This window comes from Dreissena polymorpha, chromosome 14 (genome assembly GCF_020536995.1).
Source record: "Dreissena polymorpha isolate Duluth1 chromosome 14, UMN_Dpol_1.0, whole genome shotgun sequence".
Classification (NCBI taxonomy): domain Eukaryota; kingdom Metazoa; phylum Mollusca; class Bivalvia; order Myida; family Dreissenidae; genus Dreissena; species Dreissena polymorpha.
Genome location: NC_068368.1, coordinates 3,756,289 through 3,877,559, shown reverse-complemented (window position 1 = coordinate 3,877,559; position 121,271 = coordinate 3,756,289). Strand labels below are relative to the sequence as shown.

The following is a 121,271-nucleotide window of genomic DNA, read 5'->3' as shown; positions in this document are numbered from 1 at the left end:
GTGCATATAACTTCCACCAAATACCATTACGCCGTACTTATTCACTCGGGGTAATAAGTCACACTAAGATATTTTCAATCTTACAAAGGTTCTTGTTTTGCATTCAATGGTTGTACACTACACAATCATTATGAAATAATTACCCACACAGTAACGTAATAGCGGTACATTCATATCGCAAATCCCTAGAAGGTTGGTGTGCACAGACAATCAAACTATTGATTTTAACTTGAACAGCACAACAATATCAGATAACAATACTGAACATAATAAATTTAAATTCGTTATAATTCGTGAATACGTTTACCAATTATCGATAATACAGTAACTATTATCAAATTTTAAACTTAACGCGTAATCACACAATTTAAGTTACCCCTCTGTTTCAGGTGTAATTTAGAATAATGACATAATGAACTTAATAAAAAAACACTTAGTTCAGTCAATAAACAATAAAATGCAACATATTTGTGAATCAAAACGACAATACAATACATCAGTCAATAAACAATCAAATGCAACACATGTGTGAATCAAAACGACAATAATAATAATAAATTATCAGTCAATGTCCAGACTGAATGACGCCGTAAAATAGTTTGCATGTTAGTTAGGTGTAGCCTTCAACACCGGAAATTGAGTCACGAAATCAATGTATGGAAAACGATTGTTCGCAAATAACGGGAACGTCTCTTTTCCATTGTCTGAAATGTCTCTTTTCCATTGTTTGCAAACAAAAAGGCAGTGAAACACCAAATTACACAACATTTTTTTTTATTCAGCAAAACAGTTCAACGCTAAATAGTTTTGTGCATGATGTTCAAAAGATTTAAGTTACATTTTAAAGCGAATACGTTTGTTCGTAATATGTACGGTACCGACGGACTAATATATTTAAAACAAATAGTCTATTTTTTTAGTTCTTTCCTTCTAGAAGTCTAGCCACGGCGTGAGAAAATAATATTTCAAATTGCATTCGTTAGCACACCTCATCCTTTACCACTAAAGATTAATATGATTATAGGTGCTACCTAATTTACGGGCAAAAGCTTTTAAAGTTTTTTGATAACCATGTATTTGTAATAAATATATGGACATGATTGTGTTCAAAATATGATAATTGTTGCAATAATTGAGTAATGCATCCAAAAAAATCAATCTTAAAACGAGTTACATGTTCCAAGCTTAAAGATCTAGCATCTTATTTTTATTTTTTTCTTGCCACAGGAATTTATAGCTGGTTCGGTGTCTGTGGTATAGTGGATGGGGTGTCTGCTAACTGGCTTAGTCACGTGGAGGTCTCTGTATTGATCCTTTAAGTGGGAGCATTCTTTAAATAACCCTATTTTTCAAAATCAAAGGGTGAAAACCCTATTTCCCAAATAATTATCTGGGCCACTGGTATATATTTGTACGTCAAAGTACAATTTGTACTTCGACATACATGTTTGTACTTCTACGTACACATTTTCTGAACAGCCAATCAAAACATTAGTCTCTTGAGCCGCTTTTCCTGCAGATATTTTCATAATAAATGTTTAAAATCTCTTTTTTGGTTGAGGACAAAATGAATAAAAATATCAGAATGGAAAAAAACAACACATAGAAGTTTCAAGTATTTAATGCATTGAAATAGATTATATACAAATTTGAGGAAGATTCAATTGCTACCTTTTTAAAATTAAAATTATTCAGCATATTGTGTGTATGAAATGATCGTGCGGGGCGGAGTATCACGACCGCCCAGCGCATTACTGTGTAGGAAAATCCCAACGCCAACGGTAACCAGTTACCAAGCATTAATGGGATAAATAATGTATTATAAACTCCCCGTTGGTCGTATTTTGTGATAACCATAACTAGCATAAGTCAGAGGTTAATTCCGCCACGCCAGGTCAATAAATACGCACAATATCTATGAGTTAGCGGTCGATAGTAGAATAATTTGGTATAAATTATAGTAATAATTTTTTAAATTCAAAGTTTATTGGCAATCCGGCATTCTGCCTTTGGCCAAGAACATATATACAATAGAAATATGGCCAAGACAGGGAATCATGCAATAATACAATTTAAACATGAGCAAATATGACAATCAAAAACATATATGTTTGACTATTAAATACAGTTATGTCTTTTAACATGCAATTATACAACAGCTAGATGATTTAAAGTATCACATCTAAGTTTGAACGCTTCAACTAATATTTCGCAATGCTTTTTAACTTAAGAACATTTTTGGAAGACATCATTAATATGTATTTACTTATGGAAGGCCATGGTGTCCTGACATTATATTTTACACGCAAATCATTATATAATGGACAACATAATAAAAAGTGATATTCGGATTCACAAACATTTTGGTTACAGAGTTTACACTTGCGTTCTTCTCGGGACAGCCTACTATATCTGCCAACTTCTATTTCTAGATAATGGGAACTTAGACGAAATTGACTCATTTGGATTCTTAACTTTTCATTAGATATACAATCAAGGTATTTTTCATATTCGAAGCTTTTTTTAAATTTCAAGTACATTTCCATTTTGGACTGAGAAGCTAAAGTATCGCTCCATTCTTGAACAAATTGGTCTTTTAATCTTTGGTTTACCATGTGAGAAATGTCGCACGTGAAATCAGATAAATAAAGCGTATAACCCAAACCAAGATTGTCTAAAGTTGACTTCAAAGCATGACACCATAGATTATTTTTCGTACAATTGAAATTGGTTAAAACATTTATTTGTTCCATAAAAACTTGGTACAATAATGGATTTTGGTTATTTGCGACTTTCATCCAATAACGTAATGCTCTAAGTTTGCATAAAACGGCTAGAGGGAATCTACCCAATTCACTAAGAACAGCATAGTTAGAAGTAGATTGTTTTACACAAAGAATATTTTTGCAAAATTTGTAATGTAATTTATCAATATCAGGGTTGTCATAAATGCCCCAGACTTCAGAACCATAAAGTATGATTGGTGTTACTAATGCATCGAATAGAGCTAGTTTGGTTTTGACATCTAATTTGACACGGCCAAAAATAGATACAAGATGATGATATGCTCTAAGTGCTTGTTCATTTAATATTTTTACAGTATTAGACATATTTCCCGTGTAAAGGAATTTTATACCCAGATATACAAAACTGTTGACAATTTCAAGGTTCTCGTTATTTATTGACCATGTGTAGTTGCACCTGCATTTTCGTTTTTTCAAATATGCATATTTTCGTTTTATTTATATTAATTTTAAGACCCCATTTAGTAGAGTAAAGGTATAAATTGTTAAGTTGGTTCTGAAGGCTTACTGGGTTAGTAGTAAATAATACAATATCATCAGCAAATATCAACATAAAGACAGATAGCAGATGCAAATCTGCATTTGACAGATTTTGAACATTTATACAATCTTTAATATCATTTATAAACAATATAAAAAGTAGCGGCGACAGGGGTTCTCCTTGTTTAACACCAAGAGATACATCAAAGAAGTCGGAGTACGACATATCCTGTGTGTTTTTTATACATGACTTAACATTTGCATATATACTTTTTATCATTGTTATTATTTTGCAACTGAGACCTGATTCAATTAATTTAATCCATAATGCTTCGTGGATTACTGTATCGAAAGCCTTTTCATAATCAATAAAAGCACAATATAACTTATGTTTCTGCAAAAGAACATTTTGTATAATGCTATGTAAGATAAAAATACAATCGCTTGTACTACGTTTGTCTCTAAAACCGAATTGAGAAGGATTAAACATATTTTCTCCCTCACACCAGCAATTGATTCTGTTGCGTAGACATAATGAGAATATTTTAGAAATTATATTAACAAGTGTGATTCCTCGATAATTGGAAGGCTCTTTCTTGTCCCCTTTTTTAAAAATTGGTATGATAGCACCTTTACACCAAGAAACTGGATAAATACCACGATCGAAAATATAATTGAACATTTTAGTAAGATATGGTGAGATAAAATCATTAGAATCAATAAAGAAATCGGCTACATTGCCTAACAAGTCACAGCTTTTATTACGCTTCATGTTAGATATCGTTGTTTTCACTTCTTCTACAGTAAATGCACAATCAAGCGTTTCAATAGATGGCAACAAATTCAAGTCATAGGTGTCATTAGGATTAAATGTACTGCTATGTGCAGTATTTGATGATTGTTTAAAATGGTTTAAAAATTGATCCATGTCGATCCCATTACTGTTTGAGACATTTTTCTTTTTATATTTGTTTATATATCGCCAAAACTGTTTTGGATTGTTTTTGCTTAGTTTAGCTAAAGTATGCTTTTCTTTATTAAAAAAGGTACGTTTTGTCTCCCTTTTAACGCGGCAATATTTATTTCTGGAATCTAAAAATTTAATCTTGTTCGCGTCACAAGGATAACGTTTATAAATTCTTTTACAATCATAAAACTCGTTTTTGTTCAGTCTACAATCCTCGTTAAACCACAATGATTTTTTCACGCGATTAATTTTACCCTGTTTACTGCCTGTGTGTACAGTTTTACCGTTAAGCTGAAAAGAGATATCAAAGATTATATTCGATAAAGCGTCTACACAGTTATCAATAGTGTCACGGTCCGATAGCAATTTATTTGTTATTTCGTCGAAAACTAATCTTTTATCTTCCAAAGTATGATTTAAGAAATCTACATTATTTTGTTTCCAATCAATTTTTATAAAGCTATGACCTTGGTTTGTTGATAAGCATTTATCACAAAGTAAAGTAAAATCAATCGGGCAATGATCAGAGAATTCGGTCAAATCAAGTACATTCATAGAGCTTATACGCGAGTACATATTGTAATTAACAATCACATAGTCAACCGTGCTTGCACCGACAGTGTTTCTACACAAATTATAACATGTATTAAGCCCTGGTTCTAAACGCCCATTTGCAATAAAAACACTATTTTCTTTACAAAGCGTAAGAAGTTTATGTCCGAACGAATTCGTCTGCATATCCGCCGATAATCGTTGCGGTAAAAGATCAGTAGGTAAATCAGGCTCAGGCATATCAACATAGCGGTCGAGATTTAAATTATCTACAAGATCTGATCTGTGACCTATTCGTGAATTAAAATCGCCCGTTAAAATAACATCGCCAAGTTGAGAATACATTTTTAAATCGTCTGATAACTGGTCAAAGAAATCAAAATCTTGTAGTATAGAATTTACATTACTGTACACAAGAGAATCAGCTGGTGGTATATAGCAACAACAAATATATACATCGTTATCAAAGCCAAAAAAATATTTAGATAATTTACACCAAATAATCCCTTTGTCATTTAAAGTTATAAGTTCAATTTTATCACGATATACAGTTTTATAGTAAACAATTACACCTCCGCTGTGTCTTTTCGCGTTTCTGTTGCATTTTGGACGAGGGCAAGAGAAACACTCAAAATTGTCAATATGAATATTAGTAGATTTGGCATTCCAAGTTTCTGTAAATATTAAAATGTCATACGAATTAATAAAGTTTAAAAAATCACTGTCCTCTAATTTTGAAATAAGACCCTGCACATTCCATGATAGCACAGTTAGCTCCTTCCGGTCGTCTCCCTAAGGTAGTTCACGCTCATGGTCATGGTTACTTCCGGCGCTATTCGGACGCTGACTTCCGTATTCGCGACGGCCACGAGGGGGCAGTTCCGGTACTGGGCCAGGGGGTGGACGATCATGAGTATATTTGACGCGGTCGATGTACAGCGCGTCATAGGATAGGTTCGCCTGTTTTCCATTCCGCTTCGCCTCAATTAAATATGGCAGCAGTTTCTTTCGGCGATCTTGGATTGGTTTTGGAAGCTGGTCACAAACGCGAAAATTACTGTTTATAAGCTTTTCCCGTGCCGATGATTTCACGGTCTCTTTGTCACCATAAAAATTAAACTTGACAACTATTGGTCTTTTCTTGCCATGTTGATACGGACCTATCCTATGCGCTCTATCGATTTTCATGTGTGTGGCTGCGCTGTCAATTTTTAAATTATTTTCACAGAACTGTAAAACTTTTTCGGCACAATTTTCTGATTTGCGGTCTTCAAAGCTGGTTCCTTCATCGAAATTAAAGAATAGCAAATTGTCACGCATTGATCTAGCTTGGAGATCGATGATGGTTTCATTAAGGTCAATATTTTCATTCCGAAGAGAAGCTATGTTTTTGGACAACACATCGACATTCGTTTTCATTTCATCACTAGTACTACTCTCAAAAGACCGACTTAATTCAACATCTGAAAGCCTTTTTTCTGACTCATTAGATCTGGATTCAAGGGCAATTACTCTCGATTCAACAATTGATAGCTTGTTCGAGAAGGATTTCACTTCAGTTTCAATTTGGTCTAATTTGGAGTGTTTTGTTTGCATTTCTTTTTGGGTAGATTCGATGCTATTTAGTTTATTTAGAATTGTTGAAAACATATCTGAGTCCGTTTGCGAAGTAGTGTGAGGCTGACTTACATTTTGTGGTGAGGCTGGCGCAAACATGTACGCGAATTGATTTGGGGTCTGTTGTGTCAGAAATTGTAGGTGGGGCGGCATAAACGTTCCTTGCGCAATTGGTGTGCCATATACTTGTGGTGATGTTGCTGTTGGCGTACTGGCTGGTGGTGTATTGGTTGCCATTTTGTGGACTTTGTCGGGAGGATCATTGACATAATTCGGTGACGCCTCTTCCTTGGAGTGTTTTTTACTCGCTTTTCCCATGACCGCTTATCATGTCTAAATTGTCTAGTGTTGATTGTTCACTTGTAAAAATGTCCCACATTCAATGCGCGCACAACGATAATCCGAGTTATCACAAATATCAACACCACGGGATATAGGAGATGTTAGAATGCCTTAGGCAAATTTTCAGTAATAATGTTTAATAAATACGCACAATATCAATGAGTAAGCGGTTGATAGTCGCATAATTCGGTATAAATAATAATAACAATAATGTTCAATGTCAAAAATCTCTAAACAACAGACGTAAGGTGTCCTCTGATTGGCTAACACTCAAGGGTCGGTGAAAATTGTACGTCGAAGTACATTTCTCGTTCTACTTAGTAGGTCTTGTACTCTTTCGACGTCATGGTACGTCATATAGAAACTAAGTACTGGTCCTACCCAGGAAACAGTTTGTTTCATCAAATGTCTCAATTCAACTTGACAGCTTGCTAAAGCAGTTGCATTTAGCATACAGTACACTGATTTAACATAATCAAAATCATGTGATGTGTCGAATCAATTTTGATTGACAAATTTGACAGGATTTTTTTTTAATCCAATAAGTTTTAGACTGTCAAATAACACACACTACGTATTGAAAGCCATACCTGGAGCTTTCGTCTGTATATCACTGACTTCATCAGAAGAATGATTTCTACTGTTGGGAAACGTTAACACCACTAATTGTCTTCTTATTCATTATCAATGTATAATTATGTGTAATAGCATAACAACATACTTGATTCGCAATTAAAATATTTAATAAATACAGGTATCTTGCAGGTTTCTAATTTTCTTTCGCAAACTATTGTTGAATAGTTTAAATTTTGTCGCCGCTAAAAAAATAGCCATTTTGTAGCAATTCTAAAATACCAGTCTAAACTGCATACACTTAGCTCTATAGTTACAATTTGAATGCAAATATTAGAATGCATCATGTTATATCATCCATATTTTTTATTTAAACATTCAAATAACACATAACACAGTACATATATAAAAAGGTATGTGGTATTGTGTGGAGATACAAAACACTTCACATCATTTATTTGCACATAAAATAATAGTTACAAAATAAGTAAAACTAAAACACTGTCATCAACCTACATTTCAAGAATATTTACGTATATGAAATTACAAAGTGGTGTTATTGTATTACCTTTTACTAAATTAACATTGCTGGTTTTGTACTAGCCATAAAACATTTATCATGGATTAACAAGTAACAACCAATTTATTAATTACACAATAGAACGGAAATCATATTAATTGCATTATGCATTTACTAAACAAGCTATTTGCTACTGTTTAGAATTACACTATCTTACTAAAAATGATCACAGGTACTAAGTGCTTTTACATACTTGTGGTAAGTTTTGTATTGCTAGTTTGACAATTATCGGCAGACACTTGTTGATATACAGACAAAATTTGCATGGGAACTCTCATATTTTTTCAGCATAATTGCCTTCAATTTGTTAATTTAACAACCCTTTGACATTGTTTGCACATCTGATCTTATTATACAATAGCTGATTTTTGTTTATAGATAGACATATATAGACTTTTTAAAGTTCTATAAAAGTTCACACATGTTCCATCCAAGTAAACAAACAGAACCAATAAAGATCACCACAGATAATAACTGTGTGTATAGCTTGGAAATTTGATAGTTCATGAATCCCTCCTTTGTTGATTTCTGTAAACCAAAACTGTCAGTTTTGCTGGATAGAATGGCTTTTATGATGCCCAGCTCTTGCCTTCAAAGAACAGCTTCTAAAAACGGAAAACCAACAAATATCTTAAAATTTGATCAATAATGCAGACAATTTATAAATGTCTTGTTTTTTGTTGATTTCGAATCTGGGAGATTTTGTACGTAAGATTGTGGTACGAACATCCAACGGTATCGGATTTTGTGGTTTTAGGCATGAACTTATTATAGTGATATGTAACCATTCGGGGATTTCGGTAAAGTGCGAGCAGACGAGGTGTTAATACGTTAAAAATTAAAGCTAAAAGACTAAAAAGTTAGATCGGAATATCTTTAAATTTTGTGAATAAATGTGTTTCTGGTGGATAACAACGACAACTTGCCAGAATATTGCTCATGATCACACGTAAAACTTCTTTCTGAGACATTGTGTACACACCGGTCTTACTGATAACGAAGTGACGTCACCATCTATGTATAGAATGCTTTCTGAGAGCGAATGGAAAATGCGTCACATAATATTCTGACAAATAAACAGTAGGGTGTCGTTATTGAAATTCCGCGAGAATACTGGAAGAATAGAGATGCCAACTATAATGTTTAAAACAAATAATTTTTTAACAAGCGTTTGTGATTTGTCAGGATAATAATAACAATAAGATATCGAAAAGATCAAAGCAAATAAATTCGACAGAAATCTAAGATTCGGCAATATATTAAAGACGGGTTATGTTCACTTAAATTGTGTTTGGTAAAGACTGTAACTATATGTAGTGAACCAGTCTTCGGCGAATACTCACTGAAGAAGAGCATTCAGGGGAGATAATTGAGTAATGACTTAATTCTGGAACGGTTGCGAAGAAAAACAAATAATGCGAGAATATTTAGTGCGATTCGCTACACAATTATGATGTCATTGATATAACTTTTCCTGAGGTATGTATTTACATGTGATTTAGCATATGTCAAAGTGTTTTTGATTTGTTCAAGGCCATAAATAGCATCGCGAAAATATATGTCGCGTGGCAAATTTTTTTGAGACGTATCCATATGTGGTATTCTTATGTAATTTTTAGGGATGGCAACGAATACCGATTTCGGTATTCGAATATTCGGTCACCCTTCCGAACGAATATTCGGATATTCGGTCAACATATGTTGGAAAAAAAGTCAACTTTGTTTACCGTTCCATTACTCCATGAATTCTACTTTCGTTTTTACCGGAAGTTCACCGGAAGTGACTAAATATTGACACAGCCTTGCCCTCGCTAATTCGAAGCTGATTTTGTTGATTACTTTTTATTGTTAAAATTGAATGACAAAAACTGTTTTTAAACTATTAATATCGTACATCAACAATAGAACGAGAAACATAATATTACATGACGACAAAATAATAAAATGACAAAACAGTTAGATCTACATAAAATTAAAGCTGAACTTAAACGAATTATGTACATAGCCACAACACACTTTGAACCTGTTTAACATACTAAACAGTCAGTCTTTAAAAATTTCCACGTTTAAAAGACACTTGGATCGGCGACTTCTTATCGGATGATGTCGTGAAATACTTCCAAGCAGCGGAAGGCGTAGGTGGCATTTTGCTTGGACAGATATTAACTTTATGCGTGTAGCAATTATAATATTTTCAATTAAATGAGGGTGCAATACCAAAAACATTTCTTTAAGTATAATACCTGATTGAATATTGAGTGATTAATTAATGTTTGGACCATAGGATACGCAAATACTCATTTGAGGTTGAGTAAATTATTTTCTAAAAGTTTTTTTGATTGGACAACGTGATTATAACCATACGATCTGTTTTGTTTTTCACACCAAGTCGGCTCTTTCTTTACTCATTTAATCTTTGATCATGTTAAATGTAATTCGAGTTATTAGATCAAGACGGGTCGGTGGTTTAATTGCCATACGGTCTTATTTGTTTTTTACACAAAGTCGGCTTTTCCTTTACTAATTTAATCTTTGATAATTTTAAATGTAATTCGAGTCATTGGATCAAGTGCAGGTCGGAGTTTTGATTGCCGACTTTAGTGTTGTAGCTCGTACAAGCACGTTATAAATGGCCAATTACGGGTTTAAAGACAACAAGACCATGCTACTCAGAAAGCGTTCATTACCAAAACTCCTAGTCGTACAAAACACCACAGGTTACATTCAACTATTCATTTACACACAACACTACATTCCTCCCCACCTTTAAAGAAAAACTGCATAAAGTTAAATTAAACAAATTACTGAGCAACATTTTAAAAGAATAAGTAATCAAAGTAATTTGTTTCAATGTCCATGTAAATAAAACACAAAACTTCACAGTCCTTATAGATTAATCAAATCTCCACTCTCATAATAACTCTGATAAAAGTTTCTTTACTTAAACGTATCAAGGAAATCTAAAGTTTCACACAATTGTTCAAAGCATAAGTATTTATGTGGGAGGTAAGTCATAATGGTAATAATAAACAACTCACATTCAACATACACTCATGGTTCAGGCATATAATCAAAGATTACTTGACTAGACAATAAACATTAGCAGCCATATGCTTAAAGGGATCTTTTCACGCTTTGGTAAATTGACAAAATTGAAAAAAGTTGTTTCAGATTCGCAAATTTACGTTTTAGTTATGATATTTGTGAGGAAACAGTAATACTGAACATTTACCATGGTCTAATATAGCCATTATATGCATCTTTTGACGATTTTAAAACCTAAAAATTATAAAGCGTTGCAACGCGAAACGATTGAATAATTTGGAGAGTTCTGTTTTTGTCGTTAAATTTTGTGAAACTACGAAGATTGCTTATATACGGTATAAAATACTTCAAGTATGTGTATTCGGCGGAATAGCTCAGTAGGCTAAAGCGTTTTTACTTCAGGACTCTGGCAGGACTCCAGGGGTCACTGGTTCGAAACCTGCTCCGGGCAATGTTCTTTTCCTTTTTTTAATTTTATTCTTGATTTTTTACTGGAGCTTTTACGATCCAATGTTTACATGTATCAATATAAAGCATTTAATGAATAAGTTAAAAAATGCCAAAATCTGTGAAAAGGCCCCTTTAATGGGAAATCCTTTTGATACTTTGTTTAATTATTATACAACAATATAATGTTATTAACTTAATCCTAATGTCTTAAGTTTAATAGCTTGTCATTGCCTATAAATGATCATGGCGTAAAATGATTATTATTTTACATTGATAAAACAATCATTTAACAATGTTAACAATTTAAACAAAAATTAAACTTATATCAAAACTTCCAATGATTTTTCAAATACCATGATCTTGAATAAAACAGACACTGCTAACCTATGTCAGTTCAAAATCACAGAGTCTCTTAGGCATTCCCGCTGCTCTAGGTGGATTTCTGCGCAAGGGAACAGGAGTCATTGTAGGAGACAAATCAGATTGACTCGAACCAAGGTCAGGTAACTGAGGGACTGGACATTCAACAATGCTTTCAGGTTCACCCTCAGGATCAGGATCAGGATCAGGAATACTAGCATTAACAGGTCTGAAATGTGAGGAATTGCGAGTAATGGTATGACCATTCCTATCAGCGATAACCATGCTTCCACGTCTCTCTTTGACTGTGTAAGGGTCAGGGTTATATGGAGGTGTAAGTTTGTCAACCTTACGCTGTTTGACCAGCACCTGGTCACCTGCTATCAATGTACACGGACTTGTGTGACGTCTGCTGTCTGCATACTGTTTCATCTTTTGCTTACTGTTTGCATCATTTATCGCCAAACGAGTAGAGACAGAAACAGGATAGACAGGCTTTGAGATTTCAGGTAGTCCCATACTCATCTTTCTCCCAACAAGGGCTTCAAAGGGGGATATCTGAGTGGATGTATGGGGAGTTGCTCTATAGTGCATGAGAAAATCATGAAGTTCATCTCTCCAATCACGGTTCGCAGCAACTGCAGCCCTAACAAACTTGTTAAGTGTGGCCATAAACCTTTCTACAGTTCCGTTGGCCTCAGGCCAAAGAGGAGTAATTCTTCGGTGTTTGAACCCACAGGTAGAAGCAAACTCTGCAAATTCCTGTCCCTGAAATGGAGGACCATTGTCTGACTTCAGGACAGAGGGAAATCCTTGTCGAGCAAAGATAGACTTCAATCTAGGTACAACAACTCTGGCAGCTGTCGAATAAACAATCTCCACTTCTGGGAACCGGCTGTGTTCATCCATTACAACAAGCAAGTATTGGCCAGATGGGAAAGGACCTGCAAAGTCAACAGCAACTTCTTCCCATGGCTTAGAAGGAAGCTTTGTAGGACAGATAGGTTCTCGTTTGTTTGGACCGGGATATGAAGCCTGACATGGGATACAAGATCTAACCGCATCCTCAACCATCTTATCAATGCCGGGGAACCACACCTTCTCCCTAACTAGTTGCTTTGTCTTAACCATGCCTTGGTGGGTATGGTGAGCAATTTCGACAACATGCTGCTGCAAGGAAGTGGGAACAACAATGCGGTGGTCACGCAAAATAACACCATCTACTATCGAAAACTCATCTCGAAACCTGACAAAGGACGTACAATCGGAGTGAGACCAGTTGCCGGACTGAATGGCTGTCATAACTTTCTGCAGTGTAGCATCCTCTCTGGTTGCGGTTTGAATCTCCTGTAAGGACATAGCTTTCGGTACTGCCTTCTGGACAATGAAAGCAACATGAGCCTCAGCTGCATTATCACGTTTTGGCTTCGTGAATGGGTGCCTGCTCATATAGTCAGCAGGATTCAGGTCATCTTTACCTGGACGATACTCGAGTGTGAACTGATACGGCATCAACCGAAGACGCCATCTCTCAATGCGCGCAGAAGCAGGTTTACGACTGTTCACAAGACCTAGAAGGGGTTTGTGATCTGTGATCACCTTGAATTCAGAAGCAAAGAGATACAGATGGAAGTGCTCAACACCATAAACAACAGCTAACATCTCACGATCTGTTTGTGAATATCGCTGTTCCACGCCTGTGAGTGCACGGCTTCCGTAACATATAACTCTACCTTCCTGAGTGAGAATCGCTCCGACTCCAACAGGGGATGCATAAACGAGAACCTCAGTTGACTTGTTCTGGTCAAAGTAAGCCATCACCTTAGTACTAGACAGAGCAGATCGCAAACTATCAAAAGCATTTTGGGCATCACTTGACCAATCCCAAGGAACATCTTGCCTAGTGAGACGTCTGAGTGGCTCAGTCATGGTTGCATAGTGAGGTATGTATCGAGAAACATACTGCGTCATGCCAAGGAAAGATCTTACTTCAGCTGGGTTTTGAGGAGCTGAGTGACCTACAATAGCCTTAATTTTTTCTGGATCAGCCGAAACACCTGTATCGCTGAAAACATGGCCAAAGAAAGAGATTTTGTTTACAGAAAAGACACATTTATCTCTGTTGAGTTTGGCACCACATCTGTTCAGTCGCTCCAATGTAAGGCTAAGTGCTCGATCATGATCTGACTGAGATTTACCATGAATAATGATGTCGTCTGCCAAGTTCTTTGCACCAGGGATGTCAGCAAGGAGGTCTGCAACCGTCTTCTGGAAAATTTCAGATGCAGCATTCACACCAAACAAGAGACGTTTGTAGCGCCGTAAACCAACATGAGTGACAAAAGTAGTGATATACCTGCTGGACTCATCAAGTTCAAGTTGGTGATATGCGTTGGACAGATCAAGTTTGCTGAATACTGTAGAACTATTCAAATCTGACATAAGTTCTTCCACAGTTGGCATAGGGTGTTTCTCCCTAGAGATAGCCTTGTTAGCCTCACGCATGTCAATGCAAACACGAACACCTTTTGACTTTTTGGGGACAACTACAACGGGGCTTACCCAGGGTGTGGGACCTGAAATAGGCTCAATAACATCAAGGTCTTCAAGACGCTTGAGTTCAGCCTCAACATCTTTGCGTACATGGAATGGAATTCGCCTATGACGCTGTGTCACTGGGGGAACATCATGATCAATGTGCAGTTTCACAGAGATGCCCTCTATCTTGCCCATCTTGCCATCAAACAGAGAAGGGTACTGATCTGGAATAGAACTTGAAGCTGCAAACGAAGAAAATGCAAACTGAACAATATCCAGAGCTTGAGCAGTTTTGGCCCCAAGGAGACAGCTGGACTGCCTAGAGTCAGTGTTACCTACAACATACATGTCAGCAGTAACTGTTTTACCCTTATAATTGATGGTTGTTCTAAAATAACCCTTAACATCTAAAGGTTGAGATGCACCGTATGCAAAAATCAATGGTACAGGCTGTTGAAGAGAAGGTTTGCTGCCCATGTTATTGTAAATATTTTCATTCATTATATTTACACTAGAACCAGTATCAATCAAAAATTTAACATCACTGTTAAAAATATTAACACAAACAGAGGGTATGCTAGAATTTGTACAACAAAGGTTAAATACAGATTCATCACTAGAACTATTTTGTGTAGCTTCTGAAGTACTGGCTTCTGTATAGTTCACATGTTGTAATCTTGATCTGCAAACTGTTTGAAAATGATTTAATTTGCCACAATGATGACACTTCTTCCCAAATGCCGGACACTTCCGGTCTACATGTTTGCCACCACAGTTACGACAGTCAGTGCCAGTTCTTGATGCCTGGGATGGGTTGTTGTAGGAACCACGACCTCGTGAAGATACACTACGACCACTCGAAGACACACCACGACCACGCGAAGACACACCACGACCACGCGAAGATACACCACGACCACGCGAACCACCAGGGATAGTGTGGATAGCGTTAGCGTTAGCTGCTTGCCGTCCCTCCATGTCAGACGCTCTAACCTCGGAAACCTCCAATGCGCGAGCCTCTTCAATAAGTCTGTCAAGAGTAAAGTTATCTCGCAGAGCTCGACGTCTGATGCGTGTAGACGTGCATCCTTGTATAACTTGGTTAAGGATCTCAGTGTCCTTGTTGTGAAATTCACATGTCGCTGCAAGGGTTCTTAGCCTTGTGTAAAAGGTGTCGATCGACTCACCAGATTCTTGTTTCGACTGCCTAAACTTATAGATTTCGTAGGTAAGATTCTGTTTCGGAGTGAAATAGTTTTTGAATGAGGAACACAATTTTCCATATTCGTCAGGGGTTTCTATGTTATCACCGTTTTCATTCTGTACAGTTTTAGTAGAACCTACCCCTTTTTGTTCATCAGTGAACGAGTCATATATGTCGAAACACTCTTCGCCACAGTAATGCAGAAGGAGAGCCTTTTTGCGCTTGTCAATATCAATGTCCAGTGCACAGATTAAATTGTCTAATTTTTCCGTCCACTTACGCCACCGTACGCCGGCTGAATTTGACGAAGAATTTGACGTGTCGCCGCTGTCATGGATGTTGAACGAAGGAAATGGAGGAAGGTTGGCCATCCTCGTCGCCAGTTTAGTGTTGTAGCTCGTACAAGCACGTTATAAATGGCCAATTACGGGTTTAAAGACAACAAGACCATGCTACTCAGAAAGCGTTCATTACCAAAACTCCTAGTCGTACAAAACACCACAGGTTACATTCAACTATTCATTTACACACAACACTACACCGACGCGATTTGCACCTATCATAATTTTGACACAAAGTGTCTGGCTTTGTTAGCGGGATTTATGACCGGTATACTGTCATCACCATAGCGACGCATTATCGCGTCAACCGGAATAAACATTATGACACGAGGAACAACTTTTTTGACAATATTTGAAGCAAATTTTACGAATACAAAGTCTTTGAAATAACTCGATTTTTTATTTTTTCTTCCGAATATTCGATTCGGAAAACAGTATCCGAATATTCGGTCCGGGACCGAATATTCGGATATTCGGATATTCGTTGACATCCCTAGTAATTTTATGTCTAAATTCCCATATGTATGAACGGTCAACGCCCGCTTCGCGGGCTTTTGCCCGTATTATAAAATCGAATTATTGTTCTTGACTATAAATAGTCTATAGTCTTTACTAAAAGTCGAATATGGCCACAGTAAATAACACTGAAAATCGCACCATCGTTCATTTCTGAAAGTCGACTATGGCCACAGTAAATGACTCTTAAAATGAGACCATCGTTCATTACTGCAATTCGACTATGGCCACAGTAAATGACTCTTAAAATGACACCATCGTTCATTACTGCAAGTAAACAATGGCCACAGTAAATGACTCTTAAAATAACACCATCGTTCATTACTCAAAGTCGACTATGGCCACAGTAAATGACTCTTAAAATGACACCATCGTTCATTACTTAAAGTCGACTATGGCCACAGTAAATGACTCTTAAAATGACACCCATCGTTAATTACTACAAGTCGACTATGGCCACAGTAAATGCCTCTTAAAATGACACCCATCGTTCATTACTACAAGTCGACTATGGTCACAGTAAATGACTCTTAAAATGACACAATCGTTCATTACTGACAGTCGACTATGGCCACAGTAAATGACTCTTAAAATGACACCATCGTTCATGTATTAATGTCGACTATGGCCACAGTAAACGACTCTTAAAATGACACCATCGTTCATTACTGAAAGTCGACTATGGTCACAGTAAATGACACTTAAAATGACACCATCGATTATTACTGAAAGCCGACTATGGGCACAGTATATGACTCTTAAAATAAGACAATCGTTCATTACTGCAATTCGACTATGGCCACAGCAAATGACTCTTAAAATGACACCATCGTTCATTACTGCAAGTCGACTATGGCCACAGTAAATGACTCTTAAAATGACACCATCGTTCATTACTGCAAGTCGACTATGGCCACAGTAAATGACACTTAAAATGACACCATCGTTCATTACTTACAGTCGACTATGGCCACAGTAAATGACTCTAAAAATGACACCATCGTTCATTACTGCAAGTTGACTATGGCCACAGTAAATGCCTCTTAAAATAACACCATCGTTTATTACTAAATGTCGACTATGGCCACAGTAAATGACTCTTAAAATTACGCCATCGTTCAATACTAAAAGTCGACTATGGCCAAAGTAAATGACTCTTAAAATAACACCATCTTTCATTACTGCAAGTCGACTATGGCCACAGTAAATGACTCTTAAAATGACGCCATCTTCCATTACTGCAAGTCGACTATGGCCACAGTAAATGACTCTTAAAATGTCACCATCGTTCATTACTGCAATTCGACTATGACCACAGTAAATGACTCTTAAAATGACACCATCGCTCATTACTGCAAGTCGAATATGGCCACAGTAAATGCCTCTTAAAATAATACCATCGTTCATTACTAAAGGTCGACTATGGCCACAGTAAATGACTCTTAAAATTACACCATCGTTCAATACTAAAAGTCGACTATGGCCACAGTAAAAGACTCTTAAAATGTCACTACTGCTTATTACTGCAAGTCAACTATGGCCACAGTAAATGCCTCTTTAAATAACACAATCGTTCATTACTAAAGGTCGACTATGGCCACAGTAAATGACTCTTAAAATGACGCCATCGTTCAATACTAAAAGTCGACTATGGCCACAGTAAATGACTCTTAAAATAACACCATCTTTCATTACTGAAAGTCGACTATGTCCACAGTAAATGACTCTTAAAATAACACCATCGTTCATTACTGCAAGTCGACTATGGCCACAGTAAATGACTCTTAAAATGTCACTACTGCTCATTACTGGAAGTCGACTATGGCCACAGTAAATGACTCTTAAAATGACACCATCGTTCATTACTGCAAGTCGACTATGGCCACAGTAAATGACTCTTAAAATGACACCATCGTTCAATACTAAAAGTCGACTATGGCCACAGTAAATGACACTTAAAATGACACCATTGTTCATTATTTGAAGTCGACTATAGCCACAGTATATGACTCTTAAAATAAGACCATCGTTCGTTCATTACTGCAAGTCGACTATGGCCACAGTAAATGACTCTTAAAATAACACCATCTTTCATTACTGAAAGTCGACTATGGCCACAGTAAATGACTCTTAAATGACACCATCGTCCATTACTGCAAGTCGACTATGGTCACAGTAAATGACTCTTAAAATGACACCATCGTTCATTACTGCAAGTCGACTATGGCCACAGTAAATGACTCTTAAAATGACACCATCGTTCATTACTAAAGGTCGACTATGGCCACAGTAAATGACTCTTAAAATGACGCCATCGTTCAATACTAAAAGTCGACTATGGCCACAGTAAATGCCTCTTAAAATAACACCATCGTTCATTACTAAAGGTCGACTATGGCCACAGTAAATGCCTCTTAAAATGACGCCATCGTTCAATACTAAAAGTCGACTATGGCCACAGTAAATGACTCTTAAAATAACACCATCTTTCATTACTGAAAGTCGACTATGTCCACAGTAAATGACTCTTAAAATAACACCATCGTTCATTACTGCAAGTCGACTATGGCCACAGTAAATGACTCTTAAAATGTCACTACTGCTCATTACTGGAAGTCGACTATGGCCACAGTAAATGACTCTTAAAATGACACCATCGTTCATTACTGCAAGTCGACTATGGCCACAGTAAATGACTCTTAAAATGACACCATCGTTCAATACTAAAAGTCGACTATGGCCACAGTAAATGACACTTAAAATGACACCATTGTTCATTATTTGAAGTCGACTATAGCCACAGTATATGACTCTTAAAATAAGACCATCGTTCGTTCATTACTGCAAGTCGACTATGGCCACAGTAAATGACTCTTAAAATAACACCATCTTTCATTACTGAAAGTCGACTATGGCCACAGTAAATGACTCTTAAATGACACCATCGTCCATTACTGCAAGTCGACTATGGTCACAGTAAATGACTCTTAAAATGACACCATCGTTCATTACTGCAAGTCGACTATGGCCACAGTAAATGACTCTTAAAATGACACCATCGTTCATTACTAAAGGTCGACTATGGCCACAGTAAATGACTCTTAAAATGACGCCATCGTTCAATACTAAAAGTCGACTATGGCCACAGTAAATGCCTCTTAAAATAACACCATCGTTCATTACTAAAGGTCGACTATGGCCACAGTAAATGCCTCTTAAAATGACGCCATCGTTCAATACTAAAAGTCGACTATGGCCACAGTAAATGACTCTTAAAATAACACAATCTTTCATTACTGAAAGTCGACTATGGCCACAGTAAATGACTCTTAAAATAACACCATCGTTTATTACTAAAAGTCGATTATGGCCACAGTAAATGACTCTTAAAATAACACCATCGTTCATTACTAAAAGTCGACTATGGCCACAGTAAATGACTCTGAAAATAAGACCGTCGGTCATTACTGCAAGTCGACTATGGCCACAGTAAATGACTCTTAAAATAACACCATCGTTCATTACTAAAAGTCGACTATGGCCACAGTAAATGACTCTTAAAATAACACCATCGTTCATTACTGAAAGTCGACTATGGCCACAGTAAATGACTCTTAAAATAAGACCGTCGGTCATTACTAAAAGTCGACTATGGCTCCAGTAAATGATTCTTAAAAAGACACCATCGTTCATTACTGCAAGTCGACTATGGCCACAGTAAATGACTCTTAAAATGACACCATCGTTCATTACTGCAAGTCGACTATGGCCACAGTAAATGACTCTTAAATGACACCATCGTCCATTACTACAAGTCGACTATGGCCACAGTAAATGACTCTTAAAATGACACCATCGTTCATTACTGTAAGTCGACTATGGCCACAGTAAATGACTCTTAAATGACACCATCGTCCATTACTACAAGTCGACTATGGCGACAGTAAATGACTCTTAAAATGACACCATCGTTCATTACTGCAAGTCGACTATGGCCACAGTAAATGACTCTTAAAATGACACCATAGTTCATTACTAAAGGTCGACTATGGCCACAGTAAATGACTCTTAAAATCTCACCACTGTTCATTACTGCAAGTCGACTATGGCCACAGTAAATGCCTCTTAAAATAACACCATCGTTCATTACTAAAGGTCGACTATGGCCACAGTAAATGACTCTTAAAATGACACCATCGTTCAATACTAAAAGTCGACTATGGCCACAGTAAATGACTCTTAAAATGAGACCATCGTTCATTACTGAAAGTCGACTATGGCCAGAGTAAATAACCCCAATTACCTATCTTTAAGCATTAATACGAAAATGTGAACGAGATTTGTATAAAGACAAAGGCGCTCTTATGCCATTATAAGCATTAATACAAAATTGTGAACGAGATTTAGGCAAACCACATAGGCGCTCTTATCCGCCATATAGCCATTAATACGGAAATATGAACGAGATTTAGTCAATATACATAGGCGCTCTTTTCCCTTGATATGCATTAATACGGAAATATGAACGACATTTTGTTAAAACAAATAGTCTCTTTTATCATCCATATAGGCAATAAATACGGAAATTAGAACGAGATTTAATGAAAAGACAAAGGCGCTCTTATCCCATTATAAGCATTTATTCAAAAGCAAAGTCGCTCTTATTCGCCATATAGCAATAAATACTGAACTATGAACGAGATTTAGTCAAAAGACATAGGCGCTCTTATCAACCATATAGCCATAAATATAATACAATGTAAGAGTACTATATTTTACACTTGTATGTATAATGAGTATTCCTGATTCACGTATGAGTTTGAGCGCTCATTAACCTGTTTAAACCCCAGTAGTTAACATTGACCGTTCCAAAGCGGTGACACCGGCTTTATTGTACTCTTTTTGTATTTTGTTTCGTTTTGTGCCGTTCTTTTTTGGCAATTCATCACCTGACATGAATAAAGGACCACGTACGTATGTATAATACAGGGTAAGATCTTGGATCCCAAAAGGTACATGGTGCTGCTAGAAAGAAGCAGGGTAGCGATTCGGAACAGAAACTGGCATATTCATATAATATCCAGGTATTTTATTAATCAAATACAAACATAGTGTCATTAAGAAACAAATTATCTATGGAAAAACGTATGATTGCGTCACTATACACACGCTAATACGTTTGCAAATGTTTTGCTAAGATTTGCAGTAGATTTACGCTTGTTGCAAGAAAGATATTTATTTTTGCATGCATTTATTATTGCATGTAGAATACTTATTTAATCCGATTGCACCAACTCTTGTAAGTAGACAAAATGGCACCTCCATTATGATGGCTTTTTACCCCTCTAAGACAGTGAAGGAATATTATTTTGGCGATGTCCGGAGGTGTTTATCAATAATTATTTATTAAATTTCATTAAACTTAATATGAATGTGTTCAATCATACTGCGGTGCACGCGCAATTAATTTATTGCCCCTTAATAGATTGAAATTCAGGAAGGTTGTACGTCCGAAGCTGTTTCACAGTACCTATTTCACGAAACTCAAAACAAATATGCATCATCATTCGCCGATATTGTTTCTGTGTGGTTCTCCGTCCTTCCACTTTCAATGTCCGGAGCTGTGTGACAGTAACTATTGCATGAAAGTCTATAAAACTTAAATGTCATCATACTGCAGTGGTACACACTAAAGTTCTGTCCGGATCGATAACTCAACAGTTAACAGTAAACCGGTGTCTGTAATGCAACGATCCCATTTTTGTCCTTACACATCTTCCGACCGTAAGGTGTTGTCAGCCATGTTGAACTTTTCTGCAGGATGTTAGCGTCTTTGTGTTCACCAGGCTTTACCTTTGAAATAGATTGCAACAAAATCCAATCTGGTACGACATATTGACTAGGATTCTCACACAGTTTCTGAGTACCATGAAAGTTGTGACATAAGCTACAAGAAAACTTGCTTTTTAACATGAATATACATCTACTATTCAGAAAAATTTATTACATGAAATTTCATGAGCACCTACAATTTCATCTGTAAAATTTATTTTCCGTGTTTTACTTACGTCTATCCGCTAGGGCGCTTGACCAATATTCTTTTATGCTTGAGCCTGCATTAAAAAACCCAAAATATTTGTGAAAATGAACTAAAAACACATCAAGTTACATAACAAGTCAAACTTTTAAAGTGTCAAAGGCTACGAAGACACTAATAAGTAATTGTTTTATTTCGATGATACGATAAACTTTTACTAATCATAAATTGCCTGTGACTAGTAATTGTAGTAATGGCTTGGTTATGCTAAAACACGTTACAGATATCTCTTTAAACCATTTTGTAAAACGTAAATCCGAATGAAATTTCTATGACATTTATACGAAAAGAAAAACCTAATATGACTGCTATATTTTTTTTACAAAACTGATCATTGTAGTATTAATGATATGGACAATACATACGGTGAGTTGTTGCCAGGCTATATGCTGTGAAAATACTTTTGGCCACCGTTCGTTGCAGAGCCTCTGTGGCCTCTTTATAACTACATCCAGTCGCCTGCAGTTTTATGATTTGAAACAAACGATTATGAGAATATTTAACAAATTTTACATACATGTACTGTGAAATATTGTGTACGAATATGTAATTTACTTTGACAACAAAGAAGAAAATAATTATTGTATGACATTCGAAACCGATATACTTTTTTCAATTAATTATATAACTTAAAATTTTTGCCTTTACTATTTATATTGTTCGGACTCGCCTTTAAAAACCGCGTAAAAAATAAAACGGGAATCTATGTCTATTGACAGTCTAACAGGCATGTTATATGGAGATATTGTAGATTTTAAGACTTTGTTCTTCCCATTAACATTTAAAATATTTACATTTGACGAATTAAATTTACACAAACACAGCGCAAGTTTATACTTTCGTGAATAAAATGTGGTTGTGCACAAAATGAACAAAATGTTACGCACTCTTATAAATAAAATCATGTTTTGAAAACGTATATATTATTGTAAGATAATACTTGTTACTAAAAATAATCAAAGACCATACTCTATACCTCTTGCATGATCACTGAACACGCTTCCTTGACGAGGACGGATTCTGTATACGATGAAACTAGTCTGGAATACAATATAGAAATGGTATTGGTTTTAATTTTTATAAGATTAAGTTAAGTTTTTAACAAATGTTGTTGGCAGTCTCGATCGAGCACGACCTTAGATGTACCGGTATATCTTTCTACATACTAATTTTTAACCTTTACAAAATCGGTCTTATGCAAGATTATGTTTATTTTTCACTTTCAAAGGGTGGTTCCTGTAAGTGTCGTCATTATTGACAGTTTAAGTAAGCAATCAATTTCCCATGTTTTGTGAAATTTGTATGAAATCAAAGAAAGGGAAAGTTTGACATTGTGTATGGTACCGTTTGTCAGGAGAAATTGTGAATAAGCGAATAACACATATTTTTCTTTACAATTGAACCTCGACTTTTATCGTTGATTGATTCAAAATATTTCGGCTCTTATCCTAAATATAAATAAGGGAACACAGATAGCTTTCAATATAATTGGTATTTTGAATGCCAAGCGCTTATGCAATATACAGTTGCCATTGCTAGGCATTGTACTGTACTAAGTGCCTGTTCGTGATGCAACCGGATCATTTCGATACTTTGGTCTTTACGAATTTCTCATATAGAGTTTATTTATTTCGTTCGGAGCTCATAGAATTCGAAGTAGCTCTTGACTTTGGGCAAGTAACAGACGCATCAACACCAATTCCACAACACCGTCACACAGACCGAGTTCGCATACTACGCCGTTTACAAAGCTTTTCTGTGGTTAAAGTCAGTTTTTGTAAGCATTAACGCACATTTTGAAGAAGCTTAGTATATCAGTGCCTTGAATTTAATTGCAGAAAAGCTACCTTATTTATGACAATTACAACTTACCCGTTTTCTGAAAAAGTATCTTGGATGTTTTTCTCGACGACAGTCAGTGCCTGAATTACACGAGGAAAAAACTGATAAAAAAGAACAAAATGATTATAGCATGTACACTGTTTCAAGAGTATAACAATACGTTAATGAAATTGTGCATTAATATTTGAATATGATAATCAATAGGCATGCAACGGAGAGTAATGTATGAAATAATACCTCTAACGTGAAAACGCAAAATCCATATCCGATGGAACTTTTTGGTGCCGCGTCTACGTTTGTAATAAATTTGCAATGGTTTTGCAACCACAAAACGTCACTGAAATATATATAAAAAAGATCGGAATGAAATGGCGATAGAACTTAAACCAAATTCCTATGATTTATGTGATCCAATGGAGAGGAAAATATATATGACTTTCTTTTACAATATTGTAACCACTAGAACATGTAGAAATCCTATGAAACCATTGCTCACCTGTCTTCCACCGTCGATGTGACAATGGAAAAGCACGTTTTGTATGCCACAGGGACCTAGAAAGCATTTACTGTGGACATAGTCGACTTGCAGTAATGAACGATGGTGTCATTTTAAGAGTCATATTCTGTGGCCATAGTCGACTTGCAGTAATGAACGATGGTGTCATTTTAGGAGTCATTTACTGTGGCCATAGTCGACTTGCAGTAATAAACATAGGTGACATTTTAAGAGTCATTTACGGTGACCATAGTCGACTTACAGTAATGAACAATGGTGTAATTTTAAGATTCATTTACTGTGGCAATATTCGACTTTCAGTAATGAACGATGGTGTCATTTTAAGAGTCATTTACTGTGGCCATAGTCGACTTTTAGTAATGAACGATGGTGTTATTTTAAGAGTCATTTACTGTGGCCATCGTCGACTTGCAGTAATGAACAATGGTGTCATTTTAACAGTCATTTACTGTGGCCATTGTCGACTTGTAGTAATGAACGATGGTGTCATTTTAAGGGTCATTTACTGTCGCCATAGTCGACTTGTAGTAATGAACGATGGTGTCATTTTAAGAGTCATTTACTGTAGCCATAGTCGAATTGCAGTAATGAACGATGGTGTCATTTAAAGAGTCATTTACTGTGGCCCTAGTTGACTTCCAGTAATGAACGATGGTGTCATTTTATGAGTCATTTACTGTGGCAATAGTCGACTTTCAGTAATGAACGAAGGTGTCATTTTAAGAGTCATTTACTGTGGCCATAGTCGACTTCCAGTAATGAACGATGGTGTCATTTTAAGAGTCATTAACTGTGGCCATTGTCGAATTGCAGTAATGAACGATGGTGTCATTTTAAGAGTCATTTACTGTGGCTATAGTCGACTTTCAGTAATGAACGATGGTGTCACTTTAAGAGTCATTTATTGTGGCCATAGGCGACTTGCAGTAATGAACGATGGTGTCATTTTAAGAGTCATTTACTGTCGCCATAGTCGACTTGTAGTAATGAACGATGGTGTCATTTTAAGAGTCATTTACTGTAGCCATAGTCGAATTGCAGTAATGAACAATGGTGTCATTTTAAGAGTAATTTACTGTTGCCATAGTCGACTTGCAGTAATGAACGATGGTCTCATTTTGAGAGTCATTTACTGTGGCCATAGTCGAATTTCAGTAATGAACGATGGTGTTATTTAAAGAGTCATTTACTGTGGCCATAGTCGACTTGAAGTAATGAACGATGGTGTCATTTTAAGAGTCATTTACTGTGGCCATAGTCGACTATTAGTGATGAACGATGGTGTCATTTTAAGAGTCATTTACTGTAGCCATAGTCGAATTGCAGTAATGAACGATGGTGTCATTTTAAGAGTCATTTACTGTGGCCATAGTCGAATTGCAGTAATGAACGATGGTGTCATTTTAAGAGTCATTTACTGTGGCCATAGTCGACTTTCAGTAATGAACGATAGTGTTATTTTAGGAGTCATTTATTGTGGCCATAGTCAACTTTAAGTAATGAACGATGGTGTCATTTTAAGGGTCATTTACTGTGGCCATAGTCTACTTTTAGTAATGAACGATGGTGTTATTTTAAGAGTCATTTACTGTGGCCATAGTCGACTTGCAGTAATGAACGATGGTGTCATTTTAAGGGTCATATACTGTGGCCATAGTCGAATTGCCGTTATTAACAGTGGTGACATTTTAAGAGTCATTTACTGTGGCAATTGTCGACTTGCAGTAATGAACGATGGTGTCATTTTACGAGTCATTTACTGTGGCCATAGTCGACTTGTAGTAATGAACGACGGTGTCATTTTAAGAGTCATTTACTGTGGCCATAGGCGACTTGCAGTAATGAACGATGGTGTCATTTTAAGAGTCATTTAGTGTCGCCATAGTCGACTTGTAGTAATGCACGATGGTGTCATTTTAAGAGTCATTTACTGTAGCCATAGTCGAATTGCAGTAATGAACGATGGTGTCATTTTAAGAGTCATTTACTGTGGCCATAGTCGACTTGCAGTAATGTACGATGGTGTCATTTTAAGAGTCATTTACTGTGGCCATAGTCGACTTTTAGTAATGAACGATGGTGTCATTTTAAGAGTAATTTACTGTGGCCATAGTCGACTTGCAGTAATGAACGATGGTCTCATTTTGAGTCATTTACTGTGGCCATAGTCGAATTTCAGTAATGAACGATGGTGTAATTTCAAGAGTCATTTACTGTGGCCATAGTCGACCTGAAGTAATGAACGATGGTGTCATTTTAAGAGTCATTTACTGTGGCCATAGTCGACTATTTGTGATGAACGATGGTGTCATTTTAAGAGTCTTTTACTGTGGCCATAGTCGACTTGCAGTAATGAACGATGGTGTCATTTTAAGAGTCATTTACTGTGGCCATAGTCGACTTGCAGTAATGTACGATGGTGTCATTTTAAGAGTCATTTACTGTGGCCATAGTCGACTTTTAGTAATGAACGATGGTGTCATTTTAAGAGTCATTTACTGTGGCCATAGTCGACTTTTAGTAATGAACGATGGTGTTATTTTAAGAGTCATTTACTGTGACCATTGTCGACTTGTAGCAATGAAAGATGGTGTCATTTTAAGGGTCATTTACTCTGGCCATAGTCGACTTGCATTAATGAACGATGGTGTCATTTTAAGAGTCTTTTACTGTGGCCATTGTCGACTTGCAGTAATGAACAGTGGTGACATTTTAAGAGTCATTTACTGTGGCCATAGTCGAATTCCAGTAATGAACAGTGGTGACATTTTAAGAGTAATTTACTGTGGCCATAGTCGACTGTAAGTAATGAACGATGGTGTCATTTTAAGAGTCATTTACTGTGGCCATAGTCGAATTGCAGTAATGAACAGTGGTGACATTTTAAGAGTCATTAACTGTGGCCATAGTCGACTTCCAGTAATGAACGGTGGTGTCATTTAAAGAGTCTTTTACTGTGGCCATAGTCGAATTGCAGTAATGAACGATGGTGTCATTTAAAGAGTAATTTACTGTGGCCATAGTCGACTTGCAGTAATGAACGATGGTCTCATTTTGAGAGTCATTTACTGTGGCCATAGTCGAATTGCAGTTATGAACGATGGTGTTATTTTAAGAGTCATTTACTGTGGCCATTGTCGACTGTAAGTAATGAACGATGGTTTCATTTTAAGAGTCATTTACTGTGGCCATAGTCGACTTTTAGTAATGAACGATGGTGTCATATTAAGAGTCTTTTACTGTGGCCATAGTCGACTTGCAGTAATGAACGATGGTGTCATTTTAAGAGTCATTTACTGTGGCCATAGTCGACTTGCAGTAATGTACGATGGTGTCATTTTAAGAGTCATTTACTGTGGCCATAGTCGACTTTTAGTAATGAACGATGGTGTCATTTTAAGAGTCATTTACTGTGGCCATAGTCGACTTTTAGTAATGAACGATGGTGTAATTTCAAGAGTCATTTACTGTGGCCATAGTCGAATTGCAGTAATGAACGATGGTGTCATTTTAAGAGTCATTTACTGTCGCCATAGTCGACTTTTAGTAATGAACGATGGTGTCATTTTAAGAGTCTTTTACTGCGGCCATAGTTGACTAGCAGTAATGAACGATGGTGTCATTTTAAGAATCATTTACTGTGGCCATAGTCGACTTGCAGTAATGAACAGTGGTGACATTTTAAGAGTCATTTACTGTGGCCATATTCGACTTGCAGTAATGAACAGTGGTGACATTTTATGAGTCATTTACTGTGGCCAAAGTCGACTTTCAGTAATGAACGATGGTGTCTTTTTAAGAGTCATTTACTGTGGCCATAGTCGACTTTTAGAATTGAACGATGGTGTTTTTTTAATAGTCATTTACTGTGGCCATAGTCGACTTGCAGTAATGAACAATGGTGTCATTTTAAGAGTCATTTACTGTGGCCATAGTCAACTTACAGTAATGAACAATGGTGTAATTTTAAGATTCATTTACTGTGGCCATAGTCGACTTGTAGTATTGGACGTAGGTGTCATTTAAAGAGTCATTAACTGTGGCCATAGTCGACTTGCAGTACTGAAAAATGGTATCTTTTTAAGAGTCATTTACTGTGGCCATAGTCAACTTGCAGTAATGAACGATGGGGACATTTTAAGAGCCATTTGCTGTGGCCATAGTCGACTTTCAGTAATGAACGATAGTGTCATTTTAAGAGTGATTAACTGTGGCCATAGTCTACTTGCAGTAATGAAAAATTGTGTCATTTTAAGATTCATTTGCTGTGGTCATAGTCGACTTTTATAAATGAACAGTGCTGACATTTTAAGAGTCATTTACTGTAGCTATATTTGACTTGCAGTAACGAAAAATTGTTTCATTTTCAGAGTCAATCACTGTGGCCATAGTCGACTTGAAGAAATGAGCAATGTTGTCATTTAAAAAGTTATTTACTGTGACCATAGTCGACTTGCAGTAGCGCTCATCACATGCACGCGCACTATCAAGTTGCCTGATTATATATTTATTATCGATGTACATTAAACTTATAAACCATATGTGTAGTTTATTTATTTATTAAGTACACCATACACATCCATGTTTGACCATTGCAGATAGAAGACTAGTACCAGTACATATAATTAATTCGTATTTAAGAATGAAATTTATGTTATTACTATTTACTTTTTATCTTTTAGTCCTCCGACGTCTTTCTAAAACTAAATGTTCTATAACCGGTCTTTCTCTTCCATAACCGGTCTTTCTCGTCTATGGCCATACAACTATTTTCCATAGCCGAAACAACCAATCGAAACAGCCAATGGAATCAGGAAAATGGAAAAGAGTGTTTCCCCGCAAATAACAACCACATGTTTGAGGGTTAGTTTGTCATCCAAGTGAACCTCGCCGTTCGTGGTAAAGTATACCTTTATTGTCAAGCTGTCTATTTAACTATCATTTATCGAGTTTCTTTGCTGATGCTTCACACATTTATTAGTTTTAAATTAAAGGAATTGTTAATAATGTTTGGATCAAGATAAACTTGGCAATCGTTCACACGCTCAGCAATTATTTGTCTTGATAACTTAGTTACACATATATTGTTACAGATTTGAGACATCAAAGTCTGAAGAGTAAAATCAAGACCAATTTCATCAGTCGAATATAGTACAATATACGACGAAGACATCAGGGGAGCACGTAATGGATCGACATCAGGAGAGCACGTCATGGATCGACATCAGGGGAGACAATCATGGATCGACATCAGGGGAGCACATCATGGATCGACATCAGGGGAGCACATAATGGATTAAGTACAATATACGAAGAAGAAGACATCAGTTATTTCTTTTTCAAACGTAATGGAATTTCCTTGCACGCTGCTATTAATTTATCATTTGCAGTGTCACGCATCATGGATGCAGATTCGATCATGCGCAACCATTTCATGTCCTCTTTCCCTAGGGCAATTTCCCTCAGTCTCACATAAATAGCATGACACGAATGTACATTTGTATCGACTGGTGCCCTCGGGCTCAAACTTCCAGGCAAAACCAAAAAATTGAAGGCATTCAGTAGTTCCACACGTTCAAACTTGAAATTACATCCCCTAGCTTTAGTGTTGTAGCTCGTACAAGCACGTTATAAATGGCCAATTACGGGTTTTAAAGACAACAAGACCATGCTACTCAGAAAGCGTTCATTACCCAAACTCTTTAGTCGTACAAAACACCACAGGTTACATTCAACTATTCATTTACACACAACACTACATTCCTCCCCACCTTTAAAGAAAACTTGCATAAAGTTAAATTAAACAAATTACTGAGCAACATTTTAAAGGAATAAGTAATCAAAGTAATTTGTTTCAATGTCCATGTAAATAAAACACAAAACTTCACAGTCCTTATAGATTAATCAAATCTCCACTCTCATAATAACTCTGATAAAAGTTTCTTTACTTAAACATATCAAGGAAATCTAAAGTTTCACACAATTGTTCAAAGCATAAGTATTTATGTGGGAGGTAAGTCATAATGGTAATAATAAACAACTCACATTCAACATACACTCATGGTTCAGGCATATAATCAAAGATTACTTGACTAGACAATAAACATTAGCAGCCATATGCTTAATGGGAAATCCTTTTGATACTTTGTTTAATTATTATACAACAATATAATGTTATTAACTTAATCCTAATGTCTTAAGTTTAATAGCTTGTCATTGCCTATAAATGATCATGGCGTAAAATGATTATTATTTTACATTGATAAAACAATCATTTAACAATGTTAACAATTTAAACAAAAATTAAACTTATATCAAAACTTCCAATGATTTTTCAAATACCATGATCTTGAATAAAACAGACACTGCTAACCTATGTCAGTTCAAAATCACAGAGTCTCTTAGGCATTCCCGCTGCTCTAGGTGGATTTCTGCGCAAGGGAACAGGAGTCATTGTAGGAGACAAATCAGATTGACTCGAACCAAGGTCAGGTAACTGAGGGACTGGACATTCAACAATGCTTTCAGGTTCACCCTCAGGATCAGGATCAGGATCAGGAATACTAGCATTAACAGGTCTGAAATGTGAGGAATTGCGAGTAATGGTATGACCATTCCTATCAGCGATAACCATGCTTCCACGTCTCTCTTTGACTGTGTAAGGGTCAGGGTTATATGGAGGTGTAAGTTTGTCAACCTTACGCTGTTTGACCAGCACCTGGTCACCTGCTATCAATGTACACGGACTTGTGTGACGTCTGCTGTCTGCATACTGTTTCATCTTTTGCTTACTGTTTGCATCATTTATCGCCAAACGAGTAGAGACAGGAACAGGATAGACAGGCTTTGAGATTTCAGGTAGTCCCATACTCATCTTTCTCCCAACAAGGCAGGGCTTGCACTAAGCGGCGTACGGCCGTATATTACGCCCTATAATTGTTTCCATACGCCGATAAAAAAAACCATGACGTCCACTGTACTTCCTTAAAATTGGTCATACGCCGAAAATAGCAACCCGTGACGTAAGCTGTCGATTAAAATAACACTTCAATCAACGCTGTTCAAAAGTAAGAAACTGTCCGGGTGTACGAACTGGTCCAAAACTATTCTAAACTGTCCGGGACAGTTTAGAAACCATCCGGGACGGTTTGTAAACTGTCCCGGACAGTTTACTAAACTGTCCCGGACAGTTTCTTACTTTTGAACAGCGTTGATTGAAGTGTTATTTTTATCGACAGCTGTCTAACTGTCCCGGACAGTTTACAAACTTTCCGGGACGGTTTAGGAAAGTTTTGGACCGTTCGTGCGCATAAACCGTCCGGGACGATTTAAACTGTCCGATACGGTATTATTTATATCAACCAATCAGAACACTCCTTACAATAATGCTTTACTTTAGAAGTCGTAATGTAATATCGTTGTCATCTCGAGCGACGCTATTTTTCTCGGACAAAACATGATTTTAAAAATATTCAATCAATCATTGCTGCCAAAAACGCTGAGTTAAAAATGAATATTTTAAGTACTCGAAATAATTGTATTTGCCCACAAAGTATTTCTGACATTGGCAACGAATTTCTTCTTTTACAGTCGCTGCCCTGAAACTGTCGAGTAGGTGTAAACTCGGGATATGATGTGGTCATTCTGTTCACATTTCTAGCCAGAGCATTCAATCTTGTCAGTGAAAAGTTAATCACCTCAAGGGACCTATTTGTCTCTGAAATTCTTGTAATAAAATTAAACACATCCCGACAAGTCTCTAAAAAACCGATCTCTGTCCATATTCGCGTACAAATGATAAATTATCGAACAATCACTCGAGAAAACGTTACTAAAAAGGAAATTCTCACTTTCGAAATGGCACAAAAATGCGAAGTGTTACGAGTGTTCTGATTGGTTGATTGACTCCTCTTAAGAACCTATGCCGTACTAAAATTTATGCCTGTAAACCATCCGGGACAGTTTAGGAAACCGTCCCGGACAGGGCTTCAAAGGGGGATATCTGAGTGGATGCATGGGGAGTTGCTCTATAGTGCATGAGAAAATCATGAAGTTCATCTCTCCAATCACGGTTCGCAGCAACTGCAGCCCTAACAAACTTGTTAAGTGTGGCCATAAACCTTTCTACAGTTCCGTTGGCCTCAGGCAAAAGAGGAGTAATTCTTCGGTGTTTGAACCCACAGGTAGAAGCAAACTCTGCAAATTCCTGTCCCTGAAATGGAGGACCATTGTCTGACTTCAGGACAGAGGGAAATCCTTGTCGAGCAAAGATAGACTTCAATCTAGGTACAACAACTCTGGCAGCTGTCGAATAAACAATCTCCACTTCTGGGAACCGGCTGTGTTCATCCATTACAACAAGCAAGTATTGGCCAGATGGGAAAGGACCTGCAAAGTCAACAGCAACTTCTTCCCATGGCTTAGAAGGAAGCTTTGTAGGACAGATAGGTTCTCGTTTGTTTGGACCGGGATATGAAGCCTGACATGGGATACAAGATCTAACCGCATCCTCAACCATCTTATCAATGCCGGGGAACCACACCTTCTCCCTAACTAGTTGCTTTGTCTTAACCATGCCTTGGTGGGTATGGTGAGCAATTTCGACAACATGCTGCTGCAAGGAAGTGGGAACAACAATGCGGTGGTCACGCAAAATAACACCATCTACTATCGAAAACTCATCTCGAAACCTGACAAAGGACGTACAATCGGAGTGAGACCAGTTGCCGGACTGAATGGCTGTCATAACTTTCTGCAGTGTAGCATCCTCTCTGGTTGCGGTTTGAATCTCCTGTAAGGACATAGCTTTCGGTACTGCCTTCTGGACAATGAAAGCAACATGAGCCTCAGCTGCATTATCACGTTTTGGCTTCGTGAATGGGTGCCTGCTCATATAGTCAGCAGGATTCAGGTCATCTTTACCTGGACGATACTCGAGTGTGAACTGATACGGCATCAACCGAAGACGCCATCTCTCAATGCGCGCAGAAGCAGGTTTACGACTGTTCACAAGACCTAGAAGGGGTTTGTGATCTGTGATCACCTTGAATTCAGAAGCAAAGAGATACAGATGGAAGTGCTCAACACCATAAACAACAGCTAACATCTCACGATCTGTTTGTGAATATCGCTGTTCCACGTCTGTGAGTGCACGGCTTCCGTAACATATAACTCTACCTTCCTGAGTGAGAATCGCTCCGACTCCAACAGGGGATGCATCAACAAGAACCTCAGTTGACTTGTTCTGGTCAAAGTAAGCCATCACCTTAGTACTAGACAGAGCAGATCGCAAACTATCAAAAGCATTTTGGGCATCACTTGACCAATCCCAAGGAACATCTTGCCTAGTGAGACGTCTGAGTGGCTCAGTCATGGTTGCATAGTGAGGTATGTATCGAGAAACATACTGCGTCATGCCAAGGAAAGATCTTACTTCAGCTGGGTTTTGAGGAGCTGAGTGACCTACAATAGCCTTAATTTTTTCTGGATCAGCCGAAACACCTGTATCGCTGAAAACATGGCCAAAGAAAGAGATTTTGTTTACAGAAAAGACACATTTATCTCTGTTGAGTTTGGCACCACATCTGTTCAGTCGCTCCAATGTAAGGCTAAGTGCTCGATCATGATCTGACTGAGATTTACCATGAATAATGATGTCGTCTGCCAAGTTCTTTGCACCAGGGATGTCAGCAAGGAGGTCTGCAACCGTCTTCTGGAAAATTTCAGATGCAGCATTCACACCAAACAATAGACGTTTGTAGCGCCGTAAACCAACATGAGTGACAAAAGTAGTGATGTACCTGCTGGACTCATCAAGTTCAAGTTGGTGATATGCGTTGGACAGATCAAGTTTGCTGAATACTGTAGAACTATTCAAATCTGACATAAGTTCTTCCACAGTTGGCATAGGGTGTTTCTCCCTAGAGATAGCCTTGTTAGCCTCACGCATGTCAATGCAAACACGAACACCTTTTGACTTTTTGGAGACAACTACAACGGGGCTTACCCAGGGTGTGGGACCTGAAATAGGCTCAATAACATCAAGGTCTTCAAGACGCTTGAGTTCAGCCTCAACATCTTTGCGTACATGGAATGGAATTCGCCTATGACGCTGTGTCACTGGGGGAACATCATGATCAATGTGCAGTTTCACAGAGATGCCCTCTATCTTGCCCATCTTGCCATCAAACAGAGAAGGGTACTGATCTGGAAGAGAACTTGAAGCTGCAAACGAAGAAAATGCAAACTGAACAATATCCAGAGCTTGAGCAGTTTTGGCCCCAAGGAGACAGCTGGACTGCCTAGAGTCAGTGTTACCTACAACATACATGTCAGCAGTAACTGTTTTACCCTTATAATTGATGGTTGTTCTAAAATAACCCTTAACATCTAACGGTTGAGATGCACCGTATGCAAAAATCAATGGTACAGGCGTACAAAACACCACAGGTTACATTCAACTATTCATTTACACACAACACTACACTAGCCTGCAAGATTGACATTGCCTGAAACTCTGTGAGCATTAATCGCAGATCTGCTGACATTCCCTTCCAGCCACGGGGAGGCCATTTGAATTTCGGTTCCAGGAAGAAAGATGGGACACAATTGATTTTCATAAAAGTTATATGTTCAACTCCAACTCCGATTCCTCGAGCGACTTTCTCCTTGGTGTCTCCATCCGCATCCACAGGACTGGTAAACTCGTCAAAGGGACTGTTTGAGAGTGGCAGCTGAGCTAGCCTTTTGGCCAAACGTCTCAGGATTAGAGGATGGTTAAATATGTCATCAGACAATTTTAAAGAAAATGACTGATTGTCAAATTGTCCTTCAACAGTAGAAGATCCATGTTTAATGGAAATATAAGAGACCGACAGGGTGCTGAAAGTGTTCTTTGACCCTGAAGAAATAGTTTGCCAAAAGCTGTGGTCTGTTGAACGTGATTGTCCATAAACCCTAACGAAATCATCCTGGAAAATTGCTAGGCAAGCCATCTCCCTGACATGGAAGGCCGTCTCCGGAACCTTCGCATCTGGGTGAACCGTAAGGATGTGGCGTTTCATATCAGCTGCGCGTTTAATGGTTACATGGCAAAATGGACACTCCACTCCCAAGCGCTGATGTACAGTCTCGACATGTCTCTCAAATTGACGTTGAGTTGCCAATGTGGCATGGCACAACCAACAATTTTGGTGTTTCATTCTGTAAATTTACAAAAAGGTATAACAGTTTATAAGTTTGAAATTTGCTACTTTATATGTTCTCGCTTACTTATTTTCATCTTCATAAAAAAAAGTTATATGAGTCAGTTATACATAACACTCCATTAACTCAAATATATGTGTTTTACACTTTAAGAATTTTACAAATGTCTGAATGTTTAAACAGCAAGCCAATAATGTTCTGTTCAAATTGCATGTTATTGTACACATAGATATAGTTCACCAAATCAAAATGTTATATGCAAAAAGCAAGTTTATTTGTTTCAGGTATCAACGAAAAGTGTCCACCACCCTAATAAAAAGGCAACACAAGTACTCAAAGGTATCACACATTACTCTAAAATCGACTAATTACTTTTAATAGCACTATTTTGAAACGTCTGCTCCAAATATATAAAACATCATATTTATTTAAATATGAAAGAATAACCGATAACGAATATGGTTGCGCAGGCCAATTCAATTATCAAAACATGTGATATATAGCCCATATCACATACTATGGTGCCTTTAACACGGTCACCACAACTTCATGAGCAACTTAGCTGATTCTCCCCAGCTTTTGCAGCAGCTCATAAACTATATATTTGGATCAAACCGACACACAATATAGTGATATAAAAATTAAGTCATATTTACTTAATTCATTTATTTATTCGAAATCTGCACTTGACTAATTGCAGGATTGAGCAAACCAAGATGGAATATGGTTTCCTTTGTAGGGAATTAATCTGTCTATGTGATACACTTTTGGCTTTAACTTTAGTCCACTCTTTACTAAATAGGTTATGTCGTCTAATTTCCTTGTTATTACATATGGACCTTTCCATTTGCAGGTCAATTTCGAACAGACTCCAATACGTCGAATCGGGTTATACAACCAAACAGCTTGGCCGACCGAAAAAGACCTCTTTTTCGCCTTGATGTCATAATGACGCTTCTGATATGCTGTGTTCTTACGAAGAGACTTCCTCGCAATTGTATGACAGCTCACCAGGACCGTCTGTAACTGGCTACAATATGACACTGGATCACGTGCCTCAATTGAAGAATTTGGTGACCCGATAAATGCCTCTACTGGTAGGGTTACATCACGCCCAAACACCATCTTGTTGGGAGTTACACCAGTACTGCTGTGCACGGAAGCACGATAAGCCATGGTTAGCTGTGGAAGGTACTCATCCCATCTCTGTTGGTCATCTTCACAATAAATGGCCAACATGGATTGAAGAGTTCTGTTGAATCGTTCTGGACAACCATTACTTTGGGGTCGAAGCGAACTTGTTGTTACTTTGTCGATGTGAAGAAAATCACAAATATCTTGAAAAAGCTGTGAAGTGAAATTTGTCCCTTTATCACTTAAAATTTGTTGAGGACAACCAAACCGACAAATGAAATTATTTACTAAAACATCAGCAATAGTTTTTGCTTCTTGGTTAGGCAGGGGATAAGCCTCAGTCCATTTTGTAAAATTGTCCACTACTACTAAAATATATTTGTTGCCTTTCAGTGTTGTACTTAAAGGACCTAACACGTCAATGGAAATTCTCTCCATTGGTTCACCATTGATATAATTTCTCATTGGGGCTGTATTAGACTTACGACATGAACATTTATCGCATTTAGTGATATACTTATAAACATCCTCTTTTATACCTGGCCAATAGAACGATTGTTTAAGCCTATGTAAGGACTTTTCTAAACCCAAGTGTCCAGCAGACGGAATGTCATGCGAATACTTAATAATTTCATCTCGTTTCGTTAACGGTACAATAAGTAAATTTTGTTCGAAGCCAGTTTCCGTGTCTATGAAAATACAATACAATATTTGGTTAATTACTTTAAGTCTATCCCACATGCGCCAAAGTGTTTTAAGAAAAGAAGTACCATCTGATATTTGATCCCATGAAGGCCTATCTAATTGGTTTGTCTTAGCATTAAGAATAGGACTAATATTTGGGTCATTTAATTGGGCAACTAAAAGGTCATCAGGGGTCCAGCCATTTATAACTATTTGTGCGTCTTGTTGTATTGCTCGTATAGTTACACTGTTATTTTGGTTTATGATTAAATTATTATCACAATCACTGTCAGTATCTTCATTATTTAAATTCTCTTGTCTTTCACAAACTTTACATGGTCGTCTACTTAAAGCGTCAGCATTTGTATGTTTGAGCCCAGGCCGATGAACAACATCAAGGTCATATGTTTCTAGTTCCTGTAACCATCTTGCCATTTGACCTGACGGGGTTTTCAGCTTTTTGATCCAACTTACAGCTGCGTTATCAGTTCTAAGCAATGTTTTCTGACCATATATGTAGGGGTGAAAAGTTCTTGAAGCCATTACGGCGGCCAAAAAATCTTTTCTTGTTGCACAATAATTTTTCTCGCATTTACTAAGACCTTTGCTCATGTAAGCAATTACACGTTCATGACCGTTTTGCACCTGGGATAATACACCCCCAACTGCTAAGTCACTAGCATCACAATCTATTATGTATGATAATCCCGTTATTGGATAAGCTAATATGGGTGCTGACGTTAGCGCCTGTTTTAATGTTTCAAATGCACTATTTGCGTCCTCATTCCAACAAAATTTAATACCTTTTTCACATAACTTGTGGAGAGGTCGAGCTATTTTAGCAAAACCTTCCACAAAACGTCGATAATATGAGGCAAGACCAAGAAAACTTCGCATTTCTTTGACTGACGTTGGCACTAACCAACTATGGACAGCTTTTATCTTTTCCGGGTCAGTGGAAACTCCTTCCTCAGACACTATGTGGCCTAAGAAAGTTATTTTCTTTTGAAAGAAAGCACATTTGGAAGGCTTTAACTTTAGATTGGCATCAACGAGTCTCAAAAATACGGGACAAACGCTCCAGGCCTTCAGAGATGGTGTTTGCTGGCGAGGTTATATCATCCATGTAGAGGACTAGTTCTACCCACTGCAAACCGCGTAGAACATCCTCCATGCAACGTTGAAAGGTTGATGGAGAATTCGCGAGGCCGAACGGCATACATACCCACTGGTACAATCCCAGTGATGTGGCAAAGGCCGTCTTTTCACGGTCCTCTGGTGCCATTTCAATCTGCCAGAAACCGGAACACAAGTCCATTTGGCTGAACCAGGTCGCACCGGCTAATGTATCCAAACAGGCATCTGTTCTAGGAAGAGGGTACGCGTCCTTAACGGTAACATCATTAAGTTGCCTGTAGTCACAGCAAAACCTAACGGTAGAGTCCTTCTTTGTTACAATGACAACAGGAGAGGCCCAAGGACTTTTGGAGGCTTCAATGACATCCTGTTCGAGCATTTTCTTGACTTCATTTCGCTCAGCTTCCTGTTTTGCCAATGGTAATCGACGCAACGGTTGTTTAATTGGTAGCGCTTGACCAGTATTAATACGATGTTGTACCCGGTTACATTTTCCCAAGTCACTAGAATGTTTTGCAAAAACAGAACTGTATTTTAATAATAATAATGCTAACTGATGACACTCTTCTTTAGCTAGAAATTTCGAGCTTCTATCATAAAGATCTTTTAAATGCTCAGGCAAATCAGTTCTACTGGGGTTTACAATTTTATTTTCACTAGTTGGTGTCACTGATCGTACTTGAACTTTATTAAAAATTTCTTGATCAATGTATGGTTCACAAGTGCCAACTGATTGGTTTTCGTGTAAAGTTACAGAGCTGTCGGAACAGTTTACATAATTAATTTTAAGGTCACTATCGTTTGTAGTTAACACACCAGGCAACATAAGACAGTGAGGATTTGCAGAGCCGATAGGTTCCGCCAGCGAGTACTTTGTCAGTTTATCTTTATTAGAAATGCCGACGGATACAAAAGCTGCGGAATTGGCAGGAATTACAATTGTCCTGCGCACAATAACGCGACATGAAAAAGATTTTTCAGAGCCCACAAAGCACGGGATCTCATTACAATGGGTAACAAGTTTACCGCTTTTGTAATCAATAATTTCAACATATTTCAAGAGAAAATCCTGGCCTATTATGCCATCTTGCGAAATGTCACAAACTAAGACCTCGATGTTGAAATTACAACCATTTAATGTAACTTCTAAAGCAGTTTGGCCATGACAGTTAATTTGATTTGAACCGGCATCGAATACAGGGGATGCAAATGGAGTTAATAAGTATTTTGAAAGCTTAGGCATATTTTGATAAACGGTACTTGATAAAATGGAGCATGTTGCACCGGAATCAATTAAAAATTCTACTTCTTGAACATCAAGTTTGCCTGACACGTAAAAACCATTGTCCCAAACTTTATCAGAAAAACTACCGGTGCGAATTACATTTCCAGCAGGCCGATTTTGATTGGATTCAGTCGACACATGACCTACTGGGTCGACCGTGAGCCGTTTCCCTGAGACAAATGTGCAGGAACGTTTCGAGAAACTTCGCCAAACGATTGACGTTCACGCTGAGGACAGTCCCGGAAGAGATGCTCTTCCGAGCGGCACTTGAAGCACTTGCGCGACTCGCTCTTTGTTTTGGGTGACTGTTGCGTTGATCTTGCCAGAGACACGCTTTCAAGACGCTCCAGGCGGAAGTCGAGACCCTTAATGAGACCTGATAACTTCCGGTCTATGCCGTTGGTGTCTACGGCTCGAACACGGCTGGATCTTTGTTGATCATACCCGAGGATCGACTCATACTTATCGATCACTGCAGCGGCCTCGTGAATACTGGAACAGTTGTTGTCGATACAGCGACACTTCATTTCGGGTGAAATTATTTTATACAGTTGATTTAAAGCAACAATGTCCTGTGATTGTGTGTTCAATTGTCTGTACGCTTTCTTTGTGAGTTGTCTTATGTCGTCACAAAGAGAGATGATGCTTTCTCCGGGCCGGCGCTGTCTATTCTCCAACATCCCAAGGTACTTCGATTCATGTACACTGCTGCCGAATCGTTGTTTCATACGTTTTACCAACGTACAATAATCGCGGCGCTCGTACTCGTCCAGGCTCATATAAAACTACCTCGCCTTTCCTCGAAGACTGGATGCTAGGAATAAAACACGGCTCCTCTGGCTCCAAACACCAAGCTCGGCGCAATCCTCAAAATGGGAAATATAACTCTCCCAAGGCTCTTCGCCGCTGTATGGCTCTGGCTTGAGATGGGGGACATGTTCGGATGTCCTCCAGTTGTTACAACGGTCAACACCTACGTTGTTGAAATTGAGAGTTTGCGCTCGGCCATGTCGGCGCACGGGACTGGACCCAGCCTCGGAATCACTTTCCGACGTACACGGCGGAACAGGTGTTGCTCGCTGACGTCGACGATGGCGACCAGTAGACATGGAAGAAGTTACTGAAGCTTCACTCCTAATTTCGAATTCACTATTTTCTAAATTTCTCAAATTTAACACAACCTCGGAATCCGAACTTTCGCTAGCCATATTTTTTAATTTGCACTTATTTTATAGGAATAGTCAAAGATTTAAAGATTTATATTAACCACAATATTTATTAAATGTTCCTTGTACACGGGCCTTTTAAATAAACACAATATGTTAGTTATGCAAAAATAACACACAATATATTTTATATAATATATATTAGATCTATATTGCGATTCGCGAATCACGGATAAAATATTTTTAATTATCGAGGGATATGCCCCTTTAAACCACTTCAACGAGCGCTAAGTAAATACTGCGTCATATATTCATTCAATGACGTCATCACATTGGAATTTACTATAACTTCACTTCAGGCGGGTTTGTAAAATCGTCCTTCGGCACTGAACGATCCCCAGTTCTGACACCAATTGTGGCGTCCGTCAGGATGGGTTTATTGGTTTTCTTTGTGAGTTATATTCTTACAACAAGACTGGCGGCAGTTTAAATAATATATTTATTTAGTAGGTTTAATATGTTATTGCAAAATTAGACAAGTTTGGTGGACACTTTCTTGGAAATACGTTACAAGTTATTTTTAGTTACCCAAGATGTTTTTACTCACTTTACTGCCCAGACAAGTGGAGCTACCAAGATGGAAGTTGTGCTGTCAAATTCAAATTCTAGCGCCCTTATATACTTTCTGGAAAGTGCCCACGTGACCTTAACTGACCAATGACCATATGACAGCCTGCCAGCATAATAACAATAAACCAATAGGATTCTGACAGCTCGGGAATCACCCAATCAGAATCCGCCAGCCTGAGCTGTCAGAATCCACAATGATGCTGGCAAATTCTGTGTCATAGCGGCCATGACAGGTCAGATTTATGCATAACATTTACATAATAATGCATAAATATGGCTTGTCAATAAACAACAGGATCGAAATGGAAACAATACACATAATACTAATAGTTCTGTTAGTGCAGTTAATAATTCGTGGTATTACGGAATAAGTCATGGAAATGAAATGGATTATTGTGTTAAAAGGATGTAAACAATGGACATTGCAAGCCTTACACGAATAACAAGGTAAGTGCAATTATCATCATCATCATCATAATCATTAGTAGTATAACTTTGGAAACTGCATTCCACGTAAGTATAACAGTAAACAATAAAGCATTTAAGCATATAATGGGTGTGGGGTGGGTCATTACAATATGTTATTTGACATTGTGACCTTGACCTTTGACGTAGTGACCTAAAAATGAATAGGGGTCATCTGCGAGTCATGATCAATGTACCTATGAAGTTTCATGAACCTAGGCATAAGCGTTCTTGAGTTATCATCCGGAAACCATTTTACTATTTCGGATCACCGTGACCTTGACCTTTGACCTGTGACCTGAAAATCAATAGGGGTCATCTGCGAGTGATGATCAATGTACCTATGAAGTTTCATGATCCTAGGCATAAGCGTTCTTGAGTTATCATCTGGAAACCATTTTACTATTTCGGGTCACCGTGACCTTGACCTTTGACCTAGTGACCTGAAAATCGATAGGGGTCATCTGCGAGTCATGAACAATTTTGGTAGAGGACTATTAGATATCACTACATACCAAATTTAGTAGCCATAGGCTCTATAATTCTGAACAAGAAGATTTTTAAAGTTTGCACAAAATAGGCCTTATTTAAGCATATGTTCATTTTTGTGACCCCCGGGCAGGGTCAAATTCGTCCCCAGGGGCATAATTTGAACAAACTAAGTAGCGACCTATTAGATGTCACTAAATATCGAATTTGGTAGAAATAGGCCCAATAGTAATGGACAAGAAGATTTTTTAAGTTTGCACAAAATGGGACTAATATAAGCAAATGTTCAATTTTGTGACCCCTGGGGAACAGTCAAATTTGATCCCAGGGGCTTAATTTGAACAAACTTGGAAGAAGACTATTAGATGTCATTACATACCAAATTTGGTAGCCCTATGCCATACGGTTATGGACAAGAAAATTTTTAAAGTTTGCACAAAACAGGCCTTATATAAGCAAATTTTCAATTTTTTGACCCCTCGGGGCAGGGTCAAATTTGACCCCAAGGGCATAATTTGAAGACACTTGGTCGAGGACTATAGGATGTCACTACATACCAAATTTGGTAGCCCAATGGTTATGGACGAGAAGATTTTTAAAGTTTTCACAAAATAGGCCTTATATAAGCAAATTTTCAATTTTGACCCCCCAGGGCAGGGTCAAATTTGACCCCAGGGGCATAATTTGAACAAATTAGGAAGAGGTTCACCCCAGGAACATTCCTGAGAAATTTCATCAGAATTGGACCAGTAGTTTAGGAGAAGATGTTTAAAGAAAAAGTTAATGCACGGACGGACGCACGCACGACGGACACAGGACCATGACATAAGCCCCGCTGGCCTCTGGCCAGTGGAGCTAAAAATATGCTCATACAAAAATTAGATTTCTGTGGGTCATAATATATATTCAATCTTCTGTATATAAATAAACAGTATTAATTACCAAGACCTTTCAAGAAAGTGTAAACAATAGCGGAAAAGTAAATTATATCTGAACACTTCATGCACCTGTTTTCCCAAAATAATCACATACTTTTAGTATTATTTATTATCAATATACATGGAAGTTAAATATTGTCAATAAATTTAATCGTCTTAACAACATATTTTATAAATCAATAAACAACTCTTTGTAGTTCTTATTTTCGACTAGTAAACACCAAGAGCCCTGAAGTTTAACCCTTCACCACTTAGATACATATTTTTATGCATTTGTAGTCTATAAGACAGTTAAATTTAATGAATTACATTTCTTACTAGATTCAAGTTTAAAAGGCTTCATTTCCAAACCTTTGTTACTGATGAACAGCAAACAGCATAAAACCTGAACTGACTGCGAGTTACTCGGAGGCTGTTAATAGCCATTTTTCTAGTCATACCGGCTAGCACATGCCAAGTGCAAAGAAATGCTGTGAATACTGAGTATAACGTTGGAGTCTTTTGTTAATGTTTCCTAACTATCTTCGGTCATGTTTTGTTTTCAACTACGACATATAATTTATTTTAAGAGTAAGAGTCTGAGAAAAGTGATAAATAAATGAAATCAGTGTGCTGTAACCTTACTGTCAGAAGATGTAAGCGGCCCAATAAAATGGCAACTGTCAGACTTTTCCGACGTCGGATAAATGTTATTGCTGTTATGTTGGTAGCAACCACTTTATGGATTAGCTATCTTATCTTGTCAGCACCTGCAGCAACAGGTATCATCATTTTACTGATATTGCTTGATTTTTGTCGCAAAGGACCACGAAATCGATAGCCTGACCAGTTCACATGTGGTCGAATTTCGACTTTACCTTGATTTACCTTGATCTTCGGGCCGTAATATTAGACAACGTCTATCGTGGCACCTCTTCTTTAAAATGTTATACGCGACATAGTGCGCTACACAGTTGATTTAATTTTTTTCTTATTCCAGTTTTCTTTGTTCAAATTCGATTTGAACACATTCAGGGATGTTGCAGAGACAGTTTCTTCTGAAAGGGCATTCCACATGTTCACTGTCCTAGCTCCAAATGAATTTAGCTTTACATTATGATGACACTTTTTTTTGATGAATTTTAGGTGATGACCTCTCAAATCCCCTTGAGCAAAGTTAAATATATTGCTCCATTTTAGGTCGTCCAATCCGTAAATAGACTTATACAGAGTAATCATATCACTCCTATCTCTTCGGTACTCCAGAGTTGGTAGACCAAGGAATTTTAATCTTTCTTCATATGGGAGGGTAGAACATGCAGGAACCAGTCGTGTAGTTCTCCTCTGAACATCCTCAATCTTTTTAATGTCCTTTTTAAGATATGGCGACCAAACATTTGATCCATATTCAAGAATAGGCATAACTAATGATTTATAGAGAGGAAGCAACATTTCCGTTTCCATGTATTCGAAAGATCTGTGAATAAGTCCTAGTACTATCTGTGCCTTAGAAGTAATGTTTGATATGTGCTCTCCAAAATGTAAATTTTCATTGAAAGTCACTCCAAGGTCCTTCTCAGATTGTGCCGAGTCCAGGTGTATGAAATTTCCATCTTTATCGAGCATTGAATACCTATGCCTTTCATTAGTAGATCCTATATGCATGACTTTGCATTTTTTGGCATTGAAAGAAAGCTTCCATTTCGAACTCCAGTCACACAGGTTGTCCAGATCTTGCTGCAATTCATCACATTGAGTAGTGGTATTAACATTTGAGTAAATCTTGGTATCATCCGCAAAAATTTTGACTATTCCATTGACAACTTCTGGCAGGTCATTTATAAAGCAAAGAAAAAGTACAGGACCCAGAACGCTTCCTTGTGGAACTCCGCTTATGACTTTAGACCAATTGGACGTTGCTGGGCCTATCCTTACACATTGAGATCGTGCTGTTAGAAAATTCTCAATCCAATTTAGGGTAACACCATGCACACCCAGACAATTTAGTTTAAATAAAAGCCTATCATGTGCCACGCTGTCAAAGGCTTTGCTGAAATCTAGATAAATAACATCTATAGGGGATCCTTCATCAACACTTTCAGCCCATCTGTCGAGAATTTCCAGTAATTGAATATTACATGAACTTTTAGGACGAAAACCATACTGAGGTTTTAAAATGTGTCCTTGTGTTTCAAATAAAACCTTTGGATGAAGACCATCTGGACCAGGTGATTTATCAGGTTTTAAGGTTTTCAACACTTTTTGAACATCACTAATGGATATCTCAAAATCACTCATAGAAAACGGTATGTCATTTGGCACTTCCTCATTAAATGCTTCACTTCTTACAAACACACTACTAAAAAAAAGAATTCATGACTTCTGCTTTCTCAAAATTTGACTTTGCTTCTGAACCGTCTGCTTTTTTTATGATACTTATACTGTCTCTCGTTTTCCTCTTAGAATTCACATACTTCCAGAACGATTTGTTGTTTAATTTTATTTCCTTGGCGATTTTCCTTTCATAGTCTCTTTTAGCGTCCTTAACAGTGGATGAACACTCATTTCTGGTTAAGGCATAGACAGCATAGTTCTCCCTGTTTCTCGAATATTTGTACCGCTTCCACGCTTTATTTTTCTTTAAAAATGCTTCCTTGCATTTTTTGTTGAACCAAAGGGGGTTTCTCTTGTGTTTATCATTCCGTTTTCTCTTAGGTACATATTTATTGACAAGATCATTAAGCGAGATCTTAAAAAAATACCACATTTTATCAATATCCTTATCTTTCATAATGTCCCAGTCTATTTGAGCTAATTCTCTGTTGATAGCGTCATAATCCCCTTTATAGAACTGATAACTTTCCGAAACTTCCTCTCCTGTGTAGTAAAGGGCTAATTGAAAGTTCAAAACAGAATGGTCACTTAAACCAATGGGTGGTTGAATGCTTAAAGAATCCTGGTCAATCATGGTCTCTTCGTTTGTGAAAACAAGATCCAAACAACTTGGAGTTTGACCCTCTCTATTTCTAGTGAAAGTCTTGATATGTTGATGTAAATAATTATCCAAAGAGCAATCCAAGAATCTCGTTCCTGAGGCATTGATTGCGTAATTACTGTTGCAGTTTTCCCAATCTATATCCTTGTAATTGAAATCACCCAATAACATGTAATGACTGTAGTTAAGTGCACAGGACTGGGTTATAAGCTTTAAAAGTCTCTCATTATTGGCCTCGGTAGATGATGGGTTATGATAAATCACTCCAATAAGTATCTTATCATCGTCTTTCAGGATTATTTCACACCACACATTTTCATCAAAATTTATGTATTCAAACAAGTCAATCTTTGTAGCCTTAAGGTTTTTTCTCACTAACAATATGACACCACGTTTACCATTATGATTAGGCATGAAAATATTATAATTTAAAAATGACAAGTTATTAATATTATATTTGTCATAACTGACCTTCGGAAATACTTCACATAGTCCAACAATATCCGGATTTTCAGTTGCAAGATACGCCTCAAATTCTGCGAGTTTATTACTCAAAGTGTCAACATTAGAAAAACAAACCTTCAATCCATGATGAAAGTTCATGAAATTGTTTGTTTGTGGATTCAATATATCTGACTGAACAGACTTTAAACTTTTAACAGGGTAACATTTGGAACTGTTAACAATAACATTTGACTTATTTACAGGAACTTGACTATTTAATCATTTTTGATGGTTCCCCGCATCAGGTACTGCATCCGGAGGAAAAACTCTTGTCTGCTCCACAATTTTATCCCGACGGATAACCCACATTTGTCCCGGGTACTCTTTTCTTTTTTCCTCCAAAAGTTTCCTTAATTTTGCATTGTGTTCCCTCTGTTTCTGAGTAAGGTCTCTCCCGATACCAACCTTTGATAGCTTACCCATCCCTTTTAGTTTAAAAGCATTCCTAAGGATCTCACCTCTCTTTCCTCTGTTTCAATTCTCACCCTTATTGGACGTATTTTGGAGCCATTATCTGTAACTCGACCCAATCTGGTTATGTTAGCCAATTGTGAACGTTCCAACTCAATGTTCAAACTATCCAACACTTCACCAATCAAAATGGCATCACTCTCCTTTGAGTTACCTCCCTTAACCTCTTCCACATTAAAGAAAATCATATTGCTTACCCTTGATTCCTCTTCCTGCTTGTCCATTATCATTTCACTAACCTTCTCACTAATCATAGCTGGCATGCCATTTTTAGCTCATCTATTTTTTGAAAAAAAATTATGAGCTATTGTCATCACCTTGGCGTCGGCGTCGGCGTCTGCGTCGACGTCGGCGTCCGGTTAAGTTTTGCGTTTAGGTCCATTTTTCTCAGAAAGTATCAATGCTATTGCATTCAAACTTGGTACACTTACTTACTATCATAAGGGGACTGGACAGGCAAAGTTAGATAACTCTGGCGTGCATTTTGACTGAATTATGTGCCCTTTTTATACTTAGAAAATTGACAATTTTGGTTAAGTTTTGCGTTTAGGTCCACTTTTTTCAGAAAGTATCAATGCTATTGCATTCAAACTTGGTACACTTACTTACTATCATGAGGGGACTGGGCAGGCAAAGTTAGATAACTCTGGCATGCATTTTGACAGAATTATGTGCCCTTTTTATACTTAAAAAATTGAAAATTTTGGTTAAGTTTTGTGTTTAGGTCCATTTTATTCCTTAAGTATCAAAGCTATTGCTTTCATACTTGAAACACTTACTAACTATCATAATGGGCCTGTGCAGGCAAAGTAATGTAACTCTGACTGGCATTTTGACAGAATTATGTGCCCTTTTTATTACTAGAAAATTGAAAATTTGGTTATGTTTTGTGTTTAGGTCCACTTTATTCCTACAGTATCAAAGCTATTGCTTTCATACTTGCAACCATTATTAACTATCGTAAGGGGACTGTGCAGGCAAAGTTATGTAACTCTGACTGGCATTTGGACGGAATTATGGGCCCTTTATACTTAGAAAATTGAAAGTTTGGTTAAGTTTTGTGTTTTGGTCCACTTTACCCCTAAAGTATTATAGATATTGCTTTCATACTTGGAACACTCGCAAACTATCATAAGGGTACAGTAAAAGGACAAGTTGCATAACTCTGGATGTCATTTTTACGGAATTATGGCCCTTTTTTGACTTAGTAACTTTGAATATATGGTTAAATTTTGTGTTTCGATCCACTTTACTTCTTAAGTACCAAGGCTATTGCTTTCAAACTTCAAATACTTTCATGCTATCATGAGGTTACTGTACCTGGCAAGTTGAATTTTACCTTGACCTTTGAATGACCTTGACTCTCAAGGTCAAATTATTAAATTTTGCTTAAATTGCCATAACTTCTTTGTTTATGATTAGATTTGATTGATACTTTGACAAAACTACTCTTACCTGACATACCATAATAGACTCCACCCAAACCATCGCCCGTGCCCTCCCCCTCCCCCCCCCCATTTTTTTTTACGGTTAAAAAACTAAACTATTTATTTTGATTATTTTATGATTGAAATACCGTCCAACCATCGCACCCAAGAAACACCCCCCCCCACCCCCCCCACCCCCCTCCCCCCACCCCCCACCCGAATCCCCCCCCCCCCCTAAATTTTTTTTTTTTTTTTTTTTTTAATATCACAAATTACCACCACACCCTCACACTATACCCCCCCACCTCACCCCCCCCCCCAATTTATTTGAAACGGTTACAAAACACAAATATTTATTTTTATTATTTTATGTTTGAAATACCGTCCAACCATCGCACCCAAGAATCCCCACCCCCCCCCCCCACCCCACCCACCCCCCACCCCCCCCCCTCCCCGATTTTTTTTCCTTTTTTTCGCATTTTTGGAAGATAATGTAATAAATGTCCACACAATGCACCCCTCTTCTATCCACCCCTCCCTCCTTTGTGATTGAAAATGATAGTCCCTTCACCTTTAAAAAGAAAATAGATGAGCGGTCTGCACCCGCAAGGCGGTGCTCTTGTTAATCTCCGAAACATCCTTCATAAGATCATGAAACTCTGATGACTGGGTGTCCATTTTGTTATTAAACTCCTTCATACCATTGTTCAACTTCTTTACCTCATCCTCAAGTTGGTCTTGTCTTTTAGAGACTAAGGTGAGCATTTTAAACAACTTAAGTGAAGCACCCCTACAACCCTTGCAGTACCACTGTATGCTATCGTCAGACTTGACCAGAAATTTGTAATCCTCTAATGTGACACGCTGGCAGTTAATAGGAAACCATTTTTCACAGACACAACACACTAAAGCTTTATCCTCAGATCCCACGTCTGTCTTACACTCATCACAAATGTTGAGGTTTGATTTCCGCGGGGGCATTTTGTGATCTCACGAGGCTCCACAAAAAAAAGTCAAAATACGCCTAGCACACAAAAAATATATTCCTTAAAACTATCAAAAATGATAATCCACTTATTTAAGCACAACACTGACACATTTTAATTATGATTTCACCGCGATGTTAATGGATAATTTTGAAAAACATTTTAAATTATTTCACTCTCATAAAAAGTTCTACTTTCACCGCGCATGCGCACCGGATTTACTACGACTACTGTATGCCTCGTTCTCATACTTTCGTGTCTTCTCATTGGATTCATGCTCAATTTAATACATCATTTTTGCTCTCGCCAAATACTTCGCGGTTTAGGATTCTATTCAAGTACCGTAAATATGCAGTCATAAGTCGAGATTTTTTTCCTTCAAAAATTGATTAAAATTATAGTCTCGACTTATGAGATCGTTCATGAAAAAAAAAATCGAGGTAGATCGATCCCCGCGGTAATGTGTGTTTAAGTTGTTGTTGGTCACAAAAACTCGTTGATTTACAGCGCAATAAGTCTTATTTTAACTGACACGAATTAATTAAATCATATTTGTAACTTAACTTCTGCTTTATTTTGATAATTTAAACCAAAGTTTAATGTTAGCAAGTGTGTTTTTTTTACTGAAATTGTAAACAAAGAGTTAGTAAAATTTGCACGCAGCGTGAATTGACAGTTTGACATCATCAAAGGAAAGCCGTTTACTGTCTAAAGCCATAAAGCGACAATTTCTCGCAGACAAAATTGGCTTCCCTTGTCTAGCAATCAATATGCTGAACCAATCGTATTTTTGTTCATTAATGGCAATCGTCCAATTAAATAATAGCATGTGCATAGCTCCACCTTTCGACGGTTAATTGAGCAAGTGTTTTACGCAAGTTGAGGTCCGATTTGCCGTAATTACTCGGCCTAAGCATTATAACAACGAATACATTTATCTATGATTTTTCGAGAAATACTGATAAGTTCCAATTTATAAACTTCATGTACAGTTTCTTACAATGGCCAACGCTTGTGTTTACAAAATTCCTATACACATATATATCGTAAATCATGGCGCAGTGTGTTGTTGGGTTATTACTAATTATCAAATTGCAATTGCAAGGTAAAACTATTTTTAACTACCGGTACTATAATATCAGGTTTGTTTAATATAATAAACATGTTAATCAATATAGTTGCGTCACAAAATCGGAAATAAATTTGTTGGGGTCGCAATTTTATTGACGCTGATTTTCCAATAGTCTGTATTTTTTACCCGACTTATGAAGTGAACATACACATAATGTCACATTTTCAAACCATTTTTATGCCCCCGACTTATGAACGGGTAGACCTATGACTGCATTTTTACGGTAGATCGAGCGTTTACAACTGCTGACTATTTTGCCGAGAAAATGAGTTTTAAACAAGAAATGTTCCACACAGACATAGATATTTCTTAAATTGTGGTAAAAAATACCATTGCAGAGTATTATTGCATTATAAATCGCCAGCACTTAAAACAAAAAAGTTAAGAAATTCTGTGCAAGTGGCAAAAGCATTTCTAAGAAAGGCCACGCTCTATTTAATTCGGAGCATTGAGAGGTACCCGACAGGGTATTGTAACTCAATATGCAAGATGCTCGAGACAATTATATTTCAATTAACACGTTTGCATTAGGTTTTTTTTTCCTTCTTTGTGACCCGCCGATCATCGGCCCTTTCCCCTCCGATTTTTTGTTCCCCTCAGCTGGTAAATTTTCCCCATCGATTTCATTTTCCCCTCAAAAAAAAAAAAAATAATAATTTTTTTTTTTTTTTTTTTAAACCTTTAAATATATAAGTTAACCTGATCCAGTGTAGAAAAAAGAAAAATATTGCATAATTAAATTTTCTGTCTCCTTGAATTTGTTTTAAAAGCAGTAAAATATGCTTAATTGATTATTTAAGACTTTCCTTATTTTCCCCCAAAATCCGGCGTTTTGTGTGATTTTTTCCCCGAAAATCTGGCGTTTCGCGCGATTTTTTTCCCCTCAAAAAAGGCCAGGCCCTTTCCCCAAAATCAGATAAAACCCCCTGTGCATTGTTTTGTTGAAAGTAACCATGGTTAAAAATATTTACATCCCTGCTCTTATTTTGAATTTTATATTAAAAAATAAATCGCTTCCATCATTAAATACACATTCAATTGTGTCTTAGAAAAAGGACATTGCAATCCTTTACGTAAAAAATAACTTCCCCACTGGGAGCCCCATTTAGAACGCGGTCAAGCGAGGAGCAAGAATCCAATAAGAATAATCTTCTGGATGATGCAGATCATTGGCCTTCACCTTCACGAGTTGAAGAAAATAGTAAATATGTAAACAAAGACGATTTTCAGATGGTTTAATAATGAAATAGTATTCTATTGAGGATATAAAAGTTATGCAATGCTAAAAATACTGGTCATTGTATGCGCATGCGAATGTACGAGAACATAGCATAAGTCATTTCTACGGTTGCAGACTTCCCGAAAGTCAACAGCCTTCTGGCAGACATTTGGTCTAACTGATCAGAGTTTTCTTTCAGACCTTAGGTTATTCTGTCAGACTAAAGAACGCCCGAAACAAGTAAAACATTAGAAATGCAGAAATATTGTTTTATCATTCATCATGTAAATCTAACTTAATTGCTTGGAGTAGCACATTATTTTGTCAACATTAACCCATTAATGCCTAGTGGACTCTCCCATCCTTCTAAGTTGGATCAATTTATTTCCAAAATAAGGGATGTCTAGTATATTTATTTCTATATTTAGAACAATTCTAACAGAAATTCCTTTAAGCAAACAGTGTACACCCAGATAAGACGCCGCATTATGCGGCGTCTCATCTGGGTTTACGCTGTTTGCAATGTCCTTTTTTCAGGACGCTAGGCATGAATGAGTTAAATTCAATTCCTCATACTGAAAATCACTACAATAATCATGGTCCCTATATTTTAAATAGGTGAATGTTGTCGTCAATGTCCTCGGATTTGTCTTGAATATTTTGTCAAGGCTGGTGCTGAGGAAAGAAAAGATAAAATGCACTAAATATTTGCTTAGGATTTATGATATGAATTTGTCACTGGAAGACTAGGAAGTATTGATAATGAACACATGTGCAATATGCAATAAAAATTACCATTCCATGAAAATATTTTAATTTTCTCCTACATGTTCCTGTACTGTTCCTCGTCTTGGACATGTTTGATTGTTTCATCAAGGGAGGGCGACTCAGGCGAAAATTTCGCCAAAAGTCGGCAAAAGTTGCTTTATTTTATGAGCTAGGAGAAATCCATTTCGCCCTAATTTTCAAATCAAAACAACCTATTTAAATTCTGGCAAACACAATTTATTTCTTCACACCCGTTTAAAATCCAATATCCAGTGATATGTCAGTTAGGTTTCACACATCCTATCTTCTAAGAAGCCTATTCATTAATGCTCTATTGGACATTTCGGCATGCATGCAGTAATGTTGTATTGATTAAGCCACCTGTTGATGTGTTACAAGCTTACAGCTGTAACTCTGTAGAAACTTGCCCCAACTCGGCATTCACATCAAAAGCCTTTGATGTTGACCGACACCATGGACAGGTGTGGATAAAGACTTGCAGATTTTTGAGACACAGGTTTTTTTAATGACATCATTCTGTAACAGTGTTGTGATTGTTAAAAACTTGTTTATCTAACTAGTTTTATTGTTGTTTCAACTGGAAATATGAGGTATGGTAGTTAAAATGTTTGTTTTTTTTAGATTTTTATACACCCGTTTTTAAAAACGGGACTTTAATTATAGTTTCACCCTTGGCGGGCAGCATCCACAGCAGTGTCTGCTCTCTAATTCAAATAGTTTTCATCCGATCTTCACCAAACTTGGTCAGAAGTTGTAGCTAAATAATATCTAGGTCAAGTTCGAATATGGGTCATGCCGGGTCACTTATCAAGATTTCCTCATGGGGTCACTTAGTGCATTTCAAGGATTTAGCATGGTGTCCGCTCTCTCATTGAAGTAGTTTTCATCTGATCTTCACCAAAGTTGGTCAGAAGTTGTGTCTAAATGATATCTAGGTGGAGTTAAAATATGGGTCATGCGGGATCAAAAACTAGGTCACTTAGTGCATTTCAGGCATTGAGCATGGTGTCCGCTCTCTCATTGAAGTAGTTTTCATCCAATCTTCACCAAATTTGGTCAGATATTGTATCAAGACAAGAGCTAGGTCAAGTTCGAATATGGGTCATGCTGGGTCAAAAACTAGGCCAAGGGTCACTCAGTGCATTTCAATGCTTTATCATGGTGTCCGCTCTCTAATTGTAGCAATTTTCTTAGAACTGCTATTTTACCATCATAGCAGATTTTGTACCTTGTATTCCCTTAATTCTTGTTAAAATTGCTATTTTATATAGCAAATTTCCTTATTTTTGTGTTAAATTGCTATTCTTTAAAGCAGATAAGTTACTTTTGTACTATTTTTATGCCCCTCGAAGAAGAGGGGGTATATTGCTTTGCACATGTCGGTCGGTCTGTCGGTCGGTCCGTCCGTCCACCAGGTGGTTTCCGGATGATAACTCAAGAACGCTTGGGCCTAGGATAATGAAACTTCATAGGTACATTGATCATGACTCGCAGATGACCCTATTGATTTTGAGGTCAAAGGTCAAGGTCACGGTGACCTGAAATAGTAAATTTTTTTTTTGATGATAACTCGAGAACGCATACGCGGCCAACAGGGCCAACTCTGAACAATATAACTGAAGCAACTGGTCTGTAATCCTAAATCTATAATTATCAGTCCAATGAAACATCATCATTTGAGTAAAATAAAGTGGAGCAGTAAAAATATTGGCAGAATATGATATTTTTTGTATATTTTGTATATTTAATATTGTGTTAATGTTTAATTTTGTTGATTAATATAAATATAAGCTGGACAGGGGAGGTAATACACTACAGTCAATCTTGTGGATGCGACCACTTGTATTAAGTGACCTTTGTCTTATGCGACCATTTTGAAATCCCACGGAGCTTTTTCACTATATAATGATATTGTATTAAGCGACTTTTGTCTTACGCGACCAGCGACCACTGATTTTTGTGTATTTTGATGCCGAATCTTGAATTAAGCGACCGCTAGGAGGTAAAGGGGGTTAATCTATTGATCTTTCAGGGACAAATCCGTGACAAATGTTTATTTAAGTTGATAAGATGTACTGTTACACCTCTGCTTTGTTTTCACACCAACCACTATGACTATGCTTTGTCTCATTGACCGGTTCTGACTGGTATTGTTGTAGACTGCGTATCAATTTATTGAGTTAAATAATAGAGGAACGTATTACGCACAGTCTACAGCTTAATAAGTTTACGATGTGGAACGTTAAGAGACAACGCCGATTTTTCTCGAGTATAGATAACAGGTGCAGAAACAAACATTTCCTGAGAAGTGCGGAAAATAAACTATTTATCGGCAACATCTGTTGAAATCCGTACATTACCAATTTGTAATTATGCTCATTAGTAGATATTTGTTAGCCAATCACATTGTTATTTACTTAATAAATTTTCCAATCAGGTCTGTTTGTTTGTTTTCAATTGACGTGTTTCAATTTTTTCAGCTCATTATGTATCATAAGCGAGTCAGATTTCGTTAAGCGCACATGCAGAAATAAAAATGTCAAAACGAAAACGTTGCACAAGAAAATTCGGGTTTTGGAATTGTCAAAGAGTAAAAGTGCACGTAAAATCGCAGATGAGTTTGGAGTCGGTAAAACTCAAATTCAGAACATTCTTAAGCATAAAGCCGAGGTGCTTGAAGACGTGGAAAATAATGTGTCAGGTGAAAAAAACGCGCAAGGTGCACGAGGAATGAGGACATTAATGATATTGTGTTAATGTGGTTTAAGGATGCAACAACGAGGAGAATGCCTGTGTCAGGCCCTTCATTTGTGCTCAGGCCTTTAGATTTGCGTCCGACTTAGGAATTGAGACATTTCAAGGCTTCTGCTGGCTGGTTAGCTTTGTTTCTCAGCACATATTTAGCCAAATTCTTTGTTCTCAGGAAAAATATTTCCTTGTCTATGTTGTATTTGCAAATAAATATGTACACACAATTCATTTATAATAAATGATAATTTATAATAAGTGAAAAAATAAAACACGTTATAAGTAAAAGATTGTTTCTGTATTGTGTTTATATTCATTTTATTATAAAAGTTAAAATCATTGTGGACAAAAGAGATTATCCTTCCTAAATTAAAATTGAGGGTAAGCATTCTTCCAGAATGGCCTTTATTATTTAAAGACCATTTTATTAAGAGACCACTTTTGATTACTCCCTCTTAATACAAGATTGACTGTATTATATCTTTCTTATATACAGGGGAAACAAATGAAATAAGTTTAAATTTCATGTTTAATAAATAGAGGATATTTGTTCATGTCAGTGTGAGATCTTTTGTTATTTTTTATGATCACATTTTATTATTACTTTGACAAAACAACACTTACCTGAATTTAACAATGGATTCCACCCAAACAATATCAAACGCCCCTACCAGAATCCCTTCCCCCCCCCACCCCAACCTCACCCCCAATTTTTTTTTTAAACATCATCTTATAAATTACCACACCCCACATTATACCCCCCTCTCACCCCCCATCCCCTCTACCCCCAGCCCCCCTAAAAAAATAAACATCTAATAAATTACCATACCCCACATTATACCTCCCTCTCCAGGGGTTCCACTGGCCAAAAAAAAGTTGTCGCCACTTTTTCGCAGCGCGAAACTGTCAGTTATTCCGACCTTATTAATTACGACAATCGTCTAAGAAACCTTACAACATCAATGTCATTGACTATATTATTACTTTTAAAAGTATGTAAATACATAAATAATAATAAGTAACTTCATAAGTCTTAATAAGCTTTATTTATACATAAAAACATTGGTTTGCACATGATAAATAATCACATATAACCAAACTTATCTTATAATGTTAGCATCAATGGAACAGTATGCTGCATACATTTTTTATAAAAAATTATTTAAACATATCACACAAATGCACATCATCTGGAAGGGAAAAAAATTCAAACATCAGTAAATAAAGCCTCTCAATTTAATTGTTTAACAGTTACATTTCAGAAAATAAAACATCTAAATCTAATTGTTTAACAGTTACATTTGGTCATTTGGCTAATATGATGCACATAAACTGAAAGGGAAAAACATGATACACATCTGAACGACAAACATCTCAATTTAAATTAACACCGCCTTATATATCGTTATAATCATTGATCTTTGTGCCAGTTTGTCCTAAGTGTTACATAATTGAGTGTTCTTCATCATAAATGAACCGTTAATCAGATAATAACCCCCATAAAACTTGACAATAGCAGTAAAAACACCGACTGTAACACTTTCACGCTTCCGTGATTTCAGTGCACTCTACACTGTAGGTCGCTTACATCGTGGTAAATCGATATTTACAACTGACAAACGCTGACCGCTTATGCTCGGTTGCATGCTTTTCGACTCGCAGTACATTTTCAGATAGGATTTTACCGATTTTTTGAAATTCGCCACTTTAAAAAAATTGGAGCCACTTAAAAAAAATTAGCGCCATTTGGCGCCAATGGCGATCGACAGCGGAACCCCTGCTCTCACTCCCCCCTACCCCCACTCCCCAAAAAAACAACATTTTTTTTAAACATCTAATAAATTACCACACCCCACATTATACCCCCCTCTCTTTCCCCCCCACCCACCCCCAATTTTTTTTTAAACATCTAATAAATTACCCCACCCCACATTATACCCCCTCTCACCCCCACCCCCCCCCCAATTTTTTTTAAAACATTAATAAATTACCACACCCCACATTATACCCCCTCTCACTCCCCCCTACCCCCCCCACCCCCCCAAAAAAAAGTTTTTTTTTAAACATCAAATAAATTACCACACCCCACATTATACCCCCCTCTCACTCCCCTCTACCTCCCCCCCCCAGCCCCCCCCCCGAAATTATTTTTTGTAAACATCTAATAAATTACCCCCCCCCCACATTATACCCCCTCTCACCCCACTACCCACCCCCACCCCCCCCAATTTTTTTTTAAACATCTAATAAATTACCACACCCCACATTATACCCCCCTCTTACTCCCCCCCCCTACCCCCCCCCCCCTCAATTTTTATTTTTTATTTTTTTTAAACATCTAATAAATTTCCACACCCCACATTATACCTCCCTCTCACCCCCACCCCCCCCACCCCACATTTTTTTTTAATGTAATAAATTACCCCACCCCACATTATACCCCCCTCTCACCCCCTCCTACCCCCCTACCCCTTCCCCCCCCCCCCCCAAAAAAAAAGTTTTTTCCTTTTTTTATTTTTGAAAGATCGTCTTATAAATTATTGAATATGAACAGTTGATGGCTTACGTTATACTGTCAAGCACTCGAATAGTCGAGCGCGCTGTCCTCTGACAGCTCTTGTTAGGTCACAAGGTCAAAGGTCAAGGTAACAGTGACTCGAAATAGTAAAATGGTTTCCGGATGATAACTCAAGAATGCTTACGCCTAGGATCATGAAACCTCATAGGTACATGACTGGCAGATGACCCCTTTTGATTTTCAGGTCACTAGATCAAAGGTCAAGGTCACAGTGACTCGAAAAAGTACAATGGTTTCCGGATGATAACTTACATTAGGTCAAAGGTCAAGCTCACAGTGACAAAAAACGTATTCACACAATGGCTGCCACTACAACTGACAGCCCATATGGGGGGCATGCATGTTTTACAAACAGCCCTTGTCTCTCTTGTTATCCCCTATATTTAAATAATTTTGGTTGGATAAGAGCATTTTGTGGGTTTTTACCTACATTGAGGTATTTATTGGTCTTTTTACCAATTTTATATCCCACTGATGTAATTTCCCTTCAATAGTATTCATACTTTTCTTCATCTACAGTGCACTCCCTCTGGTCCATGGGAAACATCCGTCGTAGACTCCACTTCCACAATTACCTCCCTTAGTCCAACCTAGTGGTAATGCCCCTGCTGGTTTATTCCCCACCCACACCAGTCTACACTTCCAAATCTCTCCTTCTTTCAACCCTCCAGGGTGGCAACTTGAATTTTATAGTAATAAATGCATATAGTACTGTACATAATGTAAATAATCTACTTTTATGTATAAATTTATCTGTTCTTTCTTATTTTTAACTGTAAAGTTCATTGTTTTACTTATAATTTTGATGTGGCCCTATAAAGGTGACCGTTTGGCGACACGTAAGTCATTACCCTTATTTTACTAGGGTTACTACTAATAACCCTTTTAAAAATTGTCTTAACGCCACTCTGGGGGGGGGGGGTCTTCTCTTCTTCATAGCCCAATTCTCATGAGGTTCCAGAATCCATACAGACAGGGTCTTATGCTGGAGCATTACGGCTATTTTCCTGTCTGCTAGTGTTCAACATTGTGCCACATTTACGAATACATACCAATTACAATACAAAATATAATTTAGAACTAAATTACAATTACCAAATACAATTTTTTGTTATTATGCCCCCCTTCGAAGAAGAGGGAGTATTGCTTTGCTCATGTCGGTCGGTCGGTCGGTCGGTCGGTAGGTCGGTCGGTCGGTCGGTCGGTATGTCGGTCCGCCCACCAAGTGGTTGTCGTATGATAACTCAAGAACGCAAATGCCTAGGATCATGAAACTTCATAGGTAGATTGATCATGACTCGCAGATGACCCCTATAGATTTTGAGGTCACTAGGTCAAAGGTCAAGGTCATGGTGACCCGAAATAGTAAATTGGTTTCCGGATGATAACTCAAGAACGCATACGCCTAGGATCATGAAACTTCATGGGTAGATTGATCATGACTTGCAGATGACCCCTATTGATTTTGAGGTCACTAGGTCAAAGGTCAAGGTCACGGTGACCCGAAATAGTAAAATGGTTTCCGGATGATAACTCAAGAATGCATACGCCTAGGATCATGAAACTTCATGGGTAGATTGATCATGACTCACAGATGACCCCTATTGATTTTGAGGTCACTAGGTCAAAGGTCAAGGTCACGGTGACCCGAAATAGTAAAATGGTTTCTGGATGATAACTCAAGAACGCATACGCCTAGGATCATGAAACTTCATGGGTAGATTGATCAAGACTCGCAGATGACCCCTATTGATTTTGAGGTCACAAGGTCAAAGGTCAAGGTCACGGTGACCAGAAATAGTAAAATGACTTTCGGATGATAACTCAAGAACGCTTTTGCCTAGGATCATGACACTTCATAGGTACATTGATCGTGACTCGCAGATGACCCCTATTGATTTTCAGGTCACTAGTTTATTCTGTTTTCACACTGTCCAGTAAAGAGACTTACAAATTGAATTTTTGACACATGTTCATTCATAATGATGTATAAGCCTTTGTTTCTGTGCCAGTAAATACTATGTTTATGGAAATGACGTGAGAATTCAACATTTAAAAAACCAATGTAATATGATATGTAATATTATATGGCAACAGGACAGTTGTGATTTGCTGGGTCAATTCTATTTAGCTTGACCATTTAAGCGGTTGATAGCTTTGACAAACTGGTGGTCTGAAACATTGAGAAAATGTCACGATTCACTGACAATAAATCAAACATGTAATTCTTGCTACGCAACTTGCATTTAATTTTGTCAATTCAAATTATACATAAAAATATAATTATATTTTAATCTGCTTGTTAATTGAAAAACAGCAAAACAGTTTGTATGTATAAAACAATGTTAATACATAAATAGGATCAAGCATATTAAAATATCAACTTAGATTTAGTTTCCTTTACTGTACAGGATTTGTAAAGTTAGGTTAATATTTGTGTATTGAACAAAAATAACAACAGTGTAAAGAAAAGTTAATTTGGGGATGTTCTATCCAAACCCTGAGAGTTCAGATTTCCTCAAATGCCAAGTAAAGATTGTAAATTTCAACCCACTCCTCTGGTTAGTTTTCAGAGGCTAGTGCTGCAACAATATACCGGTTTATCGGTATATATCGCAATACGCAATTTGCATATTGTATTGCGATACGATTTTCATCATACCGGTACGAACATTTTACAAAAATTCATTCACATTTGTCCAGAAAAGCCATTCGAAATAATGATAACAAGGTAAACAAAACAAAGCAGCGTAAAAAAAAAATCCGTAAAAATAGCATTCTGAAAGTGTATTATACGGAGTAGCGTTGTTACATCGGAGCATTTGTTCGATGCTTTTGAACAGATTATCGTTGAATTAATTGCGCACAGCTGTAAATGTTTTGTTCGATTCTGAATTGAGCATTATTAAATTTGTATTCCGAACTTCGGAATTACGCTTCCAAATTTTAATGCTAATGCGACAATAAAAATTCTAGCGTCAAATAAAAAGTGCTTTATCCTTTGTCTCAATAAAAAGCGCGCGAAAATTATACAGACATGTAGAACGTGGCATGGAAAGTATGGGTGTATTTTGTGTTGTATAAAAACGGGAACATCACGTCAGGTGAATTACGCGTGTTCAGTGGAAAAAACGCCCCGGTTGGACGTTATTTCATCACATCTTTAAATAGTAACGAATGCCAAAATGTATTTGATACTTAAGAAAAGTTGCGAATGTTTGTGTTTCTTGTTATTCTTGAGCACATTTATAGTAAATATATACCAGAATTTGCTTTAAAACTGGAATATACGGGATTATCAGGTAATTGGCAAGTTATAATTTTGGTACAAGTAAGCAATATATTGAGATATATTGCAATACGGGTTTTTGAACTGACAATATATTGCAATACGGTTTTTGGCGTATTGTTGCAGCACTATCAGAGGCACATATAATTAACTTTTGAGCTTAGTGTCTCATTTGTACATGCATTACTGTATTAACTCCAAATCAACTAGTACAAGTGGTAGGCCAGTATTACATGGACTGGTGTTCACTGTTTACACAGTTTCACAACCCCATCTGATACTGGTCAGTATCTTGGCAAGTGGCCAAAGTTGGGAGTGGAATTAATGGTCTATTACATAACTGACTTCTGTGTGTGGTAAACACATGATACTGGTCATGTGGTCAAGTTGCACTTGTATACATTTGCCCAATACACAACACTAGCCTTGGCTATTTTTAATCAGATTGCATTGCTATCTATGGTGGTCATTGACTAGGGGAGTTAACTGCTATAAATAACATGTTTCATTACCATTAATAAATAAAACATTACAAATTGTGTGCATGTTTCACATATTGTCAATTAAGTCAAAATGTGTGAAAGGAATCCAAAAAATCAAAGACTCAATCATATAATGGATATAATTGATTAGTATAGGTCCTGATTGGTTTTTGCACTATTTATTGGATACATTTCACAGGTCATTGACATACAGTGACAAAAAACATATTCACACAATGGCTGTCACTACAACGGAGAGCCCATATGGGGGGCATGCATGTTTTACAAACAGCCCTTGTATTTCTATATAATTGCATGTTTACATTCAAATCCCCCTTTTCTTATTAGAGCTCTTAAATCAGGCTCCTTTTTCCTATTAATTAATGTTTATTAATCTTTATATCTTTCCATTGCTAAGAGTTCTTTGTATAACATATAACTCTAAACAACAAATTCCCATCTATCCATAGATTTAATACATTCTAGTAGTGGCAATGTTAAACCACTTTGTGATCTGTAAAATCCTAAAATATTAATAATTTTTGCTTACTTCCAACATATTACACTTCTGTGTATTTCTTTTCATTCGTAGAAACATAGAATTGGAGTAATTCTATATTAATTTTAACATTTAAAACACAGATCACAAAGTTTAAAGACTCCAACAAACCCATTGCAGTATATACTGAACAGTGGGTCTAGTAATGATGATGACACATACAACAGTATGTATTTCCACTATGTTTACTTATAAAAATTGGTCTATTCTCTCTCTCTTTCTCTTTCCTTTTAAAAACATCCAATAACAATATCATATTAATAACAATAATAAGAAGAAGAATAACAATATAACATCAACATAGTAATTTATTACTATAAAACAATTCATGTATTTCATTAAAATTCAAGTTCTTTTGGATGTAATTTTTTTTTCTCTTTCATCTCATATATTTCCTGCACAGAAATTCTTATTGTTTACAATCTGTAAAGTGCACTCAAGTTCAAGGTTGTCCTATGAGAAATTTTTCTATTTTAAAACGGATTGACCTACTTGTAATTTTTATGCCCCCCTTCGAAGAAGAGGGGGTATATTGCTTTGCTCATGTCGGTCGGTGTGTCGGTCTGTCTGTCGGTCCGTCCACCAGGTGGTTGTCAGACGATAACTCAAGTAGCTTGGTCCTAGGATCATGAAACTTCATAGGTATACTCAACATCACTTGACTCGCGGTATTTCGTTGAGCGCCTCCTAATATTGTTTACATTGTCAACAAGCAGACTTACTTTCGTTTTTCATTGAAATACTATTTTCTGGGTGAAAATGAGTGGAATACTGGTAAGTTTATTCATTTTCTTCGTTATGTATATGTTTTTAATTAAAATCTAGTAAAAGAAGAAGAAAAGAATCGGTATTTGTCAACCTTTTCATCAATGTTTACAAGTTCGTCTGCCTATCAATTAGGTCAACTAACACACTTTATAAAACGATTAACAAAAAGTAATTCTATCAGTTTAGTTAATAGGTCAGGCTCAACACTTTCATTTAAACTTGTGAATACAAAAGTATTCAATGAAAAATAATTAACCAGATCTTTTTGATTATTTTCAGAAAATGAAACAATTCAGAGACAAGAAGCTAAGACAGAAATAATCTGCAAAGTGCAGACACTGGGTCCACTTGACATACTGCTGTGATGTTAGGGTCCTGAGAAGAGACAGCACATTTTTGTGCATTCACTGTTGTTCTGCTGAAGAATGAACGACAAACACTGTTTAATCAAATAAAACAATAAAATGTATGAATAAACTTGAAAAACTATAACATTTAAACATTGATATCCCTTTGCAATGAATATGGTAATGAATTTGAAAATTTAGTGTAAAATAACCTCAATTATGTTACGGTAAACATGTTTGACTTAATTACCGCGACTCAAGTGATGTTATAAACTAGGACTAAAATGGCCGATAGCCATTCGTATTTTTCAGCGTTGTTTCGTTTTCTTTGTTAATTTTATACTATTTATATCATTTCTGATAAACATTATGATGGGGTTAAATGAAAACTTTTTCATTTGATTGGTAAGTTGTGTTTTGATGTTTTATTTCCGAGAATAAGATTAAGTAACGCGACTCAACAGATGAACAGTATACATTGATCCTGACTCGCAGATGACCCCTATTGATTTTGAGGTCACTAGGTCAAAGGTCACGGTGACCCGAAATAGTAAAATGGTTTCCGGATGATAACTCAAGAACGCTTAGGCCTAGGAACATGAAACTTGATAGGTAGATTGATCATGACTCGCAGATGACCCCTATTGATTTTGAGGTCACTAGGTCAAAGGTCAAGGTCACAGTGACCCGAAATAGTAAAATGGTTTCCGGATGATAACTCAAGAACGCTTAGGCCTAGGATCATGAAACTTTATAGGTAGATTGATCATGACTCGCAGATGACCCCTATTGATTTTCAGGTCACTAGGTCAAAGGTCAAGGTCATGGTGACCCGAAATAGTAAAATGGTGTTCGGATGATAACTGAAGAACACTTATTCCTAGGATCATGAAACTTGATAGGTAGATTGATCATGACTCGCAGATGACCCCTATTGATTTTCAGGTCACTAGGTCAAAGGTCAAGGTCACGGTGACCCGAAATAGTAAAATGGTGTCCGGATGATAACTCAAGAACGCTTATGGCTAGGATCATGAAACTTCATAGGTACATTGATCATGACTGGCAGATGACCCCTATTGATTTTCAGGTCACTAGGTCAAAGGTCAAGGTCACAGTGACAAAAAACATATTCACACAATGGCTCTCACTACAATGGAGAGCCCATATGGGGGGCATGCATGTTTTACAAACAGCCCTTGTTAATAAGAAATTTCGGCCAATCAGCGCCATCGTTATATAAGCCTTTTAACCAATAGAAACGCCGCTTTTTAACAGCGTTAGGCTCAGACAATATGAAGTTTATATTGAGTATTGTGTTTATATCGCATCTAATTTTATTATAAGTAAAGCTATTTTTAAACTACTAGATTCATATCAAAGCACCGCATCCACACTGCTAAGTATCCTATATTATAAATGGTACAGCCCAGTAAAATCGGGTGGTCCATATTATGGCCGTTTTTGGCTTTTTTACGCAGAGTTTTATGTTAAGCAGTGTGCTCGGGCAATGGTATTAACCGAAGTCCCGAGGGTAAATAACCCTATTAGTTGTAGTAATTGAAGTAGTTTTATTCCGATCTTCACCAAATATGGTCAGTTGTTGCGTCTAAAGGACATCATGGTCAAGTTCAAATATGGGTCATTCCAGGTTAAAATTTAGGCCACTAGGTCACTTAGTGCATTTCAAGCATTTAGCATGGTGTCCAAAACCTTAAAACGGGCGTATCTTGTGACAGTTTGGCACTCTTGTTTAAATTAATTATTAATTTATTATATCGAATTCCCCCCACTTGAAAATAGTATTTTTGTTTTTGGGGTGTGAGGGTTGTGGATGTAAACAATATACTCACTTTATAGTGTGTTTCCCAGGAAGGCAAAGGGGCATGGCGCATTACTTTCAAAAAGGGCATTTTAGCACGCAGTTTAGGCAAAAAAGGGCAAAAAAGTTCCCTGAATACCTGAATTACGGGGCAACATGTAATCGCATCTGAAGCAGTTGTGGAAAAAATAACATATAAACAAGCACATTTCTTGTAATTGATGTATTTAACTTACTATGATTTATATTAATATATTTACCTTGCAATGTACATTTAAGTTCCATGCTGTGTCAATAAACTGTACAGCACGACAAACATATAATAAAGCAATATATGCATATGAATCTGATTATACACAGATCCACTAACATATAAATGAAACCATGTTTGTCTTATCCCATTTTCTAAAAATAATCTTGCCAGATGTTTAAAATAACATTGCAAGTAAATTGATCGCCAACAATGCTGTTGCTATCTAAAACATTTTTATGCATCGTTGATTATCACAGACATTTCATTAATTCCTTCTTAATGTATAATCTCCATCGTTAATTCGATCGTTTACGACGTTATTTGCCATTTTTGCAGAGTGGCAATTTAATTCTGTATAGTCCGCCATGTTGTTCAAATGTCAAATGATGTAAGCGACAGGTGCGCATAGCAACGTTAAATCGTATACGCGATTCGCATTTTGTTAAATTAGTATACGTCTCAGTAATTATTTGAATAATTAGATCTAATTATCTTAAAGACGAAAGCGATAAAGAATAAATTTGTTTGTGTTTTTTAATGTAATTATGCGTATAAATCGAGCACTGTAATAGATTAAATCTGCTCAAATAATATAGTCGATTAGACGTTGCGTCTCTCGAGTAAATCAAGCACAGTCGGAGCGTCACAGACAATCAAGGACGCTGATTTTGCGGACCAAGTTAGATCGCAAGGCAATAAAGATGTTATCGATAAGGGCGCGTGGCGAAATTTGCCTTTAAAAAAGGAGCGCGTGGCGAAATTTGCCTTTGAAAAGGGCAGCGTGGCGATCCGAAAGGGCGGCGTGGCTTTTCGCCACGCTAAAATGGCCTGGGAAAAACACTACTTTAATGCACACTTGAATGCTTTAAGTAAGTTGTCTATTTAGTTGGTTTCTTATTACTTGATTGTTAATTCAATGAACAATTAAAATAAATGAAAGAGCAGGATTCTTAACTTACATTTTGTATTCAGTAATTTCAAATTGTAAAATAATGAAACTTATTACGATATAGATAGATATAATAAAAAAGCATAACTTCTCTTTTATTTCTGCTCACTTCTCTTTAAATGCCAGCCAAGAGAGAGGTGACTTCTTAAAATTTGACCCTGGGCCAACCCCTGAGTTCTGGTAAATGACAACCATGGTTTTGTAGCGAATTTGCCTGCCTTCGATCAGTTTGTTAATAAAAGTAGAGTGTAACCATTGCTCTTATAATACGGCATCATCCTCTTACAGTTATTCGGATAAAATAGATCGGACGCTAGCATTTCAATTTGGGTAATACACATGTTTATATTCTGAAATTAATAAAACAGTTTGCATTATTGACTTGCAATATAACTTTTTACTGCATGACTATAATTGGTAACTCACTAATATGAATTGAACATTATTACCTGATGTCTTATATAAATGATAATTAATTATTTATTGCTATTTCCTCGTCGAAAAAGAAATTTGCAATGTTTTAAACTGTTACCAGGTGAATATCGAACTGTTGACCGGTCAACAGTTTGAACTGTGTCCCGCTGGAATAATGACGTTATTTCGTCAAAAAAATGATGTCATTCTACAGTTAAACAGTCAAAATTATTTATTTTATCGATTACTGTTGTGTGTAAATAAAAATTTAGTTTGGTGTTATTTCTATGTTGGAAATTTGATCAGGTATTAAAACACTTATTTCATGGATGCTTGGTGAACAGTCAAAACTGTTGTCCCTCGGTATCAGGGCTGACATTTGGAACTGTTGCCCTCGGCCTCGGGCAACAGTACCAAAGTCATCCCTGATACCTTGGGAAACAGTTTTGACTGTTCACCGCGCATCCATGAAATAAGTGTATATTGTTTACTTGTATCTCAGTGCTGTTTCATAAGGCTGAAGTAAATTAGTTTTTACCCATTTTGTAGAATAGTTTCGTCTAGGTTATCAAGTGACTTGTCTGTATATAAGCAGTAGCTTCTCATCATAAGAATGATTTTGAAGTTGGTTCTCAAGTCAAACACATTGAATATTATTAGGTAAATAACTTTAGCTTTCTGTCTACTGAGTAATTCCACATTGTGGTCGGAAAAGTGACAAAACTAGTTGTTAGCAAGGGCTTGTCTGCTGAGTAAACCAATGTGGAAAAGCGACAGTCTGTATCTAACGCTTACAGTTTAAGCTTTGACGCAAATAGTCTCAAACTAGGCTCATCCATAGTTTCAGACCAGTTTCATCCATAGTATCAGACTATAGGCTCCTAAATAGTCTCAGACCAGTTTCATCCATGTTTCAGACTAGTCTCATCCATAGTTTCAGACTAGTTTCATCCATAGTTCAGACTAGTTTCATCCATAGTTTCATACTAGTTTCATCCATAGTTTCAGACTAGTTCCATCCATAGTTTCATACTAGTTTCATCCATAGTTTCAGACTAGTTCCATCCATAGTTTCATACTAGTTTCATCCATAGTTTCAGACTAGTTCCATCCATAGTTTCATACTAGTTTCATCCATAGTTTCAGACTAGTTCCATCCATAGTTTCATACTAGTTTCATCCATAGTTTCAGACTAGTTCCATCCATAGTTTCAGACTAGTTCCATCCATAGTTTCATACTAGTTTCATCCATGTTTCAGACTAGTCTCATCCATAGTTTCAGACTAGTTTCATCCATAGTTTCAGACTAGTTTCATCCATAGTTTCATACTAGTTTCATCCATAGTTTCAGACTAGTTCCATCCATAGTTTCATACTAGTTTCATCCATAGTTTCAGACTAGTTCCATCCATAGTCTCAGACCAGGCTCATCCAGTTTCAGACTAGTCCCATCCATAGTTTCATCCATAGTTTCAGACTAGTCCCATCCATAGTCTCAGACCAGGCTCCTCCGTTGTTCTTATTGATTAGTTTGTTATATTGACCCGGTTTTGTTGATTTCTACTGTGATTTATTAAATGCACCAATCATTGTTCCAAATCCTTTGTTTGTAATCACACTAGTAAAGCAGCCAGGCGAAAATATTATATATCCTTAGCCAGCGTGAATTTCAGTCCGGTTAAAGTCACCTTGCATGTTACAGTTTTTCTGTCTTCCATGAGTCAACAAATTTACGAGGGAAAAGCTTATACTGGTAATCATTCAACTTGCTAATGGGTGTTTGAAAATCACTGTCTGCGTGCTGTTGAGGATTTTCAGGCTTTGCACATTATTTCCACATGATTGATACAATATCTTTATTCAAAAGAAAGAAAATTAAAAGGATATCACCTGGTTATACAAAATCGCTGTTACAGTCTGTACATGCCTATTTAAATCTGACTCACAGCTGTTGTTTTGATTTCTCTAAAAAGTCGCAAATTAACTCGTTCAACGCTGGAACCGAATTTTGAAGGCCTTTGCAAACAATTTGGATCCAGAACGTGGCGTCTCATCAAAATCCAAACTGTTTGCTATTCTGATAGTACTCTTTGAAAAAAATCTAAGAAAATGCTTATTTTAGAAATTCAGCAGACAACATTTTAGCAGACAACAAATTTCCCAGCATGCAAAGGGTTAAACTTGTATTTGAATCGAGCCCCTCTTGACGCATACATCTATTGACTTGTCCTTAAGATGCAGGGAACCAACCACCAATAGTTATTTTTAACTTCGTAATGTAAGTGGATAATCCCAATTTTCACGAAGATTCTTTTGGACCAATCAAAAGCCTGTTAACTAATCAGCAAGTACAATCATACGTTTGGCAAAGTGCGAAGTCTGCATATGTTGAGATAAAAAAGTTTCTGCAAAAGTTTAACTGACAATAAAATAAAATAAAAAAATGTGCAAAATATAAAAATGTCATCAATTTTACTGTTCTATTATATATTCAACCTTATTTAGGGAAATACATTTACTGGCAACAGGCTTTTTTTGACCTATGCCACGGGTTCAAATATCAGCCCCATTCCCAATGCAAATCTGGTTGTTTTTTTCCCAATTGAAAAAAAAAATTCCTGATTCCAAAATTTAAACCTTTAAATATATAAGTTAACCTGATCCAGTGTAGAAAATAGAAAAATGTTGCATAATTAAATTATCTGTTTTCTCGAATTTGTTTTAAAAACAGTAAAATATGTTAAATTTCTTATTTAGGACTTTCCTTATTTTCCCCAAAATCTGGCGTTTTGTGCGATTTTTTTCCCCTCAAAAAAGGCCTGGCCTTTTCCCCCAAATCACATAAAAAACCTGCACTTATCACACATGTTCATAATATTTTGTAAAATTTTAATAATATGTTATCAAAATAGTTGTTATTTACCAGTAAACGGCTTCTTTGAAATATAAGAAACACTATTTACATGCGATTATTTTTCCCAATTGAGCCAGTTTTGTGATTAATATTTTTCCCAAAATGGGTTTTTTCACGATGCGAAATTCCCAAAATTCCAGTGTGGCGTTTTCCCAAAATGGAGCAGAAAAGGCCTGGGCAAATATCTTAGGTACCGTAGTCAATATATTAAATATAGTTTGCATATCTGTCACAGATGTCACGCGATGCTATGCTGCAACTACCTTCTGACAAATTAAGCACGCGTCCTCCATCACAAATTCTCAATCACAAGCACTAACAATTAAACTGTTTTTACCCCCTGCCATAGGCGGAGGGATATTGTTTTGGCGTTGTCCGTCCGTCTTTCTGTCCGATCCGGCACTTTGGTGTCTGGAGCCATATCTTGGAAGTGCTTTGGCGGAAGTGCTTTGGCGGACTTTGTATGAGTATATATATGGATAAGAGGATGATGCATGCCAAATGGCATTGTACACCATCTGTTAATAACGGAGTTATGGCCGTTTATAGCTTGAAATCCTTTCAATATAAGCTTAGAGTTTTAACTCCATTAACATATGACCCAGAGCCATGAAACTTGCCATAGTTGTTCTTAATCATCTGGGGGTGCTTCACATTCAACACCCATAATCCTAGGGACTAAGGTCAAGGTCACACATTGAGGTCAGAGGTCACAAATTTGATTAATTATGCATTATTTAGTCATTCATTTACTATGCATCCAGGGATTGTGTAATAACTGTCCATAATTGTACTCCATTATCTAGTTGATTGTCAAATATAAGATCCAGGTTGAACCCTCCTGTGTCTTAGTTTTGAGTTATTGTCCTTTGTTATTTTTGTATGTTGTTACTTTTAGGGGCAATAACTCAGTATGTAAGATTTCTATCTAAGAAAATGCTCATAACAAGCAATTTCTCCTGGAACCACTTATTAACCCTTAAAGCGCTGGAGCTGAATTTTAAAGGCCTTTGCAAACAGTTTGGATCCAGATGAGACGCCACAGAATGTGGCGTCTCATCAGGATCCAAACTGTTTGCTATTCTGATAGTATTCTTTGAAAAAAAATGAAGAAAATGCTTATTTTAGAAATTCAGCAGACGACATTTTAGCAGAAGACAAATTACCCAGCATGCAAATTCAAGAAATCAGCAGTATAGTCTTAAGTTATTGCTGACTTTGATACACTCAACTAAATAGTTCCTGTGTCTAAACAAAGGACACAAAGTCAACCTTTTTTTTAAAACTTTTTAGATACAATTTGAATCATTACCATGTATCCAAAATAAACAGTGGGTGCACGTTTAGCGGGCATTTGCATCAAATAGAACACTATTTTTTCAGGCCAACAAAAACCTGCTTCAGATCATCGTTTCCATGATGCAGCATACCCTCTGGTGAAAGTGAATCAGATAAATCACATCCCTGTGAATTCTGTAACAAGAAGGGTCATTGGCCCTCCACCCATTGAAACTGTGGTAAGTAGATTTTTTGCCGATATGTTTTTAAGTCTCTTTGTAGCAAACCTTAGAATATCATTCCCACCTTTGTCTGGTGTGCGTCATCAACATTTACCTTGTGAAATTCTAGAGGCCACATTTATGATTAATTGCCCAATGATCAAAAAACTTGGTAAGAATATTTGTCCCAATAAAATATCACTGGAGTTTCAAACCTAAGGTACAAAACTAGGTCAACCACTCAAATGAAATAAAAAGCTTGTGAACATCTGTAGGTCTTTTTTTTTGCCAAATTAACATAATACTTGCTCAGGACTACATATACTTCAGATTATAACATTTATTATTCTATATAATTACATTTATTAGTAAACCCATGAAAACAACAAAAACTATTATATTTAACATTCGATATCTACCGGTATGTTGTGTTCAAAAATTGTTCCTGTGCATTTTAAACATGGTTGCTAGGGGATTGGGCAGTTTTTCTTATGTGACTTTGTTGAAAACTATAGCCTCAAGGTTTTTCCCAATTGTCATAAAATTTGTTCAGAAAATGTTTTATTATGATTATAAATCTCTTGGATGTAGTTTGAAAATGGTCTGTAAAAATTCTTTGCAACCATGAGGAGGCTGTTTTCCGGATACATAATATGACATGCTGAACAATAATGTATACTAGACTTTAATGTCATGATTTCAAGAGGATCCAACATAAGTCATTTGCTTTGCCAAATGTTCGTCAAGTGCAAGTGAGGAAATCTCACATTGATTGTGTGTATGTGTGTTTGTGCATGTGCCCAAGCTTATAAAGACTGTAACTTTGTCAATCATTTTTTAATTTAACCTTTTGCCACAAAGATACGTATTTCGATGCATTTGTGGTCCCTTAGAAAGTTAAATTTAATGTTAGACCTTTCTTACTAGATTAAAGTTTCAAAGGCTTTATTTCCAACCCTAAGCTACTGATGAGCAGCAAACAGCATAAAACCTGAACAGACTGCGAGTTACTTGCATTGTGGTAACTTTATCATTATCATAATGTGATTCTAAAATAATAAAACAATCAGCTTTTTGTATTTATTTAAAACTTATAATCCCTCTGATTTTTCCAAAAGGGAAAGCATACCTATAAATTCCATGATATTTTTTCCAAAGAGGCTTTTTAGCTCATCTGATTGCTCAGGTGAGCTTTTCTGACCTGTCTTTGTCCGTCGTATGTCTGTCCCTCCGTCCGTTAACATTTGCTCCTAAACACTCTAGAGGCCACATTTCTTGTCCCATCTTCATGAAACTTGGTCATAAGCTTTGCCCCAATAAAATCTCGGCCGAGTTTGAAACTGGGTTGTGCCGGGTCAAAAACTAGGTCACTAGGTAAAAAAAAAAAGAAAAACCTTGTAAACACTGTAGAAGTCACATTTTATGTTCAATCTTCATGTAACTTTGTCAAAATGTTTGTCTTAATGATATCTTGATTGAGTTCAAAAGAGGTTCCGGTTTGTTGAAAAACATGGTCGCCAGTGGGCGGGGCTGTTTTCCTTATTTGGCTATTGAGAAACCTTGTAAACAATCTAGAAGTCACAATTTTTGCCCAATCATCATGAAAGGTGGTCAAAACATTGATTTAATTGATATCTCAGACGAGTTCGAAAATGGTCCAGATCGGTGAAAAAACATGGCCGCCAGTGGGCGGGTCATTTTTCTCTATATGTTTATAGTGGCAGTTTTCCCTATTTGGCTATATAGAAACCTTGTAAACACTCTAGAAGTCACAATTTTTGTCCAATCATCATGAAAGTTGGTAAAAACATTGGTTTTATTGATATCTCAGACGAGTTAGAAAATGGTCCAGATTGGTGAAAAAACATGGCCGCCAGTGAGCAGGTCATTTTTCTTTATATGTACATGTATATAGTGGCAGTTTTCCCTATTTGGCTATAGAGAAACCTTATAAACACTCTAGAAATCACAATTTTTGTCCAATCATCATGAAAGTTGGTAAAAACATTGGTTTTATTGATATCTCAGACGAGTTAGAAAATGGTCCAGATTGGTGAAAAAACATGGCCGCCAGTGGGCAGGTCATTTTTCTTTATATGTACATGTATATAGTGGCAGTTTTCCCTATTTGGCTATAGAGAAACCTTATAAACACTCTAGAAATCACAATTTTTGTCCAATCATCATGAAAGTTGGTCAAAACATTGGTTTTATTGATATCTCAGATGAGTTTGAAAATGGTCCAGATCGGTAAAAAAACATGGCCGCCAGTGGGCGGGGCATTTTTCTCTATATGTATATAGTGGCAGTTTTCCCTATTTGGCTATAGAGAAACCTTGTAAACACTCTAGAAGTCACAGTTTTTGCCCAATCATCATGAAAGTTGGTCAAAACATTGGTTTTATTGATATCTTGGACGAGTTCGACAATGGTTCGGATCGGTGAAAAAACATAGCCGCCAGTGGGCGAGGCATTTTCTCTATATTTATATAGTGAAAACGTTAACACTCTAGAAGTCACATTTTTGGCCCAATTTTCATGAAATTTGGTAAGAACATGTGTTTCTTTGATGCAAGAGTTGAGTTCAAAAATGGTTGTTAAATCTCGTGATTGAACACTATGGAAGTCACATTTTTATGCCCCCCTTCGAAGAAGAGGGGGTATATTGTTATGCTCATGTCGGTCCGTATGTCTGTCCACCAGATGGTTTCCGAATGATAAGTTAAGAACGCTTAGGCCTAGGATCATGAAACTTCATAGGTACATTAATCATGACTCACAGATGACCCCTATTGATTTTGATGTCACTAGGTCAAAGGTCAAGGTCACGGTGACCGAAATAGTAAAATGGTTTCCGGATGATAACTCAAGAACGCTTATGCCTAGGATCATGAAACTTCATAGGTACATTAATCATGACTCGCAGATGAACCCTATTGATTTTGAGGTCACTAGGTCAAAGGTCAAGGTCACGGTGACTCGAAATAGTAAATTGGTTTCTGGATGATAACTCAAGAACGCTTATGCCTAGGATCATGAAACTTCATAGGTACTTAGGGGTTGAAGAATTTTTCCAGAGCCACTCGCCCTGCAGGGCGAGTAGGCCTGACAATCCACTCGCCCTTCACTTTAATCTACTCGCCCTGCATTAAAAAAAATAGATATCTATATTTATAGTTATTATCAACCAGAACCTTTTAAACCTACTTAACATAGTGACACTAAACTGCAAACAAATTAACTACATTATCTGATGGATTATATTTGCTTTCCTTACGTTTTCTGCACCTCTTTCCTTTTCTCAATTCTTTCCGCTTCTCATTTTGACGACCTTTCTAATTTTTTCTGTTCCCTGTCGCCACCACCTTGCAGATATTTTAAAATAGAACCCTTTTCCATTTTAATATTTCAGACAAACTTTTACTGAAAGACACGCTTGATTGACAAACGGTAACAATAGGGTAAATTTTGCCTAAGGCTTCTGATCACGAAATTCGGAATTTTTCTGTTTATTAATAATTATTTTTTCTGTTTATTTTTCATTGAAAATATCAGAAGTATTATAATTAACCAGTGATGTATTATTGTTTTATTGATATTTACATTAAAATTCACGGAATGATCAATATATTTAACAGTTTTATTCACTTTGAATCGATTAGCTAAGAGCACTGACAACGACGAAAAGAGCGCAGCCGATTTCGAGAATTATTTTAACTGTGCCCGTGACGTCATTTTTCATTGTCAAAACGAAAGTGCAGTTTCTTTGTGTACTAAAAGTATTTTTGTTCGTTCGAAAAATTGTTTGCAATTTGTATCGATGTGGAAGGAGTTCTGGAACTGAATTTATATTTCTCAACTTGAAAAACAGCACTCGCCTGTCGGTCGAGTATTTAACAAATTTTACTCGCCTGACCTTCAACTTCACTCGCATATGCGAGTGGTCGAGTGGATTCTTCAACCCCTGGTACTACATTGATCGTGACTCACCGATGACCCCTATTGATTTTCAGGTCACTAGATCAGAGGTCAAGGTCACGGTGACCCAAAACAGTAAAATGGTTTCCGGATGAAAGCTCAAGTACGCTTATGCCTAAGATCATGAAAGTTCATAGGTACATCGATCATGACTTGCAGATGACTCCTATTGATTTTCAGGTCACTAGGTCAAAGGTCAAGGTGACCCGAAATAGTAAAATGGTTTCCGGATGATAACTCAAGAACGCTTATGCTTAGGATCATGAAACTTCATAGGTACATTGATCATGACTTGCAGATGACCCCTATTGATTTTCAGGTCACTATGTCAAAGGTCAAGGTGACCCAAAATAGTAAAATGTTTTCCGGATGATAACTCAAGAACGCTTACGCCTAGGATCATGAAACTTCATAGGTCCATTGAGGTGACCCAAAATAGTTAAATTAGTTTACTCAAGAACGCTTATGCCTAGGATCATGAAACTTCATAGGTACATTGATCATGACTTCCAGATGACCTGTATTGACTTTCAGGTCACTAGGTCAAGGTCACGGTTACTTGACACAGTAAAATGGTTTTTGGATGATAATTCAAGAAAGCGTACGCCTAGGATCATGAAACAATATAATGATCAAGTTGATAGAATTTTCTTATTTAATCAATCAAAAATGGAATTTATCATGTAGATGTTTTGAACATCTTATAACTTTGTTATCCATCTGACAAGTGTGCATTATAATCATTGCATCTTTTTTTAAGATGTTTGTGGTTTAATTTTTTTTTGTTTTGGTAATTAAACACAAAGCACTAAATTGACAATGTCCAGACAGACTAACAGTGGGCTGACCTTGAAACGATGCAAGATGGAATGAAATTCATTTGTTTGTTTTGTAATTTAAAATCTTTACATGTCAACAATGAAAACACTATACAATTATTATTTTGTTATCAGACTAGGACACTACAGTTCATATGTGTTCTAAAATCTACAAGTACACAAGAACAAACACACACAACTCAATTTGATATTAACCCAATGATGCCTAAAATTGATTATGAGAGAGAGGAAGGAATGAGTCATGCAGAAGGATACACACATTGATTGTTTATGAAGTTAATGTATGGGATTAGGAATAACATTTTGCTAATTTTTTAGTGTGTGAGCTCTGGTCAACAGGCTGTGTTTAAAGAAGACATTAACAGGGGATATATGCTACTGCTGATAAAGGGTTCTAAAATATATAGCTACATGTACCAAATTTAGGTTTGGAATGTAAATTGCTAACTGTTGGCTACATTGATCATGACTCACCAATGACCCCTATTGATCTTCTCGTCACTAGGTCAAAGGTGACAGTCACAGTGATTCAAAATACAAAAATTGGTTTTCAAATGATAACTCAAAAACACTTTAACCTAGGATAAAGACTTCATAGGTACATTGATCATGATTATAAAAATACCCCTTTTGAATTTCAAATCACTTTATCAAAGATCAACATCACAGTGACTCAAAGCAATAAAATTGTTTCTTGATATTTACTGACAATGCTTACGCCTAGATTCATGATCTTCATAGTTACATTGATCATGACTGGCAGATGGCCAACATAATGTTCAAGTCACTAGGTCAAACGTTTTAATAACAATGACTCAACACTGTAAAATGGTGTCCAGATGACAACTCAAGAAACCAAGGTCAAAAGTCAAAGTCACAATGACTAATATATTCATATTCACACAATGGCTGCCATTACAACTGACAGCCCATATGCAGACATGCATGTTTTACAAACAGCCCAATACATTTGGTAAAAATTCAATGAACACACTCTTCTCAGGTGAGCGAACTAGGGCCATCTTGGCCCTCTTGTTTGAAATGTGAGTGTTTATGTTTTTCTACCAATTCCTTCAATTTTAATTGAAAAGATATGTATGAAACTTAGAAACTTTGAAAGTATGGCTCATTTGTTGACAGCTTGTTTAAATCATAACTGGTATTTTGTAAGTAGATATCAATATATGAAAAGATTTGCTCTGATATGGTAACTCTTGATAGCAAAAATTCCTTTCAGGACGATGATGTCAAAGCTCAGTTGGAGAAACCCAAAATACCCCACCCTCCCCCTGAAGAGTTACTCCCGGACTTGAACATTAAACCATTTGGAGATGAAGTGCCAAACAATGTTATCGTAGGGGTGAAGAAGGCTGTTTATCTGGAGCCAGATACTGCAGGCAAGAATGTAGAAATTGGTGGAAATGCTAAAGTCAATGAAGAGAAGCAAAAAGAGAAGAAGGAAAATCAGGATCCCATTAAAGAGATTAAGGAGGATATTAAAGTAATTAAAAATCATATTGAAAGTTTAAAAGAGGGGAAAGTAGTTATTCAGAATGGCACAAAGCTGGTTGAAAAAATGAATGCAACAGAACAGGCTGTTTTGAAAAAAGTGGAAAGTAAAGTTTTAGCATTGGGAGAATCCATGAAAAATAAAACCTTACAGAAACTGGCAGATTTAGGTGTCTATAAGAAGAAGCAATACGAGAAATTAATTTATCAGCATACAAACTGGAACCTTAGTTTGTCTGTAGAAGACATTGGTAATATCATAAAAGACACAGAATATTTTCAAAAGAAGCAAAACTTGACAGAGATGGAGTATCAGCCGCTGATGCAGCCCAATTCTAGTCATCTGTTGAATGTGACTGCGGCCAAGTATGGACTTGGGTACTGTGACTGCCAAGATCTCTCGTGCCTGTGTTGTGTTCGTGTGTTCAACAAGAGAATGAGGTTGAATAGCACATCATGTGCTGCCATAGTGTATTCATCCAAGTCTTTGGTGAGTTCAGACATCATTGCATCATTGTTTCCATTCAGACTTACATTAAGTAAAATTAAACTTGGAAAAAAAATGTTTTAGATAAAGATCTAGGGTCACAAAATAGTACAGGGTGCTTATCAATCAGGACCTGGTGGAAAGCCCAGTGTTTTTTCCTTCTTTTGTGGAAAGGTGGCTGGTCCTTTCAGACGGGGATTTTTACTGCAAAAGGGGATTTGATATAAGAAAATCTTGGTTAACGTGTATATTATAATTTGTTATAAAACATTATTCATATGCCTTGATACAAATGTTTAATAAGATTGCTCGAACTTAGATTAAACTTAAAGTAGATTCTAATGAAAAAAGATTGTTTCATTTTTCAGGAATTGCAGTATGAATTTTCTGTTGACAAGAAGCAATACTTTTCCAGAGTTATTGCAGGTAAGGAAAATATTCAAACAGTTTTTGTCATCTGAGCCAGAATATGGAAAAATATGCCATTTTAATGCATGTGTGTTCAGTGTCTTTAAGATTAGCCTGTGTAGTCTGCACAGGCTTACCAGGAATGACACTACAGGCCTAGCCTGGATACGTTTTTTGAAGCATTTGTAGTCCCTTAGAAAATTAAATTTAATTAAAGACCTTTTTTACTAGATTCAAGTTTTAAAGGCTTCATTTCCAACCCTTAGATACTGATGAGCAGCAAACAGCATGAAACCTGAACAGACTGCGAGTTACTCGGTTCTTCTGGTTTTATGCTGTTTGGACATAGCCATTGTCACTTTTTAACCCTTTCAGCGCTGGAACCAAATTTTGAAGGCCTTTGCAAACAGTTTAGATCCAGATGAGACGCCACAGAACATGGCGTCTCATCAGGATCCAAACTGTTTGCTATTCTGATAGTATTTTTTGAAAAAAATCGAAGAAAATGCTAATTTTAGAAATTCAGCAGACAACATTTTAGCAGACGACAAATTTCCCAGCATGCAAAGGGCTAACAGAGTGAGGCCAAACATGTTTTAATTATAATGACTCTGAAATATTATTTTTAATATCTGCATTTTTACTTTAAGTTAACACAAATCGTTTAATCTCAGTCTGACAGAGCTGGTTTAAATTCTGTGTGTTCATGAATAAAGTACCATTTTACTAGTGCTCCAGAAATAAATGACCGAGGAAACATCATAAGGACTTAAGTTCTGACAAAATTTTATGAAGATTGGGCAGTAAATGTGGCATTTAGATTGTTTAAGAGTTGACCATGTGACCTTGTTTCTTTACCCCACCTGACCCAGTTTTAAAGGGTGGTAAAGGGTTAATGAATGTGTATAAAGTATCTTCCCATATAAGCCTGCCGATGAAGTCTGTTTTTATGGATTTTGTTTGTTTTTAAAGGAAATCTCTTTGTCTCTTTGAATAAAAAATCCCGCCTAGTCAGAAAATGGCATCCTTTATTAGCCTGTGCAGACTGCACAGGCTAATCTGGATCAACTCTTTATACATATGTATTCAGCCCTGTTTTCATAGAGTAAGGCTCATTTTGTTTCTTTCAGCGGAATTTCCACCCAAGATCTGCCTAGAGGCTGCAGGGAAAGTCGCTGGCCTTTGTACGCTGTTTTCCAATGTCACGGCAAAAGTGAACGTGGCAAATGAGGACCACAAGATCCACTTATCGGGGTGTATGGAGTTTGATCTCACCGTGTACAACAAAACTGTCAGCAGTTTCCCGGTGGGATGCTTTCAGATTCCTGGATTGTCGTCAGTGGAAAAAGAGAAAAATAAAGCTCCAAATATGATCAATTTTATGCCTTAAAACTTGAAAGTAATTGTAGGAAAGTGATTTAGAGCTTAAAAAGGTATGGTGGTTAGATGATCATGTAAAGAATATATGTGTTCATGTCACAAATTATGTAGCTTAAGATTTAAAGGTGAATTGTAACGCTATATTTATGAGATTGCTGGCTTTTGTACATAAATTGTTGCCTGTTATTATTAAATCTCACTACATTCCCTGCATAGAGACATTTTGTAAATATTAACAGTTGGGAAACCTGTTTCATTGGATTTGTAATCTTCATACATTGCATCTCATTCTGGAAGAACTGGGCTTAATAAGATGCGTAATGTTTTGTCCATGATCAGCCTCTGCGGACTGCACAGGCTTATTTGGGACTATACTTTGCACACATCCATTAAAAATAGTTTTCCTAGAACAAGGCTTAACCCTTTGCATGCTGGGAAATTTGTCGTTTGCTAAAATGTTGTCTGCTAAATTTTTCAAATTAGCATAATCTTCGATTTTTTTCAAAGAATACTATCAGAATAGCTAACAGTTTGGATCCTGATGAGACGCCACATTCTGTGGCGTCTCATCTGGATCCAAACTGTTTGCACAGGCCTTCAAAATACGGTTCCCGCACTGAAAGGGTTAAATTATTTTTGAAACATATCAGCAGATATATTTTTTTATGTCATTATGTAAATTAAAGTGATTTTTTTTATAGCTTTTCTGATTGATAAAAATGTACTAAAAAGTTCTATACTTTCTTAAAAATCAAGCAGTCACTTATACATTTGGAATCATTTAAAATGGAAATTGTTGCATATTTTAAACACTAAGTTTCAAACTACTGTGGAAAAAACACAAACGCTTTGTGATTTTATTTATTCAGATTAAGAATTTTTGTTAAAATTATATTTTATATGTATTTCTGTCATTTCGTCTTAAGTTCTATGCATATTTGTAATGTATACTGTTGTTTTTTTGGAATCAATCACAAACAATTTTAAAATTCTAATTTTGGCAATCAGTGAGCAAGTCCCTTTAATACGATTTGCATTTAAATGGTAAAGAATTCACAGGTTTTTATTGCAGAATTAATAACTTAACCCTTAAAGCGCTGGAGCTGAATTTTAAAGGCCTTTGCAAACAGTTTGGATCCAGATGAGACGCCACAGAACGTGGCGTCTCATCTGGATCCAAACTGTTTGCTATTCTGATAGTATTCTTTGAAAAAAAATCAAAGAAAATGCTAATTTTAGAAATTCAGCAGAAGACATTTTAGCAGACGACAAATTTCCCAGCATGCAAAGGGTTAAGAATATGTAAGCTGCTTGTTTTACTGTTGGGTGTTACTTTATGACAAGAATTTTGAATCAGTATTTTGAATTTTAGATTTGTTCATTGACTTTGAATGTTATCTTATTTTTATTTGGTCATAATTGGTGCAAATATATTTATTTTGTGTATATGTGTATGTTTGCATGAGTTTGCTAATGGGGTGGGTGAGGTACAGGTTTTGAAAATAAAAGAAATGAATTATAGTTAGTTGAGAATAAATTATTATTTTTTAATTAGGCCTCCTTTGCTAGTATATTGTTAAAGAAACAATCTAAGTACCTTTGAAAGGTAGCAGAAAAGTTGCCCTCGAGTATCATATGTTTATAAATATGCATTGAGCTTTACTGTAGTTTATTAAGATGTTTGACCGGTGTATACTATAATCAAGTGACCATTATTGGAGCATTGCTGTGGGAAAACAGGGCTTAATGTGTGCACTTTGGCCTCAACTGGATATTTGCTAGGAAAACCATTCCGTTTAGCAAATGATACCACAAAAGTATATAGAGAATAACAGGTTGGTGACGTGGATGGAGAATGGTTATCTGGCAAGTTGGAGGAAGTTGATCCTCCGACGAGCCAGATAACCATTCTCCATCCACGTCACCAACCTATTATTCTATTTATCCTGTCACATTAACAACATTCGTTGAAATGTTTGTAAAATACATAGTTTTCCAGTATTTTGTGTTTAAATATTTAATATGGGAAAAAACACCCTGCAGCAAAAACATTGTGACGTCACGTCATGCAAAACGCTTAGGCTAGCTTCCGTCTTGTTAAACAACACAGAAATCGAGTCAATCGTTTTTAATTCAATACACAAAGACGAAATTATGCTGTTAAAATAATATTTTTTAAACAAACAGTACTTTACATGTATGTTGTAATTTTTTTAATTGAAAACAAGTATATTTTATAAATAGAAAATAGTACAGGCGTGCGCATGCGCGGACAGCAACTGACAGATATTAGAGGTTATTAGGTTACCTGGTTATCGGGCTGATTTAAAGGCATGTGACAGGATAAACTGTAATCTTTGAATAGCCTGTGCAGGCTGCAGAGGCTAATATGGGACAACACATAATGTACACATTAATGCATTCAGCAACTGTCTCCCAGAGCAAGTTTTAAAGTTTTAAAGGGACACTGCATGATATGCAAACTTGTTACAGCTTTTGTTTTTCATATTGTTTTGTGTTCGAAATCACCCATACATGTATTCCAATTTGCATTCCAAGAAGCATGCATTTCAGGGCTCCAACTGACAAAACATTTTCTTTTGCCAAATTAACTGTTGAACACAGTTATTTTTCACATTTTATCAATTTTATGGGGGTTTTATGATAAAAAATTTGCAGCCAAATGGAAATTTAATGAGCCAAATGTTCACATTTGTAGCCATTGGCTAATTTGGAAAATGACAGAGCAAGCTCTATAATTAGGCCACTTGCTTGAAATTTGAATTTTAAATGTGAATAGGATTAACTCTGTTTCTGGAATGGTTTTAAACAATTAGTATAAATCCAGTATGTTGGTGTCAAGGGTCTTTAATCCTTTCCCGCTCATAAGCAAAGTAAAGTGGCTATGTGCAAACAATATAAAACCAGAACAGCCAGCGAGTTACTTGCAGTCTGTTCGGGTTTTATGCTGTTTGCTGCTCATCAGTATCTTAAGGTTGGAAATTAAGCGTTTAAAACTTGAATCAAGTAAGAAAGGTCTTTTATTAAAAACGTTCAAAGGGACCACAAGTAAGTCAAAATACCTATCTATAAGTGGTAAAGGTTAAATTTCCCCAGTGTATGTATAAGTGTTTGAATGATTTCATCACTTATTAATTTTAATAGAAAGATTCTATTCCATTGTAATGTATCACTTGGAAGTAGAAGATATATAGGATCTGGCACAAGTTGTCATATCATACCATATTTTATTAAACGAGTCCAGGAAATTCGTTAGTGAGCTCACCAAAGGCTCGCTTACTTACAAAATTCCTGAACTCGTTTAATAAAATATGGTATGATATGACGAGTGTCAGATCTTTTTTATCACACGCTTTTAAATGCGCAAATTAAATAAATATTTAGGTAAACATAATGATAAATCCCGAATGTTGTTTACATTTCCTGACGTCATTGTACGTTGCAACGTCATTTCAGCAAAATAACAAAATGCGATTGGTCAATAAACAATAAACAAAAACTAAGACATTGTAAACGCTTAAAAAGTATATAACACATGTGTAAGATAAAAATATTCGTAATGGTTATATAACATAGGAAACAGGGTATGGCATGTGATAAAATAATAACTCCGCATAATTAAGACAAATAGCTAGCTAAATGTACTGTGACATTAATATTATTAGTCGGACACTAAATGCTTGTGTGTCCTCTAAAGCATGAAATCAAATGTTAAAGGAACATTGCCTGCAGAAGTTTGTCAGACATTCAAACTAAATTATACAAACATACAAAATTACCGTTTACATACGAACGTATGTGCCTGATTTTAGGAATGGACAAAATTTAATGATATGACATTAAATAAATCTACAGTAATTAAAAGATTATCTATAGATAACAATCTTAGGACAAAGCAGCAGATGTTAAATTACTGGCATTTTAACTTATATTATATATTTAAATTAAGTGCAGATAATCCCAGTTTCATTTTCAACCAAGACATGTCATTTATTTTCAGTTCAATACCATCTGAAAATGTGTATAAGCAAACTCAGATTTTTAAAAACATAATGATATTATTTGAACATAACAATTATTTATAATGTTCAAACTTTCATTAAGATTAAATATTTGTAAAATAAATTAAAGGGCATTAACACATGTTTATGTAGATATTGAAAGAGGCATATTAACGTTTTTTTCCCATTGAATGTATATAATTTATATTATATAGACATCTTTAAAAACAGTGGACGTTTCCTCTCTTTACACACAAACATGCCATGATCTAGGAAAATGAGGTCTTCAGTTTGCACAGGCTAATCTGTTTACATAAGTTTCTGTTTTTGCAATGAAGAGATTTCCTTTACAGGAAAAATACAATCAAAGTGGAAAGTACTGTCTTCCCTTTTTTGAATGTGGGGACTGCATATAAAAATAGGACTTATACGGTTAGCATCCATTTATTTAGGAAAATATAATACCATATTAGCCATCAAATTATACCTCTTATCAATATGCCTCTTTATGTATTATTTTAACCTGTATACATCCTGCTGGTGCCATTCCAATATTTCAATAGAGATGTCTATGTTCACATTGTTGCTCCAATATCAAGTTACATGTATAGATTATTTAATTCGTGAAACTATACCAGTATGTTAATTCGGTTTTGTGGTACATGAAATTTGGTATGTTGTCTTTATGTACTCAATTTATTCCTTAGTATTTTTTAAACAGCAGAGAATTAAATTGAAAAAAGAGCAAAACTTGAGGTATATTATGAATAATGTAGCAGTCTTTTCCAAATGCCCCTTTTTGTGTTCCAGTTAAAACTATGTATGAGCCGCCAAATGTGATTTGAGTTTTATGCCAAATGTGGCCAGCGTAGCTCCAGGCCAGCAAGGACATCAGTGCAGCCTGATGAGTAGCTATCCTGTCCACTGTTAAGTCATGCAAGGTTTCGTAGTCTCACGGGCGGACAGGTTTGCTCCTGAACAGACTGTGCTGATGTGCTGGTTTTGAGCTACACTGGCCGCATATGGTGTTTGTTGCTTTATGTTGCTTCTATAAGAAGTACCACAAAAGCTTCTTTGTTTAAATATGAGTCTCATATTATTTCCTGTTCTTAACAGTGTTTTTAATTAATTTATTCTTTATTTTTCAAATTCCGCATTTTGAGTTATATATATGCATTTCCTTTTTGTTGAGTTCCTAATTTTTTATAGGATTAACAGTAGTAGAAAGTTGCCATAAGATGCTTATCTTCTATTAAAATTCTGAAAATATGATAAAAATAAGTATAATTTAAGATTAAATGTATCGTTGCACTTGTATTCATATTTTTACTGCCAAATATTAACTATGTGTGCTTGTGCTGCATTGGTTTTTATGTCCCCCACTATAGTAGTGGGGGACATATAGTTATTGCCCTGTCTGTTGGTTGGTCTGTTGGTTGGTTGGTTTGCGCCAACTTTGACATTTTGCAATAACTTTTGCTATATTGAATATAGCAAATTGATATTTGGCATGCATGTGTATCTCATGGAGCTGCACATTTTGAGTGGTGAAAGGTCAAGGTCATCCTTCAAGGTCAGAGGTCAAATATATGTGGCCCAAAGCGCTTATTTTATGAATACTTTTGCAATATTGAAGATAGCAACTTGATATTTGGCATGCATGTGTATCTCATGGAGCTGCACATTTTGAGTGGTGAAAGGTCAAGGTCATCCTTCAAGGTCAGAGGTCAAATATATGTGGCCCAAAGCACTTATTTTATGAATACTTTTGAAATATTGAAGATAGCAACTTGATATTTGGCATGCATGTGTATCTCACGGAGCTGCACAATTTGAATGGTGAAAGGTCAAGGTCATCCTTCAAGGTCAGAGGTCAAATATATGTGGCCCAAATCGCTTATTTTATGAATACTTTTGCAATATTGAAGATAGCAACTTGATATTTGGCATGCATGTGTATCTCATGGAGCTGCACATTTGAGTGGTGAAAGGTCAAGGTCATCCTTCAAGGTCAAATATATGGGTCAAAATTGCTCATGTAATGTCACTTCTTCAATATTGAAGCTAGCAATTTTATATTTGAAATGCATGTGTATCTCATGGAGCTGCACATTTTGAGTGGTGAAGGGTCAAGGTCATCCTTCAAGGTCAAACGTCATATAGGGGGACATTGTGTTTCACAGACGCATCTTGTTGTTGTTGTTTTTGTATATGTTCATTTACAGTATTGTTTTTTGATGTCCCTTAATTTGATATAATTATTTTTGTTTGTGTGGAAAGTCATGTGCTTATTGGGAATATTTAAGTCTGATGAATAGGTCCATAGTGATCAAACATTCTTAGACTTACCGTAAGAATCAAGAATAGACTTAGATCCAAAACAAACAAACTTTCCAGATTGCATTCATACAGATAAAACAGCCAACCAATTGTGTTAATCTCATCAACAAAGTTTTTGAAATAAAGCTGCAATGATCTAATATGAGGTGCTCAATCAAAAATTCAGACTGAGCAATATAGCATTCACTGTATGAAAACTATTCTGTATATGGGCCAGTTATTGGGTGTTGTTTTATAGGAGAGTTAATTCATGTTCTTGTCAAGTACATATAAAATACTTATTCACACTGATGACAAGACCAGTGTAGCCTGTATTTGAGACTCGTTCTGGGAAAACTGGACTTAAAGCAAGTGCTTAAAGTGTCGTCCCTGATTAGACAGTGTTGGCCACATAGGCTAATTTGGGATTACACTCTCTGCCTATATTGATTTTCCCTAAGAAATGACTTTTTATGAAAATTGCCATTAAAGTGTGAAGAATATTTCTGTGCAGACTTTACAGTCTTATCTGGGATGACACTATACGCACATGCATTAAGCCCAGTTTTTCTCAAAACGTGGCATATTTAAAATAATGTTGTTTTCAGTGTTATTTTTATGATAGTTTAATGTCTTTTTGATAGAAATTTAATTGATTCACACACACATACATCTTTACTCAAACATTTTCACTGCATAAAAACTAATTTTACATTTGTTGAAGTCAGTTTTTAGGTACTGTAAGTACTGCCTTTAATTAGTTGCAGTCTCAATAATGAATTTTGTTACATAGTTGTGATATTATATTTTTATGTTCATGCTCTTTTCAGAACTATAAGTAATATTACATAATTTATTGTGTACATTATGTATTTAATACTCATATTATTTAACTTTGGAGGTGTATTGGTGATGCATGCATGTTAAATGACCTGATAACAGCAGTTTTCTTTATTATCAAATGAATACTAATGTTGTCACATAAAATTTGATAGGAACACTGCTATTTTCTGTATAATTAATTAATGCTGTGAAGCCAAGCCAGGTAGCAAGCAAGCATTGAAAAGAAGCAAACCATGTGAACAAATACATGTTTCATACTTTCACATGCTCAACGCTTGTTACATACCAGTAGTAGTTATATAAATGTTTTTAGAAATGAGCCGTGCTCTGTGAAAAAGGGGGTTTAATGCATGTTCGTAAATTGTCGCCCCAGATAAGCCTGTGCAGGCTGCACAGGGACAACACTTTCTGCTTAAACTTGATTTTTGCTTAGACGAGACTGACTTGAAACAAAACATGTCATCAGAGTGGAATGTGTTGTCCCTGATAACCACAGGCTCATCTGAGAGGACACGTGCATTAAACCCATATTTCACTGAGCACAGCACATATTATTTCCTGTGTATTAACGGATTCAGATTGAAATAAAGTGATTGTAAACAAGTATTATGTGTTATGTGGTACTTCATCCCCAGGATTTTGTATTCAAGTGGGAATATGTTTCAGATTTATTTGATTAATCTCACCACAAATGTCTACCAATGGTAATTGACAAAAGAATGTTTTACAATACTGTTTGGAAATTTGTACATCTTTCAATTATGCTTTTTATGTCACTAAAGAAGGTATGATATATTCCTTTGCTCCTGTCTATCGGTTGGTAGGTTACGTAGTCCAATCCTTCACAGGCTTCTATAGGACGACACTTGAGCACAGGCTTATATAGGACGACACTTGAGCACAGGCTTATATAGGACGACACTTGAGCACAGGCTTCTATAGGACGACACTTGAGCACAGGCTTATATGGGACAACACTTGAGCACATGCTTGCACAGGCTTCTATAGGACGACACTTGAGCACAGGCTTCTATAGGACGACACTTGAGCACATGTTTGCACAGGCTTCTATAGGACGACACTTGAGCACATGCTTATATAGGACGACACTTGAGCACAGGCTTATATAGGACGACACTTGAGCACATGCTTGCACAGGCTTATATAGGACGACACTTGAGCACAGGCTTCTATAGGACGACACTTGAGCACATGTTTGCACAGGCTTCTATAGGACGACACTTGAGCACATGCTTATATAGGACGACACTTGAGCACATGCTTTCACAGGCTTATATAGGACGACACTTGAGCACATGCTTATATAGGACGACACTTGAGCATAGGCTTATATAGGACGACACTTGAGCACATGCTTATATAGGACGACACTTGAGCTCATGCTTATATAGGACGACACTTGAGCACATGCTTATATAGGACGACACTTGAGCACATGCTTATATAGGACGACACTTGAGCACATGCTTATATAGGACGACACTTGAGCTCATCGACATGCTTATATAGGACGACACTTGAGCACATGCTTGCACAGGCTTATATAGGACGACACTTGAGCACATGCTTATATAGTACGACACTTGAGCACAGGCTTGCACAGGCTTATATAGGACGACACTTGAGAACATGCTTTCAGTCCAATAACCACAGAGCATGGATCATATGTATAAAATGTACATTATAGACGTGTCCACGTACAAAAGTTCTCCATGTTTGCATTCATACAAAATATCTTAATGATTTCTTAAAGTTTACTTAAAAGCAACATTAAGTCACAAACCTCATGTGCGATACAATTCTGCCAACTTAAACTTAACACTTCGCATGCTGGGAAATTTGTCTTCTGCTAAAATGTTGTCTGCTGAATTTCTGAAATGAGCATTCTCTTCGATTTTTTTTCAAAGAAATATCAGAATAGCAAACAGTTTGGATCCTGATGAGACGCCACGTTTTGTGGCGTCTCATCTGGATCAAAACTGTTTGCAAAGGCCTTCAAAATTCGGTTCCAGCACTGAAAGAGTTAATGAATATTCAATGTTTTGAATGACACTTTTTTAGCATTCTGTATTATTCCTGAAGTGTAGTACATTTCACTAAAATTATGTAAATCATAAACATATGAGTATAATTATATATTTGTCTGTATATTAATGGAATGAACAAATATTGTGGAACAATCTGTCAACTTACATGTTGATGAGATAATTGAAAATTACCATATAAAATGCACCATATCTATTTCAACTGAATGTTCAGAATTAAGAATTAAGAATGTACATGACTAAACTCCGTTTTCCCTGAAAAGCAGCTCATATCTTGAAGTTCCATGATGACAAATAAAATAGTATATGTAAGTTATCAGGTTAAATAGATAAAAGAACATTCCACTAACTGCCTATTATGTTGCTATCTATCTAGAAATCTGAAATAGATCCACAGACAAAACAAGCATAAATTTAAACAAAATTCATGTTTAAAACGTATTTTATCACAAGTAACAGATTAATGCTGGTAAGTGATAGAAATACATAAAAAATACTTATTTGCGGGATATTAATTTTGGTTGGTTTCCTGGGTTGACAATTCCATGAATTAAAAATATATACATCAAAAAATGACAAAAATTTACTATTTTTTGTCTGCAAAATTGGAAATCTGCAAATGAAATTCTCCACAAACAGTAATTTTGTTTGAACAATGAAATGTCGTACACCGTGGTGTAATGGATATGGTGTCCGCCTAGCGACCGGGAGGTCACGGGTTCGCTCCCCTTCGTGGGAGCGTTCTTTAGATCTCCCCCAAAGACACCAAGTACTGGTTCTAGTCCCAGGAAACGGACTTGAGAGTGTTTCAACTAAGCCTTAGGCTTTCTATGCAATCAAGCTAAAATAAATAGGTTTAAACTAAATGTTCAATTTGAGGTTAATACTAAACTGCACACAAGATCACAATCATAGTCTTTAATGAAATTGTTTGATCCCCAATGTGGGAGCGTTCTTTAGTTCTCCCCCAAAGACACCAAGTACTGGTTCTAGGCCCGGGAAACAGACTCGAGAGCATTTATATAAGCCTTAGGCTTTCGATGCAATCGAGCTAAAGGAAATAGGTTTAACCTAAAATTAAACTAAATGTCGTACCAAAAATTATCAATGACTTTATAGTTAACAACAGATCCCAAGAATGTTTTAAATTGCTTTAAATTCTTTGATACAAACAAACATCACACAGAAGATCCCACACTTTGCACAGACGTATCTGTAGTGTCATTATTAATGTTCTGGGAGGTGTCCCCTAGCAAGGGTTTCACATGGGAGGTGTCCCCCAGCAAGGGTTTCACGTATTTGCACTGGATCCACACTCGGTACATCTTGATCTGCCTGCCTCTGTTCACCTGCAGTCTGCGATCTACAAAGTTCTGTTTCTCATGGAGGCCTGCTTTGCCCATGATTTCTCGAAGTTCGTCTGAAAAAAGTCAATCCCCGTAAAAAATACTGGAAATCAGTAGTTTCAAACAATGCAGACTCAAACCCTTAGGGATTATAAATCTTGAAATAACAACTGAAAATAAAAGAAAGAATTGCTGAAAAGCTTTAAATAATTATTTTTACAAATTTACATGTCACGATGGGTCCAAATAACATGGCTTGTCCAATTTCAAAATCACCTTATTTTGCTCTTATTTTTAACTAGAATCAAACATCAATTTAATACCTGTAGTTACTAATGGGTGTACCGTTAACTGTTTTGTTTCTCTGATCATTGATCAAATATAAACAAAGTGAACCTTCAGCTTCATCGACAGGACAGAACCTTATTACATCATAATTTCCAATATCAAAACTTCTATGTCATCTTTCAACAAACAGATACACAATTTTAACTGGAGCTATATGTCAGATTTTCCAACAAACATGCAAGACAAATCATGTATCCGCGTGACATGCACTTAACAAGAATCATTTGGACTAGAAAAATCAGGTAAAAGGTTCAAAAACATTCTTAGAAAAATGCCATTTAAGTCTTGGCGACATTTATTTCCGTAATGAAGTGATAAAAAACGAAGGTTCCAGTATAGACATCACTATTCACTACCGGTAGTCTGTTTACAGACCTTGTGTGAAAAAATAAACTCTAGTCCCATCTCCTCGCGCATAGAAATTCTCACCGAGACAGCGACCTGCAATAGAATCAACACACTTAATGGATCTAATAGAGAAATTGAATAAAACAAGCAAATTCGTTGAATTAATATCCCCCGCCAAAATACTTCTGGACACAAATATTTCTGGACAGATGGACAACGCCAACATCATCCACTTATCCATTTATATACTCATACCAAGTTTCAATGAAATCCTTCAAAGCACTTCCAAGATATGGCTCCGGACACACAAAAGTATTTTTTTTCAAGATACAAAGGGCCATAACTCCGTTATTAACAGATAGTGTACAATGCCATTTGGCGTGCATCATCCTCTTATCCATATATATGCTCATACCAAGTTTCAATGAAATCCGCCAAAGCACTTCCAAGACATGGCTCCGGACACAAAAGTGCTGGACGGATGGAAAACGCCAAAACAAACAAACCTACAAACAATTAAAAAGGTGACACATTCTGCTTTAAATGGCTTATGAATATTACTTAGTAAATAAATTCTCACCAAAATCTGAGAGTATTTTTATGCTCAATATCAAAACTTAATATTTTGTTAAACTTTGAAAAATTTGCTGAACAGCATTCAGGTCATTCATAAAAGCCTTCCATAAGCAAGGCTGCAAATAAGAAACGAATATTATCACATGTTTTTTAACCAACCGGAACCATTTTTTAACTCGTCCAAAATATAATTTGGGAAAAATCTAAGTTTCATGCAGATCGGACATTAATTTGGCATCTAGATTGTTAAAAAGGTTTTACTATAGACATATAAAGCCATATAAGGAAAAATGCACTGCCCCCTGGCAGCCATATTTTTCAACCAACCAGAATCATTTTCAAACTCATCCAAGTTATCATTGGGACAAATCTTCTGACTAAGCTTCATGATGATCAGACAAATGTGGCTTCTAGAGCATTAATAAGGTTTTACTCTAGCCATATAAGGAAAAATGCCACACCCCCTGGCGGCCATGTTTTTCAACCAACGGGAACCATTTTTGAACTCATCCAAGATATTATTTGCACAAATCTTCTGACAAATTTTATGAAGATCGGACAACAAATGTGGCCTCTAGAGTGTTAACAAGGCAAATGTTGACTACGCACGACGCACAAAGGAGGACAGACAAAAGGCAATCACAAAAGCTCACCATGAGCACATTGTGCTCAGGTGAGCTAAAAATGGTGCAATGCAACTGATCATGTCAAATTAAAATAAATGTAATAATCAAAGAAACTCTTTGAGCCATGTTCCAGGAACAAGAGCACCGTCTAACGGGTGCCACGCTCAGCTGCGAAAGCTTGTCAGAATTTTTTTTTTAAGAGGTCACAGTGACCTTGACCTTTGACCTAGTGACCCAACAAGAGATGTGTTAATCAGAAACACAATGCCCCCTACTGCACCACTTTGAAATAAAATTTATATTTATCATTTGGCAGGTATAGACATCATCTCCCTTTAAAGCTTTATTACTTTCCTTGGATTTTGTCCAATCCAACCGAGGGGGCGGAGGTCTGTACACAGTCAAAAATGAACAAGTCAGACATCACTGACAACCAAGGCCTGTGGTTTATCAAAGAAATCATAGCCAGAGTTCATCATGTATGTATGGACATAAGTCCACTGGTATATAATGAAAAATAGCATTCACAAATAAGAACATGATAATTATATCAAGAGATGTGTTCGTCAGAAACACAATGCCCCCTATTGTGCGGTTTTGAAATAAAACTGCTATTTATCATTTGGCAGGTACAGAAATCATCTACCTTAAAATCTTATTACTTCCCTTGAATTTTGTCCAATCCAACCGGATATCGTCAATATTTAAAAAGTTATGGCCAAAATTAAGGTTTAAGCACGATGCCTGGCGGACGGCGGACGACGAGCTGGCTATGACAATAGCTCTCCGAAAACAGCCTCGCTAAAAAATGGGCTTTATGCATGTGCGTAAAGTGTCGTCTCAGATTAGCCCGTGCAGTCAACACAGGCTTATCAGGCACAACACTTTCAGATTTTAAGGAAATTTTCATTTAAAGGAAGTCTCTTCTAAATGCAAGGTGAACAAGCTATCCCTGATTAGCCTATGCGCACTATAGTGTTTTTCCCAGGAGGGCAAAGGGGCATGGCGCATTACTTTCAAAAAGGGCATTTTAGCGCGACGTTTAGGCAATAAAGGGCAAAAACGTTCCTTGAATACCTGAATTAGGGAGAAACATGTTATCGCATCAGAGGCAGTTGTGGAAAAAAATATAAACAAGCACATTTAATGGTAATAGATGTATTTAACTTACTTAATACTATGACTTATGTTAATATATTTACCTTGCAATGTACATTTAAGTTCCATGCTGTTTCAATAAACTGTACAGCACGACAAACATAATAAAGCAATATATGCATATGAATCTGATTAAACACAGATCCACTAACATATAAATGAAACCATGTTTGTCTTATCCCATTTTCTAACAATAATCTTGACAGATGTTTAAAATAACATTGCGAGTAACAATATGCAAACACTCGTTTCCGTGACATACATCCACCGAGTAGATTACAAATAAATAAATAATGTTGTTGCTCTCTAAAACATTTTTATGCATCGTTGATTATCACAGACATTTCATTAATTCCTTCTTAATGTATAATCTCCATCGTTAATTCGATCGTTTACGACGTTATTTGCCATTTTTGCCGAGTCACAATTTAATTCTGTATAGTCCGCCATGTTGATAAAATGTCAAATGATGTAAGCGACAGGTGCGCATAGCAACGTTAAATCGTATATGCGATTCGCATTTTGTTAAATTAGTATACGTCTCAGTAATTATTTCAATAATTAGATCTAATTATCTTAAAGACGAAAACGATAAAGATTAAATTTGTTTGTGATTTTAAATGTAATTATGCGTAAAAATATATGTTTTGATATAACTGAATAATGCATGCAATGCACAATTGCCACGAGAATAACATCGAGTTTTTCAACAAAAGTCTCCAAAGTAATGATTTTATCGTGGAGGTATACACATTGCGGACCAAAAAATGCGCTTGGTATAACATAGCCTTCGGCATTATCGATTGATACTGACATGAGGTTATTCACGCATGACTAATTCACAGCTTTGGAGGAGTCAGTAAGACCTACCTATAAATCGAGCACTGTAATAGATTAAATCTGCTCAATTAATATTTGATTAGACGTTGACGTCTCTCGAGTAAATCAAGCACAGTCGGAGCGTCACAGACAATCAAGGAAGCTGATTCTGCGGACCAAGTTAGATCGTAAGGCAATAAAGATGTTATCGATAAGGGCGCGTGGCGAAATTTGCCTTTGAAAAAAAGGGCGTGTGGTGAAATTTGCCCTTGAAAAGGGCAGAGTGGCGATCCGGGAGGGCGGCGTGGCATTTCGCCACGCAAAAATGGCCTGGGAAAAACACTACGTACTACAAAGGCTAATTTGGAATTACACTTTATGCACTTGCATTAAGTCCAGATTATCAAGAACGAGGCTCATTTGAATAGCTCCCAACGTTACGACCCTGTACCTTTTTTGAAGCGCAACTGTGCCAAATCATATCTGCCATAGTCACGAAACAAGATCACACCCCCGGGTTTAAGGAACCCAGCCAGACGGCATATCACAGACTGAAACCTGGAACAAACATTTCACAAAGTAGGCATAGTAGTTTTTGTGTAAGAAAACTTAAAATATTTAACCCATTTAATGCCTAGTAGACTCTCCCATCCTTCTAAATTGGATCAATGAGAAGTATTTTTCAAACTTAATTGCACTTAATATCCAGGCCACTCTGTACAGCAACATGAATAACATACTTGTCTGGACAGATGATTAGCAACATGAATCCCAAAATTGTCTGGACTGATGACTAAGATACTATGTACAGCAACATGAATACCATACTTGTCTGGACTGATGACTAGCAACATGAATACCATACTTGTCTGGACTGATGACTAGCAACATGAATACCATACTTGTCTGGACTGATGACTAAGATACTATGCACAGCAACATGAATCTCATACTTGTCTGGACTGATGACTAAGATACTATGCACAGCAACATGAATCTCATACTTGTCTGGACTGATGACTAAGATACTATGCACAGCAACATGAATACCATACTTGTCTGGACTGATGACTAAGATACTATGTACAGCAACATGAATCTCATACTTGTCTGGACTGATGACTAAGATACTATGCACAGCAACATGAATACCATACTTGTCTGGACTGATGACTAAGATACTATGCACAGCAACATGAATACCATACTTGTCTGGACTGATGACTAAGATACTATGCACAGCAACATGAATCTCATACTTGTCTGGACTGATGACTAAGATACTATGCACAGCAACATGAATCTCATACTTGTCTGGACTGATGACTAGATATACGATGTACAGCAACATGAATACCATACTTGTCTGGACTGATGACTAAGATACTATGTACAGCAACATGAATCTCATACTTGTCTGGACTGATGACTAAGATACTATGTACAGCAACATGAATACCATACTTGTCTGGACTGATGACTAGATATACTATGTACAGCAACATGAATCTCATACTTGTCTGGACTGATGACTAAGATACTATGTACAGCAACATGAATCTCATACTTGTCTGGACTGATGACTAAGATACTATGTACAGCAACATGAATCTCATACTTGTCTGGACTGATGACTAAGATACTATGTACAGCAACATGAATACCATACTTGTCTGGACTGATGACTAAGATACTATGCACAGCAACATGAATACCATACTTGTCTGGACTGATGACTAAGATACTATGTACAGCAACATGAATACCATACTTGTCTGGACTGATGACTAGCAACATGAATACCATACTTGTCTGGACTGATGACTAAGATACTATGTACAGCAACATGAATACCATACTTGTCTGGACTGATGACTAAGATACTATGTACAGCAACATGAATACCATACTTGTCTGGACTGATGACTAAGATACTATGCACAGCAACATGAATACCATACTTGTCTGGACTGATGACTAAGATACTATGTACAGCAACATGAATACCATACTTGTCTGGACTGATGACTAGATTTACTATGCACAGCAACATGAATACCATACTTGTCTGGACTGATGACTAAGATACTATGTACAGCAACATGAATACCATACTTGTCTGGACTGATGACTAGATATACTATGTACAGCAACATGAATACCATACTTGTCTGGACTGATGACTAGATATACTATGTACAGCAACATGAATACCATACTTGTCTGGACTGATGACTAAGATACTATGCACAGCAACATGAATACCGTACTTGTCTGGACTGATGGCCGACAACACAAAGATGAGTATGATCACGTCGAGGCTGTTGTCAGGGAAGGGTACAGTTGCCATGGGATCAGATATGTCACACAGAAAGGCCTGGCAACGCTCGGGCTCATACTCCTTGCTTTCCTGGATAACCAATAAGAGTGTTTTATAAATATTGATTGTGAGTATTAATTTATAACTCTCTGATTATACTCCTTTAATTGACGTTTCGGCATAATGCCTTTATCAAAACATTGGAAATTATATGTTAACTACATTTTTACGTCTTTTGACTGCACAATTTAAATAACAAAGAAAAATGTTTTTAAACGTCAAATGACGTTGTACATGATGACGTCATAAATGGCGTTATATAAAATGGCGCCAAAAAAATGTAAAAATTCGCCAAAAATGAAATGACGTTAAACACTTACATATTGTATCTTAATCCTATGTTAAATGTGTGCTTTATATATTTAATAAATTGATATTTTACAATAAAATAATCATCATCATATGTAATTATAATCTACCAATCTCAGAACATTTCAATGGTGCAGGCCACAGAGTGCAGGATATGGGTGTATCAGTGTTAACACAAATAAGAGACAGTTCCCATTATTACAGACTTATTAAAGAATTGGAATTTATAAAGAAGTTTCAAACGCAATCACCAAATGGACTAAATACAAAAAATCAACTTGATGTCCTGCTACGGGAAACTATCTTGTAAAAAATATATGTGAAAAACATTTGATATTAATCATCAACATAAATGGATGTAAAACTAATAGTACTTTATGCAATTTATCTTGTCCATAATGTGTATATGATATATAGAATAGCAAGTATATATGATTATTTAATCAAATATCATTTGAATATTATACATAGATATGGATTGAAATAATAAGAGTCATTAAATAAGTTTACCCTATTTAATTTATGATAATAAGTTAAGGTAGATTATAATTACATATGATGATGATTATTTTATTGTAAAATATCAATTTATTAAATATATAAAGCACACATTTAACATAGGATTAAGATACAATATGTAAGTGTTTAACGTCATTTCATTTTTGGCGAATTTTTACATTTTTTTGGCGCCATTTTATATAACGCCATTTATGACGTCATCATGTACAACGTCATTTGACGTTTAAAAACATTTTTCTTTGTTATTTAAATTGTGCAGTCAAAAGACGTAAAAATGTAGTTAACATATAATTTCCAATGTTTTGATAAAGGCATTATGCCGAAACGTCAATTAAAGGAGTATAATCAGAGAGTTATAATTTTTTAATATCCCTTCGGATAATTCAACTGAGTATTAATTTAATTATTTTCCGATAGGTAATCTAACTAAAATATTAATGTTTTTGAAGTATCAAACACCAGCTCAAAATTTCTTTATCTCACAGTGTAAATACCCTTTCTGTATTAAACTGCTGGAAAAGAAACGACTCTTAAATGAGCTATTTATAAACACATCACATGACGTCATGATGCAATGTAAATATTTGCATTGTTTAAAATCAAACTATGTTTTTGTAAGGAATTTATGCTTCATGTGTTTCGCTGTTGCCTTGTCATCTGGTTTTTCATAGAAAGAAGGTATACAATACTAGTACTGTTCAATGGAATATTTGATTGTTGTGGTTTTCAGACTTGTCATCTGGTTTTTCATAGAAAGAAGGTATACAATATTAGTACTGAATATTTTAATTGTTGTGGTTTTCAGATGGTTTGTTTCCGACTCATTGATTGTAATTGAATTCCTTTCACCTCTATGGTTCATGATATACAAAACATAGGAACACCACAGTCATTTAATATAAATCTTTTGGTACAAATTTCTTTACATTTTTGTAGGATAAACAGTCTCAGAGTTGTATTTATACATTTAGAATTATTGCATGTTAGGTCACAATGTATTATCTAATGCTATTTCTTGTACAATGTTTTTTTTTAAATATTTAATATAAATCCTAAACTTACAATGCCATTTTAAAATAGTAATTTTTTGCTAATTTTTCTGTTACAGACTCAAGAAATTTTGAGAAATTGCGGCCATGACATCATTTAACCCTTTACCACTTAGATATGTATTTTCACGCAGTTGAAGTCCCTTAGAAATTACATTTAATTAAATCTACCTTTCTTACTAGATACTTTTTTTTAATTTTTAGAATTAGTCATAGGAAATATTTTTAAATCAACAACTTCTGTTTTACATATAAAAAGAAATGCAGTATACTGATGATTTTTCCAATACATGAATTCTACTTATATAAGTCACAAACCTTCACCATGTCAACTGCAGTTTTGGCAAAGTCACAGCAATAAACCATTAGGCCCTTGTCACTGGAATAAAAAAATGTTCATGTCTACATGGCCTCAATTTATTTCAAGATGAGCATTTCAAACCCTATGTACTTACAATGTACAGCTTATCTACACATACTATTCAAATATATGCTCTTCTTCATTTTACCTCCAGAATTTACGTATTACATAACAAATTTACAACATAGATGATTTGGCTAAAGTGTTGATTTCTGCACCTATAATCAAAACATGACTTTAAAATGTAAAGGTACTGCCTGGTGAAACAATATGAGCAATCCTATGAGAAATGGGGCTTTATGCATACGCCTTAAGTGCTGTACAAGATTATCAGGGATCAATCAAGAATGACACTTGCCGCATAACCTGGATTTTCAGTAAAAAGAGACTTCCTTTAAATGAACTCTAACTCAAAAAGGGAAAGATTTGTCCGTGATTAGCCTGTGCAAACTGCACAAGATAATATTGGACGACACTGTATACACATGCATTTAGCCCTTTTTTTCCCCAGAGAGCAGCTCAAATGTAAAGGTACTGCCCTGTGACTGGTTTGAAGCCTTACAAGAAAGCAGCTCAAATGTAAAGGTACTGCCCTGTGACTAATTTGAAGCCTTACAAGAGAGCAGCTCAAATGTAAAGGTTCTGCCCTGTGACTGATTTGAAGCTTTACAAGAGAGCAGCTCAAATGTAAAGGTACTGCCCTGTGACTAATTTGAAGCTTTACAAGAGAGCAGCTCAAATGTAAAGGTACTGCCGTGTGACTGATTTGAAGCCTTACAAGAGAGCAGCTCAATTGTAAAGGTACTGCCCTGTGACTGATTTGAAGCCTTACAAAGGAGCAGCTCAAATGTAAAGGTACTGCCCTGTGACTGATTTGAAGCCTTACAAGAGAGCAGCTCAAATGTAAAGGTACTGCTGTGTGACTGATTTGAAGCCTTACAAGAGAGCAGCTCAAATGTAAAGGTACTGCCCTGTGACTAATTTGAAGTCTTACAAGAGAGCAGCTCAAATGTAAAGGTACTGCCCTGTGACTGATTTGAAGCCTTACAAGACAGCAGCTCAAATGTAAAGGTACTGCCATGTGACTGATTTGAAGCCTTACAAGAGAGCAGCTCAAATGTAAAGGTACTGCCGTGTGACTAATTTGAAGCCTTACAAGAGAGCAGCTCAAATGTAAAGGTACTGCCCTGTGACTGATTTGAAGCCTTACAAGAGAGCAGCTCAAATGTAAAGGTACTGCCGTGTGACTGATTTGAAGCCTTACAAGAGAGCAGCTCAAATGTAAAGGTACTGCCCTGTGACTAATTTGAAGCCTTACAAGAGAGCAGCTCAAATGTAAAGGTATTGCCCTGTGACTAATTTGAAGCTTTACAAGGGAGCAGCTCAAATGTAAAGGTACTGCCCTGTGACTGATTTGAAGCCTTACAAGAGAGCAGCTCAAATGTAAAGGTACTGCCCTGTGACTGATTTGAAGCTTTACAAGAGAGCAGCTCAAATGTAAAGGTACTGCCCTGTGACTAATTTGAAGCCTTACAAGAGAGCAGCTCAAATGTAAAGGTACTGCCCTGTGACTAATTTGAAGCCTTACAAGAGAGCAGCTCAATGTAAAGGTACTGCCCTGTGTCTAATTTGAAGCTTTACAAGAGAGCAGCTCAAATGTAAAGGTACTGCCATGTGACTAATTTGAAGCCTTACTAGAGAGCAGCTCAAATGTAAAGGTACTGCCCTGTGACTGATTTGAAGCCTTACAAGGGAGCAGCTCAAATGTAAAGGTACTGCCCTGTGACTAATTTGAAGCCTTAAAAGAGAGCAGCTCAAATGTAAAGGTACTGCTCTGTGACTAATTTGAATCCTTACAAGAGAGCAGCTCAAATGTAAAGGTACTGCCCTGTGACTGATTTGAAGCCTTACAAGAGAGCAGCTCAAATGTAAAGGTACTGCCCTGTGACTAATTTGAAGCCTTACAAGAGAGCAGCTCAAATTTAAAGATACTGCCCTGTGACTAATTTGAAGCCTTACAAGAGAGCAGCTCAAATGTAAAGGCACTGCCCTCTGACTAATTTGAAGCCTTACAAGAGAGCAGCTCTAATGTAAAGGTACTGTGGTGTGACTGATTTGAAGCCTTACAAGAGAGCAGCTCAAATGTAAAGGTACTGCCCTGTGACTAATTTTAAGCTTTACAAGAGAGCAGCTCAAATGTAAAGATACTGCCCTGTGACTAATTTGAAGCCTTACAAGAGAGCAGCTCAAATGTAAAGGTACTGCCCTGGGACTAATTTGAAGCCTTACAAGTGAGCAGCTCAAATGTAAAGGTACTGCCCTGTGACTGATTTGAAGCCTTACAAGAGAGCAGCTCAAATGTTAAGGTACTGCCCTGTGACTGATTTGAAGCCTTACAAGAGAGCAGCTCATGTGTAAAGATACTGCCCTGTGACTAATTTGAAGCCTTACAAGAGAGCAGCTCAAATGTAAAGGTACTGCCCTGTGACTAATTTGAAGCCTTACAAGAGAGCAGCTCTAATGTAAAGGTACTGCGGTGTGACTGATTTGAAGCCTTACAAGAGAGCAGCTCAAATGTATAGGTACTGCCCTGTGACTAATTTGAAGCTTTACAAGAGAGCAGCTCAAATGTAAAGATACTGCCCTGTGACTAATTTGAAGCCTTAAAAGAGAGCAGCTCAAATGTAAAGGTACTGCCCTGGGACTAATTTGAAGCCTTACAAGTGAGCAGCTCAAATGTAAAGGTACTGCCCTGTGACTGATTTGAAGCCTTACAAGAGAGCAGCTCAAATGTAAAGGTACTGCCCTGTGACTGATTTGAAGCCTTACAAGAGAGCAGCTCAAATGTAAAGGTACTGCCCTGTGACTGATTTGAAGCCTTACAAGACAGCAGCTCAAATGTAAAGGTACTGCCCTGTGACTGATTTGAAGCCTTACAAGAGAGCAGCTCAAATGTAAAGGTACTGCCGTGTGAGTAATTTGAAGCCTTACAAGACAGCAGCTCAAATGTAAAGGTACTGCCGTGTGACTGATTTGAAGCCTTACTTGTTTGCCTTCAGGATTGGGAACACTGTATTACCAACTCCACAGCCAACCTGTGAAAGGATGGATGATCAGCACTCAATATGAGGCTGGGGTTCAATGCATTTGTGGAAAGTGTTGTACCAGATGAGCCTGGGGTTCAATGCATTTGTGGAAAGTGTTGTACCAGATGAGTCTGTGTAGTCAGCACAGTCACGGATAAAACTTTCTGCTTTTCTGGCATTTATTATCTAAAGGAAGAATTTACTTAGTGAAAATCCAGTTAAGGCAGACATTGGCTTCTCTTATTAGACTGTGGGGATTGCACAGACTTATCTGTGAGAACACTTTACACAAATGCATTCAACCCAATTCTTCCAAAGTGATGCTAATATATTTTTAATGATTCTAATTTATTGTTCACTTACAATTGTTCATGTCAGCATGGATTAATTTACAGAAATTCTGTGATATCAATTAAATTGTTCACTGTTCTAAATGCACAAGCTCCTAAAACATGGTTTATTGATAAAAAATATTGCGCATGCATTAAAAGATTCCATTTGAAAAGATTATAATTTAAACAACAATAAGGCTATGAATGTATTACGTTTTTAACGGATAGTTTTCAGTAGACTCACATATAAATTAGACACACACACAAAAACACATTAATAATGTCAAAATAAACCAAATGAAATCAGCACAGCACTTACCTCAAATATTCTGAACTGAGCAGACTGACCTTGGAAAACATCTTTGGGTTCTGCAAGCATGAACTGAGCAGACTGACCTTGTAAAACATCTTTGGGTTCTGCAAGCAGTGACAATTTTTGTACTCACAATATGACATGAACAATTGAACATGTTATAGAATACTGTAAAATCATCATTATCATGGGACATTGATTTTCGTTGATTTGGTAGCTACATGTAGAACATTCCACAAATTCAACACAAACACATCAAAAAAAGACAGACGCAAAATGTGTTAAAACTTTATTAGGGGTTAAAGACCCACATACATTCATATGTCTAGATAAATAACCTGACTCCTTGGGCATGTCCAGTTTGGATGCAAAGGGCATGATTGGAACAAAGTTAAAGGATCTTTGTACACAATTACACACCAAATATTACAAAACCTGACTTATGAGAAGATTTTTGAAGTTTTAATTTTAAAAATATATTTTTGCTCTGTTGACCTACAGATGCAGCAGTTTATGAGAAGTTGTCATTGGATTTAAAAGTGTATTGATGGGGGACAAAGGACAAAACACGATCATAAACAGTAAACCGGAGCATGATGCACTCAGCTGTGCTAAAATTTTAATTATAAACATATGTGTACACTTATTCATGACATTGTAATGTTTTCATACCTCTAGACAGCTTGACATGCATTTTTAGTTGATGCAAATTAGAATACTTATGTCATCTTATTCAAAACCAGACTTAACAAGTGTCCAGCATTTATTGTATCACTTCATGCAAAAATGGGTCTTATGTGTAATTGACGGCTAGCCAAGCTGCCAGACAAGCAGGCACAGTCTCCCAGTCTGGTCAGGATGGCTAGCCAAGCTGCCAGACTAGCAGGCACATTCTCCCTGTCTGGTCAGGATGGCTAGCCAAGCTGCCAGACAAGCAGGCACAGTCTCGCAGTCTGGTCAGCAGCTACACTATTTGTTATAAAGTCATAAAAAGTTGCGCATGTCTATGCACAGTCTCGCAGTTTCGTCAGGAGCTACACTATCTGTTATAGAGTCAAGCAAGGTTGCGCGTCTCATAAGCAGACAGCATTGCTCCTGATCAGTCTGTGCAAATGCGCAGGCTGGTCTGGACCTACACTGGCCGCCTATCACACATTACTCATTTTGCATTAGGCTGATGATTTATGCAATAATGACAGTGCCAAGGCTCTCCTTTTTAACTAAAATGAGAACCATGATAATTACAGCAATGGTACCTTTACTGGGCTTTTGATTTTCTGAATGACATGTGTCAACATTTGTTTCTTTTAAAGAATATGTGGGCTTGTTTTCAGTGCTCTGATAGTACTCTGGGGCCAGTTCTGGGAACTCGGTAAAGAGCCAGTGACGATCTTTAAAGAACTTGTTCTCATGTACGCTGTAGAATTTGTCCCAAAACTGATCCGCTTCATTTTCATACTTCTCTGAAACAAAAACCATACAAATTGTTTGTAATTTTTTTAAGTGAAACATCATTATTATTGTCTTCAAGGTTTACTTTGATGTTCAAGTTTAATTCAAATGTTTTATAAAAAAGTGTAAAAAAACGTATAAGGAATGAATGTTTGTTTTTTTTAGATTGCTTTATATTTGTGTATGCATGAATTGCTAAGTATCAACAGCTTAAGCAAATAAGCACAATTTACTGGTACTCATTTGTATGACACACGTTTGTTGAATGGTATTGTTTAGAGACATGCCCAATATATATATGGGCAGTCTGCACAGGCTAATCAGGGATGACACTTTCAGCTTTAACTTGATTTTTGCTAAGAAGGGACATTTTTGAAACAAAAAATATCATTATAGCAAAAAGGACAGGCTAATCTAGAACAACACGTAATGAATATGCATTAAACACCCCTTTACTCAGAGTGCGACGCTTATCCACATGGCACTTGAAATTTATTCAACGCATCATTACAATTACTGTACATTTCATGGGTCTGCCAGTTATTGTTTCCTACATTTTGGTTAAGTGAAAAAAGAAATGGGGCTGGGTACCAAGAACATGCTTTGCATTAGAGTCTCCCTCTAAGAAAACAGGGATTAAGGCATGTGAATAAAGTGTCCTCCCGGATTAGGACATGTAAGCACAAGCTAATCAGGGACAACACTTTCTGCCAAGTGAGCTAGCTTTACACCCTTGGTCAGTCTGTGGCCAGGTGAGCTAACTATACAACCTTGGTCAGCTTCCGTGGCCAGGTGAGCTAGCTATACAACCTTGGTCAGTCTGTGGCCAGGTGAGCTAGCTATACAACCTTGGTCAGTCTGTGGCCAGGTGAGCTAGCTATACAACCTTGGTCAGTCTGTGGCCAGGTGAGCTAACTATACAACCTTGGTCAGCCTGTGGCCAGGTGAGCTAGCTATACAACCTTGGTCAGTCTGTGGCCAGGTGAGCTAGCTATACAACCTTGGTCAGTCTGTGGCCAGGTGAGCTAACTATACAACCTTGGTCAGCCTGTGGCCAGGTGAGCTAGCTATACAACCTTGGTCAGCCTGTGGCCAGGTGAGCTAACTATACAACCTTGGTCAGCCTGTGGCCAGGTGAGCTAACTATACAACCTTGGTCAGCCTGTGGCCAGGTGAGCTAGCTTTACACCCTTGGTCAGTCTGTGGCCAGGTGAGCTAACTATACAACCTTGGTCAGCTTCTGTGGCCAGGTGAGCGAGCTGCTCCTGTGTGGTCCTCCTGGCCTCTGCCTCCTGTGCCTCATCCCATATTACATTATCCCTGAATGAGAAACATTGAGCAGCATTCTTGGTAAACTTGGAATAATGCATTAGAGCAAAGTGTCATACTAGTGTCCCCACTAATCTTTGATATATATATATAATTTTAAGGAGGGTACGTGTTGACCAAATCGGGTACAAGTTGACTAGTGGGGGTACGTGTTGACCAAAAATCGGGTACGAGTTAACCAAATCGGGTACGAGTTGACCGAAGGTACGTGTTGACTTAGGTACGAGTTGACTGGCTTCGGAATATAAAGCTGAAATTGAAATATTGCAACCATTGTAGCGAAGGGAGAATTAAGAGGGGGGTGTGTAGTGAAAGAAGGTCTCTTCCATCTATCTATCTATACTGTCTAACTCCCCTTGCTGGTATTATTGACAGGTGATTATTGACATTATTGCCTTGCTGTTGGGCTAGCTCTTTAGCTAAGTCTAATCTGTTAACTTAAAGTGTGTGACTACCACTCTGGAGTTCGTGAGTTCAATCCCCTGTTGGACATCAGAGTTTTTCAGTTAATAACCTTGATGTCTATGTCGTCATTTTAGAGTGAGCTATCTTGACCTTTCTTGTGAACATTTTAGCTAATTGAATCTTCTCAAAAACTTGATTTTACACTTACCATGAATTGTGTTCAAAAACAGTTTTTGGATCAGTCAAAAAACGATTTCCAAACTGTTGTCTTTTAAGACTTTTATTATATTCTTGATTTTCTGCAGAAAACTCCGCCATGAATAACAGTTGATGACTAGAACCCCTCTGACATGGCTTTGATGCTCGAAAGAGTCGTGAAAACATGTTACAACTGCGTGAACGACAAAGCGCTTCCCTTAACCAGAGTAAGGGTTACGTACTACTATTATATTTGACTCGACTGTCGACTGTCAATCAGTAACTATCATTCTTCTTCTTCTTCTTCCAATAAAGCACTCCTTTGATAAACAAGACTTTGTCAGTTAGGTGTTGATTTAAAAAAACAATGATAGTGTGTACAGGAGGATAACTCGGAAAATGACAGCCACATGAGTAAGAGTTAAAAAAATACTGTGGCTGCTTCATGTATATATAGGGAGGTAGCTAAAGAAACTTCAGCGTACAGTTTATATAGTATTGACAGACCTGTCAATAATCATAAAAAGCGACATTTAAAGTTATGGAAGCCAGAACTAATAGGGAGGTAGTGGATTCAATTGCAAACCAGATCTTGGTAGAATAAACATTTTAAAGAGTCATGGGCGTCCGCACATGGGGGGGGGGGGGGCAAAAATGGGGTTAGCTGACCCCCCCCCCCCCCCCCCGGAAAATCAGTACGAAAAAGCTAGATGATTATGGAAAAATAGAAACGTGTACAACTATGAATTCTGAATTGAACAATTTGGGTCAGAATGACCCCTGGTTAGTTTGACACGAACATCAACTCCCATTTACATGTAAACAAATCATGGATGCGGTTATTGCACAATTTATTTACTCTCGACACAGTGTTTTAAACCTGATTCATTCGTGCGAAATCGAAGAATCGAGAAGTCAATCAATTTACATTTATTCAGTCTGTGAATAGGAAGTGGAGGCTACGTGGGTCTCTGCCGAATTTCTCGAGGATTTTTGTAATGAACATATTCTTGTCGGCGTTGATTCGATCAATGTGAACGATTATCATGCATAATCATGACAGCCTGTCGTCAGACATGGTGGATCTTAGCCATGTCTTGACTCGTCTCAGCGTGCTAGATGATCGTTCCACCGTACAAGTGGCGGCGAGCATGGTTAGTAATATGATCATCGCCTCGCGCACGGCTGGAAACAAATCCGTTTCTTGACCAAGTATATAAACACAATCTGAATCATTTTGTTCGATGGACTGTTGTTGTTCATGTCGTAAAATGACATTGCGTCTTGTTCACAATTATCGATATGATAAAATTCCTCGATGGTTCGGACTGTATCTGTACAGTCTGATCGATCGAAATTTTTGATATGGTTCGGATGGAGTTGATATAACATGAACGCAGGCATACTAGATTCTGAAAATCAGCTTCCTATCTATAGAGGCTGGATAAGTGAGTCCATGTACGGAATATAAATTGTGCGTCGATAGTATTATTCACTGGTTCCACCAACATTTGCTCGTTGCACTTGGACTGCCACATTGCCGTGGTATTGTCATTGTAACACCAATATCTTCGGCTGATTTTAATTCCGGACCGAATATATCCATCGTGAAAATCGATGTCAGATTATCGACGTGTTTTTGACACCGATCATGTCTAATTGAACAGCCTGAAGTGCTTGCGTGATGGGCTTTCAAAAGTACGAATATTTGGCTATTACGTGGAGCGTTATCACAAATGTCGCCGTTCCACTTTCCGTCCATAGCTTACGTGAGCGTTATCACAAATGTCGCCGTTCCACTTTCCGTCCATAGCTAATGTGCGGTCTGTCGTCCTTTCGTGTTTTGTTCGTTTTGAGCTAAATATTCTAACTGACGGCGTATTTCTATTCATGGTAAGCTTAGATTCGTATGCTTTTATACTTTGCAGTCCACCTTGTTTCGCTTAACAATTGTGTGTTCGGAACAAGCCGTCTTCTCTAACGGATCTCTCTGAAATACTTCATGATTGCTTTCACATTTTCTATGGTATTACATACATCAGACACTGTATTAATATCGTTTACAACAAGATTAATATGGTGAGTCGAACAATGTACAAACACGGCGAGAGGATAATCGACTTTAATACGGGCCACCATATGTTGCTTTCCAGCCATAGTCGAGCCACCATCGTATCCTTGGCCGCGCAGCTTGTTCAAGCTCAGATCGTACTTTTTGCACTGTGTTATGATTGTCCCTGCAATAGTTTCTGCGTCCATTTAAACAAGTGCTGTATATCCAACGAAATCGACTCTTATGAGGAGTTTCTCTTCATCGAAAACTTTATGTCCGATAGACAGTTGCTCCTTTCCCGAGATATCAGCAGTCTCATCCGCTAAGATTGAGAATCCAGTTGAATTGTTAGCTGCAGTAACAAAATTATCCCTCACAGTCTCTTCACATAGACTTCTCAGTTCATTTTGGATTCGAACCGAGGTATATTTGGCATTGTCAATTCCGTGTTCCATATGTCTCTTCAATACATCATCACCAGATTCGATTCGAAACGATAACAAATCATTCAAATTGGAATCTTTACCCCTTAGTGCAATGTCATGGGTACCAAAGAAGATAATGCTCGACAAAAATTGAATTAATTTGGCACGGTTCCTTGAAACATTTTCATTGAAGGCACTGTCCGATAAACTGTCGACACGACGTTCTAGCCTTTTCGTGTTGGCAAGAAACTAGTTAGCATCCTCTGGAGATTGACGATTCCATGCACTACTCATGTGTTTTTCCGCAGCGTTATGGAAGTCGTTATACTTTCGACAAGGGGCATTGATGAAGGCGCCAGTTATGCCTCGGTGAACAGATTGTGGACATTACACACATAGTTTACATACCGGCAGAGGCGTATACGCTAGCCACTGATATTGCGTCAACCAAGGATGGCAAAAACATATATTTATGCACCCCTTCGAAGAAGAGGGGGTATATTGTTTTGCACTTGTCGGTCTGTCTGTATGTATGTATGTCCGTCCACCAGATGGTTTCCGGATGATAACTCAAGAACGCTTAAGCCTAGGACCATGAAACTTCATAGGTAGATAGATCATGACTCGCAGATGACCCCTATTGATTTTGAGGTCACTAGGTCAAAGGTCAAGGTCACGGTGACCCGAAAAAGTAAAATGGTTTTCGGATGATAACTCAAGAACGCATAGGCCTAGGATGATGAAACTTCATGGGTAGATTGATCATGATTCGCAGATGACCCCTATTGATTTTGAGGTCAGTAGGTCAAAGGTCAAGGTCACGGTGACCCGAAATAGTTAAATGGTTTCCGGATGATAACTCAAGAACGCTTACGCCTAGGATCATGAAACTTCATTGGTACAATGATCATGACTCGCAGATGACCCATATTGATTTTCAGGTCACTAGGTCAAAGGTCAAGGTAACGGTGACCCGAAACAGTAAAATTGTTTCCGGATGATAACTCAAGAACGCTTACGCCTAGGATCATGACACTTCATAGGTACATTGATCATGACTCGCAGATGGCCCCTATTGATTTTCAGGTCACTAGGTCAAAAGTCAAGGTCACAGTGACAAAAAACGTATTCACACAATGGCTGCCACTACAAAAGACAGCCCATATGGGGGGCATGCATGTTTTACAAACAGCCCTTGTTTACGCATTATAGTTGTTTTAACGGTTTTTTTAGGGTCATATAGCGTAACGGACATTTAATTTCGGTAACGGAAATTTTATACTTTCAGCAACAACCATGGGTAAAAGCCGAGCCGAAATTCAAAAAGCATATCGCGAGATACTGAAAGAGAAAAATAAGGAAGACTATTTAAAGAGGGAAAGGGAGCGAAAGCGGCGCAATTATGTGTCGTCTCATCAGTTGTCAGAAAGAGACCGAGAAGAAAGAAATAGAAGAAATCGGGCCAATTTAAGAGAGTTTTATGCCAGAAAGCGGGCGGAAAGAGCACATCAAGACAGTAGCCAAACTAGTGGTTATGAAAGTCGGGAAATTGAGGAAGACACCGGATTAGAAACAAGCGACGAACGCCAAACTAGAAATGGAGGAAATAAAACTGATCGCGGAAGATTACTAGTTCGATTAGATTTTAACGAGATCAACAGAGGAAGGCAAAAGGCAGCACTGAAACGGTGGAAACGAGATAGATCAGCTGCAGTATCCCGAGTAAGAATCCTTGAGCAAGAAAGAGACAAGCTTAAAACGAAGTTAAAAAGTACACAAAGAGCGTTGCAGAGAGTCAGAAAGAGTACTGAGAGTACTAAGCATGTACCAAGTGTTGAATTGACACCGAGTAAACAGACAGAACGAGACATGGAGGCCGCAAATCTGACTGCTGAACAGAAGGAGAAACTCAGGCGTCCCATTCTGCTAAGTAATGTATTAGTAAGTGAAATTAGGGCGTCAAAAAAGAACACACCGAGAGATAAGAGAGCAGCAATTTACAATATAGTAGCCGGGAGAATAGCCAAGAAGTACAGAACAATTAATTACTTGTCTATGAAAACCGGACTTCAGCGAAATCAACTAGGAAGAGTCAATAGCAAAGTGCATCAGATTGGAATTAAGAAGCGCCTGAGTAAGCTTGAAAAGAATCGTGAACAGGTAATTAACTTCATGAAGCGTGAAGACAACAGTCGCACACAACCAGGTAAAAGTGACGCAAAGAAGACTGCAACAGGATGTAAGCAACAGGTGCATATATTAACTGATTACCTGAAAAATTTGTATCTGAAATTCAAAGCAGAACACCCATCAAATGACATTTCCTTTGCAACATTTTGCCGATCTAGACCATCTTACATATATAAAACAGCAATGCTGTCAAGGGTTTCATGTTTATGCTTTAAACACCAAAATGCATCGCTTTTGGTGAAGGCCCTGCGAAAACACATTGAGATTGTCGCAAATCCAGAAAAAGTTGTTGAAACAAAGATTTCTGAAGATATGTTGAGAGAGAAGCTACCAGTTGAGGTGTCGGTAAGTCAGTGGACGCGTGTAGAAACAGAGGATAAAGGCAGAAAACGGACCGTGACGCGGATAGTAGAAAACATTGTACCCAGAGATAAGTTTATTCATGACACAACTACACAGCTAGGTGACTTTAAAGAACATGTACAAAGAGTTCTCATTCAGTATGAACAAATAAAACTGTTGAAGCAAACATTACCAGAACATCACTTTATCGTACAACTTGTTTTGCAGAAAACTACACCTGTCGTTCTCACGAAGAAGTGCAGAGTGCCTATTTCAATCAGTCAGCCGTTACACTGCACCCTATGGTTGCATATTGGAAGAATGCTGATGGTGAATTGTTGCATAAAAGTTTTGTAACGGTCTCAGATGAGGCCTCACACAAAGCGTCCACAGTGTTGGCCTTCATCGATGACCTCATTCCAGAGTTGAAATTGATTGATCCGCAACTGGAGATGGTTCATTTCTGATGCGACTCGCCGTCATCGCAGTACCGCAACAAATATATTTTTAATGCAGTTGCCAACCACTTTGAAACATATGGGTGTCATGCCCGGTGGAATTACTTTGAGAGCGGGCATGGCAAAGGTCCATGCGATGGATTAGGAGGCACAAGCAAACGGATGGCGGATGAGGCAAGCAGAAGCGGCAGGTGCGTCATAAGCGATGCGCGCGATTTCTACAACTGGGGCAAGACATCGAATATGACAAATGTCAATTTCCGGTTTGTTTCTCGGGATATTTGTGAAGCAAGAGCGGTATCTGTTGCCAGTCAAAGTATTAAGTCGGTAGCCGGTACCATGAAGCTGCATGCTGTGGTTGGTTTGGGTGATTGCAAGATATTATATCGGAATACCAGCTGCTACTGTTATGATTGCTTAACAGGACAAATGGGTTGTTCATGGTCAAAGGCGTCAACCCAAGAAGACATGAAAAGCCCAACAACCAACAGTAATACGATTATTGCTGAAAATAGTTCAAGGCCTCTTGAAAACCCAATGCCATCTGAGATAGAGTGCGAACAGGATGATTTTGTAGCTGAAAATAGTTCAAGGCCTCTTGAAATATAAAGAAGTGAAACTCCAGCTGCTGGAGCAGTATTGAATTTTCATTAAAAACAATTAGTTGGTCCTTTATTTAAGGCAAGTGACCGATTGCCCAAACAGTACAAAACAGCACAATACAACCTTACAATCTGAGGTAGAGTGCAAAAAGGATGATTTTGTTGCTGCTATATACCAGGGGAAATGGTATATTGGGCAAGTGTGCGATCTTGACAGCGGAGAAGTTGAGATTAACTTTATGCAAAAGAAGAAACAGTCGTTTCAGTGGTCGAGCCAGAAAGACCAGTTATGGATTGTCAAAAAAAGATATTCTGTGCACCATGCCTCCACCAGTTCCCACAGGAAGGTCCAACAGAATGTTCAAGTTTGACGACGATGCTCTACAATCTGTTGAACAAAACTTTCAAGCTCACATGCAAAATTGTTAGGGTGATTACAAGTATGAAGGGTCAACATGACTTATTTGACGTTGATTGTTGATATTTTCTTAGTCATTAAGATTACCGTTTAAAAAGTTATCTTTTTAAGATATTGTATTAGGCAAGCAATAAATAATGACTTTGGTTACTGAACAAAATATCCGTTACTCAAAAAATCTCCGTTACGTGGTGCTTTAAACAAGTGCAATAATAGACATAAATTATAAAATAAACCCAATCTGATACAGAACTGGTTTTAGTATTATTAATGTTTAGCACTAGTCTGACTTTTATCATATAATCATATTAGATGTGTAAGAAAAAGACTCAAAAACTAAAAAACTACATGATATAAAAAAAATTAATAAATGTGTAAAAAATAAAAATACATATTTTATGAGTACATTTAGCGCAACATATCCTCAAATAATGTTAATTGTCAGTTCTTATTATCATTCATATTTGTTCAATGAAATTATAAATGTGTTTTATAAATGTTTCAAAAATCATATTTTATTAAATTTCCGTTACAAAAATGGTCGTTACATTTGAAATGCTGTGTATACTATAGACTACCATTTGATATGTCATGAAATGTTAATGATGTTAAAATATCGACGTATTTTTCTTTAACCAATATTCTTAGCCCTGTATCTACTCTTAGTAAGTTAATACGCAATTATACATCCATAATATTTAGAAAAGCATGTAAAAAGGAAATTAATGTTTTTCATAGGTAGATTTTCAAAAGGTATACATTAAAACAACATTGTCAAAAATGATTTTTATGTTAATGTTTTTTAAATTCATGTGTTTTATGAATTGCAAATTATAATCGACACCGTTTTTGCGGTTATTAAACGTTATAAACCAACCTAAACATTTGATTGTGTATTGTGACGGACATTTAAATAAACATTTTTCCGCTCTATTGGTAGTGTTCTTTATATAACGATTACTCATAAACCCTTTGAGTTATGCATATGAAATTTTACATACATGTAGAATATGATTTGTTCTAGCATTTGAAATACATTTAATGAACAATTTTCTCGGATTATTTTTTGCAAGTTCATCAGGTATGGTGCACCTAATTAGTGAGAAATCGTCAAAAGCTTGTTGTGGGTATCACTAGAGATGAGTCGATCGTTATTGACGTGCTTCCCAAAATCCATATCATGGCACACTTTAACACTTCGAGCGATTGACGGTTAATGATCGGCGATAGCGCTGGTTAACGGTTCAGGATTGAGGGCAGCGCTGGTTGACGGTTCGGAATCTAGGTGTCTCTGGCGTGGGTTCTTTTGGCACAGATAGATCTATGTCACAACTGCAGTCGCGCTGTTTGCTTGGAGGTGCTCCGTCGTGATTATACGTCATGATGACGTATTCAATTCGTGATTTACTAAAATTAAAACATTCGTAATGTTCTCTAGAAACTACATGGTGGCGTAGGTACCTTCATGGATCTCGATGGAAAGAAAATCCCCACTGTAAGCATCTTAAGTACCGGTAGACGAAAAACATCTTCGAGGAAATGACTAATTAAAACACAGGTCCCGTCTGGAACGGGGCCTTCCGATTCCTATCACGACTTACCTATCACAATAGTTATTGTGGGTTAAACATAATGAATGTCTTCAGATGATGAGGGATGACTGATAAGAATTATACATGAGAAAGGTCACTATGATCAAAGGGGAGAGAAAATATGTATAACCCACTCCAATACAGTCAAATTATCAATTCCAAATCCTAACTCGTAACCTTCCAGATATACTTCATAATGCACCATATATTATCTGGCCTTATTCGTAAATTTTCTAAGCCTCCGGCGGCAAACGGCGGAACCCCCCCCCCCCCCCCCCCCTAGGATCATTCCTGCGGACGCCCATAAAAATAATCTTCTGAGGAGTGTATGTTTCTAAACAAATGATTACTGCTGAGGGTTACCAGTCCCAGTTTTCTTTCGATTTAGGCGAGTTGTCCAAAAAAACTTGGGCGAGTTGAATTTTCTCCAAGAGTTGTTTTGGCGCGAGTTGGGTTTTGGGCGAGTTGTCTGGCTCCCCTGCTGAGTCTGGATCGTCGTCTTTGCAATATTGAAATGTTAATTTATACTACTGCTTTTTACTTCTGTGCTTGCCTAAGTACATTTTAAATTGCTGCGGCTTCGATAATCTTGCTATGCATGTACAGTGTTATTGTATTATTACATTGAACCAATAATATATTTGACGTTTTAAGCGCAATATATTATACAGGGAGACAACTCTGGCAGGTGTACGATAATTTCCGGCGTGTAGACTACTTTTGTCGAAACAATTATATTGGCGTCCGAGCTTGTTCTGCTGATAGTTCATACCGCAAAGAGATGTATTCGTTCAGGAAAGTTTATTATAAAGAATAGTATAACGCGTGTATTGTCGTGTTGATAGGTGGGTGCACGAGTGAGCGGTGGTTGTATTTTGTGCGTTTTCATGTGTGTTTCCATGCTTATGACGATTGTGCGAGAATATATTGCGAAGCCCCTTTTAACTTTGCGAGGTCATAAGGGGAGCGGAGTTCCCGGAGGAAAACCCACCTGTCCAGTATGTGAGCAACAACTAAAAAATCTTCAAAGCACCACTCTAGCTTGATAGTCACGCGATACTCAAATCTGTCCTGACAAAGTGATTCAACACTAACAAGGGTTGAACGCTCTGAGCACTTTGTGCACTGATTGAAAAATGGCGGGAAAAAATACACTCTGGTGGACAATTAGTATAAGTTAAGCTGGTACATCGACTGACAGTACTGGTGTGACGATGCTTTTGAAGAGGATTGATATAAAGGCATCTATTGAAGTTTATCTACATCACCACAATTGTGTGTGGGTACGAAAATTTTGGGTAGGAAAAAAAATGGGTACAAAAATTTTTGGTAAAAAAATTATGCCAAAAAAAATTGGGTACGAAAAAAGATTTGGTTACGAAAAAAAATTTGGGTAGGAAAAAAAATTGGGTACGAAAAAAATTGGGAACGAGCAAAAAATTGGGTATGAAAAAAATTGGGTACGAAAAAAATTAGGTACGAAAAATGTAGGGTACGAAAGAAAAAATTGGAAGTACGGGGAAGTAGTACCCGTGGGGAACTTGATCCATTCAGCGAAACTGGGAGGCGGGTTACATTCTCGATCAAATATCAAGAAATATCTTTAAAAAAATATTCGACGTGTATTTTCTGTACCATTTATCTTAAAAAACAGTTCTGTTACAGTAAAACGTTTGTGGGTTATAACATTACGTTTCAGCATATAAATTCAAAACTTGACATGCTCTTTAATTACACCATGCTCTTTAATTTCACATGTATATCATACCAAACTTTATATTTCGCTGTTTCCTTTCCTAAGTTAATGATGCTATGTGTACGGACGTAATTGCACATGCCCATGTGCATGAACATATATTTTTTCTCTTTTGATTATTGTTTTTTCTCTTTAATAAGCTTAGGCATGTTTGTTCGTTAAGTACGGCAATAATTTTATGATGATTCCCGAAAGTAGGTATGAGCACATACCGGTAGTCGTAAGAGCACTTGAATACGTGAGTTCGCCCATGAACACATGGTAAGGTTAACTAAATCTCCGCGATATGACCTAATATGTGTTTAAAACAGCAAACAATATCCAACAAACGAATGAATTATCAAACATAGTATGTGCACTGATGTGGTTCTGTAATTTCTGTTTGAAAAGTTTATTAAATATGCAAAATGAGAAAGCACGCATAAGAGCAAGTTTCACAAATGTCAGATAGCTATTATGCTGTTTATATACCATAGTCGCTACAACGTTTACAAATGTCAGGTTCGAAATAATTCGTTTTCTTTACACTCATGATCGCGTTGAAAGTTAATTATACACGTTTAAATTCGCAATTTATTTACTGAATCACGACAAATGTAAAATAAATACAGAAAATGCATAGTTGTTTCATTGATCTATAAACATGTAATGGATTGAATAAAACTGATTTAAAATTAACGTTTACAAACTATAATTAAATCTTTTTCCCAGAATATGCTGTCCTATTTATAGCTGAGCTTCCTATACATTTATCAATAATAATCAGCGAGGTATGCCGATTAGAAAAATCGAGCTATCTCAATCGGACTGGTTCGGTCTTTTACATAGGTCGCCATTGTGAAGAATTTTTTCATGGCATGATAACTTTGACGAGCTGCTTCGCAGCATCGTCAAAAAGTGGCCATCGTGTGTTCTTTAGATAAAAACTACACCCAGTTGCTTATATGAGCATCAAAACTGCTAAGATAAACATTATCGAAGACACTGAACGACGATGTGTTTTTTGTTTGTTTTGAATCGGTTTATTTTGATTTTCTGAGTTGTTTTAGCATATCGTCAAATTTTGCACTTTAAAAACGGTTCTCATTACATTATCCCCTGACAGATAGCACTTAAAACAAAATGCTTCAAACTGTTAAAAGGATGTAACATAAAAAAGTTGCATGCGTGAAAGACATTCATAGACATTCCCTGTGTTCTGCGTTGCATAGATGCATTTCCAAAAAATAATATACCAGTCCATTTGTTAACGGTTATACGCATTTAAATAAAACAGGCTTATAATAACTTAACATTTAACAATATCATAAAATATAAATTTTCAAAATAAAGAAACCTTTGACAGTTGCGTAAATTTTAAAATAATGTACAAAACAACAACAAATCTAACTGCAATTTCTGGTTATTTAATTTTAATGATTTTTTTTTCAATTTTAAGAAAGTATTGTTCTTACGGTAGGGGGGGGGGGGGGGGGGGAGGGCGAGATTTATGTAAAATGAATATGACGTGCAAATCTTATAAATTATTTAACTGGGTAGTCAACACAATATCCATTGACGATTCAAAAGTGCGCAGCTGTGTTAATAATTAACGTTCTGTGTGACTGAAACGCAAAGACGGGTGGTACGAAAGTACTGAAATTTTAACAATGCATCGATTTGCTTGGGCACACACAACTAGCCTGCTTCTGCCGTTTTACTCACTCGCAGAGACAGGGCTTTTTCGAAAAAAAAATAGCTAGTGGTTCAATAGTAAACATTAACTTGGAGTTTACTGATCCCGATATTTCTGGTTCTCCGCTTTATATGAATTACATATTACAAATTGTCATATCGCATTTGATTAACTTCATGTTGCGTCATGCCTTGCAACATGCTTAGTGCATATTGCTTTCGTCTTATTGAATTGCGAGTATAATTACTAGTGTAATTGCTAGTGTAATTACTAGTGTAAAGTCGGAATGTATAAACAGTATGTTTGTAACGAATAGCACAATACAAAAAGTATTTGTCATATACCAAAATGCAATTGTAATATGTCAACATGGAGCTGTCGTTAAGCAATATGCGATTGCCATTTAGCAAAATGAATGGACTGGCGGACATGAAATGTTTGCACAGCAAATGTAAAAAGGCAAAATGCAACTGCCATGTATCAGAAAGCATATGCCAGTAGTTAAAATGAGAATGTCATTTAACAGCATGTATGTTCTGTATTAAAATAAGAATGTAATTTAATCGCATGCCTGTACTGGCGGATATTCCCTTACATAGACCCTTAGGTAAAAGTCTAACGCTCAAGCCACTCGGCCACCCGTGCTAATACAATGAGTGATGTATTTTATACTTTATATAAACAATCCTCGTAGTGTCACAAAATATAAAGACAACAAAAGAGCTCTCCAAAGTATTCAATCGTTTCGCTTTGCAACGCTTTATAATTTTTAGGTTTTTTAATCGTCAAAAGATGCCTATAATTGATATTTTAGAGCATAGTAAATGTTCAATATTACTGTTTCCTCACAAATATCATAACTACAACAAAAATTTGAAAATGTGAAACTTTTTTTTTCTAAATTTTGTCAATTTAACAAAACGTGCAAAATCCCTTTAAGCAATCAAAGGAAATGACGAGTCCCTCATTTTCCCCAACGGCCAAACCGGTCAAGAGATTGATGATGTTGATGATTAACTCATTATTCTAAATGGAAGTGTACGCCTTCTGACGTTGACAATAATATATAGAAACTTTAACAATATTTAAACATATTGAAATCGGCATGATAAATGATAAGGAGAAAGGTTTCGTTTCTGATTCTACAAAACGTACACAGTGTAATTCCATTGCCGACTATTTAACAAACGATCTATTTTCATGAAGAGACACGCTTTAGGACAGTTTGTTTGAATAATCAATATATCATACATGCTCAATTCCATATGTGAACTTCTTTTAACAATCTCACGGTTTAAGTGGCTATACGTGTTGCGTATTTGTTATAAGAAGTAATCATTCTATCGAGTGTTGTTATAAAGTTATTAAAATGACATGAATGCTTCATTTTAAGCAGATGGTGGGGGTACATTGTGTAGTTTAGTTGTTCACATGAACTTGTAGCGACGTTCGTAATAAAATTGGGCCATCCTTAAACAAGAAATATCGTTTTTTAAGATATACTTCGTTGATTTGAATAGTTTTTTACGATCGTCAACAAAAATTAATTACATCAAACATTTATGACTGATGACGAGAAAGTTGTGTGTGTTTTATCAGAACAATTTTTAGTCGCATTATATTGTAGGATAGGTCACTCTGTGTTACTGCATGTGTCTATGTGTCTGTACTAGTGTTTATGCCCCTTGTCTTGTAGGTGTCCATCTGCTTCTCTTGTGAGATTCAGTCCCTTGTCCTGTGTGCGTCCAACCATGTACCGTGATGTCATATATGTTTTGTCTAGTGAGAATGAGAGAATTCAAAGAAACAAGATTCTTATTGGTCAGTTCCAAAACCCTTTGTGAAATTCAGAGAAAATTACCGACCATGCTTTCTTTTGCTCTCTAGCTGTCGCAAGACAAACTTGTATTGCAACTTTGATTATATTCTACCAACCTGGTGAGTTTGAAGTTATTTGTATTTGCATTTATTTACTCATCTGAAATGAAAACGAATTTAATATTATTTTGAAATAATGTATTTATGTTTGGAAGGTTGTAAAATGTGTTAATTGTGTTATTTTGTGTTTTTTTAGGTTTCTTTGTTCTGTTATATGTATAAATACATATATACGAGAATTCCGATATACATTCGGACAGTCACATAAATATCGAACCTTGGGCGGCGTTATTAGTTATTTGAACCCCTACCCCACTACATTTGGCTCCCCGACGGGGAATCGAACCCCGGTCTCCCGCGTGACAGGCGGGGATCCGGGGTTCGATTCTCCGTCGGGGAGCCAAAAGTAGTGGGGTAGGGGTTCAAATAACTAATAACGCCGCCCAAGGTTCGATATTTATGTGACTGTCCGAATGTATATCGGAATTCTCGTATATATGTATTTATACATATAACAGAACAAAGAAACCTAAAAAAACACAAAATAACGCAATTAACACATTTCACAACCTTCCAAACATAAATACATTATTTCAAAATAATATTAAATTCGTTTTCATTTCAAATAAGTAAATAAATGCAAATACAAATAACTTCAAACTCACCAGGTTGGTAGAATATAATCAAAGTTGCAATACAAGTTTGTCTTGCGACAGCTAGAGAGCAAAAGAAAGCATGGTCGGTAATTTTCTCTGAATTTCACAAAGGGTTTTGGAACTGACCAATAAGAATCTTGTTTCTTTGAATTCTCTCATTCTCACTGGACAAAACATATATGACATCACGGTACATGGTTGGACGCACACAGGACAAGGGACTGAATCTCACAAGAGAAGCAAATGGACACCTACAAGACAAGGGGCATAAACACTAGTACAGACACATAGACACATGCAGTAACACAGAGTGACCTATCCTACAATATCTTTAAATC

The 121,271-nt window shown here is 36.8% G+C and overlaps 3 protein-coding genes and 3 long non-coding RNA genes across 7 annotated transcripts; 4 read left to right on the top strand and 2 right to left on the bottom strand.

Moving 5' to 3' along the window:
* The first annotated feature begins 29,627 nt into the window (after positions 1–29,627).
* LOC127858273 (uncharacterized) lies at positions 29,628–31,188 on the top strand. Its single transcript, XR_008038837.1, has 2 exons — positions 29,628–29,724; positions 29,919–31,188. It is a non-coding gene; the product is annotated as an uncharacterized LOC127858273 (long non-coding RNA).
* Positions 31,189–32,788: 1,600 nt separating this feature from the next.
* LOC127858512 (uncharacterized protein K02A2.6-like) lies at positions 32,789–35,155 on the bottom strand. The gene has a single exon (XM_052395708.1). The coding sequence runs from the start codon at positions 35,153–35,155 to the stop codon at positions 32,789–32,791; it is 2,367 nt and encodes a 788-aa protein (XP_052251668.1).
* Positions 35,156–35,285: 130 nt separating this feature from the next.
* LOC127858272 (uncharacterized) lies at positions 35,286–38,134 on the top strand. Its single transcript, XR_008038836.1, has 3 exons — positions 35,286–36,045; positions 36,315–36,369; positions 36,884–38,134. It is a non-coding gene; the product is annotated as an uncharacterized LOC127858272 (long non-coding RNA).
* A 6,448-nt stretch (positions 38,135–44,582) lies between these two features.
* LOC127858268 (uncharacterized) lies at positions 44,583–81,798 on the top strand. The gene is made up of 5 exons (XM_052395257.1): positions 44,583–44,719; positions 71,968–72,101; positions 78,138–78,899; positions 79,265–79,322; positions 80,435–81,798. Exons 1-5 carry the CDS (start codon positions 44,611–44,613, stop codon positions 80,692–80,694), a joined length of 1,323 nt encoding a protein of 440 aa, XP_052251217.1. The 5' UTR covers positions 44,583–44,610; the 3' UTR covers positions 80,695–81,798.
* Positions 81,799–81,859: 61 nt separating this feature from the next.
* On the top strand, positions 81,860–88,474 carry LOC127858274 (uncharacterized). The gene is made up of 2 exons (XR_008038838.1): positions 81,860–86,286; positions 86,433–88,474. It is a non-coding gene; the product is annotated as an uncharacterized LOC127858274 (long non-coding RNA).
* Positions 88,475–91,071: 2,597 nt separating this feature from the next.
* On the bottom strand, positions 91,072–107,104 carry LOC127858269 (tRNA N(3)-methylcytidine methyltransferase METTL2-like). Of its 2 annotated transcripts, none has more exons than XM_052395258.1 (10): positions 106,899–107,104; positions 106,185–106,276; positions 104,761–104,967; positions 103,511–103,608; positions 102,819–102,868; positions 99,731–99,791; positions 97,426–97,565; positions 95,607–95,713; positions 92,004–92,069; positions 91,072–91,354 (listed from the first exon to the last, which is right to left on the bottom strand). In XM_052395258.1, the coding sequence occupies exons 1-10, from the start codon at positions 107,072–107,074 to the stop codon at positions 91,113–91,115; spliced, it is 1,239 nt and encodes a 412-aa protein (XP_052251218.1). In that variant the 5' UTR covers positions 107,075–107,104; the 3' UTR covers positions 91,072–91,112. The 2 variants fall into 2 exon arrangements, with proteins under 2 accessions (XP_052251218.1, XP_052251219.1); XM_052395259.1 differs by having other exon boundaries at positions 103,511–103,560.
* Positions 107,105–121,271: the final 14,167 nt, after the last annotated feature.

Excerpts from the sequence above, each read along its gene's own strand:
- LOC127858512 (XM_052395708.1), bottom strand. The coding sequence starts at position 35,155 with ATGTATGTTGTAGGTAACACTGACTCTAGGCAGTCCAGCTGTCTCCTT.
- LOC127858268 (XM_052395257.1), top strand. The coding sequence starts at position 44,611 with ATGGCAACTGTCAGACTTTTCCGACGTCGGATAAATGTTATTGCTGTT. Across the intron at positions 78,900-79,264 it reads TGTATTCATCCAAGTCTTTG|GAATTGCAGTATGAATTTTC; the intron begins GTGAGTTCAGAC and ends TTCATTTTTCAG. Across the intron at positions 79,323-80,434 it reads CTTTTCCAGAGTTATTGCAG|CGGAATTTCCACCCAAGATC; the intron begins GTAAGGAAAATA and ends TGTTTCTTTCAG.
- LOC127858269 (XM_052395258.1), bottom strand. The coding sequence starts at position 107,074 with ATGTTTTCACGACTCTTTCGAGCATCAAAGCCATGTCAGAGGGGTTCT. Across the intron at positions 104,968-106,184 it reads GGCCACAGAAGCTGACCAAG|AGAAGTATGAAAATGAAGCG; the intron begins GTTGTATAGTTA and ends TTTTTGTTTCAG. Across the intron at positions 95,714-97,425 it reads TCGGCCATCAGTCCAGACAA|GTTTCAGTCTGTGATATGCC; the intron begins GTACGGTATTCA and ends TGTTTGTTCCAG.